We start from the raw sequence: 110218 nt of genomic DNA, 5'->3' as shown, positions 1-110218 counted from the left end.
ATACTACATACATACTACATGCTACATACATACTACATATATACTACATGCATGCTACATACATACTACATGCTACATATATACTACATGCTACATATATACTACATGCTACATACATACTACATGCATGCTACATACATACTACATACATACTACATGCATGCTACATACATACTACATGCTACATACATACTACATATATACTACATGCATGCTACATACATACTACATGCTACATATATACTACATGCTACATACATACTACATGCATGCTACATACATACTACATACATACTACATGCATGCTACATACATACTACATGCTACATACATACCACATACATACTACATATATACTACATGCATGCTACATACATACTGCATGCTACATGCATGCTACATACATACTACATACATACTACATGCTACATACATACCACATATATACTACATACATACTACATACAATACATTCATACAATACATACATAGACATACAGTACATGTAACATAGAGTAACATACTTACCAATACTTGTCACATTGTTCCCCGAAGCCATTGTCTTTTAAAGGAATAAATATTAACATAACAAACCTCAAAAATACTCACCCACGATCCGAAGCAGTCCACGAGTGTGTCCCACGACGATCTTGGGTAGAGAACGGCAGCATCAGCTGATACCGCCGTTCTCTACGGGCTGCAGGAATCCAATGACGGAAGGTAGATATCCTTCCGCACTGTATTCCTCCGCCACTTAAAAAAAAAAAGTCCCTAGTCTCACTTTATGCCATTGCTGTGTGGGAATTTCCCACGCAGCAATGGCATAAAGTGAGACTAGGGACTTTTTTTTTTTTAAGTGGCGGAGGAATACAGTGCGGAAGGATACCTACCTTCCGTCATTGGATTCCTGCAGCCCGTAGAGAACGGCGGCATCAGCTGATGCTGCCGTTCTCTACCCAAGATCGTCGTGGGACACACTCGTGGACTGCTTCGGATCGTGGGTGAGTATTTTTGTGGTTTGTTATGTTAATATTTATTCCTTTAAAAGACAATGGCTTCGGGGAACAATGTGACAAGTATTGGTAAGTATGTTACTCTATGTTATATGTACTGTATGTCTATGTATGTATTGTATGAATGTATTGTATGTAGTATGTATGTAGTATATATGTGGTATGTATGTAGCATGTAGTATGTATGTAGTATGTATGTAGCATGCATGTAGTATATATGTAGTATGTATGTGGTATGTATGTAGCATGTAGTATGTATGTAGCATGCATGTAGTATGTATGTAGTATGTATGTAGCATGCATGTAGTATGTATGTAGCATGTAGTATATATGTAGCATGTAGTATGTATGTAGCATGCATGTAGTATATATGTAGTATGTATGTAGCATGTAGTATGTATGTAGCATGCATGTAGTATGTATGTAGTATGTATGTAGTATGTATGTAGCATGCATGTAGTATGTATGTAGCATGTAGTATGTATGTAGCATGCATGTAGTATATATGTAGTATGTATGTAGCATGTAGTATGTATGTAGCATGCATGTAGTATGTATGTAGTATGTATGTGGTATGTATGTAGCATGTAGTATGTATGTAGCATGCATGTAGTATATATGTGTTATGTATGTAGCATGCATGTAGTATGTATGTAGTATGCATGTAGTATGTATGTAGTATATATGTGGTATGTATGTAGTATGTATGTAGCATGCAGTATGTATGTAGCATGCATGTAGTATATATGTAGTATGTATGTAGTATGTATGTAGCATGCATGTAGTATGTATGTAGCATGCATGTAGTATGTATGTAGCATGCATGTAGTATGTATGTAGCATGAATGTAGTATGTATGTAGTATGTATGTAGTATATATGATGTATGTAGCATGTAGTATGTATGTAGTATGTATGTAGCATGTAGTATATATGTAGTATGTATGTAGTATGTATGTAGCATGTATGTAGTATGTATGTAGCATGTAGTATGTATGTAGCATGCATGTAGTATATATGTTATGTATGTAGCATGCATGTAGTATGTATGTAGTATGTATGTAGCATGCATGTAGTGTGTATGTAGTATATATGTGGTATGTATGTAGTATGTATGTAGCATGCAGTATGTATGTAGCATGCATGTAGTATATATGTATTATGTATGTAGCATGTAGTATGTATGTAGCATGCATGTAGTATGTATGTAGTATGTATGTAGTATTTTTTTTTTTTTTTTAACATTTAACACATTAGCCGGATGATGGGACTACTACTGTCCCATCATTGGCTAATGTGTCAATCACTGTCATGGTAGCAGGCATCGCCAGATGGGACTTATAGTCCCATCGGACGATGCTTGCACAGACCCCCGGACATCAGCACAGCCCCCCGGCAGGCCGGCACAGCCCCCCGGCAGGCCGGTACAGACCCCCACAGGGTGCACAGACCACCGGCAGGCCGGCACAGCCCCCCGGCAGGCCGGTACAGACCCCGGGCAGTCCACACAGCCCCCCGGCAGGCCGGCAGAGACCCCCGGAAGGCCCGAAATGACGGCGCATCATGATGCGCACACACCGCGCATCATGATGACGTCAGGCTGTCAATCAACTTTGAACTTCCGATTCCGATGCCGACTTCCGATATTGAAAAAATATCGGAAGTCTGTATCGGAATTCCGATACAGCAAGTATCGGCCGATACCCGATACTTGCGGTATCGGAATGCTCAACACTAGCAAAGACTGTTGAGGGACATCCGTGACCGTCAGCACTCCGACAATGTGGTGATTCGATGACTCTGGGAAGAAGTGGCAACATTGCTGCAGCCTGGTTGAGACCGTGCCACGCAGCGAGCCAGAAGTGATTTTGGTAAGTATTGCAATATGATCTGAAACAGCAGTGAACCTGTGAATGGATGTGCATTGTTTACTAATATTTTTTTTGCCCCTTCACAGTGAAGCGAATCAAAATCTGTTGGCGCTCGATGAAGGACCGCTTCAACAAGGACATGAGAGAGGAGCTTTGGGTTCAAAGTGGTTCTGCTGCAAGGTTCAGAAAATACAAATACCACCTGGACCTTGTCTTTCTGAGGCCTGCACTTGCTCAGCGAACGTAAGTATAGATTTTTTTTTTGCTTTTAACTAATGTTTAATTTCCCCCCCCCACACACACAAAACCTGGAGCAGCACAACACAAAGTTTATTTTTTCACTAACATTTTTCTCTTTTTTTCACAGAACCTGGTGCAGCACCACACAACCCGGAGCCTCCTCGGTTGAAGCGACCCCTCATCTACCAGTCACTGAACAGACACAGTCCCAGTCATCCACCTGCGATGGAGCAACCTTGCAGGTTTCACAGGCTGGGGAAGAGGCAGCCGGTCCATCAGGTTTTCCCCTCTCACAGCCCTCTGCCTCTGCTTTTGCTGGGTCTTCTAGTTAGTAGCAGAGGGCCTGGGAGAGGTCAGGCATGCCCGAGTTTCTTCAATTAAGCTCTGTCTTCCAGGATGGGGTTAGGTTGATTGCTGACCGAGTGAAGAGTGGGTTCAAGGAAGTCAACAGTCGCCTAGACCTCCTGGAAGCTGACCTTAATAGACTGGCATAACATTTTTTTCCTGCAATTGAGGGGAACGTGTCGGAAAACCTTACACCTCATCTCCAGCTGGCCATCATGCAGGCCTGCCAGGTTGCTTACAGCCACACATATCAACAGCAGCAGCAGTCACAATCCTTCACTCAACAGGCCGGAGGATACTACCAGCATCAAATGTACTATCCAGCTCTCACAGCACCGAACTATCTGCCACCACCACCGCCTCCAGTTCATCGAGCGACCATGCTACCAAGTCCTTCAACCCTGAAGCCGGCACCATCCACTATGCTCCAGAGTACAGCTCCTCTGCAGCCATCAGGATCTACTATGCTGCCCAGTCCAGCACCCCTGCCCACTACAGCAACCCCTGTCCACTACAGCACACCTAATGCGGCCAAGTCCAGCACCATGCCAGAGTACTGCTACAGAGACCAGGACTCCCACTCGGCCAAGAAAAGCCAAGTCCAAAAAAAAAATCTTGGCTTCAGGACTAAAGCCAGGAGCCAAAAAATTCTTCTACCTTGTACCCACCACCTCCACCCTCACCTACCAGTTTGTCACTACCTTCCCTTTTGTCTCTGTTCCCTCTGATTCCACTTCGTCATCTGTAGACCCTTCCCCTGTAACCCCATCCTCATCAACTATCACCCAGTCTTCACAGCTCCACACCCCTCAAGGTCCTACTCATTACACCCTCACGTAAACCCCAAAGAAAAGATAAGTCACCCCAACATTAACCCTTTTATTTTTGTTTAAATGTTGTAAATAAAAGTTTTTGTATTTTATGACCACTATATCATGTTTTTTCTTTATCTTTCTGCACCGCCGCCAACACAAACACTTGTTTTTTGTGGTAAAATACAACACAAACACACTTTTTTTGAGAGGGAAGGTAGTTTATATTTAAAGGGAATCTGTCATCTCATTTTTGCCCTATAATCTTTGGCCACCACCATCAGGGGCTTATCTACAGCATTCTGTAATGCTTTAGATAAGCCTCCGATATAACCTGAAAGTTAAGAAAAACAAGTTAGATTATACTCACCCGGGGTCCGGTCCGATGGGTGTCGCGGTCATCCCACTTACTTCTGCCTCGACTGTTGAGGGCAGAGTAAAGTACTGCAGTGCGCAGGCTCCAGGAAAGGTCAGAGAGATCAGAATTACATGTTTGAAAGTATTCTCTGGCTTCTTATATGGAATAATTGGTTTTGCTTTGTTTATGTATTTGACATATCGCCTACTCAATCGGAATTGAAGATTTCTCCATGATCAAACTTTTGGCCCCACAGAAAAAAAACTACTTTCCAATGGGTATGCAAACAAACATACATGCAGAACCAAATTGAGTGTGCATGTTTGCACATACTGTATGTCAAGAAAAAGTGACCAATATCTCGTAAATGTTTAGCCTGGGCTTCCTAAATACCGTCGCAAGAAGGACACCTTATTTGGTTGTCATGTAAGTGATGCGCCCACTGGGGCCGTGGGGTACTCGTAATCGGACCAGACAGTTCTATGGGGAAGGTCACGGGGCCGTGATCCGTTTCCGTGGCCCTGGCCGTGTCATAAAATAGAGAATAGTTATGTGGTGTTTAATCGTGATGCCACCCGTGGTGTTCGGCAATTGGTGACTAACGCTGCGGTTTTGGTCCACTAGGTCTGATGGTGACGCAGCAAAGATGGTTCAGCTCCTCACGGATAGAGCGGGGCCCCAGGGCAAATATATTTGCTTGTTCAGATGGTGGTGAACATTGGGGTACGGAGAATAAGTGAAGGAAACAGAGAGGTGCAGTTTTCTTTAACTTTTACTTGAAAGTAGATGCAATCTGGGGTACCAATTAGAGTTGAGTGAAACGGGTCGGCCAGATTCATAAGTCGCTGACTTTCGCCAAAGTCGGGTTTCGCCGAGCGAAACTCGACCATAGCGTGAGGTCGGCCATGCGGTCGCCGACCCGAGCGCCAAAGTCACGTTTCCCATAATGCTTCCAGCGCCTTTTCTCAGCCAATGATCACGAACGCACTGTGGGCAATGCGATGACATGGGCAGCAGCCACCACCACCTTAGAGAAGGGCATTCAAGTGATTGGCTTGCTTTGTGTGGCGTCACAGTGGCTATAAAAGCCTTGACCGCTGACTGACATTTTACTTCTGCCGATCTTAGCATAGGGAGAGGTTGCTGCCGCTGGTTCTCAATAGGGAGAGTGTTAGGCAGGAAAGAAAAACACATTCTGAGCTTCTGCTGATAGCAATTTTCACTGTACTGTTAGTGTGCAGTGACAGAGGAGGATTTTTTTGTGTGCAGCAGCGCTGGTTATTAGGCTGCCTTATTAGGCTACCTGATAGCTGCATTGCTGTGTGCACACTGCTGTGCAGACTGCTTTTTACAAAGCTTTCCTACTTTTATTCTTTTTGTCTGCACAGTTACCGAGCGTTAATTTTTTCACACACCATATAGAGGTGTACGCTCCTCATACACTACCGTGTACCAGCTGGAATCACAGACAAATACATGCTATCTGTGTGTGACTCCGGAAATAACTATACAGAGATTTAAATTTTCCCCTACACCATATTCAGCTGTCCGCTTCTGATACAGTACCGTAAATCTGCTGTTTGGATCACGGTCAAATCCATACTGAGACAGCGTGTGTGTGACTCCGGAAATACATATACGGACATTTACATTTTTCCATACACCGTATAGAGCTGTCCGCTTCTGATACAGTATCGTATATCTGCTGTTTAGATTACGGTCAAATCCATACTGAGACAGCATGTGTGTGTGACTCCGGAAATACATATACGGATATTTACATTTTTCCATACACCATATAGAGTTGTCCGCTTCTGATACAGTATCGTATATCTGCTGTTTAGATTACGGTCAAATCCATACTGAGACAGCGTGTGTGTGTGACTCCGGAAATACATATACGGACATTTACATTTTTCCATACACCATATAGAGTTGTCCGCTTCTGATACAGTATCATGAAAAAATTCAAGACAAAAGTGCTAATCCTATCTCAATATACTTGTAATAGTTTTTATATATATGATTTATACCGCACAAATGGACAATTTTGAAGGATAATTCGGAAAGTAAACCAATACAAATTACGAAAAAACCGAACTAATATCCAATATAAAAAAATTTATTTTATTCAAATGATTAAAACATATACAAAGATATGTACGAAAAAAGTGGTGAAATCACACATACCGGATTACTAAAAACCAATAAGGCACTAATGAATTGCACATAGAAATATATAATCATAAATAAATATCCATAATAAGGTGCAAGTGCAAAAAAATGTGCAAAATTAATATTAGATAGATGCCACTATGTGACATTTAGATAGCATATATCATCATAAAGTTTCTGCCAAAATATATACAATATGACACATAATTGGCACATAAAGGGCATCAAAAAGAAGGGGCTGCAATGCGGACACAGTACATTGATGATATATTTTTTATTTGGCAAGGTTCGGCTGAGGCTCTTGATCTATTCATTGCCGAATTGAACTTGAATAAATTAAATATTCGGTTGACCTGTCATTATGATAGGGATTCAATAGAATTTCTGGATGTTCTGGTCAAACGTGATATTAATAATATTCTTCAAACCGATATCTTTAGGAAAAGTGCATCGACAAATTCCCTATTACATGCCTCATCGGCCCATCCAATATCGTTGAAAAAATCTATCCCAGTGGGCCAATTTTTAAGATTGAGACGTCTTTGCTCAACCGAGAAGGATTTTGAAATCCGCGCTGAAGAATTGAAATGGAGGTTCATGGAGAGAGGATATAGTCGGCATAGCATTAAAAGGGCATATAATAGGGCAAAACATTCAGTAAGGAACAATTTATTATATCCATCTCTAAAACAAGATACAACATCAAAGGTTCGGTTTATTTCCACCTATCATACTGAAAATCAGAGAATGAGGGATGCTTTGGCTAAGGCTTGGCCAATCCTCATGGTGGATAATATACTATCGAAATATCTTACTAATGAACCTAGTATTACTTATCATCGACCTAAGAATATTTGTGACCATCTTGTAAGGAGCCATTATGAAAATGGACCAAGAACTTTTTTATCGAATTTTGAACAGAAGAAGGGATCTTTTCAATGTGGGCATTGCGTGGCCTGTTCTAATATTGATAGGATTGATAAATTTACAGATTCAGCAGGCCAGAAAACATTTTCCATCAACCATCATATTAACTGTGAGACGAAAGCAGTTATTTATTAAGCAGTATGCCCATGCCCAAAAATCTACAGTATCGTATATCTGCTGTTTGGAATACGGTCAAATCCATACTGAGACAACGTCTGTGACTAAGGAAATATATACGGAGATTTAAATTTTTCCTTACACCTTATACAGCTGTGCGTTCCTCATACAGTACCTGTCATGATCCCAGTGCAGGTTTTGACCTGCACGTCAGGGGTTAATATCTTGAGCTCAGTGCAGGCTTTGACCTGCACACCTGGGGTTAATTATTGTGGCCTCTCTTTGGTTCAGGTACAGCTTTGTATAGCCCTGAGAAACTCCAATCCCTGTCAGTTATACTTTTGCCTTTGGCTGAGTGTTGTGACCCCTGTGTGCCTGTTCGTTGTCTTATAGCTTGCTTATATGGTTCTGATCCGGTTCTGTCCCCGTTGTGAGTTTGCCTGTTGATTCTGTACTGTATATCTGCTTCTCTGGTTTCTGACTTCTTGGCTATGTCTTGACTATCCGTTCTGTCTTGCCCTTTGGTAATTGTCGTGCTATCTCGTGCTTTGACCCCGGCCTGATCTGGTTTATGTCCCTGTCTATGCCTATTAGTAACTTTGTTCCATAGTTACCATTCTAGGAGTTTTCCTGCAGCTCCTAGCTCTCTGGAGTTTAGGCCATGCCCACAACAGTCACGTGCTTCATGTCCTGTGGGTCTGAAGCATGCATCTTCTCTGCTGCTGCCTGCTCCACAGGTATCTCTGAGCTCAGTTTGTCTTACTCAGGACAAGCACACTGGCTCAGAGAGCAAGTGCAGTGCGGTGTTCATGACAGTACCATATATCTGCTGGTATTTTTGGTACATTTTCCCAAACATGAGGAAGTATGGTGGAAGAGGCCGTGGACGTGGGCAGGGGGGCAGCTGGTACAGATGGTGGTGGTGGTGGTGAATCTCCTGGTTATGCCAAAAGCATAATAGCAGCTAAGGCAGGAGATGTTGAGCCTGCGTCGTCATCTGGCTCAAGAAGGCCTGTAAGGTTCCCGTTTCTGGGAGTAGGTAAACCGCTTTTAAAGCCGGAGCATCAGGAACAGGTTTTGGCTTACATTGTCGAAACAGCCTCCAGCTCTATCTCCTCCTCTTCTGAAGTTTAAAAAACTGTAAGCACTGAGTCATCAGTGTAGGCTTCTGGTGAGGAACAACACTTTTCCTTGTGTCCTTCACCCCAACCAAAAGTGAAGGATGCGGCAGGCCACATTTCAGATTACTCCATGGAGCTCTTATCACCATGCCTGGGTTATCAAATCAAATCCTGAATTCCCCAGTCCAAGATGAATCTGACATGGAGTGCACTGATGCACAGCTACTGCTGGATGATTCTGCTGACCCTGATGAAACTCAGGTGCCCCTTCCCGCATACTATAACACCTTACACAGTGACACAGAGGAAGGTACAGATGAAATTGAAGAGGAGGTGATGGATGACCCAGTTGTTGACCCGGATTGGCATCCATTGGGGGAAGAGGGTGCCGCTGGCAATAGCTCAGAAGAGGAGGAGGATCCGCAGCAGGCATCGTTATCGCAGCAGCAGTTATCTGGCAGTCCTGTAGCTGTCCAAAAACGTGGTAAAAAAACAAAAAGAGTTGCAGGACAGCTTGGCCAGACGGTCAAATTAGCACAGCGTGCAAGCCCTGAAAATTTATACCATAGTAGGAAGAGTGTAGTGTGGCACTTTTTTTAACAAAATCTTATTAATGAAGCAAAGGTTATCTGTTCGAAGTGTGGAAGGACCTTTAGCTGAGGGAAAAATCTCTGAAATTTGAATACCAGTTGCATGCTTAGACATTTAACCACCATGCACTTGCAAGCGTGGATGGACTACAAAACCTCAGGTAGCACATGTGCACCTGCTCCGACTGAAGGTATCCAGCAACGCTCCATCACTTCCCCCACTGTAAGCCCACCGGTAAGCACACCACCAGCAAGAAATATTGAGGTGTCGCCACAAGGCCAAATCAGTCAGGGAATCACAATGTTTTTGCAATGAAAGACTGAATCTAGGCCTTCACCACCACCACCACCATCACCTTCATCAACCCCCTCTCAGTCCGTCAGGTCCATCGCTAGTTCCCCCATATGCAGCTCTCAAGTCCATCTCACCCTACCAGACACTCTGAGTAGGACAAGAAAGTACTCATCCTCTCATCCATGTACACTGGCTTTGAATGCTTACATTGCCAAACTGATCTCATTAGAGATGATGTCCTTCCGTTTGATTAAAAGCGAAGCGTTCCGAGAGCTCATGGCCTTCGTTGCCCACGCTATGACCTACCCAGTCGGCACTTCTTTTCTAGAAAAGCCATCCCTGCCCTCCACCTGCATGTGAAAGACCACATTGTCCATGCACTCAAACAATCAGTGAATGGAAAGGTGCACCTCACAACAGATGCATGGGCCAGTAGGCATGGCCAGGGCCATTACGTGTCTATCACTGCGCACTGGGTTAATGTGGTGGATGCAGGGTCCACAGGGGACAGCAACGGTGGGACAGTGCTGCCTAGCCCATGGTAAAGGAAACAGTTGGCTGTAGATGTTCGACCCTCCTCCTCCTCCAGAAGCGAAAGCTTGTCGACAGAGTGCAGTCGCACGAGCACTCCATCCGCAGCTGCCAGTGTTGCACACGAGGTGTTCCACTATCGAACAGCTAGTGGTAAGCGTCAGCAGGCTGTTTTAAAGATGATGTCTTTGGGCAACAACAGACGCACCTCAGAGGTACTGGCCGAGTACTTGCAGCGAGAAACTGAGTCATGGCTGGGCAGTCTACATCTTGAGCCAGGCAAGGTAGTCAGTGATAATGGCCGTAATTTTGGGGCAGCCATAGCCCTTGCAAAACTCAGACACATACCTTGCCTGGTTCACACCTTCAACCTGGTGGTGCAGTGCTTCCTAAATAATTATCCGAAGTTAACAGCCCTGCTCCATAAGGTGAGAAGACTGTGCTCGCACATCCGTCGCTCACCCGTAGACTCAATTCGTATGCAGAAGCTGCAGCGATCGCTCCACCTCCCCAAGCACCGCCTAATCATAGATGTTGCAACAAGGTGGAACTCCACCAAGCACATGGTTGACAGGCTGTGCGAGCAGAGGCAGGCTGTAATGAAATTTGTGGGAGGATACAGGGGCAGGCAGTTTGAGGGCAGACATGGAGTTGTCGGGTGTGCAGTGGTCAAAGCAGAAAGACCTCTGTAAAGTCCTTCAGTGTTTTGAGGAATGCACACGGCTGGTAAGTGCAGACGATGCCATCATGAGCATCCCACTTATGCGTCTGCTCATGCAAACTTTGATGCACATTAAGGATCAGGCATCTGCAGTGGAGAAGGAAGAGGAGGAGGAGGAGGAAGAGGAGGAGGAAGAGGAGGAGGAGGGAACCGTTGATGACAGCCAGTCATTGTCTGCTCAGGGAACTGTCCTGGATGAGGTGGAGGAAGAAGAAGAAGAGGAGGATGAGGGGGATGATTATTTTGGGGAAGAGGATGCTTCTTGGGGGGCAAGAGAAAATGTTGGCTTGCCAGGGTCAGGTGTTGGGTTTGTGTGTGACTGGAGGGATGTGAATTTGGCAGAAAGTGCTCCTCCACCCACCACTGTCAGTGCATCATTAACTCCTGGAACATTGGCCCACATGTGTGATTATGTATTGCGGATCTTAAAAAGGGACCCCCGCATTGCCAAAATTATGAAGGATGACGACTAGTGTGGAGCGATACCTTCCGATATTGGGAAATATAGGATCGGATTAGATCGGACCGATACCCAAAAAGTATCGGATATTGCCGATTCCGATACCGGAAACCAATGCAAGTCAATGGGACAGAAATATCGGAATTAAAATAAACTCTTTCTTTCCTTGTAGGTTAATTCTACATGAAGAAAAACAACTAAGAATAATGTAGAATGTATTGGGGGAGGTGGAGGAGACATTAAAGGCATAGAGGTTTAGCCCAATCAAATGGAATAGCAGGAATAAATTTTTTTTTAAGACGTTCGGAGTTACAAAGATATTGACTATGTTAACCTTTTTTATATTTTGTCAGATATGTATGTTTCACTACTTCCATGCTCTTCACCTTCTTTTTTACTTCTCCCACACTTTCTCCTTCATGATCCTCAGCAGCAGCATCTTTTTCATCAACTTCTTCTTCACCTTATTCATCTTCTTCTTCTTCACCTTCTTCCTATTATTCTTTTTTTTCACATTCTTCATATTCTTCTTATTCAATTATTCTTCTTCTTCATATTCTACTTCTTCATCTTCTTCCTATTCTTCTTCTTCATCATATTCTTATTTGTGACAGGCATTCCTGTAGTTGTTATCTATAAAAGTTTGAAGATTACACCTTCCGTTCTGCCTGTCACAAAAGATTTACAACAGGATTTGTCCGCGTTCAGTTTGGCCTGCAGCAGCAGGACTTTTCCAGGGGCACCACGAGGAGGAACGGACTCACCCCAATACACTGTTTAGTCTTCTTCTGCTTATAATTTAGATAATATCTTTTGCTCTGATTTTTAGTCTTATGCTTAATGTTTTTCTGCTTTTTGTTCTTCTGCTTCTTTGTTTTCTGTCTCTTGTTGTTCTGTATCTTGGTGGTTGTCTTCATGTTCTTTGTTCTCTTGGTCATCTTCTTCAGGGTCATCTTTTTGGTCTTCTTTGGGGTGGTCTTCAGGGTCGTCATCTTCAGGGTCGTCATCTTTGGGGTTGTCGTCTTCTTCGGGGTGATCTTCAGGGTCGTCGTCTTCAGGGTCGTCGTCGGTGAGATCCAGAGTGATTACCAAAAACCACTTCAAAAAGCTTGAACTTGGAAATGTAGCAGAAGGTACAAGAAGGCTGAGGAACTGCCGAGAACCGGCTGACGGTACTGGAACCCGGATGGGTAGCAGAAGGAACAAGAGCCAATGGCACTACCGAGGACCAGCTGATGGTACTGGAGCCCGGTTACTAAGCAGGAGGTATCTGTGCTAGAAATCACTACCAAGGACCAGCAGACATTGCTGGAACTTGGATACCGAGAAGGAGGCACCTAAGCCAAAGGCACTGCCGAGAACCAGCTGACAGTACTGGAACCCGGATAGGTAGCAGAAGGTATCCATGGAAAACAAAGTTGCAAGGCCATGAGCCGGTCGCAGTTACCGAAACCCACAGTCCTACAGGGGGTGCTTGTCCTATTGGCACTATGGAACCAGCCTTTATTGCCAGATCCCGCAGCCCACATAAGAAGCACCGAAGCTGCAGGCACCATAGAGTCGTATAACCCGACCGCAACACGACAGGACAAAGTTTTGGAGGCAAAGTGACGTTGACACTACCCGGAAACAGCTGGCGTGCTGGAACCAGGCTGGGCAGGAGGGAGTACCCATGCCAAAGACACTGCGGGGACCCAGCTGGCGGTCCTGGAACCCAGGGTAAAAACTACAAACAGAGTGGAAACAGAGGACTAATTGGAGCAAGTTTAAAATCTGTAGTTCTGTGAGTGTGGACAGAGCAGGAGAAATTGCCGGACACACAGCTGGGGATCAGCTGACATTACTGAACCCCAATAACACTGGAGCATATGTTGACTGTGCAGACGGCACTTCTGAGCAGCAACTGGCGGTATTGGAGCCCAGGGTCAATAGTACAAACAGAGTGGAGGCAGAGAACTAATTGGAGCAAGTTTAAAATCTGTAGTTGTGTGAGTGTGGACAGAGCAGAAGAAATTGCCAGACACACAGCTGGGGATCAGCTGACATTACTGAACCCCAATAACACTGGAGCATATGCTGACTGTGCAGACGGCACTTCTGAGCAGCAACAGGCGATGTTGGAGCCCAGGGGTAATACTATAAGCATAGTGGAGCCAGAGGCCTAATTGGATCAAGATTAATATCTGTTGTAGACTTCTACTGATTTTAAACTTGCGCCAATTAGGCCTCTGGCTCCACTCTGTTTCTAGTATTTACCCTGGGCTCCAACACCGCCAGTTGCTGCTCTGAAGTGCCGTCTGCACAGTCAACACTTGCTCCTGTGTTACTGGGGTTCAGTAACGTCAGCTGATCCCCTGCTGTGTGTCCGGCAATTTCTCCTGCTCTGTCCACATTCCCACTATGGACAGAGCAGGAGAAATTGCCGGACACACAGCAGGGGATCAGCTGACATTACTGAACCCCAGTAACACAGGAGCAAGTGTTGATTGTGCAGACGGCACTTCTGAGGAGCAACTGGCGGTGTTGGAGCCCAGGGTAAATACTAGAGACAGAGTGGAGCCAGAGGACTAATTGGAGCAAGTTTAAAATCAGTAGTAGTGTGAATGTGGACAGAGCAGGAGACATTGCCAGACACACAGCAGGGAAGCAGCTGACGTTACTGAACCCCAATAACACAGGAGCTAGTGTTTTGCTGTGCAGACAGCACTTCTGAGCAGCAACTGGTGGTGTTGGAGCCCAGGGATTACAGTTCAGGTGGTAGAAACATGAACACAACAGGAGACCTGGATTCTGTTGCCAACCAACTATTTAATCTGGAAGAGGACTGGCAAATTCCGGCGAGATCCAGGTCTTGTTCATTTTCAGAAAAGTAAGCCGGTCAACGTTATCGGAGGATAGTCGCATGCGACGGTCTGTTAGTACACCACCTGCGGCACTAAAGACGCGTTCCGATAATACACTAGCAGCAGGGCAAGCCAGCACCTCCAATGCATACTGGCTAAGCTCTGGCCATGTATCCAGCTTAGAGACCCAAAACTTGAAGGGGGAAGAGCCGTCTGGGAGTACACTGAGAGGGCAAGACATGTAGTCTGTCACCATCTGACGGAAATGGTGCCTCCTGCTGACTGGAGCCATCTGTGATGGTGTAGACCTTTGTGACGGGGACACAAAACTTTGCCACATTTGGGCCATACTGGTCTTGCCTTGTGCTGAGGCGCTGCTTCTGATCCCTATTTGTGCAGAGCTTCCTCCACTGCCTCGACTCACAGAACTGCTTTGTAAAGCACTAGCAGCACTGCTCTCGGGTGGAATGGAGAACATGATGGAATGCACCAGTGTGTCTTGGTACTCCCGCATTTTACGCTCCCAGTTCAACGGTGTTATGAGGCTTTGTAAGTTGTCCCGGTAGCGAGGATCTAGGAGGGTGTAGACCCAATAATCAGCCGTGTTGAGAATGTAGGCGATGCGGCGGTCTTTTCTCAGGCACTGCAGCATGAAATCAACCATGTGCTGCAGACTCCCAACTGGCCAAGAAACGCTGTCCCCTGCTTGAGGCGTCATCTCTGCCTGCTCTGCATCACCCCACCCTCGCTCTATATACTGACTACAAAAGCATTGACTCCTCCTCATCCTCCTCACAAAGTGTCCCTTGCCTAGGCCTTAGTGAGGAACCATGCTGCGCAGACTGTCCAGAAGCAGATGGCATTTGTGACTCCTCATCCTCCACCTCTTCCAAAACCTCCTCCCTTAGTGCTTGCAGTGTTTTTTGAAGCAGGCAGATAAGGTGGACAGTCATGCTGACTAGTGCATCATCTGCACTCGCCATCCGCGTGGAATCATCGAAGGCACGCAAAACGTGGCAGATGTCCTTCATAGAGGCCCCCTCAGTGGTGGTGAAGTGTGAACGGTGCACAGTGCGACTTGTTTGCGCCTGATGCAGCTGGTACTCCATTACTGCTGCCTGCTGTTCACACAACCGCTCCAACATATGCAACGTTGAATTCCACCGTGGTGCTGTAGGTTGGCCTATGTCTTCAGTGTGTCTTTGTAACTCCACCACGTGCTTGGTCCGCACATGTTTCCACATATTTGTGGTATTGAGGTTGCTGACACTTTTCCCTCTTTTGACTTTCTGATTACACAGCTTGCATTTGACAAAGCAAATGTCATCTGCAACTGTGTCAAAAAAGGACCACGCACTGCAAGTGCTGGGAGCGCCCGTTTTGGGTTTTATCAAAGAGGAGATCCCAAAAAGGAAGAAAAAAAAAACACCTGGTTCCCACGCTGCTATACTTCAACCCTCAAATGGAGGAAATCCAGTCGATTCTAGGAGTAGATTCCAATATCAATGCTTTATTTCATGGTACATACAAAGACAACGCATTTCGAGGTCCATTCCATGACCTCTTCCTCAGGTCGGATGTACAAGAACAACGTTTTGGGATTTGGAAGAGGAATGCTCCTAATGGGTGCCGAAGTGGAGGCTACAACAACCAAGTCTGCCCTCTCCCTCCTGTTTTGGCCGTTCGGGGAATCTCTTCCTCAGAGCTGCTCCCACCACCTTCCTGTTCCTCACGCCATGATGGGTCAAGGACCTCATCATCTACACTACCCTCTTCAAACACCTGCTTCTCCTGGGTAGTCTCACGAGTACAGTACACACCAGAAAGTGGCACCTGAGTCTCATCATGAGATGCGTACTGAGGTGTGCTGACCATAGGCACTGGCCCACCTGCCTTCAGATTCAGAGAGACAAAGCAGTTGCACATAACTGCATACTCCCTCTTCTTCTCACTCTAGAATGCTGCTTGGCTGGCCCCCTCTTTCCAAGCCCACAGATTCAGAGAACAGAAGTAGAGATGGCTCCTGTCCAGGGCTCTCTGACTGCCTGGGCAATTTGGCAGGTGGTGAAGAGACAGATGGTTGCTCTTCAGTCCTCTGGACCTGAGAGGATGTGGAAGTAATTGAAGTCGATGCGTTATCTGCCATCCATCCGGCAACGGCTTCAATTTGTTCCTCCCGCAGCAGTGGGGTACGGTGAGCTCCTACAAAGCTGCGCATAAAGGACTGTTCCCTGGTAAAACTGGGGGATGCTGAGTCACTGGTGCCCGCAGCAGGCACAGAATCCCCATGTCCTCTCCCTGCTGAAACTCCACGCCCACGACCACGTGCCTTGCTCCCTGCCTTCTTCATCTTGGTAGACTGATAAAGATAGGCAGAAAAGTACAAAGGGGGGCTTAGTGTGCTTATTCCTGAACAGCTGCTAACAGGTATAAGAAACACTAATTTTATAAAGTGTGGACTACACTTTAATATGAGCTAATGTGGCCCACACAACTGTAAAGTGGAGTGTTTGGTGAACTTTATTTACATTTTTTTTTCACAAAAAAAAAAAGGATGTGACCAAAGATGTAAAAGCGATAGTATCACAAACTTTTTGTAGCTATTACAATGCAGGAAGGTAACCTACAATGCAATAGATGAGGCTACAAAAAATAAGTTAATACTAATCTGGCTGGAGCTGCAGGGAACAAGCCAGCAGAAAGGCTCCTCTATCTACTCCTATATAGTGTTTGCAACCAATCTATCTGGATACGGATTGAAGCACACTAATAGGAGATATTCAGGAAACATAAGCAGCACTACAGCAAAAAAGGACTACAACCAGAGGTGACTGCAGAACACACTACAGCGTGAGCTGCACTCACACACAGAAACCTCACAGACAGCCGTGAACAGTGCAGAGAACTTTGCACTAGCACTGAAAGGCTGCAGAAAGGCTCCACTATCTACTCCTATATAGTGTAACCAATGTAGATGGATACGGATGGAAGCACACTAATAGGAGAAATCAGGAAAAATGATCAGCAATAAAACAAAAAAAGGACTATGTATGAGGCAGTGACGCACGCTGAGCGGACTACAACCAGAGATGGCTACAGAACACACTACAGCGTGAGCTGCACTCACACACACAGACCTTGCAGACAGCTGTGAACAGCGCTGCAAGGCAAAAGAAAGCTTCACACAGCGGTTGCTAAAGTAGCCTGGGTAAAGCACAATATAGCAAATCGCTATCTCAAACTGTCCCTCAGAGTCAGAACAGCAGCGTCCTGTCCCTAACTGAATTCACAGCAGAGTGAACCCAAAATGGCGGGGGCGGCTTTTATAGTGCATCATGACATCATTTCAGCAGCCAATCACAGCCGTGCCATTAGTTAACATGCCTACATGCCTAACAGGATGTGCCCAAACTTCTTAGGATTCCTCATTGGCTGAATCAAATCAAACTAGCTTATAGCATTATGGGAACTTCCGCGTTTCCTGACAGTGACATTCAGGTCAGAGAGCGCACTTACGTCACGTCTGTACGCCCTCTGCCTGAACAGTCCAAGTGCAGAGAGCTTGAATATGGTGATGTTGAGGAGTCTAGAGTAGAGCAGTGCCCAGCGAGGAGAGGTATTTCATTTTTTATCATGTTTGAAGCAATATATTGTGATTAGGGTGCATTATACACTGGAGAATTATATATGGGGCCCATCATACACAGAGGCATCATATATGGGGCCCATTATACACTGGAGCATTATAACTGGGGCCCATTATATATGGAGCATTATACACTGTTTGCATAATTATTATTAAGCAAGTTATATTTGAGAGTATTCTTCTTATTAGTGAACAACAAATATGTTCTCAATCAACCGAAAAGACTCATAAATATCAATATCAAAGCTTAATATTTTTGGAAGTTGGAGTGGGTTTTTTTTTGATTTGGCTATCTTAGGAGGATATCTGTTTGTGGAGATAACTATCACTCTGCAGAATTATTAGGCAACTTAATAAAAGCCAAATATATACCCATCTCACTTGTTTATTTTCACCTGGTAAACCAATATAACAACACAAAATGAAGAAATAAACATTTCTGACATTCCAAACCAAAAAAAAGGGACCAGCATAGCCACCTTTCTTTACGATGACACTCAAAAGCCTTCCATCCATACATTCTGTCAGTTGCTTGATCTGTTTACGATCAACATTGCATACAGCAGCCACCACAGCCTCCCTGACACTGTTCCGAGAGGTATAATGTTTTCACTCCCTGTAGATCTCACATTTTATGAAGGACCACAGGTTCTCTATGGGGTTCAGATCAGGTGAACAAGGGGGCCATGTCATTATTTTTTCTTCTTTTAGACCTTTACTGGGCAGCCACGCTGTGGAGTTTTTGGATGCATGTGATGGAGCATTGTCCTGCATGAAAATCATGTTTTTCTTGAACGATACTGACTTCTTCCTGTACCACTGGTTGAAGAAGGTGTCTTCCAGAAACTGGCACTAGGTCTGGGAGTTGAGCTTCTCTCCATCCTCAACTCGAAAAGGTCCCACAAGTTCATCTTTGATGATACCAGCCCATACCAGTACCCCACCTCCACCTTGCTGGCGTCTGAGTCAGAGTGGAGCTCTCTGGCTTTTACTGAACCAGCCTCAGGCTCATCCATCTGGCCCATCAAGAGTCACTCTCATTTCATCAGTCCATAAAACCTTAAAAAAAATCTGTCTTAACATATTTCTTGGCCCAGTCTTGACGTTTTATCTTATGTTTCTTGTTCAAAGGTGGTCGTTTTCCTTACCTTGGCCATGTCCCTGAGTATGGCACACCTTGTGCTTTTTGATACTCCAGTAACGTTGTAGCTCTGAAATATGGCAAAACTGGTGGCAAATGGCATCTTGGCAGCTTCACGCTTGATTTTCCTCAATTCATGGGCAGTTACTTTGAGCCTTATTTTTATCAACACGCTTCTTGCGACCCTGTTGGCTATTTGCCATGAAACGCTTGATTGTTCAGTGATCACGCTTCAAAAGTTTGGCAATTTCAAGACTGCTGCATCCCTCTGCAAGACATCTCACAATTTTTGACTTTTCACAGTCCATCAAATCTCTCTTCTGACCCATATTGCCAAAAAAAGGAAGTGACCTAATAATTAAGCACACCTTATATAGGGTGTTGATGTCATTAGACCACACCCCTCCTCATTAAAGAGATGCAAATCATTTGATTTACATAATTGCCAGTTGGCTTTCAGCCTATACAGCTTGGAGTAGGACAACATGTATAAAAAGGATGATGTGATCAAAATACTCATTTGCTTTATAATTCTGCACACAGTGTATAGGCCCATCATACACTGAAGCATCATCCATGGGGCCCATCATATACTGGATCATCATATGGGGCCCATTATATATGGAGCATTATATAGGCCCATCATACAATGGAGCATCATCCATGGGGCCCATCATATACTGGAGCATCAAATGGGGCCCATCATATACTAGAGCATCATATGGGGCCCATCATATACTAGAGCATCATATGGGGCCCATTATATATGGAGCATTATATAGGCCCATCATACAATGGAGCATCATCCATGGGGCCCATCCTATACTGGAGCATCACATGGGGTCCATCATATACTAGAGCATCATATAGGCTCATCATACAATGGAGCATCATCTATTGGGCCCATCATATACTGGAGCATCATATGGGGTTCAGTATTTATGAGCCATCATATAGGGTATGGAGCATTATATGGAGCACATATGGGGCCTATTCTGTATGGAGCATTATATGGAGTCCATTCTGTATGGAGCAATATATGGGGCTCATTATTCTGTATGGCGCACTATGTGGTGGCCTTAATACTGTATGGAGGAATATACTGTCCGGTTTTTGAGCTATTGTAGAGTTTAAAATAGATATCAGTCATGTAATGTAAGAAGTGAAGTATTTTTCATTGCACTATACCAATATTTCTCTGCCGTATCGGAGCATCATGAATTGTGGTATGTGTTAAAGGGGCCCACTGACACTCTTTCGCCCGGGCCACACGAAAACCTGGAGCCAGCCCTACAACCCCCCACAACTTTAGCCATTAACCCCTAGTTTTCAATGCGTAACTATTTATTATAAAGTAAATTAAGGTTGACAAGCTTAAGAAATAAGAATTGATGTCGGTGGCATTGAAATGGGCACTGTAGGTGAGTTTACTGTCCTCCACTCCCGGCCGACTTTGCTTCCCCATTGACTTGCATTGGGTTTCGTGTTTCAGTCGAACCTCCAAATTTTCCCGATAGTCGGCCGATTTCGTTCGACTCAACTTTTGAGAAAGTCGGGTTTCATGAATCCCGACTTGACCCTAAAAAAGACAAAGTCGCTCATCTCTAGGACCAATTACAGATGATGGATTGAGTCCAGCTTGCCTGGATGCATAAAGAGGATCCACCCTGTCAGGTGAGGTTGGGGACCTTCCTTCTGTGCTCTCTTTTTGGGTCCCTGCTGCTTGTAGCTAAGCTGCGGCCCTCTCCTGGTGATGATCTCTATGTATGGTATGGTAACCTGTATGGTAGACAGTGTGAGTCTATATCACGGGCACTGTCCTTTTCACTGTGTGCACCGGGCTCTTGGTCTGCTGTCGTGCCTACAGGTGTTCGGTGTGGCCAGGGAGCTTGCGGTCCCCTGCCCTCCAGATTCGGCTGTCAGGCTGTACAGCACCCGCCCAGCCAAGGACTCTGGCGTCCCTTTTTGTCAGCGCTCCATTCTGGGGTCAGCTATACTCAGTTTTTATCCCCCTGAGCTCTTGTCTCTGCTCCTTTCCCTTCCCTCTCCACAGACCAACTGCCAACTCTCCTCTCTCACTGTTCTGTCACGAGCTCCAACTAGCTTCCGTTTCCATGACATCTCTCCTGTTTACTCTCTCAGCTGACTTCTTTCTGACTCACTAACCCCACTTGCTGGCCAGAATTTATAAGGAAACTCCCCTTTCTGGTCTGGTGTAGGAATTGACATGTACACTGTGTTACCTGGCATGGGGAACCCCCCCTTGCCTCCAGGCATGACATCACCCCTTAGAGGGAGGCAATGTCACGTGGCAACCAGACACCCCCCAGTAAAATCCAGTACTCCCGGACTGAGGTAACATAACAAGAACTGTTAACAACAACAATAAATGAAAATCTACAAAGTCTTAAAAATGTAAACATTTACAAAACCTAAAAAAAGAAACAATAACACAGTTACTACAGCGGAAAAAGGGGAGGGAGAAGAGAGTCCAAATCCATTTCAAGCAATATACATTTTATAAATAGTAAAAAGGCACATAACAGAGAAACAGGATAGTGAATAATAGTGAAATGGGTGATCACATGAATGACCCGGAGCCAAAAGAGAAAAACAAGTCAGCAGCCTGATGGTAAGTATGAATGCCTCAAAAATACTCCAAGAAGAAATTATGCAGTAAATATTGCTAATAAATAGTACTCAAAGCCTTCTACTGAAAGGAAAAAATCCTGTAATAAATTGCACTTAGCCCAAATAATAGTGTGTGGTAATACCCATTAATAATGGGCTAGGTGTAAGCAGCCAATGCTGCAGTGGAATGCTGGATTTGGACTCTATTCTCCCTCCAGTTTTTCCTCAGTTCTAATGAGAGTCGTCTCCATATAGTGAGATTTAATGAAGCATTATCCTTGTATTTACAGTAATGGAATAAGAATGTTTCTTTGGAGCATTTTCTTTATACAGTTACTACAGCGACCAGTCTTTACGCTGCCGTCCAGGAATTGTCTTTGTCCTTGTACCTGGGGTTTGGTTGGTGGGAACCGCCTTAGCCCACTTTGTGTGTCATCCCTGGGCAATCTGTAGATGGGCCTGGTTTTTCGGCCACACCGGCAGCTTATTTTTAAGGCCAAGTTGGGGTAACTATTTAAAAATAAAGTCCTGACCACACATAGTCCTGTGACCTAATTGTCTTTCAACTGGTTATTAAGATTACTTAAAAAGTTCATACAGTAAGTCTCTGTAGGCTCTCATGCTTAACGGTTACAACTATACATTCTTATTAACTTATTTACATTATGTATTCTCTATAACGGACAGGGATATGACCTCCATGAGTGGATCTACGCAGTACAAGTATCTCCGATGACCTGACCTGTTCTCTAGCGTCTACTACTGGTGCAGCGAGTGCACTAGTCAATACGCTATTCATGGACCTGTGTAGTATTGGTATTCTAGACTGCCTTCTCCTAACTCAGACTCACCATGAGACTGACAGATTCACTGCTAGCAGGTGGCAGATTTCCGCATTCCACTGCAGATGTGGCATCTGTTACTGGAACCTTTTCACTGAGTCTCTGCTTCATCCGGTGCAGTTGGCTGGTGAAAACTTAGGACTGGTACTACGATAGCCTGATTCACTTGTGTCCACGACCGAGGAAATTCTCCAAGGATAGTATGGATCTTCCCTTTCACCTCTACTGTGTGCCGAGGGGTGTCTTGGACTTCCTCTTTGTCTTTCAGTTGATCAAGGCACACTTTTAGATGATCTTTTGAGACTGCCTCTGAGGTTTCTCCTCCATCCTTGCTGATGAGGCATACCTTGGTGTTATTAAAGTCTGAAGGTATAACGGTGTATGGCTCAGCCTCCCACTGGTCATCTAGTTTGTGAACTTGTCTCTTTCTTTTGAGTACTTGTTCTCCTGGTGTAAAAGGAACTGCAAGGGTGTTTTGATTGTAATTCCATTCCTGCTTCTGTCTTGCCTGGCACAAACTTTTCTCTACGCATTCTTGCACTTTGCGGTATTGTTGTTGCCGCTTTGTATCCCAGTCTGCATCTGGTGATGTCATCTCAGGTGTTAAGATTCCCATGTCCAAATCAATGAGTAACTTGCAAGGTTAGGCTGGAGTGCAATTGGTGAAGTTTACCGGTATATGATTATATATATCTACTAGATTTGGCAACTTCTCTGTCCACTGGTTTCATTCTTCCGGTTTTAGGAAGTTTCGCCCCCAGCAGTTCGCCCCCAGGTACACTTCGCCCCCGAATATTTCGCCCCCAGCATTTCGCCCCCAGGTTGTTTCGCCCCCGCACATTTCGCCCCCGCACATTTCGCCCCCAGCAGTTCGCCCCCGGATGTTTCGCCCCCGGATGTTTTGCCCCCGGATGTTTCACCCCCGGATGTTTCGCCCCCAGCAGTTCGCCCCCGGATGTTTCGCCCCCAGCAGTTCGCCCCCGGATGTTTCGCCCCCGGATGTTTCGCCCCCGGATATTTCGCCCCCAGCAGTTCGCCCCCGGATGGGTCGCCCCCGGATGTTTCGCCCCCGGATGTTTCGCCCCCGGATGTTTCGCCCCCAGCAGTTCGCCCCCGGATGTTTCGCCCCCGGATGTTTCGCCCCCAGCAGTTCGCCCCCGGATGTTTCGCCCCCAGCAGTTCGTCCCCGGATGTTTCGCCCCCGGATGTTGCGCCCCCAGCAGTTCGCCCCCGGATGTTTCGCCCCCGGATGTTTCGCCCCCGGATGTTTCACCCCCGGATGTTTCGCCCCCAGCAGTTCGCCCCCGGATGTTTCGCCCCCAGCAGTTCGCCCCCGGATGTTTCGCCCCCAGCAGTTCGCCCCCGTATGTTTCGCCCCCGGATGTTTCGCCCCCGGATGTTTCGCCCCCAGCAGTTCGCCCCCGGATGTTTCACCCCCAGCAGTTTGCCCCCGGATGTTTCGCCCCCAGCAGTTCGCCCCCGGATGTTTCGCCCCCAGCAGTTCGCCCCCGGATGTTTCGCCCCCAGCAGTTCGTCCCCGGATGTTTCGCCCCCAGCAGTTTGCCCCTGGATGTTTCGCCCCCAGCAGTTCGCCCCCAGCAGTTCACCCCCGGATGTTTCGCCCCCAGCAGTTCGCCTCCAGCAGTTCACCCCTGGATGTTTCGCCCCCAGCAGTTCGCCCCCAGCAGTTCGCACCCGGATGTTTCGCCCCCAGCAGTTCACCCCCGGATGTTTCGCCCCCGGCAGTTCGTCCCCGGATGTTTCACCCCCGGATGATTCACCCCCAGCAGTTCGCCCCCGGATGTTTCATCCCCAGCAGTTCGCCCCCAGATGTTTTGCCCCCAGCAGTTCGCCCCCGGATGTTTTGTCCCCAGCAGTTCGCCCACAGCAGTTCGCCCCCGGATGTTTCGCCCCCTGCTTTTTGCCCCCCAGATGTTTCGGCCCCAAATTAGGCAGGGAATTTTGGCCTTGTGTTTTAGCCCTAAGACCGCTTTCACAGTAGCCACTTTCCCAAGTGCTAAGCACTGGAAAATCGCTAAGAAGATTGCCAATTTTGAATATACTACATGGTGGCCCGATTCTAATGTATCGGGTATTCTAGAAGGCACAGCCATGTGGTATGTTGCACAGGTTATGTAGTATATTGGACAGTCCACGAAGTACATTGTACAGGCCCTGTAGTATATAGGACAGCCGACGTAGTATTTTGGACAGCGCATGTAGTAAATTGCACAGTCCACGTAGTAAATTGCACAGCGCACATAGTAAATTACACAGCGCACATAGTATATTGGCCAGCCAACGTAGTATATTGCACTGGTCACGTAGTATATTGCACTGTCCACGTAGTCTAGGAATGTGGGCACTATATTCGTGTTTAAAAAAAAATAATAAAGATATACTCACCTCAGCCACGGGCCCTGAAGTCCTCGCGCCTCTCTGCAGTGCTGGCGGTGGCTTCCGGTCTGAGCGTAGGACCTGCGATGATGTCGCGGTCACATGACCGTGACATCATCGCAGGTCCTGGACGGTGTGCATTGGAGAGAGGCGCGGAGGACAGCGCGACGTTGGAGGGGGTGAGAATAACTTTTTTTTTTTATCATTATTATTTTTAACATTACATCTTTTCACTATTGATGCTGCATAGGCACCATCAATAGCGAAAAGTTGGTCACACAGGGTTAATAGCAGCGTTAACGGAGTGCGGTACACCGCGATCCGTTAACACTGGCATTAACCCTGTGTGAGCGGTCAGCGGTGAGTGCAGGGCAGTGAAGCAGCGGCCATTTTTATGGCAGACTGTGACCGTCGCTGATTGGTCGTGGGCGTTTTGCCACGACCAATCAGCGACTTGGATTTACATGACAGACAGACGCCGCGACCAATGAATATACGAATAAAACGTTACAGACAGAAAGACGAAAGTGACCCTTAGACAATTATAAAGTAGATAAGTCAATGGCTAGAAAAGCGAGGTGTTGTTTCGGCCAGCTCTTTTTATTTTATTACAGGAGCTATTTTTGAGCACTTAGCGTTCATCAATAGCCTGTATCTTATGGGTCATTACCGAGAGCGCTCACAAAAGCGCTCTGAAAAATGCCAGTAAAGCACGTGCTTTGGAGTTCTAAAACAGTGGCAGCATAAGGGTGCTTTCACACTTCCGCTACATGTGCACTACAGGCCGCCCGTTCGCTTCTGTAATGCCGCATTCTGCTAACCTGCAGCGCAACGAAAAGAAGAAAATGCTCTTCTTTTTGTTCTGACACTGATAGCGGAATGCGGCATTACGAAAGCGAACGGGCGTCTGCAGATCGCGGAACCCAGCCGTTCACTTCTATGGGCAATGCAAGCGGAATGCCAGCCTTCCGCCAGCATTGCCCCGGGGTCAGCTGGATGTCAGATCCAGAGCGGATCGACCTCTGGCGGCCACAAACACAAGTGTGAAACCACTCTAAAATTACAGTGTGCAAGAGGCCTAAAATCTAAACAATTTTGAACTTTTACCTGACCCAGCACTGACCTGCTTTGTTGCAAGTTTTGTTGCAGATGTAACAAGTAGCATGGTCACATGTCCTGCAAGTTACATTAGACTAGCTTTTATTCCATCTGTATATCAGAATATAGCAGTGTCTGAAATCTCCACAAAGAGAGAAGTGTACTGCCACAAAAAATCAGTCAGCTTCCACAGCAATTCACTTTCTACAACTATGAATTCAGTTCTGTCCAAACGTGGAAGGAGCAAGTTGGTCCATGAGAATCACATTTACTTATTTTCCAAAGGAACCGCTGACGATGTTCATTCCATCTGGGTATGTGAAAAACGGTCGACTTGCAAGGGACGTGTTTGGACCAATGAAGAATCTGGCGAAGTTGTGAAAGTAGTCAATCTTCACAATCACGCAGCACAAGCTGCAAGACCTGAAGCAATCCGACTTGGCAATGAGGCACTCACCAGGGCAAGGACAACACAGGAGACACCACAACAGATTCTCACAGATGTCGTTTCAGGAGCCCATTCTAATGTTGCAGCACTTCTCCCAAGGAAAGCATCACTGAAGAGGACAATACGATTAGCAAGGCAACTTGGCAATATCCCAAGGTTACCTCAAACCCTTGATCAACTTGTTATCCCCCTCGAGTTCCAGGAGATCAGTATTGATGGTGTCCAGCAGCATTTCCTTCTGCATGACTCTGGTAAGCTACTTAACCATTTAACATTGTATTAAAACAATTCCATTATGCATAATTATTGCAAAGTTTATTTTGCACAAATGTGAAAAATGCTACACTATAAGGTGCTGATATAAAATACTATGTGATTTTTGCCTTCAAGGGAAACTTTGAGGGTAATATAATGTAGTGAGGCCTACTGATTCCAACTAGTGTTGGCCGATCACTGGAAAGATAGGATCAGATTCGGCTGATCATACCGAAAGATTGGAATTAATTCAGATCCAATCTCCAGAGCTAGATGTAGATATATATATATATATATGCACACTGTACGCCCGAACAGTGTGTGTGTGTATATATATATGCATATATGTGGGTGGGTGATGGTGGTCTGGCACTTTTGGAACTTTGAAATGCAATAAAGGATTTGTATAGGACTTCAGGAGCGTGGAGGTCTTTCTTCATGGATGCATGTTAAGTACGGGCGGAAGCCAACCCCTGCTCTAGCAGCACACTGAGTCCTCAGCAACAATCTCAGTTGAGCCACTCTTCTTCCAGCTTTCTTGCATATATATAATGGCCCCAAGCTGCGCTGTTAAAAAATAAACAAACCCAGTTATTCAACTCTCTCTCCGGTGTCCAGCGCTGTCTCCGGCGGTGCAGGGAAATCCGAAATCCCAATGCTATGCATTCTGGGTTGTGCATCACCACCTCTGCACATGTGCCGGGCTGTTCTGTGACGTGATGTGGTGCTTTCCCAGGACCGTCTAGTGAGCGGTCCTGGGATCACTCTCCACTGTAGTTATAGTACGGCAGGCACAGAGGCGGCGATGCGCCGCCTGGATTTCGGGATTCCCTGCACTGCTGGGCTAGGAGCCGAAGCGAGTACTGGACACTGGAGAAAGAGGTGAGTAACTGGGTTTGTTTATTTTTTAACAGCGCAGCCTGGAGCCATTTACTAAAGCTAAATATGCACACACGCTGTACACCTGTATAGTGTGTGTGTGTGTGTGTATATATATATATATATATGCGCACACTGTTCGGGAGTGTATGCCCGGACAGTGTTTTCAGATTACGGAGGATTCCGATTTCTAATTCAGATCATCATCATGATCTGGCTACAAATCGGATCGTAATTTAAAATAACGATCAGCCTGAAAATCGTAATAAATTACGATCTTCAGTGATCGGACCGGCCAACACTAATTCCAAATATGCAGCATTGTACTGGCCATACCTGTCCTGGATGCTGCCCCGGAGTTCAGCCTCGCCTGTCTGCGGCATGCACGGACTGAACTGCCATCGCCGGCTGATTCCTCGGCTCTCGTAGTTCAGTCCTGCAGATCCGCGGACAGGTCGGGCTGAACTCCGGAGCTCAGGTGAGATACGCCATGATTTGCAGATGCGTTTTGCCTGCTGCTTCCAAGCACTTTTTAAGCACTTTGCAAGCGCTTTGGCAAAACGCTTCTGCAAATAGGGGACGTGGCCAAGCTCTGCTATGGGCGTGGCCATGCCCTGCTATGGCCTAAACCGAACGTATTTGGCGTGGTTTGCAGGAATTTTTCGGGAGGTTTCCCTCTTGCCCATTCCCATTCCTTCCGGGATCCGCCGGAAAATAGCTTTGATGCTATTTTCAGGTGGGGCGTTTTCCGGCCCCGGCCGGAATCCACCCGTAACCCGCACCATAGACATGAAAGGGCGGGTTTCAGGCAGGAAACACAGCACGGAATACGCCTGTAAATCCAGCTTGTCTGGATAAAGCCTGAGGCCTAGTGCCCACTGATGGAAGGGGATTGTGGAGCGGCATCTCCGCAGCGGCTGTAATTGCGGTAGCAATTGGAGATCCCACAGGAATCTATTTGTGCCTGCAATTGTGGCCACTATTGTGGTACCCTAATTCGGTATCAAAATCTTCACTTAACTCTATGGATTTAGGTGCAGGTTTTAGTGCAGGATTTCAGCCCCTTGTCTGAATGGCTGGAATTTTGTTTGGATAATGGCAGCATACATTGACATGCTGCACTGCATGTTTTTTTTTTGTAAACAAAATTTTTTCATCAGCATGTGGATGGGATTTACACATTAATGCTGCATATGACCCCAGCCTAATGGACCATTCAGTTATGCCTTAGGCCAAAAGCACACTGGTGATTTTACTGGCGTTTTTTGCGTCCTGCACAATCCTCTCAATGAGACAGCATAGGCAGCGCGGACGTCATGAACGACCGCGCTGCCCACCCGACGACTAGCGTGCCCATCCGCCTGAATGGAATGCCCCATTCAGGCGGGCGGACCGCCCAGTCGTTCATTCAGACGTCCAGCCGCACGCCGCGTCTGGATGCGGCTGTCAACTAGACGGCCCGTTCAGCATAGTGGCGATCGGCCGTGCTGTACGGCCGTCTAGTTGAAGGGTCTAAAGGTACCCTAAAAATGTGACCTATTTCAAGTTTGGAAGTAATTTTAATTTTAAACAAAAATATATAATTTTCCACTGGGACAATATATGTTGTAAAAAACTATTGGTTGGCCCCTTCACACTAGATTTTGCTTCAGTTTTTTTATTATGAAATCAGAAAATCTGGAGCAAAATGTGAGTATTTAATGTGAGATATGAACAGAGTCTTCTGATTAGGATATTTTTTTTGTGAATTTATCCCAAAACTCTGTCTGCTGCTTGTTACACTTTTTCTGTTATTTCCTCTACTAATACTTTCATTTTAAATTAGGAAATGGACACAGCCGTATGTTGATATTTGGAACAAGAGACACTCTCCATCTACTGGCACGAAGTAAAGAGTGGTTTGCTGATGGCATGTTTTTCACTACACCAGCCTTATTTAAGCAACTTTACACAATCCATGTAGTCCACAGCGGCCTTGTTGTTCCTGTAGTGTACACCTTGCTGACAGACAAGAGCCGTTCTACATACCAGAGGTTGCTGCAAGAGCTGAAGAACTTGCAGCCTGGACTGCAGCCAGACAACCTGATGTTGGATTTTGAACTAGCTGCAATACAGGCATTTGAAAGTGAATTCCCCAACCTTGTGAAGACTGGTTGCTTTTTCCACCTATCACAGTCGGTTTGGCGTAAAGTTCAAAATGAAGGACTCAAGATGCAATACCAAGGTGACCATGAATTTGCCCATTGGATACGCATGATACCTGCCCTGGCCTTTCTACCACCACAGAATGTTGTGCAATCATTTGAAGAATTGGTGGAAGATCCTGACTTTCCACAAGAAGCCATACCCATTGCCAGCTATTATGAAGATACGTATATTGGTTGAATGACTCGCAGAGGACGTCAAGCACCTTTGTTTCCAGTTCAATTCTGGAATGTGTATGAACGAACTAGGAATGATCAACAGCAAACAAATAATGATGTCGAAGGATGGCACCGTAGCTTTCGAGAAACATGTGGTACTCTTTTCCAAAATATATACCGGTTCATTAACTGTCTGAAACATCAGCAAGAGCTCCATAGTTTTGAAATTATTCAGATAATAGCAGGAAATCCCATCGCTGCAAGAAACAAAAAGTATGCTGCAATTTCAGCAAGGGTTAAACGTATCGTGCAAGATTTCGATAATAGAAGCTTGATGGATTATCTGAGAGGCATTGCCTACAGCTTTGATTTTTAGTTCATGGTCACATATTGTATGTTTTGAGAGCAGTGTTTTTAGCTGTAAAATAATTCAAGCATTATAACCTGTAATTTGTATTTTCTCTTTTTCTCTAATCCTTCCCCTCTATACCTTTTTATGTTTCTTGTTAAAACAGTTTTGATATATACAGTTAAAGCATAACTCTGCAAAAAACATGTTATGTTATAGTACCTGTGCCCATGATATTCATTTCCAAAGGAGACCTTCCAGCAGCTTCACTTCTGTGTGAAAAGTCTCATCCAAGTTAAAGCTCCATGTGCTGCAGGATTTCAGTGGTTGCTAAGGAGGTTGTTTCTCCTTAGTAGCAGTACTTGTGGATGGATTCTAGAGGGTGTGGCTGCACAGGAGCATGCAGCTAACAATATATTCCCTATGATGTATAAAGGGCTGCTGGTTTACAGCCCTCTGCAAAGCCCCCCCTATGTGTTCCGTCCTGTAACGGCTTTACACAGGCAGGGGGGAGCCCTCCTCTTGTCCAGGACAGAGCACATGAGCGGAGGGTGAAGGGGAGCTTTGCAGAGGGCTGTGAACAAGCAGCCCTGAATGTATCATAGGGAGCTAGGATCCGTTTTGCACCCAAGGGGGCACGACCTCCTTAGTAACCAATGAAATCCTACTATTTTCCTGTCTGTTTGTAAAATTACTCATCTAGAAAACAAAGTTTGAGAATAAAAAAAACTAATTTGATCAGAATTGTATATCTTAGACTCATATGGTGTATTATTAGTGATAAGCAAACCTGCCAATGTTCAGTTCAGGCAGGTTTTTCCCGGATGCGAAAGATCCAGGAGCAAATTGCTAGAGGCAAAACATCTAGGGATGAACTGCTGGGGGCGAACTGACAGGGGGCGAAACATCCGGGGGTGAAACATCCAGGGGCGAACTGCTGGGGGCGAAACATCCGGGGGCGAACTGCTGGGGGTGAAACATCCGGGGTGGACATCCGGGGGTGAACTGCTGGGGACGAAACATCCAGGGGCGAAACATCCGGGGGCGAACTGCTGGGGCGAAACATCCGGGGACGAACTGCTGGGGGTGAACTGCTGGGGGCAAAACATCCGGGGGCGAAACCACCGGGGGCGAACTGCTGGGGGCGAAACATCCGGGGGCGAACTGCTGGGGGCAAACTGCTGGGGGCGAAACATCCGGGGGTGAAACTTCTGGGGGCGAAACATGCGGCGGCGAACTGCTGGGGGCGAAACATCCGGGGGCAAACTGCTGGGGGTGAAACATCCGGGGGCGAACTGTTGGGAGCGAAACATCCGGGGGTGACCTGCTGGGGGCGAACTGCTGGGGGCGAAACATGCGGGGGCGAACTTCTGGGGGCGAACTGCTGGGGGAGAAACATCCGGGGGCGAACTGCTGGGGGCGAAACATGCGGGGGCGAACTGCTGGGGGCGAAACATCCGGGGGCGAACTGCTGGGGGCGAACTGCTGGGGGCGAAACATCTGGGGGCGAACTGCTGGGGGCGAAACATCCGGGGGCGAACTGCTGGGGGCGAAACATTCGGGGTGCGAACTGCTGGGGGCGAAACTTCCGGGGGCGAACTGCTGGGGGCGAAACATCTGGGGGCGAACTGCTGGGGGCGAAACATCCGGGGGCGAACTGCTGGGGGCGAAACATCCGGGGGCGAAACATCCGGGGGCGAACTGCTGGGGGCGAAACATCCGGGGGCGAAACATCCGGGGGCGAACTGCTGGGGGCGAAATGTGCGGGGGCGAAATGTGCGGGGGCGAAATGTGCGGGGGCGAAATGTGCGGGGGCGAAACAACCTGGGGGCGAAATGCTGGGGGCGAAATCTTCGGGGGCGAAGTGTACCTGGGGGCGAACTGCTGGGGGCGAAATGCTGGGGGCGAAACTTCCAACTCCCCATTCTTCCAGAGGTAAGGTCTTCAATAGGTCAATTACCACCTGGTTCATCTTCTCACACATGCCATTTGTCTGTGGATGGTTTGGTGGCAGCCTGATTTTCTTGCAACTGTACATGCTACAGAACTCCTGGAACACTTCTGCCTCAAAGGCTGGACCTTGGTAGGTGAGCACTTAATCAGGGTAACCGTGTGGTCGACAAAAGTGTTGTTGAAATGCCTTGGCTGCTGTCTTCGCTGTTTGGTCTTTGACAGGCACGACTACCAAGAACCTTAAGTAATGATCAACGATGGTCAGAGTGTAGGTGTAGCCTGTCCTACTCGGAGTCAACTTCACGTGATCCAAGGCTACCAGTTCAAACGGCTGCTTCGTGATGATTGGCTGTAATGGGGCTCGCTGTCTGTTATGGTCTTTCCTGCGCAGGTTGCATGGGCCACATTCTCTGCACCACTTCTCAATGGCTCTTCTAATGCCAACCCAGTAGAATCTTTCACGAAGTAGGACCTCCAACTTCTTCCACCCAAAGTGTGCTCTTCCATCGTGGTAGGCCTCCAAGATCATTGGCGCATCCCACTTCGGGACTACCACCTGCCAGACCAGTTTGTGTGTATGCTAGTTGATGTTCCTCCGACACAGCTTACCCTCATAGATGAACAGCTTGCCTCACTCCTTCCATAACTGCTGTGCTTCCTGTGGGGCATCTGGACCAGGGTGTGAATCAGGTTTGTCAGCAACTCCTTTACTTGGTGAATGGCTGGGTCACTGTCTTGCACCTCAGTCCACTCATGATGGGGTAATTGGTTCAACATAGCCTCTCGTAAGATATTGCGCTTATTCTTCACCCCTTGGGAGCGCTGGGCGACAACTGGATGGTGGAAGGCTGGTAACTCGATTTCTTCGAGTTCTTCTGGATCTTCTCCCCCGTCTAGTGAATTGGGCTTCCTGGACAGCGCATCAGCATTAGTGTTCTTATGTCTAGCTCAGTACTTGATGGTAAACTCGTAGTTGGACAGCCGGGCCATCCATCGCTGCTCAAGTGCACCTAGCTTTGCTTTGCCGTTTCAAGGTGGGTTAACAGATTATTGTCCGTGTAGATGGTAAACTTTGATGATGCCAGGTAGTGCTTGAAGCGCTCCGTTACCACTCATACTATAGCGAGGAACTCCAGTTTAAAGGAACTGTAGTTGTTGGGGTTCCTTTCAGAGGGACAAAGCTTCCTGCTGGCATAGGCAATTACTCTCTCTCTGCCTTTCTGCACTTGTGACAGCACTGCTCCCAATCCCACGTTGGTGGCGTCAGTGTGAAGTACAAATGGTTGGTCATAGTCAGGGTAGGCCAGGACCTCATCTCCCGTGAGGACCAATTTCAACCCGATGAAGGACTCTTCTATTCTTTTGTTCCACTCGAACGGAAGACTCTTGTTCTTTGCCTTCTTGGATTGGCCCACTAGAAGATCTTGCAGGGGTGCAGCTATTTTGGTGAAGTCTTTGATAAATCTCCGGTAGTAGCCTACTAACCCAAGAAACTGCCTTACTTCATGAATGGTGCTGGGTCTTCACCAGCCCCGTATAACGGTGACTTTGTCAGAGTCTGGTGCCACACCTTCTGCACTTACCATATGGCCTAGGTACTGCACTTTGGTCTTCAAAAGGTGACATTTGTACAGCTTTACTTTCAAGCCAAAGTTGGACAGGGCTTCGAATACCTCGGCTAGGTGCTTCAAATGGTCTTCATAGGTTTTGGAGAAGATGATGATGTCATCCAGGTACAGCAGAATGGTTTCAAAGTTTTTATGTCCAAGGCAGCATTTCATTAACACCTTAATGACAGCCAATATGTCTTTTAACTGATCTGAGATATAAGAGAATTGTCATCCCATACAGGTGACAATCCAACAGCTGTCAGCTGTACATTATAGCTGACAACTTGCTGTATCACGAACGCTCAGTTTTGCCACCGTCCATATCTATTTAACCCCTTAGCTGCTGATGTCTAAAGTGACTGCATCAAATAAATGGTTAATAGATTGTGGGGGCTTCCGCTTTAATCTAATTGATACACCGAGATCATGATTGTGTGGTCCTGATGTTTGCCATAGCAGTTCATGGCCAAATAGCGGTCTTAGAGTCTGCCGGCTGTAGCAGTCACTTCAGAAGTCAGCGACATTTAGGTGGTAAACAAACACTTTTTCATTCCTGCTATAACACTTTACATCAATTCCTGGAAATTACCTGAAGGGTTAATAAAATACCTGACAGAAGTTTTCAATATGTCAGGGGGTTCTGTTTTTTAAAATGGTATCACTTTTTGGGTTTTCCAATATATAGGACCCCCAAAGTCACTTCAAACCTAGATAGGTCCCTCAAAAAATAACTTTTGTAAATTTACTTGAAAAAATGAAAAATTATTGCTACATTTTTAAACCTCCTAAAAGGCTAAGAAAATAAATTAGAGGTTTACAAATGGTGCTGATGTAAAGCAGACATGTGGGAAATGTTATTTATTATTGTTTTTGTGTGTTATTACTATCTGGATTAAAGGGATAATCATTCAAAATTTGAAAATTGCAATTTTTTTTACATTTTTGTCACGTTTGTGATATTTTTTATAATTAAACAAAAAACATATCAACCTAAATGTACCATTATCATAAATTATAATGTGCCACGAAAAAACATTTTCAAAATCACTGGGATTTGTTGAAGCGTTCTAGAGTTATTACCACATAAAGGGACATTGCTCAGAATTTAAAAAATTGGCCCGGTCACTAAGGGGTTAACCGCTGAAATGTTCCCGACGCATTGCTGAGCCCGAACAGCATGTATTTAAACTCGCAGAGGCCCATTGGTGTCGTAAATGCTGTCTTCTCTTTGTCTGCCTCTGCCACGGGAACCTGCCAATACCCACTGGTGAGATCTAAAGTAGAGAAATAGCTAGCGTTCTCAGTGCAGCTACTGATACCTCAATTCTAGGTAATGGGTAAGTGTCCTTATTTGTTATGCTGTTAATCCACCTGTAACCTACACCCACTCTCATAGTACCATTTTTATTTTTAACGAGGACTAATGGAGAGCTGCCCAGGGGCTACAACTATCTCTGATTACCCCACCTCCTTCATCTCCCGTAACATACTCTTGGCACATTGATAGTGTGCTGGGGGTACAGGCTGGTACCTCTCTTTAATGGGCGGATGATCTCCGGTGGGGATATGGTGTAGGACCCCTTTTGCCTGCCCAAAGTCTAGAGGATGTTTGCTGAAGACCCATTCAAATTCTCGAGCCACCTGGTAAGCCCAATGCTTTTGGTGCAAAGGGGTGTAGTCAGTGCCTACGTGTAGCTGCTGACACCAATCCTCCAGCTGCCCCTCAGCCATTGTCCTCCACCTGGTCGGATGGAAGCAAGGGCTCTGCTGCCTCTATTGCATTGTTACTGATAGTGAACAGCTTAGCAAGGGTGGCATACCAGGGTAGATGGACCTCTCTCTCCCCACAATTCAAGATGTGTATTGGTACTCTCCCCTTGCGAACATCAACTACCCCTCTGGCTGTCAGGATAGTGGGCCTACTATCAGATCAGAGCACATGGATTCTACCAGGGCTTGGTAATCTTGACCCCTGAGGCCTATTGCTGCCTGACACGAAATCAACATTTCACTTCTGGGAGGTACTGAAATGGGGAAAGGAACACTTACACTGCCCACTTCTCCACCAGACAGCTCTACCTGATGTCTCTGCATCAGGGCTCTGATCTACTTTTGCATGACCCGCGGCTACCTGTTGTAACAAGACAATAATTTCTCCAAGACAATTTTCAATTACATTAGTGCCTAAAGTGATCATAGGATGACATTCTCGTTTGTCAATATCAACTATAATCAAACCTTGCAACTGCAATTCTACTCAGCCTATCTTGATGGTCACCTCTTTATATCCCATCTGAGGCAAGGGCTCACCATTGCTGGCAAGGATGGCAAGGGCTTTATCTGGGCTGTGAGTAATGTCTGAATCAGCCCAGTACCGCTTAAAGAGGACATATGGCATCGTTGTCACCTGGAAGCCAGTGTCCAGTAAAGCGTTGAAAAATCTGCTGAGTTTTGGGGTGCCAGTTACTAGTAAAAGGAACTACTGGATCGTTAAAAGGGGGTTTATTACAAGCAAGGTATTTACAATGACATACATAAGTGAATTCTAACTAAGAGGAAAGGGTACAATTAAAGGGAAGAGGTAATAGGAGAGAGGTAATAGGAGAGGGTAGTAGAAGCTAGGATGTGGGAAGAGAGAGATATAAATCTGATCCTTACAATCCTTACATATATATTAAACCAATACACATCCACACCCACATACAAGGCATCACTCCACCCTTGCTCCGGTATCCTTTGTAGTAGAGTGTCCAATCACCTTCTGGTAATATGAGAAATTATGATTGTAGTGGTCATCATGTTCCTCTTGATGGCATCCTTGTATTTCGGATAAAGTCCTAGTTTCAAAAGGCCTGAGGGTGTTCAGTTTAGGCCAAGAGTAGATGTCCATCTGAAGAACAATGGCTTGTACTTCATCTCCACATGGAATGTGTGTCCATGATAAGATGTTCAATTGAGGAGTAATAGCTTATACTCCCAACACCACAGGGGTTATGTATCCTCCAAGAGGTAGGAAACACAATGTCCATCTACAAAGTAGACTCTCTTTATTGAAATAACAAAGGACTTATCAACCCTGGACATAATTGCCTTGCTGTGTAATCACATCTTACATCTTATGGTCAATCCCTTTGATGTACGTTTAGCTGTTATGTAGAGCTCAAGGTATGTTCATTGCCCTTATAATATATAAACTGTCCAAGCGTTCATCGGGAAGCCAACAATCACGACGGGAGGACTGGTCGTCCTCCTACGTACTTGTCCCGCCAAGTGGGCCTGGTCGTCTTACTCCTGAGGGTTGGCCCTTTACCCCAGGGGTTGCTTGTTTTAATAACAGAATGTTGCTATGTGTCCCGCCTTGTTGCAGCGGCGACAGATGGGCTGTCCGTCCTCGTCGTAACAATCGCTATCTCCCTCTGATTCTCCTCTGCTGTCGCCACGGGACGTCATCTGGACTGGAGGCCAGCTGGATCTTCTTTGGAGCCACTCGTATGGACTGCACAGTTTGTGAGTGCAGCCACACTTTTGGTCAGTTCCTTGACCTGGAGATGTAGATCTGCAGTAGTGTCATCATCTTGGGTCGGCATGTCGGTCTCAATAGGGGTTTGGGGAAAGGATGCTGCCTCCTGCTGGTATGTGATTGCTGTCACCTAGACGGCTCTGTGCTGCTAGGATTTGGTTCACGCAGCACCCGGAGGGCCCTATCCTTAAAGTGTTCAAAGTCCAGGTCAAGACTTTGTAGGGACCTTATGCGCAGCTGTGTTCTTTGATTGTTTGATTATCCCTCTATAAACTGCTCCTTTAGTAATCTGTCTTCATCTTGCACGCTGTCAGGGTCAACTTGTTTTACGGCCTGTAGCACCTGCTGAAGGTTAAGAGCATAGTCCCCTATACTGTCTTGCACCCTTTGCACCAAAAGATTCCCATTTTTATCTCTGCTTGCAGTACGGGTGTCAAAAGTGTCCTTCAGTCTGTCCAAGATTTGTTTGACAGTTGCTTAATTAGTGCACAGCCAGGACTTTACTTCCATCTGGGCCACACCAGTTAATTGGCCAATGAGGATACTGACTTTTTGACTTTCAGACAGGGAGTACACTTTAAACAAACTACATAGTCTTTCCGTAAAATCGCTCAGGCTGTGTGACTCCCCTGAGAACTGCGGTAACCAGGCCGTCCGGGTATATATGGCATTGATAGCGGCATTATGGAGGTTGCTGCTGGATCTTGCTGCACTATGGGGCCTGCGGCTGCGACCACCGCTGAATCTCTACCCGAGTTGGGCATTTTCTTCTCCCCTCAGTAGACCTCAGACAAGCTCTGTTTACCTTTACCGTTGTCAGCATCTGCTCTCCGACGGGCTGAAATGAGCTACTCCTGGTCTCCTAATCGGGACTTCCTGCTTTTCACTTGCTCATAATAGAGCGCAGCTCCAGCTTTATTTCGCCCGCTAACGTTAGAGCATGGGCAGGGCTTCGCTTCGTGCTCTCTTTCTGACTCCGCCCATGACAGCACACCCTTCTCTGCTCACGTGCACTGTGTGACGCAGTTATGACGGTGATTTTGAAAGCTCATAAAAGTCTCTGGCACACAATTTAATAACGTCTCTGGCACACAGTACCTGGCTATGCCAGGCTCCGGATCCTGTTCGTGACGCCAAAATGACACACCCACCAGGGCCGTGGGATACCCGGAATCGGACCGGACAGTTCTATGGGGGAGGTCACGGGTTCATAATCCGCTTCTGTGGCCCTGGCCGTGTTATAAAAGTAGAGAATAGTTATGTGGTGTTTAATCGTGATGCCACCCGTGGTATTCGGCAATGGGTGGCTGACGCTGCGGTTTTGGTCCACTGGGGCTGATGGTGATACAGCAAAGATGGTTCAGCTCCCCACGAGTAGAGCAGGGCCCCAGGGAAAATATATTTGATTGTTCAGATGGTGGTGAACGTTGGGGTGCAGAGAATAAGTGAAGGACACAGAGAGGTGCAGTTTTCTTTACCTTTTACTTGAAACTAGATGCAATCTGCGGTACCATTTACAGATGATGGATTGAGTCCGGCTTGCCTGGAGGCATACAGAGGATCCACCCTGTCAGGTGGGGTTGGGGGCCGTCCTTCTGCGCTCTCTCTTTGGGTCCCTGCTGCTTGTAGCTAAGCTGCGGCCCTCTCCTGCGTGATGATTTCTAACCTGTATGGCAGACAGCATGAGCCTATATCATGAGCACTGTCCTTTTCACTGTCAGCCCCGAGCTCCTGGTCTGCTGCCATGCCTTCAGGTGTTCGGTGTGGCCAGGGAGTTTGCAGTCCCCTGCCCTACAGATTCGGCTGTCAGGGCATATAGCACCCGCCCAGCCAAGGACTCTGGCATCCCTTTTTGTCAGCGCTCTGCTCAGGGTCAGCTATACACAGTTTTTATCCCCCTGAGCTCTTGTCTCTGCTCCTTTCCCTTCCCTCTCCACAGACCAACTGCCAACTCCCCGCTCTCACTGTTCTGTAACAAGCTCCAACTAGCTATCATTTCCATAACAATCACTCCTGTTTACTCTCTCAGCTGACTTCTTTCTGACTCACTAACCCCAACCGCTGGCCAGAATTTATAAGGAAGCTCCCCCTTCTGGCCTGGAGTAGGAATTGACATGTACACTGTGTTACCTGGCATGGGGACCCCCCCTTGCCTCCAGGCATGACATCACCCCTTAGAGGGAGGCAATGTCACATGGCAACTGGACTCTGGGGTGCCTCATAAGGAAGTGAACAAGAGAGAAGAAAAGTACATTTGAAGTTGATGCCTAGTGGCAGCATATATTCCCAGAGGAGGAGATTAAAAATGACACCAGGTCAGGTGACACCTGTGTTACACTGACTAATTCATAAGAGGTCAGGCCAGTAGGAAGAATTTGGTGCCAGAACTTGGACCAGGGAGGTTGTGTGGCTGTGGAGTGTGGCTTACAGCCATCATCCCTACAGAAGGGTCTGAGAGCATACAGATGCCAGAGAAGGCCTTAGCTGAGTAAAAGATCCACGAGCAGTGCCAGGATCAGCACCAGTAGAAGATCAGTGAGCAGCGCCAGTAAAAGATCCATGAGCAGCACCAGTTGAACACTGTGACAAGACCCCGACCAACCTCAGGAGGTGATCCGACTGTATCAGAGGACCATTCCTGAGGGCTGTTACTTTCAAAACAGACATATGGTACAGGGTGTGGGTTGGAGCCGTGCTTTAGGGAACAATAAGCAAACTGTATACCCAGTGACTCACATATATAAAACTTGCGGACTAGCAGAAAATACCGGTGATCCCCACTAGGGCCAATAAAATGATCAGAGTTGTTTAAAGTGACTACTAAAGGGACTGACCTAGTGCTAAAAGTGATGCTTGTAAATTTGAGACATAAAGGAAGTAACAGTAGAGATGGGCAAATCTGAACAGCAAAGTTCGGTGTTCATACCGAACACCTACTGTTCATGCACATGAAAGCATGGCAAACGCTGGATGTTTGGGTTCACCATTCAAGTGAATGGGGTCTAGGTTTGGGTTTGGATAGTTTTCTGAAACCTGAACCAAACTTTTTTTTAACTGTTTGGCCGGACTCGAACATCCAGGGGTTCGCTCATTAGTAATTAACGGTCATTAATCTGCTAGATAGAAAGAACAATGTATGTAATAGGACGTTGCATAGATATTGTATTTAGTCGCATATATACTGTACTGACCCTATTACTGTAATCCACCATATGTTGCTTACTTATATGAATATATGCTTATACAGTTGTGGCCAAAAGTATTGACACCCCTGCAATTTTGTCAGATAATACTCAGTTTCTTCCTGAAAATGATTGCAAACACAAATTCTTTGGTATTATTATCTTCATTTAATTTGTCTTAAATGAAAAAAACACAAAAAGAATTGTCCTACAGCCAAATTGGATATAATTCCACACCAAACATAAAAAAGAGGGTGGACAAAAGTATTGGCACTGTTCGAAAAATCATGTGATGCTTCTCTAATTTGTGTAATTAACAGCATCTGTAACTTACCTGTGGCACCTAACAGGTGTTGGCAATAAATAAATCACACTTGCAGCCAGTTGACATGGATTAAAGTTGACTCAACCTCTGTCCTGTGTCCTTGTGTGTACCACATTGAGCATGGAGAAAAGAAAGAAGACCAAAGAACTGTCTGAGGACTTGAGAAACCAAATTGTTAGGAAGCATGAGCAATCTCAAGGCTACAAGTCCATCTCCAAAGACCTGAATGTTCCTGTGTCTACCGTACGCAGTGTCATCAAGAAGTTTAAAGCCCATGGCACTGTGGCTAACCTCCTAGATGTGGACGGAAGAGAAAAATTGACATGAGATTTCAACCCAAGATTGTGCGGATGTTGGATAAAGAACCTCGACTAACATCCAAACAAGTTCAAGCTGCCCTGCAGTCCGAGGGTACAACAGTGTCAACCCGTACTATCCGTCGGCGTCTGAATGAAAAGGGACTGTATGGTAGGAGACCCAGGAAGACCCCACTTCTTACCCCGAGACATAAAAAAGCCAGGCTGGAGTTTGCCAAAACTTACCTGAAAAAGCCTAAAATATTTTGGAAGAATGTTCTCTGGTCAGATGAGACAAAAGTAGAGCTTTTTGGGCAAAGGCATCAGCATAGAGTTTACAGGAGAAAAAAAGAGGCATTCAAAGAAAAAACACGGTCCCTACAGTCAAATATGGCGGAGGTTCCCTGATGTTTTGGGGTTGCTTTGCTGCCTCTGGCACTGGACTGCTTGACCGTGTGCATGGCATTATGAAGTCTGAAGACTACCAACAAATTTTGCAGCATAATGTAGGGCCCAGTGTGAGAAAGCTAGGTCTCCCTCAGAGGTCATGGGTCTTCCAGCAGGACAATGACCCAAAACACACTTCAAAAAGCACTAGAAAATGGTTTGAGAGAAAGCACTGGAGACTTCTAAGTGGCCAGCAATGAGTCCAGACCTGAATCCCATAGAACACCTGTGGAGCGATCTAAAAATGGTAGTTTGGAGAAGGCACCCTTCTAATATCAGGGACCTGGAAAAGTTTGCCAAAGAAGAATGGTCCAAAATTCCAGCAGAGCATTGCAAGAAACTCATTGATGGTTACCGGAAGCAGTTGGTCGCAGTTATTTTGGCTAAAGGTTGTGTAACCAAGTATTAGGCTGAGGGTGCCAATACTTTTGTCTGGCCCATTTTTGGAGTTCTGTGTGAAATGATCAATGTTTTGCTTTTTGCTTCATTCTCTTTTGTGTTTTTTCATTTAAGACAAATTGAATGAAGATAATAATACCAAAGAATTTGTGTTTGCAATCATTTTCAGGAAGAAACTGAGTATTATCTGACAAAATTGCAGGGGTGTCAATACTTTTGGCCACAACTGCAGATAGAGTTCCATTATGTGCTAGTGAAATGAATAGTGTTGGTTAAGTACCACTGTCTCTTCATTGTCTGTGCTGTTGCACCGAAACACCTTTCTTACAGTCACACAATGTCAGTCTCTTACTCATAAAATATCTAGAAGTTATGGTTGACCATTCATACTATATCAACTTAAAGGGGTTGTCCATCATATTTTTTTCTGTTTTTACTGTATTTGTTCATGTACTTAAAAATACCAAAGCACGCAGAACTCAATCCTTCATCCCACTGCTAGCTGCGATCTATGCTGATATGGTGACAGCTTTGACGTTATATCAAAAACATGATTCCTACAGCCAAACACTGAGAGACCTTGTGCCATCTACATCGGCATCATCCCTCTGGCCAATGATTGTTTGCAGCTGTCACGTGCTGTCGAGGGGGTGTCAACAAAGACTGGAATCAACAGCTAAGATTGGGTGATGGAGAAACTACTTTTCACCAAAGAGCTCAGTATAAAGACACCCCTAGAAGTGAAGAGAGTGACGTAACAGTAACACAGATGATCAGTGAACAGGTTGTGGCACAGACATGTTTTGTTTAATTTTGACTCATTTTAACTCATTAAAAAAGAAAATATTTTGTGACCGATCCTTACAAAAATTTACTCATCATGGTTTTGCCAATGTTGATTTTTTTATTCTGCAATTTTCTTGTCCTTCACATAAAATCCTTTGATATTATTGAAAGGGCATCTGTTAAAAATACTGAACTTTATGGACCTGTGCCTTTTTCAACCTTTGTCACTATGCAATGTGGAAATATCTCTGTGTGAACACATACTGTACTATAAATGAACCTGGGAACTATGCAGGAGGGTACAAGAGAATCCATTGTGTTTTGCAGAAAAGGGGCAGAAGAGTCCTGTGTGTTCTGAGCAGAAAGTTGCACACTATAAATACATTATTGTATGTAAAAAAAATCAATGAGACTAGCCATTAGACATAAGAAACTAATATTGTGCACTATGATAAATTAATATTCACATTGTAGTAATGGCCCGGATTGGGAGATGGTCCACTGCTTACCACGAACAGACGACACAGACACGAGACGGAGGCAGATTTCGGGTACAACAGGTCCGAGTTTATTGGCCGTCCTCCTGACGACCGTAGCCATACACCATAGCACCTTTACAGCTCTCTATATTCAGGCCCGGGTACCTGCACCTTCCTTCTGCCGTAGTGATGTTCCTCGTGGCTCTTTCACTGGGGCTGCCATAGGCCTATCTACCGCCAGCACTTCACCAGTCCGAGGTCGTCGTCAATTTGGTACTCTCGGGGCCTCGTCTGTTCTGTGGTTCCTCGTGTAGGGGCCACCCCCCTGACTTCTTTTCTCCTCAGTCACATGGTCGAGCTCCCCACTGCTGTTCGTTCTCCTTCACTGTCTCTTCTCCTCCTGAGCTTCTCCCTGGACTGGAACCCTCTGGAACCCTCTCCTGTCCTATTTATCTCCCTCCTCGGGAAATCCTCTCCTGGGTTCCTGTCTCCCCACCTCCATGACTAGCAGTTTCTAAAGCCATAAGCTACTGGCAAGTCCTGTACTCACGCTCCCCCCTGCCATCTTGTGGTCAAACTTAGGTACTGCACTTCTATTCCCTTTTCTCCCAGCTGTTTCCCTTCTATTATTATAAACGTCCATCTACAGTGCACCAACCATCCCTGTCCGTCAGGTCACCTTCCCTACACTCTCCCTTCCTTTGTCTATCATCGTCCTCGACAATCGTATTCCCTACCTACTTCGTCCTGAATCTTATCCACCGTCTGTTGTCGGACTGGTTGTTGGGCCAAACCCACCATACGCAGGGGGCCGAACCAAACCGGGAGCACCATGCTCCGAACAGCCTACAGCTACTCGCCGGTGCGCACGCCACATGACAACTTCTTTCAAGTTGGGATAGGTCCACCCAGACTACTCTACGGCGTGTACCTCCCACTACTCTCCCCTTCTGTCACCCTCAACTGTCCGGAATGCCCTGGCCAAGGCCCTACACCTACCAGGTCATCGTCAGCACCCGCCTGTCCTTCTGGGGTGTCAGTGGTGTCGGGGACCTGACTGAAGGACCACTGTCTGGTTCAATATCTTTCGTCTCTTTTACCTTTAATTTTAAAAAAGTCATGGTCGGCGTCTTTGTCACACCTCATACCCGAGACCTGTTGAACATTTTTCACAGACAACATTTTTTACAGATAACATTTTAAACCAACTCTATATACTAGACATAGCATTAACTATACTTTTTGTAATAGGTACAAAGATTACCCATTCTTCCTACAACATTCTACCTTAATTATCATCCTGACATGCTACTAATAAACTTACTATATATTTTCCATGTAAATTATTCTCTACATCATATCTACATCTTTCAGTATTATACAACACTCCAAACATTATCAAAACATTTTCCTTTTTGTTAACAACAGTGCGCCCCCTTCCTTTGTGGGAAGTACTCCCATACACCCCTGCTATAACAAGAGGTGGGGTCTCTTACCCCAAAGGGACACGGAACAGTCCCCTATGCTGCGCAACAGCGCACAGCAGTCCCGGTAGTCCTTGGTCAGCGGTGCTCCCAGCCGTCTCCTGATGGCCGATGTTCCGCGAATAGCAAGGAACTCCATAGCCGTGGAGCTCCCGGGATGTCTCGACTGTTCCTGGGCCCCGACTGTTCTTTTTGCCCAGGGCTCAGGGGTCATCTCCCTCCTGAGAGATGCGTCAAAAGGGGTAGAAGGGGCCGAAGGTGGTTCCACGGCACATGTTCTGTGCCATTTCTCTGCTTGGGGACCAGGACCTGGCACGGGCCGGCGAACTCCGCCGCCACAGCATCGGTAACTGGCAGAAAAGTTTCAGGGGCAGCCGGCCTCAGTCGCCCCTGCGCAGGGATTGGCACCCTCTCCACAGGGCCCAGTGTCCCCTGGGGGTGCCCAGCACGGATGTTCAGTGACAGGAGCCTTAGGTCCCTTGTCCCCACTGGGGGACAGTGCAGGGGCCCAGCAGTCCACCACCGGTGGTGGTGTAGGTACTCTCATCTCTGGTGATGCAATGGCTTTGCTCCATCCGGCCCCAAGCTCCTGCAGTTCCAACCGCAGGCAGGGGACCGGGGTTGTTGACCAGCGAGAAGCGGAGTGGAGAAGCTGGGGCCTGCTAGTGGAGACGGTAGATGGCTCCGCAGAGGCAGCGGAGCCCGGCGACCCGGCCGAAGCCGCGATCTGTAGTGAGGTCGGCGCAGCCGCAGACCTTGATGGGCAGGCCGCAGCCACGGTATGGCGTGCGGCAGAGGCGGCCACGGGTGGGTTCCGTGCCGGCGATTGGGACGTGGCGCTGCTGAGTGGGGAGGCTTGGGATCGTTGGCCGAAGTGTCGGTCAGCCCGGCAATCGCCGTGGAGTCATCCGGAGCCGGGGACACTGGAGAGCGGGAGGCCGAGCGCTGGTGTCGGGGCCTGGGACCGGTCTCATGCTCGGGATGTAGGGGCGGGACCTGCTGTGCAGGAGGTACTCTCACCTTTCCCAGAGCCACGGCTTTCTGCAGGCTGTTCTTCCACTCTCCCAGAGGTCGGTCCGGGGTGTCGCCGGCCTCCACTGCTCCTCCGCAGCTCCCACTCCTGTCGTCTGATATCTGCTGCTGCTCTTCATCCCGCCCTTCGGCAGGACCAGCCTCCAGGCCGGATAGTTCCGCAGGGACGGCCGACAACAGTTCCTCCAGCGGCCGCCCCAGGTAATCCATTTCAGCACCAACCCCCTCCTGCTCGCAGGTCACCAGCATTGCAGGGGCACAGAGTCTATTTTGGGTTTTCTTTTGCTGGCTCCAAACACAGTCCCAATTCGTATTCCACTCAGGCACCATCTTGCAAAGTTTTCTTTTCTTCTTCTTCCGTTCCTGATCCGCCTGAGGAAAACCAGCAATCCACAGTCCAGTTTTTGTACCGCCCCGGATCCTCTGATGACAGCCAATGACCTGGAACAAAGTCTCAAATTTGTAATCCACAAGTAAAGCAATTCAACTCCTTTTGATTTCTTCTGTCGCAGGCTTGCTGCTGAAGTTGTAGTATTGGCGGTGGTGATCCTGCCGACTACGCCAAATGTAGTAATGGCCCGGATTGGGGGGGTGGTCCACTGCTTACCACGAACAGACAACGCAGACATGAGACAGAGGCAGATTTCGGGTACAACTGGTCCGAGTTTATTGGCCGTCTTCCTGACGACCGTAGCCATACACCGCAGCATCTTTACAGCTCTCTGTATTCAGGCCCGGGTACCTGCACCTTCCTTCTGCCGTAGTGACGTCCCTCGCGGCTCTTTCACTGGGGCTGCCATAGGCCTATCTACCGCCAGCACTTCACCAGTCCGAGGTCGTCGTCAATTTGGTACCCCCTTGGCCTCGTCTGTTCTGTGGTTCCTCGTGTCGGGGCCACCCCCCTGACTTCTTTTCTCCTCAGTCGCCTGGTTGAGCTCCCCACTACTGTTCATTCTCCTTCACTGTCTCTTCTCCTCCTGAGCTCCTCCTCGGACTGGAACCCTCTCCTGTCCTATTTATCTCCCTCCTCGGGAAATCCCCTCCTGGGTTCCTGACTCCCCGCCCCCTATGACTAAGCGGTTTCTAAAGCCATAAGCTGCTGTCAAGTCCTGTACTCACGCTCCCCCCTGCCATCTTGTGGTCAAACTTAGGTACTGCACTCCTATTCCCTTTTCCCCAGCTGTTTCCCTTCTATTATTATAAACGTCCATCTACAGTGCACCAACCATCCCTTCTGCCTGCAGACAAGTCCGTCAGGTCACCTTCCCTACAACATTATGATCCTCAGTGGATTCCACAGAGTGTTACATTATTAAGGCATCAGGAACTAGCTGTTCACGGCAGCACCTGTTGTGTTCAGATTGTATAGTAATTGTATATAAAGCTACACATACATGAGACAGCCTTTGGGCGAGTGTTCATTTAGCAAACATCAATGTCTCCTGACTCCCCCATATACAGTACGTGAGCACTTGGTTCTGCCGACCATTTTTTGTTTTCTTTTGGGAGAGAAGAGAAAGCCAGAGGTGTCAGCTGTGAAAACCTAGAACATCATTTTCAATTTTCTACTTCATCAGCAGTTTTGGTTTCCAGTCCAGTACCATCAGCTTTATATTCTGATGACACCCAATTATACACATCGTGTCCTGACATCACCCCCAACTTAGTTCTAAATACCAGGGATTGTCTGTCTGCGGTCTCTAACATTAAACCTGAAATTGAATCTCTCCAAAACTGAACTTCTTGTGGTTCTTCACTCTACCAACTTACCTTTATCCTACATAGAAGTTTACTGTGGTTCATCCATAATTCCCAAGCAACATGTCTGCTGTCTTGGGGTCATATTTGGCACATAACTTTCCTTTATTCTCTACATCCAATCATTCACTCTATCATGTTACCTGACCCTTAAAAATATCTCCAGAATCTGACCTTTTCTCATATTTGAGACTGCAAAATCTTTTACTGTCGCTCTTATTTATTCTTGACTGAACTACTGAAACTTTCTACTCGTCAGGGACCTATTTATTTCCAGCCGCTACACCGATGCCTCTGCTCAGTGCCAGTCATTGAACAGGTTATCCATCAACGACAGAGTTCAATAGAAACTTATCTCTTTCATCCACAAAGCTCTCCACAGTTCTGCATCACCATATATCTCCTCCCTCATCTCTGTCTTTTACCCTACACTTGCTTTCCATAACATCCTCCATAATTCGAACCTCCCACTTCTGTCTCCAAGATTTCTCTCATGGTGCGCCTGTTTTCTGGAATACACTACCCCAAACAATCCGATTAATAACTAGCCCCCACATTTTTACATTTTTAAGAATTATCTAAAAACATCTCTTTAGACAGGTATAACACCTCACATCAGTAATCAAATTATCCCCTGTTCCGCTTTTTTAAATTTTCCCTAGAATCAGTCCTTCCTATTCCTCTCTCTCCAAATCCTCCATGCACCCAATAGCACTAGGTGACTGTACTTAGATACTGGTTCGTGACTGAATCATTATAATAATGATGGCTAGACCAAATATGACAAGCATTTTTTTACCTATTGTGTTCCCACTTTTCTTTACAGATTGTAAGCTTGTAACTGTCGAACTATCTGTTACACGGTCATGTATTTATTCCCTGTTTGTGTCTCCGCTTAATTGTAAAGTGCTGAAAAATATGTTGGCCCTATGTAAATAAAATCATTATCATGCATTGGTATTTAATGTAGTGTTATATTAAATTCAGAAGGCAAAAACGGTATATTGAAAGATAATTTTTATTTTACTATTGACTTCCAGTACAGATGACACCCAGACATGATCTTGGTCTTTCTGCTAAGGCCTGACATTGTGCTGGTTTGTGTGCTGACAACATTTGATAAAAAAAAATATAGATAGCACTAATCCCTTCTTTTGGATTGAAGTCTTTGAATGGCAGGGTTGATAAGAAGTGCTGACTGAAGATGCCACCTTCTTTCTTTCCCAGCCGTGTGTGAGATGCATGAAGAATATTTATGAAATGGCACACATTGTGAGTTAATTTCTTTCTGTGAAAATTGGGTGAACATGGTGATTGCCTTTTACTTCTCCTAGATTCTGAGTAGATCACCAAATCTTATTTTCTGTAATGTATAAAAATGAAGGTTTTGGATCATGCTACCAAACTAGAGAAGATCTCCTCAACGAGGAACTGTGTACATCTTATATGATCTGGGTCTTGAGCCATTGGTCTTGGGTTCAGGAGTGATTTCCAAGTCTTTTCCATCTACTGTGGGCTTTAATGTAAATTTTTGCAAAGTAGTAGTTAAGAAGAGGAAGAGTTCCATACGAGCCAGGCCTTCTCCCACACACGCGCGTTTTCCTAAGGAGACACGATTGTACAAATTGCACCATCGATATACATGATACTAGATTTAGACTCTATGCAAATTTACGTAATTAGGTTTCATGTATGAAGTGTAATTTAATGTTATTTTACCTGTGGAAAATGGTAAGAATGCATCATGTTTCTTAAAGGCACCATTTTCATCCAAAAAATGTCCTGGGTCAAACTTATCTGGGTTCTCAAATTGTTTGGGGTCTTTTAGGACAGAGGTTAGCATTGTAAGCAGCAAAGTTCCCTGAAAATAAATGTACAAAAGATGTAGAATATTAAAGCCAAAAAGGAAAATAATAAAAGTCAGTTTCAGGTAGTAGTAATCATAGAACAGAAAAGGGGATCTGCATCGGCCAAAAAAGAAAACCTGACACCCTCTTTATGGGCTCTGTCTGTTATCGCAACCGAGCTCTTTTCAAGTGAATGAACCTACAGAGAAGGAAATTATTTGATTTCTTGCTGATTTTGTAAGTTTGCCCACTGACAAAGACATGAACAGTCTATAATTTTAAGGGTAGGTTAATTTTAACATTGAGAGATAAAATATCAAAATTAAAATCCAGAAAATCACATTGTAAAAGTTATACAAAGTTATTTGCATTTTTCAGTGAGAAATAAGTATTTGATCCCGTACCAACCATTAAGAGTACTGGCTCCTATAGACCAGTTAAGCGCTCCTAATCAACTCGTTACCTGCATTAAGGACAGCTGTCTTACATAGTCACCTTTATAAAAAACTCCTTTCCACAGACTCATTCAGTCAGAATCTAACCTCTACAACATGGGCAAGACCAAAGAGCTTTACAAGGATGTCAGGGACAAGATCGTAGACTTGCACAAAGCGGGAATGGGCTACAAAACCATAAGTAAGATGCTGGATCAGAAGGAGACAACTATTGGTGCATTAGTAAGAAAATGGAAGAAATACAGAATGACTGTCCGTCGACATCGATCTGGGTCATCATGCAAAATCTCACCTCATGGGGTATCCTTGATCATGAGGAAGGTGAGAGATCAGCCTAAAGTTACAAGGAGGAACTTGTTAATGATCTCAAGGCAGCTGGGACTACAGTCGTTAAGAAAACAATTGGTAACACATTTCAGCGTAAAGGCTTAAAATTATGCAGTGCCCAATGAAAACCCAGATGATCCTGTGAGTGACTGGGAGAAGGTGCTGTGGTCAGATGAGACAAAAATTGAGCTCTTTGGCATTAACAACTTGCCGTGTTTGGAGGAAGAGAAATGCTGCCTATGACCCAAAGAACACCGTCCCCACTGTCAACCATGGAGGTGGAAACATTATGTTTTGTGGGTGTTTTTTTTGCTAAGGGCACAGGACTACTTCACCGCATTAATGGGAGAATGGATGAAGCCATGTACTGTAAAATCCTGAATGACAACCTTCTTCCTTCTGACAGGGTCTTAAAAATGTGTAAAGATTCCGGATTTTCCTTTGTGCCTGTTTGCCCTGATTCAAGATGGAGTCTTGTATCTCGCCCTGCCATGGAACTTCCTGTCTGTCCTGACTATTTAAAAGGAATCTGTCACCCTTTTTTTCGACTATCAGCTGCCGGCGTTTACATCAGGGGCTTATCTACAGCATTCTGTAATGCTGTAGATAAGCCCCCCCCCGATGTAACCTGAAAGAAAAACATGTGAGATTATACTCACCGAAGGGGGCGGTCCGGTCTGATGGGCGTCGCGGTCCGGTGCCTCCCATCTTCATACGATGCTATCCTCTTCTTTCTTTCCTGTAGTGGCTCTGGCGCAGGTGCACTGCTCTGCCCTGTTGAGGGCCGAGCAGAATACTGGAGTGCACAGGCACCAGCCCTCTCCCAACGCCTGCACACTGCAGGACTCTGCTCTGCCCCCAACAGAGCAGAGCAGTGCGCCTGCGCCAAAGCCACGACAGGAAGTCAATGCCGGCAGCTGATAGTCCAAAAAAAGGGTGACAGATTACCTTTAAGTCCAGGTCGTGTGCTGCTCTTTGCCTGAGTCTTTTGTTGCTGTTGGCTCCTGAGCTCTAGCTGTTCTGCTGGTGGATTCCCTGCTGCTGCTGATCGTTACTCGGTGCTCTGCCTCTCCTTGTTTTGCTGCCTACAGTCCTCTGAGAGTCTCCCTGATGCTGTTTGTGCTTAGCTACTGTCTGGACTTCTAGATGGAGCTATTTGCCTCTGGAACTGCTGTAAGGAATCCTGACATCATCTTCTCTTCTAGGTCTGTGTTTGTGTGGGCTGCTGTGCGGGACTTACAGCCCAAAAGGTACACATAGTGACCTTCTCTTGATAATGCCACTCCGGTATAAAACTGGACTTCCACGTTTAAGTGCCGAGTGCATTCCCACCTTTATAATATCGCTGGACTGCCTCATTAAATGTGGTGTGCTTACTTACATACTTTCTGCTGGACTCCTACATTTAGTGTCTTGTACACACCTGCGTTATATTACTGCTGGAGTGGTCATATTAGAGGTCGCGCCCTGCTATTTAGTTACTCTGGACATTTCTATGTTGAGCTGGGTTTTTGTTACAATTGCAGGAAGTGCTCTGTTAGTTTTGCTTTACTTAGAAAAAACACAAAAATTGGGCTTGGTTTGAGTTGGTACACATGCAGCATATAAATGCATGTTCACATGGCCAAAAAGCATACAAAACCTACAAAAGACAAAATGAAAAAAACCCTGCTGTAATCAAGTAAGTAAAAAGCAAAAGTGCGCTTAAATCATTATTGAACTCTGTATGATTTAAATGCACTTTTGCTTTTTACTTACTTGATTACGGCAGGGTTTTTTCATTTTGTCTTTTGTAGGTTTTGTATAGTTTTGCTTTACTTGCATCATTGCATATTGTGCTGTGTTTTCATTACTATTGCAGGAAGTGCTCTCTTAGTTTGATTACACTTGTTAAATTCCCTTATTTGCATCAACTTTGGTCTCAGTGTCATATTATCCCATGCAATCAGATTCCGTAGTACCCATATAATTGTTACAAAATGGGTTACGGCTGGGTCTTCCAGCAAGACAATAACCCGAAACATACAGTCAAGGCAATAAAGGAATGGCTCAAAAAGAAGCACATTAAGGTCATGGAGTGGCCTAGCCAGTCTCCACACAATAATCACATAGAAAGCTTATGGAGGGAGTTGAAGCTCCGAGTTGCCAAGTGAAAGCCTCAAAATCTTAATGATTTAGAGATGATTTGCAAAGAGGAGTGGACCAAAATTACTCCTGACATGTGTGCAAACCTCATCAACTGCAAAAAAAAGTCTGACTGCTGTGCTCGCCAAAAAGGGTTTTGCACCAAGTATTAAGTCTTGTTTGCCAGAGGGATCAAATACTTATTTTTCACTGCAAAATGCAAATAAATTTATATAACTTATACAATGTGATTTTCTGGATTTTATCTTTGATATTCTATCTCTAAATGTTAAAATAAACCTACCCTTAAAATTATAGACTGTTCATGTCTTCTTTGTCAGTGAGCAAACTTACAAAATTGGCAAGCGATCAAATAATAATTTCCTTCACTGTATATTGTAATACCATATATGAAAAATACTAAAAAAAAAGCACATTTTATGCTTCAGGCCGAAAAAAATATGCAAATTGCCTCTTGATAGAGGAAGAGTACTTAATCCCTTCCCGACCTGTGACACAGCGTATGCGTCATGAAAGTCGGTGCCAATCCGACCCATGACGCATATGCTGCGTCATGACTTCAAAGCCCCTCTGCGGGTCGGGTGACCGGGGTCACTGAAAGGTCACCTGACCTGCAGATACAGGGGGCTGTGTACTTCACCACAGGGGGCATGGCTTCGCCCCCACGTGGCTATGATCGCTTTGATTGGCTGTTAAAAGTGAAACAGCCAATCAGAGCGATAGTAATATTTCATCAATGAAAATTGATGAAATATTACAATCCAGCCATGGCCGATGCTGTAGTAGCATTGTACATGGCTGGAGACCCAGTTCCGACCCCCCCCATGACTCACGGGGCTGATCGGCCCCCGATACCGACTGACAGCGGCAATGTGCCACCGCCGTCATCATCTGCTCCCCTCCCCCTTTTCACCGCTCCCCCCACCTTCCGACCCCCCTCTCACCCCCCGGTACATCCGATGTCCCGCTCCGGCTCCAGGTGTCCCACCGTCCTGATTCATGGGCGCCGCCATCTTAGAAAATGGCGGGCATATGCGCAGTGGGCCCGCTTCAATCTGCAAACACTGCAGATTCATTCATTCATTCTGAACACTATGATATTCTTTCACAGTGATCAAAATGAAAAAAATAGTAAATGAACCCCCCCGTTTATCACCCCCATAGGCAGACACATAATAAAATAAAGAAATTATTTTTATTTTTCCATTAGGGTTATGGTTAGGGTTGGAAATAGGGTTAGGGTTAGAAATAGGGTTAGGGTTGGAATTAGGGTTAGGGTTGGAATTAGGGTTAGGGTTGGTATTAGGGTTAGAATTAGGTTTAGGTTGGAATTAGGGTTAGGGTTGGAGTTAGGGTTGGAATTAGGGTTAGGGTTGGAATTAAGGTTGGGATTAGAGTTAGGGTTGTAACTAGGGTTAAGGTTGTAACTAGGGTTAGGGTTGGAATTAGGATTAGGGTTGGAATTAGGGTTAAGATTAGGGTTAGGGGTGGGTAGGGGTTGGGATTACAGTTAGGCTTGTGGCTTGAGTTAGAGTTGGGATTAGGGTTAGGGGTGTGTCGGGGTTAGGGTTGTGGTTAGGGTTATGATTAGGGTTGGGATTAGGGTTAGGGGTGTGTTGGGGATGGGGTTGGAGTTAGAATTGCGGGGTTTCCACTGTTTAGGCACATCACGGGGTCTCCAAACGCGACATGGCGCCACCATTTATTCCAGCCAATTTTGCGTTCAAAAAGTCAAACAGTGCTCCCTCCATTCCGAGTCCCGAAGCATGCCCAAACAGTGGTTTACCCCCACATATGGGCTATCAGCGTACTCAGTAAAAATTGCACAACAAGTTTGGAGGTCTAATTTCTTCTGTTACCATTGGGAAAATAAAAAATTGGGGGCTAAATTATTTTTGTGGAAAAAAATGATTTTTAATTTTCACGGCTCTGCGTTATAAACTTCTGTGAAGCACTTGGGGGTTAAAAGTGCTCACCACACATCTAGATAAGTTCCTTGGGTGGTCTAGTTTCCAAAATGGGGTCACTTGTGGGGGGTTTCCACTGTTTAGGAACATCAGGAGCTCTGCAAATGTAACATAACGCCCGCAGACCATTCCATCAAGTCGGCATTTCAAAACGTCACTACTTCCCTTCCGAGCCCCGACATGTGCCCAAACAGTGATCCTCCCCCACATATGGGGTACCAGCGTACTCAGGACAAACTGGACAACGACTTTTGGGGTCCAATTTATCCTGTTATCCTTGTGAAAATAAAAAATTGTGGGCTAAATATGATTTTTTCAGAAAAAAATGATTCTTTTATTTTCACGGCTCTGCGTTATAAACTTCTGTGAAGCACTTGGGGGTTCAAAGTGCTCACCACACATCTAGATAAGTTCCTTGGGGGGTCTAGTTTTCAAAATGGGGTCACTTGTTGGGGGTTTCCACTTTTTACTTTTTAGGAGCATCAGGGGCTCTACAAACATAACATGATGCCCACAGACCATTCCATCAAGTCGGCATTTCAAAACGTCACTACTTCCCTTCCGAGCCCCGACATGTGCCCAGTGGTCCCCCCCACATATGGGATACCAACGTACTCAGGACAAACTGGACAACAATTTTTGGGGTCCAGTTTCTCCTGTTACCATTGTAAAAATAAACAATAGCGTGCTAAAATATCATTTTTTGAGGGAAAAAAAAAATATTTTTATTTTCACGGCTCTGCGTTATAAACTTCTGTGAAGTACCTGGGGGTTCAAAGTCTTCACTATGCATCTAGATAAGTTCCTTAGGGGGTCTAGTTTCCAAAATGGGGTCATTTGTGGGGGAGCTCCAAAGTTTAGGCACACAGGCACACGACATGGTGTCCGCTAACGATTGGAGCTAATTTTCCAGTCAAAAAGTCAAATGGCGATCCTTCCCTTCTGAGCCATGCCGTGCGCCTAAACAGTGGTTTATGACCACATATGGGGTACCAGCATACTCAGGACAAACTGGACAACAACTTTTGGGGTCTAATTTATCCTGTTACCCTTGTGAAAATAAAAAATAGTGCAGGGAAAAAAATGATTTTTTATTTTCATGGCTCTGCGTTTATAAACTTCTGTGAAGCACTTGGGGGTTCAAAGTGCTCACTACACATCTAGATAAGTTCCATAAGGGCTACAGTTTCCAAATGGGGTCATTTGTGGGGGGTTTCCACTGTTTAGGAACATCAGGGGCTCTGCAAACGTAATATGATGCCCACAGACCATTCCATCAAGTCGGCATTCCAAAATGGCGCTCCTTCCCTTCTGAGCTCTCCCATTCGCCCAAACAGTGGCTCCCCCACATATGGGGTATCAGTGTACTCAGGACAAATTGCACAACAACTTTTTTGGTCCAATTTCATCTGTTAGCCTTGTGAAAATAAAAATAGCGGGCTAAAAAAATCATTTTTGAGGAAAAAAATGATTATTTATTTTCACTGCTCTGCGCTATAAATTTCTGTGAAGCACTTGTGGGGTCAAAGTGCACACTACACATCTAGATAAGTTCATTGGATGGTCTAGTTTTCAAAATGGGGTCACTTGTGGGGGAGCTCCAATGTTTAGGCACACAGGGGCTCTCCAAACGCGACATGGTGTCTGCTAACGATTGAAGCTAATTTTCCATTCAAAAAGTCAAATGGCGCTCCTTCCCTTCCGGGCTCTGCCGTGCGCCCAAACAGTGGTTTATGACCACATATGAGGTATCGGTGTACTCAGGAGAAATTGCCCAACAAATTTTAGGATCTATTTTATCCTTTTACCAGTGCGAAAATGAAAAAACTGAGGCTAAAAGAAATTGTTTGTGAAAAAAAGTACTTTTTTTTACGGATCAATTTGTGAAGCACCTGGGGGTTTAAAGTGCTCACTATGCACCTAGATAAGTTCCTTGGAGGGTCTAGTTTCCAAAATGGGGTCACTTGTGGGGAGCTCCAATGTTTAGGCACACAGGGACTCTCCAAACGCGACATGGCAACCGCTAAATATTCCAGCATATTTTCCATTCAAAAAGTCAAATGGCGCTCCTTCCCTTCTGAGCCCTGCCGTGCACCTAAACAGTGGTTTATGACCACATGTGAGATATCGTTGTACTCAGGAGAAATTGCCCAACAAATTTTAGGATCCAATTTATCCTGTTACACATGTGAAAATGAAAAATATGATGCTAAAAGAAAATTTTTGTTGGAAAAATTAAAATGTCCATTTTTTCCTTCCACGTTGCTTTAGTACCTGTGAAGCACCTGAACGGTTAATAAACTTCTTGAATGTGGTTTTGAGTACCTTGAGGGGTGCAGTTTTTAGAATGGTGTCACTTTTGGGTATTTTCTGCCATATAGACCCCTCAAAATGACTTCAAATGTGAGGTGGTCCCTAAAAAAAATGGTTTTGCAAATTTTGTTGTAAAAGTAAGAAATCGCTGGTCTACTTTTAACCCTTAGAACTTCCTAGCAAAAAAAAATTTGTTTCCAAAATTGTGCTGATGTAAAGTAAATATGTGGAAAATGTTATTTATTAACTATTTTGTGTCGCATAACTCTCTGGTTTAACAGAATAAAAATTCAAAATTTGAAAATTGCAAAATTTTCAAAATTTTCACCAAATTTCCATTTTTTCACAAATAAATACAAAAATTATCGACCTAAATTTACCACTAACATGAAGCCCAATGTGTCACGAAAAAACATTCTCAGAATCGCTAGGATCTGTTGAAGCGTTCCTGAATTATTACCTCATAAAGGGACACTGGTCAGAATTGCAAAAAATGGCCAGGTCATTAAGGTCAAAATAGGGTGGGTCATGAAGGGGTTAAACTATAAGTCTCCTCACTTTGGCATGTCAGTTATGTCAAGGAGAAATGGTACCCCTTAGACCCCTGTCAGAGGCCTCTCATACAGTCAAATCAGATCTCATGCTTTGCACTGGAGAGGGGCAACACCCTGAAACATCTGTCTGGAAATTGTGATTCTGGTTTTTCGTTTATTCTAAGGGTCCCGTTACACTTAGCGACGCACCAGCGATCCCGACAATGACACGACCTGGTAAGGATCACTGGTGCGTCACTAAATGATTGCTAGTAAGCTGCCAAACAGGCAGATCTCTTCAGAGATGCAGCAACCATCTAGCGATCCTAGGCGGTCGTTGATACCTTATCACACAGCAGCGTTTCCAAACTATTCCAGCCTGCATCCTGAGTTCTGTGTCACTGAAGAGATCGCTCTTCGATGAAAAAATGACCCAGGCCTTTCGCGCACGATCAGCGATATCCAGCTGGGGGGTCGGTCGCCGCTATGTGTCACACAAAGCGAGATCGCTGGTGAGATCGCTGTTGCATCACAAAATCAGTGATGCTTCCGCGATCTCGCTAGCAATCTCGCTATTTGAGAAAGGGGCTTTAGTCATGTGGCAAGGCTTGTTAGTGGGTCAAATACTGACTTTAAAGTGAATCTGTAGGCAGGTTTTTCCTTTGTAATCTAAAGACCGCTTGCTGTAGGGGTTAAAACAGATCTCAGCATGGCCTCTCTTATCAAGTTTGGTTTTGCTTGCTTACAGTAATTGTTTTAGCACTTTTAGCACTTTTAGCTCTTATCATTGCTGATCCTCCTGGTTTGACAGGGCCCCTCCTGTGACAGGCACCTCAATGTCTATGGACTTTGTACATGTAGAGACTGGTTTGGCAGGAGAAGCTTTTTCATATCTACTTCATGCTAGATCTAAACGCTGATTAGACACACTATGCAAAATGACAATAAGGTCTTATTCAAGTATTACAGAGGAAACAAAAAGGTAGGTTTTGGTCACCTTAACTGGTGGTGGTAAACACCTAGAAATACATAAATCACAGCTGCTGCAGCTTCCAAAGGAATTATATACAATGTGCCAAGGACTTCCATTGCTCTTAGCACATTGTATAAAAACTCTGATTGTGTGAGACTAGCTGCACGCAGTAATCTAAGGGTGGTTTCACATTAGCGCTTTTTAAGCGCACGCACGGCCGGGGGTAGCTCCGCCCCCGAGCCAGCTCTCTGCCCGGCGTGCCCGCCCCTTGCTTGTAGCGCCGCCTCCTAGCGCACAGCGGCACCTGCGATCGGCGCACCCTATCTTTAGCATAGGGTGCGCAGATCGTGCGCAGGCCGTGCGCTAGTTGCGCTTTGACCTGCGCTGCGCACTTTCGACGGTGCGCCGTGCGCGCCAAAATCTGAAAAGTTTGATTTTGGCGCGCACGGCGCACAGTCAAAAGTGCGCAGCGCAGGTCAAAGCGCAACTAGCGCACGGCCTGCGCACGATCTGCGCACCCTATGCTAAAGATATGGTGCGCCGATCGCAGGCGCCGCTGTGCGCTAGGAGGCGGCGCTACAAGCAAGGGGCGGGCACGCCGGGCAGAGAGCCGGCTCGGGGGCGGAGCTACCCCCGGCCGTGCGTGCGCTTAAAAAGCGCTAATGTGAAACCACCCTAAGTGGTACATCATTGTATTGAGCTTCCTTTTGCCTACATCACCATCATCATCATCATTTCCATTGCTCTCAGATAAGGTAGCAAATGCCTGCTGACAGATTTCCTTTAACACTGCAACTATATGCATATTTAATTTCCCAAAGAAGCATTGCATGGCCTAAAAGTCTCCTTACCCTGGCATGTCACTCTCCACAAGGAGAAACATTACCCCTTAAAGGGAATCTGTCACCCCATTTTTCGACTATGAGCTGCCGGCACTGACATCAGGGGCTTATCTACAGCATTCTGTGCCGGAGCCATGACAGGCATCAAAGAAGAGGACGTCACCATTAGAAGATGGGAGGCACCGGACCGGACGGCGACACCCATCGGACCGGACCGAACGCCAGGGTGAGTATAATCTAACTCCTTTTTATTCTCCTTCAGGTTACATCGGGGGCTCATCTACAGCATTACAGAATGCTGTAGATAAGCCCCTGATGGCGGTGCTGGCAGCTCATAGTTGAAAAATGGGGTGACAGATTCCCTTTAAGCTTCAGGGAAAAAAAAAAAACAAGAATGTAAAAATTAAATGACCCGAGTCATCTATTGAGCCAGTGAAGAAAATTGTACAGATGAACAATGAAGAATCACCTTAGAAAAAAGCCAATAAAGCAAATGGTGTTAGGAACGGTGGAATGCACTAAATAAAAATAATAATAAAGTGCGTTCGTCGCTTGGAGTCCACCGTGCAGTAGATGTTAAAACCGCTGCTGAGTAATGGCAGACGAGCAATATGGCGATATAATGTGCACGGGTTTAACTTCACCTGAAGTGCGCAAAGCGGGCTCTGTTCACACACAGAGGCGCCGCAACAAAAACATACAAAAGGCTGAGCCTGTTAGAGTCACAGGCCTCAGGTAAATGCACACACGGTATAAGGTCACAGGAGCAGGAACTGAGACAGAGGGGCTGCGTCCATCTAGACCTACCGTGTGTGCGGCGTCGCTACTGTGGACGCCAAGAAGGGCTGCAACTGCAGCGCGGCGCAGGACACTGCCGCTGGACGACATAGCTACAAAGCAGGCACTATGTCGGATGCTAGCGCAGAGGTGCGGTGTGCACAGTGGCCTAAGACTTGCCACAGACTGGCGCAGACTACTGAACTAATTCCCTAACCACATGCGTAATATCAGAGGGAAGGGGTTTCATAATAAGTCAGTCACCAGAATTATACATCCGTCACCATTCACACATAGCAAGTATAGTGTATACAAGCGCATGGCGGAACGGCCATGCGCGCTTTTTATAGCAGCCGGGACCTTCCGGAAGCTTCCAGATCTCCGAGATAGACCAATGAGATCTGGAGCAGGACCTGAGCACATGACTCACGATCTCCAATGGGAAACCGTCTCATGAGCATGCTCAGTAGGAGGACAGAGGGACTTAGCCCCGGAGAGATTTGCTGCAAGGCAATCTCCTCTGCAGTAGATAAAGAGCAAGAGATCGCAGAATGTAAGAGTCTGGATTCCTGCAGAGCAGACACTGGAACCTGACTCCTAACATTACCCCCCCTCCTAGGGCCCCTTTCTCTCTGAGCCTTCGAATCCACCACCCTTTGCCTATCAGAGGCATAGGCCTCAGACTCGTCCGAAGGCAAGTCTGTTGTCCCTGTAGGTGACACGGAAAACCGGGACACGTGGAAGGTATCAGAGGCGGCAAGATCACCAGGTTTAAGAAGGGACACGTGGGAGACAACAGGAGCGGCAAAACCACCCGGAGCATAAGTTGAAGTGGGACGCCGCGGTGTGTCGGCGAACGTCTCCACTCTCTGTTTATGGAAGCTTTCCCGAGCACATGAGGCGCATGCCTGAATATATTTCTTAATGTCCTGAGCCCTGTACGGCCACCAATACGACCCTGCCAGGAGTTTTGTGGTCTGCATGTAGCCACAGTGACCACGCGCCCTGGACGCGTGTGCCCACGCGAGGAGCTTCAGCCGAAGGCGAGGGGGGACAAAGGTCTTGCCCGGCGGCACAGAGTTTGGCCATTGCGGTTTCCATTATCCTGGTGAACAGAGTGCTGACAGTGGCAGCCGCAAGTGGAACTTAGTGTCGGACGCGCCTCGAGACTGGCGCGAGCCACCTCCATGGGCTCTGGAAGTGAACACTCTGGCTCGGGTGATTCCAGAGGTTCAAAGAGGTTGGGAGACAGAGTAACCTTCCATCTGGATTGAGCACGCTCCAGCCCGCGCTCAGAAAAACGGAGATCAATACGGGTGGCAATAGCAAACAGCTCCTCCAGACTTGCAGGGACCTCTCTGGTAGAAAGAGCTTCCTTAACATGCTCAGCTAAACCTCTCCAAAACACAGGGATGAGGGCTTTGTTAGACCACTCCAGCTCGGAAGCCAGTGTCCGAAAACGAACGACATACTGACTAACCGAGAGGGATCCCTGAGTCAAAGCCAGTATCTGTAGAGAGGTATCGTGCATGACCCGTGGTCCCAGGAAGACCTGCTTAATAGCTGTTAAAAACTGAGCAGTGGTCCGAACCTCTGAGTCACCATGCTCCCATAGTGGCGTAGCCCACTCCAACGCCTTGCCTGACAGAAGGGAAACAATAAACCCCAACTTGGCCCGCTCCGTAGGGAATCGCGCAGCCAGTAACTCCACCTGGCTAGAGCACTGGCTGACGAAACCCCTACAGCAGGCATCATCGCTAGAAAATTTATTGGGCAACGAGAGGCGGGTAACTGTCGGCGCGTGGGAGGATGTGGACATACGAGAAACTGCCTCTGCGTTGCCTGTACAGCAGCCTCCGAAGACTTCGCCGCTGAGATAACACTCTCAAGAGCAGCCAACCGGCCCTCTAGCTGGCGAATGCACTGAAGGAGTTGCTGTTGATCTGCCATCACTAGCCAGACCCTGGCGCTAGTATAATAATAAAGTGCGTTCGCTGCTCGGGGTCCACCGTGCAGTAGGTGTTACAACCGCTGCTGAGTAATGGCAGATGAGCAATATGGCGATATAATGCGCATGGGTTCAACTTCACCCGAAGTGCGCAGAGCGGGCTCTGTTCACACACAGAGGCGCCGCAGCAAAAACATAAAAAAAGACTGAGCTTGTTAGAGTCACAGGCCTCAGGTCAATGCACACACGGTATAAGGTCACAGGAGCAGGAAATAAGGCAGAGGTGCTGCATCCGTCTAGACCTACTGTGTGTGCGGCATCGCTACTGCGAACGCCAAAAAGGGCTGCAACTGCAGTGCGGCGCAGGACACTGCTGCTAGATGACACATCTACAAAGCAGGCACTATGTCGGACACTAGCGCAGAGGTGCGGTGTGCACAGTGGCCTAAGACTTGCCACAGACTGGCGCAGACTACTGAACTAATTCCCTATCCACATGCATAATATCAGAGGGAAGGGGTTTCATAATAAGTCAGTCACCAGGATCATACATCCGTCACCATTCACACATAGCAAGTATAGTCTACACTAGCGCATGGCGGAATGGCCATGCGCGCTTTTTATAGCAGCCGGGACCTTCCGGAAGTTTCCAGATCTCCGAGATGGACCAATGAGATCTGGAGCAGGACCTGAGCACATGACTCACGATCTCCAATGGGAAACTGTCTCATGAGCATGCTCAGTAGGAGGACAGAGGGACTTAGCCCCTGGAGAGATTTGCTGCAAGACAATCTCCTCTGCAGTAGATAAAGAGCAAGAGACCGCAGAATGTAAGGGTCTGGATTCCTGCAGAGCAGACACAGGAACCTGACTCCTAACAAAATGGTTTACTGTGATCTCAGTAAGGTGCTGGATTGTAGTTCTTTATGACAATCCTTCATTGTTCACCTGTACAGATTACTATACCAGACAAAGCCCATAAAAATGTAATCTCAGAGAAGAGAGACATAACAACAATCCAATCTATATGTTATAAAATTCAGAATACCTTTGGAATATGGTAGCCCCTGAATAGTGTGTCTTTGCTTGCAGCATGAGCCAGACCTGAAGGGACAATATCCGCAAATCTTTGGATTTCGTGGATCACGGCTTCTGTATAGGGCATTTTACTCCTGTCTTCCATTGACGGACAACGATCTTTGCCTATCACACTATCAATCTCCTTGTGTATCCTGTCTGAAGTACGCAAAAGAAAATTTTATAGAGAATGGGACCAAATATGGACTAGCTTCATTCGGGGATAGATTTAAGTTCAGTGCCTCCCAATAAAGACTATATATGGCTGGTTGCATACTTTGACCATTTAGTCATATTACCTTGTATTTCTGGATATTTCATCAGAATGAGGAAACCATATCGGATTGTCACTGTGGTTGTTTCTGTTCCAGCAATGAACAAGTCTGTAACTGTTCCCTGTAGGTTCTTCTCATGAAATTCTGAGTTTGGATTCTTTTTCTCCTAAAAAGATACTTTACCGGTGAAAATATAGAATACAGTGAAAAACTTTCACCATCAGTAGAAGCAACAAGGGTCAGGCATAGATTGAAGTCAAAAATAGAGGATGCCAATCAACTTTCAAAAAAATGTTTAATTAGGAGTATAAATTGATCTACCTCTTTCATCCTCATAAGGAAGCAATCTATAAGATCCCGAGGACAATTCTCATCCAATGTGTCCTGGTGAGCTTTCTTCTCCTCCATTATAAACTCTTTTAGCTTTTCAAAACTTTGGAAGATTTTCTGGTGAGGGCCTGGAACACGGGTCATCATGTTTGGGAAAAGGTTAAGAACCTAAATTAAAAATAACATTATGAGATTAAAATCTGTAAAAAATATTTGCTGCTTACATTTTAAAATGTGTGAAAAATATTTTTGAAAAGGTTCTATTTTTTGGCAGACCCAACATCAAATTGTATTTGTATTGCAATTGTAATTGTATGTGTTAAACATTATGCCATGTCTGGTTTATTTTGAAAGCAGATACCCTTTGACTTTTTTTTACTTTTATCTTTCTATTTTTCTTGATTACAACCACAAACTCTTTTCCTGAGACATCCTCCTTGCTCAACTTAAGGGTTTGCACACACGACCGTTTAAATCGGACAAGTCCGTGTTTTTTAGGGATGACACTGATACCCATGTTACTCTAGACTGATGAGCACATGTTTGATTTTTATTTGAGTATTAATCAAAGTTAGCAATGCAAGTGAATGGGTCTGATTTCCACAGACTGACTGAATGGAGAAACTTTTTTTTTCTCTCCACCTCTGAGAAACACAAATCCAACTCTGACCAAACTCTGATCAGAGTCTGATGAACATTATTGGACACTTTTTCTCTGATGTAGAGAAATCAGTCTTGTGACCCTATCCATAGTTGGTTCCATCAACTCCACTAATAAATGACAGCATTCTTTGCAGGACTTCCTTCTAAAAAGTAACTATGTTGTAAGCAAACAACTTGGTGGAGATTTAGCTGAATCAACAGGAAAAGAGAGTAGAATTAAAAATAACCACAAGGCGGTGAAACCTAAGTGGCGAAACCTGGAAACAAAATGACAAGCACAGCTTATTATTTCCTCTTTCTTTATTCCACACTATGAGTGTCACTGATCGTGGAAATAGGGTCTCCTAATATCCAGGATCTGGATAGATAGATAATGTATTTTTTTAACTATAACTAATTAATTATCTAACTACATCATATATTATCTAACTATCCAGAGCCTGAATGTTGGGAGACTCTACTTCCACTATCAGTGACTTTCATAATGGGTGGTAAAGAAGAGGGAAAATTCTAACCTAGGCTTCTCATTTTGTTTCCAATTTTCACCACTTATGTTCTGCCATCTTGTGATTGTTTTATATATTTATATTAGGGCTTAGGCCGGGATCACACTACCGTGTGTGATGCGAGAAACTTGCACAAGTCTCTCATATCAACAACCGCAACTGCCGCTGGCAATCTGGACCGGAGCTTCGGCAGCATGTATTTCTATGCAGCCGCAGCTCTCGTCCTGAGAGCCGGCGGCAGCACCAGGTGTTGATAAAAGAGACTCGTGCGAGTTTCTCACATCACACACAGTAGTGCGATTCCGGCCTTATTCAGACGTTCATGGATTTTGGTCCAATCTTAGACTTCAATGCACATACTGGCGTTGACTCTTCCAACCAAACCATAGAAATATATGAAGCTGTCACGCTGAAGTCAGGAAAGCTGCAGCCAGTCCGTGTATTAGCAGTCCGTGTTCGGACAAATTTGCACGGAGATCTGAATAAGCCCTTACACTAACTAAAATTTAAAAAAAAAAAAAAACTTTTGTTTGAGAAATAAAGCAAAACTTTTCATGTATGTAATCACAAAATATTAGTCCTGAATTTTGATTTTTTTTTTTATACCCATCAAATATTCTTCTATCACTCACCTGCCCAAAAAAACTGCTGAACGCCTTGGTAAATTCTCGAATATGTGACAGCAGCGTCATGAACTTTTCATCTTCATAGTCAAATCTCTCACCAAATACGACGGAGCAAATGACATTGGAAATAGCAAGATGCAGTAGATCCGTTGGATCAACTGGAGTGTCTATAAAAAAAATTACATAAAAATAGTCAACGATTGTACATATACTGTATATTATCAGCTTCATTTTCTAATTCAAATGAATGGAAAACAATTGCATGGCTTCTAACTTATTGCACAGTATAGTGTTGTAGTGTGCTGGGCTCTAATATTACAACATAGATGTCCAAATCACCTGCACGCCATGCGCAGACATTGGCATTGATGGTGTGCACTGCCCTTGAATAGATACCAGAAAACTCAAAGTTCTTTAGACTTTTTGTTCATATGGGTATAAGTTGTAATACCAGACAAAAGCCTGTGGATTGGTTTGGTGTTTCTTGAAAAAATGTAAACATTTTTATTTTGATCCAGGACAACCTCCTTTTGATAGGTGCCATTATTGATTGTGATCACGATGGGGAACCTCTGTTTCATATACTTTTCTACTGCTATAACATGGTCCAGAATATCTGATAATCAGAATCTATCACATCCCTTTTATGCAGGGTTAAAAAAAAATCACTTTTACTATTAGTTTCCTTTTTGGGGGAGAGTGGGTTTGGAGTAATTTTTATTTTCAAGAAGCAATTGTTCAAGTGATTTTTGTTCCTAAAGTGTTTTTTTTTCTACAGCCTTTTCATGTGACAGGGCCTAGTTTGTAGAATATTCTTCCAGGATCTACTTCAAAGTAGTGAAATTCACTGTATTTTTCCCATCAGTTATTTCTCAAGGACTGAAGTGTAAAAAACCTAAAACAAAAAGCTAAAAAAAACTCAACTAGGCACCAATAGTATTAATATTAGAAGGAGTAGGGAGATTTTTTTCAATTGGATTTTGGGAAAAATGTTTGTTGCTATTTTTGGAGCAGATCCTCACCAAATAAAGCCTCAAAAACTAAGTCTGCACATATGTTCACACGGAGTATTTTTATAAAATAAATTATCCAAAAACCACCGCGTTCAAAAAGTTTAGAGTATAGAGTTGAAGAGTTTCTGTTCTGAAATCCCAGCTAAAAGCAAACTCAGTGTGAACCCATCCTAAGAAAAGATCTGTCAAAACACAAGCTTCATTGGATCTCTTGTTGCAATGTAAGAATAGTTAAAAAAAAGTATTTTTTTATCCATTAATTAAAATCCAAAGTGAATGAAAAAAAGAGAAATCTAAACCAAATATTTGTTGTGACCACACTTTGCCATGAGAATATGTTGTTTGTTCCAAACATCTTGGATATCTCATCGATAATCTTTTGAAGACAAATTGCGATCGCTAAATATTGATGTGATTGAGATTTCTCCTTTGTTCATTCACTTTGCATTTTGTTAATTGATAAATATAAACTAATAACATTTTTATTTTTTAAAGCATCCAGCTTAAGCATGCAAGAGATCATGAGTCCAAGTATATTCAGTCTCCGCACCCTCGTCCTCACTGACAGCTCCAGATTATACGGCAACATGGAGCATGATTACTGGGGACCTGGTATTCTAGAATATAATCACAGGTTGCTTTGTCACTGTATCCTTGCTTATTCAAATTACTGGTTGTGCTACAAAAACCTGTAATTTGTACAGGAAGATGCTTATTAAGGCTCATTAAAGGATCAATACTGACTTGTAGGTTTGCTGGTGGCCCTATAGAGTTTAAGTCCTCTTTCTCTCTGAAGAGGCAATTTGCATATCAAGGCTCATTAATCAGAAAAGTTTTTCTTGAAAATTACCTTTGTTTCCTCCAGTCACCAATCGAAGCAAACAATCAGCTCAGTTTTCATTTTCACCAGAGCAGTATTAGAAATGAATGAGACAACAGAGTGGTATTCCTTAAGGAAGGCAAAACACAGGATTCATGGCTGATACCAAAAATACAGCCAGTCGTGTATTTGGACACCTGACACCCATTGATGTAGGAGACATCCAGGAGAGGATTATGAGAAGCCCAAGGAAATGAGCCCAGAAATAATGCTAACATGCACATGTTCGCAAAGGTGACCTGAAAAATGGCCAAAAGAAAACTGTCCACAGGAAAAAAGTACACAGGAAAAGCCCCCAGCTATGAATGCCCACAGGAAAGTTGCTCAGGCTAGTTTCACACTAGCGTTTGGAGACACAGCGGATGCTCGTAGTGAAGCTCCGTCCCCTGCTGTGCCTCCTCCGGTCAGCTCCGACTATAGGCACATGACCCTGCATGCGACCTGCATACCCTATCTTTAGCATTGAGTATGCAGGCAGTGCGCAGGTATGCTTTTGCCTGCCTCCTTTTGACAAGTGAAGCGGGAAAGAAGAAAAGATGTGTGTAACAAGGGCGCGTTCAACCCCAAAGAATTCAATATAATATAAAGATATCAAAAGATACTATAATAATGTGCAAAAAACAATTTTTTATTGTTGACATGTAAACAAGGCACATAAACAGCAGCGTCATGCACCCATAGGCGGAGCTGACCAGAGGAGGCGCAGCAGGGGGCGGAGCTTAACGGCGAACGTCCGCTGCGCCTCCAAATGCTAGTGTGAAACTATCTTCACACAGAAAATTGCCCACATGGAAAATTGACCACATGGACAAAATAAGAACATTTACCATCGACCCGTTTTCTATGTACAGTGTGACCCCAGCTGTACCAATATAGCGCTATTTTCACCTACCCAGACCTGTAGTACGTTATTGCTCCAGAGCCTGTGTACAGTGTGACCCCAGCTATAGCTGCATGTGCCCAATTTTCCATGTGTGAATACAACCTTAGCCCTCTTTAACCCCTTCACTTTGTGGCCAATTTCCGTTTATTAGATTCCATTTTTTCCTCCCCTTCTTCCTAGAGCCATAACTCTTTTACTTTTCTGTCCACATAGCCGTATTAGGGCTTGTTTTTGCAGGGTGAGTTGTACTTTTCAAAGACATCATTCATTTTACCATATAGTGCACTGAAAAATGGGGAAAAAATTTCCAAGTGCCTTGAAATTGTGGAAAAATGCAATTCTGATATTATTTTTTGGGGAAATGTTTTTTACGGTGTACAGTTTGTGGTAAAAATGTCCATGCAATAATATTCTCCTCATCAATACGATTACGGAGATAACCAACATGTCCAGTTTTTTTTTAATCATTTTAGTGGTGAAAAAAAATCTGTAGTTTTCCCTAAAAAATGTTTTGGTTTGTGTCACCATTTTCCAAGATCCATAACATTTTTTATTCTTTGTCTGATGTAGCTGTATGACAGCTTATGTTTTGCTGGATGAGACAACGTTATTATTAGTACCATTTTGGGGTAGATGTTTTGATCGTTTGTTAGAGCATTTTTTGTTGAATTGCAGCAACCAAACATTTTGCAATTTTGGCACTCTTGAATTTTTTCCGTTTACTTTGCTAACCGATCGGGATAATTGTTTTTATATTTTGATAGATTGACTTTTCTGAACTCGGCAATACCACATATGTGCATTTTTGTTCTAATCTTTAACTTCAACGGGGTAAAGGGGAGTGATTTGAACTTTTAGGTTTTTATTTTTTTTCATCTTTTTTAAAACATTTTTCTTTTACTTCTAACTGTCATTGTTAGCTCCCTTGGGTACTTGAAGATAAGATACTCACACCCATGATTGTTAGCGGCAGGTCCTGGCTGAAATACACAGCCATCACTTGCTGGATGTGAGGAGAGCTCCCTGAGGGAGCCCACTCCATACATCAGCTTCCGACATGCACAGTACATGTATGGTTGATGTCATGATGGGGTAAATAAACTGTTGTTATTTTGTCTATGTGGGCAATTTTCTGTATGGGCAATTTTCCATGTGAGCAGTTTTCCATGTGGGCAACTCCCCTTGTAGGTTACTTTCCTGTTGGCATTCATGACTTTGGACATTTTTACTTTGGCCAATGGAATTGTCAACAGAACTATTGCAAAACTACTCCCGTCAGCAAGCCCCAACGTTAGTTGTAGCCGAATGTTAAAATTTTCTATACAGCATTGTTCTTCAAATTTGGTTTTCCAGGTTTTGAAAAACTACAATTCCAAGCATAATATTTTTCTGCATAATTTCTAATCATCACTGACCTTTCATTTTCATAAACCTCTCAGTAAGACATCGAGCCTCTTCTTGGATTCTCTCTTCAATGCTTCGTTTTCCCATTCCAAAATTTCTCAAAGTCATAAGAGCAAATCGACGAAGAGTCTTCCATCTTTCTCCATTGCTCATGATGACCCCTAAAAGGTAAATTTTAGTGTCTATTAATATTATATTGATATAATGCCATTTTAGTCAGCCATTAAAATGATAATGCCATTGTTATTAGTGGTGAAGTCCCAGTAAAAATTCAAGATACTAATTGCCTATATGGAATAACAAAGGTATATTTTGAAGCTTTTACACCCATATGTTCTTTAAAACACGAGGGTTTGTGGCAGAGATACTTTCTGGGACTTCAAGCACCATGGCTCAATTGCTGCTACTACTACATTTTCAGCCCTTATACCTTCTGATCAATAGTTATGGACATTGGGAGTCTTCTACGATAGCCACACAAAACAGAACATGATAGTAGAATTTTATCATGTACCATGGTATCCCTTGTAGTAACTAATAGTTTGGTCAATCACATCTAAATACACTCCATACGTCTAAGGGCCCCGTTACATGTAACAATGTCCCAGCGATCAGGGCCAGCCCGAACATATAGGCGAACTAGACGGCCGCCTAGGGCGCCGACCCAAAGGGGGCACCAGAGAAAAAATAGAAAAAATTATAAAAAATCTTTTCAAAAGGCAAAAAGTTTTAGGGATGGAAAGAAAAGTGTACATATTTAAGGGCAAATATGACGCAAGAGAGGTTGGTTGGGTTGGCAACAATTTTGATAGAATCTGAAGTTGCTAAACAAATTAATCTCGGTGACTTAGTGTCATCCTTTTCAAAAAAAAAGGCAAGGAAACAAAAATTTTAATTACCTATGGTCGTTTTTGTTTTGTGCTATTGATTACTTTGTATATATTTGTCCTATACAACTTCTCAGAAGATTAAAGAGTTAGGAGAGAGTTAATTAATCATTGTTGTTGTGGTTTATTTTGCTCCTAAATTTATATCCCAAGTTTTCATCTACTGCCAAGAATAGTAGGGGAGCAACAAAATAGTTTTTGCCTAGGGCGCCGTAATCTCTTGGGCCGACCCTGCCAGCGATCCCACCAACGATCCGACGTGGATGGGATCACTGGGACATAGTTAGCTGATTGCTGGTGACCTGTCACATAGACAGACTGCAAGAAAACAATAAGTGTTCAGCTCACCCTTTGTACTTCCATGTTGCTTTCAAGCACGGGCCACAGCTCTGTCAGGCAGTAGACAAAATATGGAAAAGACGGTCCAGCTCAAAAGGGTAAAATCCAAAACATTTTATTTAGATATCCATAAAATAGGTATACACAATGCATATACCCGACTAGAAAACCGGAGGGAAGGTTGAGGAGACACTGTACGCGTTTCGAACGAAAAGTCCTTAAACGCGTACAGTGTCTCCTCAACCTTCCCTCCGGTTTTCCGGTCGGGTATATGCATTTTGTATACCTATTTTATGGAAATCTAAATAAAATGTTTTGGATTTTACCCTTTTGAGCTGGATAGTGATGGGCGAGTCCTAAATTACTCGGAATCGCTTGACTCTAGCGAGTCCAAGCCCGGGACTCGCTACTCGTTGCGAGTCTAGCGAGTCCAATGTTAATGAATAGGGTCTTAGCGAGTAATGTGTGATTTACAAACAAAGACTGTGTTGGCAAGGACGATTGTGTACTGCCAGAACCAGTGGTCAAGGTCTTATCAGCCATCCAAGATGTTATCTGGTCATGCTCTTCTGGCCTCAAGACACGTTTTTGTTGAGTACTGGGAATTCTAGACAGGAGAAAGGTAGCTCTATCAATCCTCATCTGTCTACCTGTACCAGTGCCTTCTTGGGCACGACTGCTACGGCCACGACCTCGTCCCTTTGCAACCTCTTTTTTGGGAAATTGTGGTTTTTGTGTCATTGTTGACAAATGCACAGTCACCGAGATGGAGTTAGGTGGTGCTGTAGGCGTCACTTGCTGGCGGGGTAAGTGTGTGTGCTGACACCTAGCAGTGAAGCTGCACACTAGTCCCTGCACTGTGCACTGCACTGTAAGGCTTGATCCTCCCTGCCTGCCTGCCTACAGTCTACACAGTACTCCTCTGTCCTCCTGGTAGCTCTCAGAAGAGCTGTTTGGGTTTAATATAAGGAATCTTGAAGTTTCCCTACACTAACTGACAATCCCTATGATCTGCTCAAGCATCTACCTCACCCTGCTCTATCTCAGATCTCTCAGGAATGTAGAGGAAATGGCGGTGGAAAAGGCTTATATACAGCCTCGCCTCTCATACATGACATAGGCATCACGATGGACAGAAGCCAATCATAGTCCTGCCACAACCAACATTACTGAATATGATTGGCTAACATGCTTGTCCATCTAAAAAAGTTTTCTGACCTAACACGCTAGGCTGTCTCTTTGTAGGAACATAACAGATTCTATATTTGCGAGTCCCGAATCCAGTATACAGGACTCGGGATTCGTAGACTTGCTCAGACTCGCTCACAATCGCTGTGTGTTGACATAGGCTGTCTTGGAAACTTGTAGGAACATAACAGATTCTGTATAAGCGAGTCCCGAATCCAGTATACAGGACTCGGAATCGTAGACTCGCTCAGACTCGCTCAGACTCGCTGTTGACAGCGATGTGATATAGCGAGTCTAGCGAGTGAGAAAAAAAAACTCTGACAAAACTAGGATTGCCATTGACTTGCATTGGACTCGTTACTGTGCGAGTAATCACCGGGAGACTCGCCGAGTAACGAGTCCAGCGAGTCCCTTACTATTCGCCGAGTAACGAGTCCTAGCGAGTAGACTCGCCCATCCCTAGAGCTGGACCATCTTTTCCACATAGACAGACGCACCAGCGATCAGGACCAGCGAGTAAGCTGGTATCTAAAGTAAACAGCGTGTTTCTAAGAGCCACGCAGCTCCTAGATACCTGCTGTTTACATTGGAAACCAGCCTGCACTCTGGTATCCAAGGTAAACAGCGGGTATTTAAGAGCCGCGCGGCTCCTAGATACCCGCTGTTTACATTGGAAACCAGCGTGCAGCGTCGCTGATCGTTGCTCTCCCGCTGCCACACGCAGCGATGCGCGCTGGCCAGCGGGAGACCAACGATCAAAAAATGGCCCAGGACGATCCTGCACGATCAGCGATACCTGGCAGGGGGGCCAGTCGCTGATACATGTCACACACAGCGATATTGCTGGTGAGATCGCTGTGGCGTCACAAAATCAGCGATCTTGCTGGCGATATCACTGTGTGTGTGACAGGGCCTTAAGAGTCTGTCGTAATGGCTGATTTGGGCTATTTTGGCTTAACCTTGTTTGTGAATTTTATTCAAACCATTTCAATGAATTTGTGGACTTCTCTTTGCCAAATATGCAACTTGTCATGTTGGAAATATTTTTACTCCATTTGAGTAGAAAAAGAAGCTCCTCTGATTGCAGCTTACCTGCTGGAGAACAAATGAATCGCCAACAGAAATTCAGTAGGCAGGAACCTTCTTTTGCTTGACATCATGTGCCAGGGGAGTCGGGATGCCATAGTACTTATAAAAATGTTATCCTACCCAGCTGATATTAATTAAATTGGCTATCTAATGTGCCTTATGTTTGGCATGTTGATGATGTGATCATGCGTACAATCTATCTGTTAGATGTATGATCAGCCACACTCCAAATGACCAAAAACTTATATTATAACTTATATTTATGGCCAGCTAAAGTCTTAGGTTTAACAATCCCCATATATACTTGAGAACAGATTCCCTAGAAATAATTATCTACTTTATTAAAGAAACTAGCTGAAGAGCCCGGCGTTTCCCAGGCATAGTAACTAACTGTGGTTAGTTGTAACAAATTATAATGATTATATCCATATGTATAAAGCTGAGTGTATAGCTCCGCCAACTCCGCATAGCCACACACACTGGACTACTACCACTAATATCCCACATCATCCGAAAGAGCCACCTGACTACTACCCCTAATATCCCACATCATCCTGTCAGCCAGAGCCACAGGACTACTATCACTAATATCCCACATCATCCCGTCAGAGCCACCGGACTACTACCACTAATATCCCACATCATCCTGTCAGCCAGAGCCACAGGACTGCTATCCCTAGCTTCATCCCAGTATCCCGTCTGCTGTGACATCACTGGTTTCTCCCTCAGCAGATAAATGTCAGTAGAGAAATAACGGCCCCGAGCACATCCTGGGCTCACTGCCCCAGAGCACTGAGCACATCCCGGACTCATCTCCCCCGAGCACCATGCACATCCCGGGCTCACCGCCCCCGAGCACCGAGCACATTCCGGGCTCATCAGCCCCCTGAAGAAGCTACCTTGCGGTAGCGACACGCGTCGGACATCATCCACAGGCTCCGCTTATTTTGTGGTATGGTATGAGAGCTATGCACACAGCTCTTATTGTATACACTTTTGGCTACCTGGCTTCTGAACCACTGAATCAGGGCTCAGAAACACCTTTTCTGTTTATTTGCCTTCATATTATGTCTCCTCTTTAATGAGGGGTGTAGGCTGGGGACTAGTGCATTTCTTTCTCTTGCAGGATATTAGATACCTCTTGGTTCATGATTTATTTTGGTTATATCTTCATGCATGGATATGGTATTATCGCATCTGTCTAGCTATTGTATCAATGTTGTGACCAGGTATTAACCTTTATCCATACTATACAAATGTATTAGGGGAGTCTTAGAGGGCTACATTACTAACCTCATTGGTTCACTCCAATAGTCATGGAGTGACTTTTTAATGTTTTTAATCATGTCATGGTCTGTTTGATATTCAATAAAATTATTTTGTGTATTTTTTGTGGTGATCCCAGTCCTTTTTGGTCAGTAGCTTTTTCTCTGTTTTGTGCATTGTCTACTTTGTACTGACCACTGGTGTATCCCCTTGTTTATTGTTGGTGGTGCCCTCCACACCTTCTCTATTATAGCCCCCAAGAACCTAGCACATCCCAGGCTCACCGACCCCTTGAAACCTAGCATATCCCGGGCTCACCGGCCCCTGAGAACCGAGTACATCCCGGGCTTACCAGCCCCTGAGCACATCACAGACTCACTACGCCCGACCGCTCTGGCGTCTGATCCTCACACTGTGGCCTCTGAAATTGAGCCCGGTAAGTGCTCAGTGAGTCTTTAATGTGCTCAAGGCGTGGCAAGCCAGGGATGTATGTGTGTGTATGTCAGGGTCCCTGTGTCCGGGCATGCAAAATCCTCTGTGTCTCTTCTCTCTGCACTCATCTCCCCGGCTATCTCATCCATCATTCCCGGTCATGCCGAGATCTCGGGTTTGGGGTCCCATGCTCCATGCAGCCCCTCTACCCCCCACACGAACCCGTCTTATGGCGATGCCCGCTCCTCTCCTCTGTGCTTTCCTCCTCTTGCACTTTCCTCTTTGTGCCCATTAGCACCTCCACAGAGAAGGCGTCCACCCGGGAACTGAGAGACATGGTGACTAGAGTTGAGCGAAACGGGTCGAAAAATTTCAAAAGTCGCCGACTTTTGTCAAAGTCGGGTTTCATGAAACGAAACCCGACCCTAGGATGAGGTCGGCCACGAGATCGGCGACTTACGCGCCAAAGTCGCGTTTCAAAAGTTTGTTTTGCGCTCTTTTTCAGTCAATCAGGATCCACGGACACTGTGGGCAACGTGATGACATAGGAAGGGGTCACCACCATCTTTCAGAAGGGCATGCAAGTGATTGGCTTGCTTTGGTGGGCGTCACAGGGGGTATAAAAGGGCGTGCACGCCGACCGCCATCTTACTTCTGCCGATCTCAGTATAGGGAGAGGTTGCTGCTGATTCTGTAGGGAGAGCGTTAGGCAGGGAAGAAGACAAAAAAACTGCTTCTGCTGCTAGCGATTTGGCCTGCACAACACACCAGTCACTGTGTGTGCAGTGCAAGGGGAGGCTATATAGTGGTGTATCAGTGGTGTTGGTTGTTGGGCTGCCTTCTAAGGCTTCCTGACATTCCTGCATTGCTGTTTACCCACTGCTCCGCAAACTGCTTTTTTAAAAGCAATCCCAATTTTTTTTTTTTGTCCTGAGAAGAAAAAAAAACTGCTTCTGCTGCTAGCAATTTGGCCTGCACAACACACCAGTCACTGTGTGTGCAGTGCAAGGGGAGGCTATATTGTGGTGTATCAGTGGTGTTGGTTGTTGGGCTGCCTTTTAAGGCTTCCTGACAGGCTGGCATTGCTGTTTACCCACTGCTCCGCAAACTGCTTTTTTAAAAGCAATCCAATCTCCCTTATCCTCTAGTCCCTTTTGTCACAGCTGTGCCATCGAGCCTGTGACATAGCGCTCAGATATCAGTGGGCCTCACACAATCCAAAACTGTCCACAAGTGTCTGCAGAAATTCAAAATCTCCCTTATCCTCTCGTCACTTTTGTCACAGCTGTGCCATCGAGCCTGTCACATAGCGCTCAGATATCAGTGGGCCTCACACAATACAAAACTGTCCACAAGTGTCTGCAGAAATTCAAAATCTCCCTTATCCTCTCGTCACTTTTGTCACAGCTGTGCCATCGAGCCTGTGACATAGCGCTCAGATATCAGTGGGCCTCACACATTCCAAAACTGTCCACAAGCGTCTGCAGAAATTCAAAATCTCCCTTATCCTCTCGTCACTTTTGTCACAGCTGTGCCATCGAGCCTGTCACATAGCGCTCAGATATCAGTGGGCCTCACACAATCCAAAACTGTCCACAAGTGTCTGCAGAAATTCAAAATCTCCCTTATCCTCTCGTCACTTTTGTCACAGCTGTGCCATCGAGCCTGTGACATAGCGCTAAGATATCAGTGGGCCTCACACAATCCAAAACTGTCCACAAGTGTCTGCAGAAATTCAAAATCTCCCTTATCCTCTCGTCACTTTTGTCACAGCTGTGCCATCGAGCCTGTGACATAGCGCTAAGATATCAGTGGGCCTCACACAATCCAAAACTGTCCACAAGTGTCTGCAGAAATTCAAAATCTCCCTTATCCTCTCGTCACTTTTGTCACAGCTGTGCCATCGAGCCTGTGACATAGCGCTCAGATATCAGTGGGCCTCACACAATCCAAAACTGTCCACAAGTGTCTGCAGAAATTCAAAATCTCCCTTATCCTCTCGTCACTTTTGTCACAGCTGTGCCATCGAGCCTGTGACATAGCGCTCAGATATCAGTGGGCCTCACACAATCCAAAACTGTCCACAAGTGTCTGCAGAAATTCAAAATCTCCCTTATCCTCTTGTCACTTTTGTCACAGCTGTGCCATCGAGCCTGTCACATAGCGCTCAGATATCAGTGGGCCTCACACAATCCAAAAATGTCCACAAGTGTCTGCAGAAATTCAAAATCTCCCTTATCCTCTTGTCACTTTTGTCACAGCTGTGCCATCGAGCCTGTGACATAGCGCTCAGATATCAGTGGGCCTCACACAATACAAAACTGTCCACAAGTGTCTGCAGAAATTCAAAATCTCCCTTATCCTCTCGTCACTTTTGTCACATCTGTGCCATCGAGCCTGTGACATAGCGCTCAGATATCAGTGGGCCTCACACAATACAAAACTGTCCACAAGTGTCTGCAGAAATTCAAAATCTCCCTTATCCTCTCGTCACTTTTGTCACAGCTGTGCCATCGAGCCTGTCACATAGCGCTCAGATATCAGTGGGCCTCACACAATCCAAAACTGTCCACAAGTGTCTGCAGAAATTCAAAATCTCCCTTATCCTCTCGTCACTTTTGTCACAGCTGTGCCATCGAGCCTGTGACATAGCGCTCAGATATCAGTGGGCCTCACACAATCCAAAACTGTCCACAAGTGTCTGCAGAAATTCAAAATCTCCCTTATCCTCTCGTCACTTTTGTCACAGCTGTGCCATCGAGCCTGTCACATAGCGCTCAGATATCAGTGGGCCTCACACAATCCAAAACTGTCCACAAGTGTCTGCAGAAATTCAAAATCTCCCTTATCCTCTCGTCACTTTTGTCACAGCTGTGCCATCGAGCCTGTGACATAGCGCTCAGATATCAGTGGGCCTCACACAATCCAAAACTGTCCACAAGTGTCTGCAGAAATTCAAAATCTCCCTTATCCTCTCATCACTTTTGTCACAGCTGTGCCATCGAGCCTGTCACATAGCGCTCAGATATCAGTGGGCCTCACACAATCCAAAACTGTCCACAAGTGTCTGCAGAAATTCAAAATCTCCCTTATCCTCTCGTCACTTTTGTCACAGCTGTACCATCGAGCCTGTGACATAGCGCTCAGATATCAGTGGGCCTCACACAATCCAAAACTGTCCACAAGTGTCTGCAGAAATTCAAAATCTCCCTTATCCTCTCGTCACTTTTGTCACAGCTGTGCCATCGAGCCTGTGACATAGCGCTCAGATATCAGTGGGCCTCACACAATCCAAAATTGTCCACAAGTGTCTGCAGAAATTCAAAATCTCCCTTATCCTCTCGTCACTTTTGTCACAGCTGTGCCATCGAGCCTGTGACATAGCGCTCAGATATCAGTGGGCCTCACACAATCCAAAACTGTCCACAAGTGTCTGCAGAAATTCAAAATCTCCCTTATCCTCTCGTCACTTTTGTCACAGCTGTGCCATCGAGCCTGTGACATAGCGCTCAGATATCAGTGGGCCTCACACAATCCAAAACTGTCCACAAGTGTCTGCAGAAATTCAAAATCTCCCCTGTCCTATAGACACCTTGTACCTTGTTTTACATTACTATATAGTTTGTTGGATTTTGTCTACATTTCTACCAAAAATGAGGAAGGCTGGTGGAAGAGGCCGTGGAATTGGGCGGGGGTTGGCAGCTGGTAATGATGGTGTTGGTGGTGGATCTGATGGTAGTGGCAAGAGCAAAATAGGACCGAATGCAGGAGGTGTTGAGCCTGCGTCATCGTCTGGCTACATAAGGCCTCGAACGCTTAGTTTTCTAGGAGTTGGCAAACCGCTTTTAAAGCAAGAGCATCAGGAAAAAGTTTTGTCTTACATTGCTGACTCAGCCTCCAGCTCTATCGCCTCCTCTTCTTCAGTTGTAAAAAGTAAAAGCACTGAGTCGTCATTGGAGGCTCATGTTCATGAACCACACCTTTCTTTGTGTCCTTCACCCCAAGCAAGATTGAAGGATGACGCAGGCCATACTACTGATTACTCCATGGAGCTGTTTTCACATACCATGCCTGGATTATCAAGTGAAATGGTGAATTACCCAGGCCAAGATGAATCTGACATGGAGTGCACTGATGCACAGCCGCTCATGGATGATTCTGCTGGTACATTCACTCAGAGCACTACATTGTCCTCGCAGTGTACAGAGCCAGATTCTGACCCTGATGAGACTCAGGTGCCCCTTCCCGCACACTATACCACCATACACGGTGACACAGAGGAAGGTGCACATGACATAGAAGAGGAGGTGATGGATGACCCAGTTGTTGACCCAGATTGGCATCCATTGGGGGAAGAGGGTGCTGCTTCCAATAGCTCAGATGAGGAGCATCCACAACAGACATCGACATCGCAACAGCTGTTATCTGGCAGGCCCGGAGCACTCCAAAGACAGGTTCCAAACATCAAAAGAGTTGCTGGACAGCTTGCCCAGAGGGTCAAAAGATCACAGCGTGCTAGGCCGCAAAATGTCTGCCAAAGTAGGAAGAGTGCAGTGTGGCACTTTTTTGAACAAAATCCTCATGATCAGGCCAAGGTTATCTGTAAGAAGTGCGCAAAGACCTTTAGCCGAGGGAAAAATCTGAAAAATTTGAATACCAGTTGCATGCTTAGACATTTAACCAGCATGCACTTGCAAGCGTGGACACAACACCAAACCTCAAGTGCCACATGTGCAACTGATCACAACGAAGGTAGTCAGCAACGCTACATTGTTTCCCCCACTGTAAGCCCACCGGTTAGCACAGCAGCAAATGTTGAGGTGTCGTTGCAAGGCCACAGCAGTCAGGGAATCCCACTGTTATATCAACGAAAGACTGATTCTAGGCCATCAGAAAGAACACCAACTCCATCACCATCATCAACCCTCTCTCAGTCCGCCCTGTCCACCGCTACTTCCACCATATGCAGCTCTCAAGTCCAGCTCACCCTCCCAGACACTATGAGTAGGTCAAGAAAGTACTCAGTCTCTCATCCGCGTACACTGGGTTTGAACGCCCACATTGCCAAACTAATCTCGTTTGAGATGATGCCCTTTCGGTTGGTGGAAAGCACAGCTTTCCGCGAACTCATGGCCTATGCAGTACCACGCTATGACCTACCCAGTCGCCACTTCTTCTCTCGCAAAGCCATCCCAGCCCTCCACCATCATGTGAAAGACCGCATTGTCCATGCACTCAAGCAGTCAGTGAGCGGAAAGGTGCACCTCACAACTGATGCATGGTCCAGTCGGCATGGCCAGGGCCGTTACGTGTCCATCACTGCACACTGGGTTAATGTGGTGGATGCAGGGTCCACAGGGGACAGCGGTGGTGGGACAGTGCTGCCTAGCCCACGGTATAGGAAACAGTTGGCTGTAGGCGTTCGACCCTCCTCCTCCTCCTCCTCCTCCTCCAGAAGCGAAAGCTCGTCCACAGAGCGCAGTCGTATGAGCACTCCATCTGCAGCTGCCACTGTTGCACACGATGTGTCCCCCTATCGAGCAGCTAGTGGAAAGCGTCAGCAGGCTGTGTTGCAGATGATGTGTTTGGGCGACAGACACACCGCCGAGGTGCTGGCCGAGTACTTGAAGCGACAAACTGAGTCATGGCTGGGCAGTGTACATCTTGAGGCAGGCAAGGTAGTTAGTGATAACGGCCGTAATTTTGTGGCAGCCATAGCCCTTTCAAAACTCAGCCACATACCTTGCTTGGCTCACACCTTGAACCTGGTGGTGCAGTGCTTCCTCAAAAATTATCCGGAGTTAACAGCCCTGCTCCAGAAGGTGCGAAGACTGTGCGCGCACATCCGCCGGTCGCCTGTACACTCCGTTCGTATGCAGAAGCTGCAGCGATTGCTCCACCTTCCCAACCACCGCCTCATTATCGACATTGCAACAAGGTGGAACTCCACCCTGCACATGGTGGAGCGGCTGTGCGAGCAGAGGCAGGCCATAATGCATTTGTGGGAGGATACACGGCCAGGCACTTTGAGAGCAGACATGGAGTTGACAGGTGTGCAGTGGTCGAAGCTGAAAGACCTCTGTAAAGTCCTTCAGTGTTTTGAGGAATGCACACGGCTGGTAAGCGCAGACGACGACATCCTAAGCATGAGCATCCCACTTATGCGTCTGCTCATGCAAACTTTGACGCACCTTAAGGAGCAGGCGTCTGCAGCCAATGTTGATGAGGAGGAAGAGGAGGAGGGAATCCTTGATGACATTCAGCCATTGTCTGCTCAGGGACCTCTCCTGGACGAGGTGGAGGAAGAAGAGGAGGAGGAGGATGATGATGGGGATGATTACTTAGGGGAGGAGGATGCATCTCGTGGGGCAAGTAAAAATGTTGGCGTGGCAAGGTCTGGTACAGGGTTTGTGCGTGACTGGAGGGATGTGGATTTGCCAGAAAGTGCTCCTCCACCCAGCACTCGCAGTGCATCATTGACACTGGGAACATTGGCCCACATGTCAGATTATGCCTTGCGGATCCTAAAAAGGGACCCCCGCATTGCCAAAATGATGAACGATGACGACTACTGGTTGGCCAGCATCCTGGATCCACGCTATAAAGGCAAATTACAAAACATCATGCCACAGGAGAACCTTGACCTAATATTGGCTAATAAACAAGCAACTCTGGTAAATCGGTTGCTTGAGGCATTCCCAGCACACAGCAGCAGTGATGGTTCTCACACGAGCCGTACGGGCCGGGGGCAGCTTGGCAGAGGTGTTCGTGGTGCACACAGCAGAAGTGGCGTTGGAGACAGGGGTTTCATGACAATGTTGTGGACTGATTTTTCAAATACCGCTCACACAACTGGTAATACTGCATCGATGGAAAGTGACAGGAGACAGCAGTTGTCAACTATGGTTACAAACTACTTTTCCTCCCATATCGATGTTCTCCCACACAGGTCATTCCCCTTTGACTATTGGGCCGCTAAACTGGACACCTGGCCTGAATTGGCCCAATATGCCTTACAGGAGCTCGCTTGCCCAGCTGCAAGTGTGCTATCGGAAAGAGTCTTCAGTGCAGCTGGATCAATCCTGACAGAAAAAAGGACCCGTCTGTCAACCCAAAATGTGGATGATCTAACCTTCATTAAAATGAACCACGCATGGGTTTCCAAGGATTTTGTCCCACCTTCCCCTGATGACACATAGGGTGACAGAAAAATGGCTTGCTTTGGTCCACCTCTTCCTGGGACTTCACCTATTTCGCCTTTTGCATCAGCTGAATGTTCAACATCAACATATGCCACTTTCTAAAACTCCCTAACAGTGCTGCCTCCCCCCCCATGGCCGGGGTCACCACCTAGCGCACGACACCGTGCGAGTGCCATTGCCCTGGACAGGTGGGTAGGCCGACTCTTGGGCGTGGGCACTGGCACAGGGTCCCTCATAGTGCAATCAAGTGTCTCTGACGGTGGTGGTGCACACCCGCCGTCAGACACACCGCTGTACTATGAGGGGCCCAGTGCCAGTACCGACGCTCACGAGTGGGCCCCCCTTGCTTGGGCAGGGCCCCAGCATTTGCAATCTTTACCTCTCCCTGCTCCTCCGCTGTGTAATCTGGGCCGTCAAATCCATACTGTGCCTGACACCGTCTGAGCCTGCCTCCTGAGACATATATTTTGAATGTGTACGCTATCCATACATGTTATCTGGGTATACGGTACCCTTTCTAACCTTTGTGCAATCACGTGCAATCCATACTGGGCCTAACACCGTCTGAGCCTGCCTCCTGAGACATATATTTTGAATGTGTACGCTATCCATACATGTTATCTGGGGAAACGGTACCCTTTCTAACCTTTGTGCAATCACGTGCAATCCATACTGGGCCTGACACCGTCTGAGCCTGCCTCCTGAGACATATATTTTGAATGTGTACGCTATCCATACATGTTATCTGGGGAAACGGTACCCTTTCTAACCTTTGTGCAATCACGTGCAATCCATACTGGTCCTGACACCGTCTGAGCCTGCCTCCTGAGACATATATTTTGAATGTGTACGCTATCCATACATGTTATCTGGGGATACGGTACCCTTTCTAACCTTTGTGCAATCACGTGCAATCCATACTGGGCCTAACACCGTCTGAGCCTGCCTCCTGAGACATATATTTTGAATGTGTACGCTATCCATACATGTTATCTGGGGAAACGGTACCCTTTCTAACCTTTGTGCAATCCATACTGGGCCTAACACCGTCTGAGCCTGCCTCCTGAGACATATATTTTGAATGTGTACGCTATCCATACATGTTATCTGGGGAAACGGTACCCTTTCTAACCTTTGTGCAATCACGTGCAATCCATACTGGGCCTAACACCGTCTGAGCCTGCCTCCTGAGACATATATTTTGAATGTGTACGCTATCCATACATGTTATCTGGGGATACGGTACCCTTTCTAACCTTTGTGCAATCACGTGCAATCCATACTGGGCCTAACACTGTCTGAGCCTGCCTCCTGAGACATATATTTTGAATGTGTACACTATCCATACATGTTATCTGGGGAAACGGTACCCTTTCTAACCTTTGTGCAATCACGTGCAATCCATACTGGGCCTAACACTGTCTGAGCCTGCCTCCTGAGACATATATTTTGAATGTGTACGCTATCCATACATGTTATCTGGGGAAACGGTACCCTTTCTAACCTTTGTGCAATCACGTGCAATCCATACTGGGCCTAACACCGTCTGAGCCTGCCTCCTGAGACATATATTTTGAATGTGTACGCTATCCATACATGTTATCTGGGGATACGGTACCCTTTCTAACCTTTGTGCAATCACGTGCAATCCATACTGGGCCTGACACCGTCTGAGCCTGCCTCCTGAGACATATATTTTGAATGTGTACGCTATCCATACATGTTATCCGGGGATACGGTACCCTTTCTAACCTTTGTGCAATCACGTGCAATCCATACTGGGCCTAACACCGTCTGAGCCTGCCTCCTGAGACATATATTTTGAATGTGTACGCTATCCATACATGTTATCTGGGGATACGGTACCCTTTCTAACCTTTGTGCAATCACGTTCAATCCATACTGGGCCTAACACCGTCTGAGAATGATAGATGGGGCCCACCATACACTGGAACATTCCAAAGGTGGACATCAGACACTGGAGCAGCATTTACAGGGCCCATTATACACTAGAGCATTAGAAATGGGGCCCATTATGTTTGGAGCTTTATTTGGGCCCATAAGACAGTAGAGCTTCATCCATGGGGACCAACATATACTGTAGCATTATGTGGAGCTCATCATATACTGTTTCAAACATTATATGGGACCAATGATTCTGTATGGAGAAATAGATGGGCCTCGTCATGAGATGTAAAAAGTGAGGTATTTTTCATTGTACTATACCGCTATTTCTCTGCCGTATCGGAGCATGATGAGTTGTGGTATGTGTTAAAGGGGCGCTCTTTGGCCAAGGCACATGAAAACCTGGAGCCAGCCCTCCCTCCCCACAGTCTGTAGCCAAATAACCCCCATTTTTCAGTGCGTAACTTGTATTATGAAGTTAATTAAGGTTGACAAGCTTAAGTAAGAAGAATTGATGCTTTTGGCATTCAAATGGGCACTGTTGGTGTGTTTCCTGTCCTCCTCTCACTGCCGACTTTTATTCCCCATTGACTTACATTGGGTTTCGTGTTTCGGGACGACCCCGACTTTTCCCTATAATCGGACGATCTTGCTCGACCCGACTTTTGGAAAAGTCGGGTTTCACGAAACGAAACGCGACCCTAAAAAACCAAAAGTCGCTCAACTCTAATGGTGACTGCACCAGCGACTCCACGGTGCCGACACCAGGGGAGGCCACACCTCACACCTGACACTGCAGCCTCCAATCAGCGGTCGGCTCCGTGGGAAGTGTGTGTGTGTTTGTGTGTGAGTGTGGGGGGGACTGATCAAATATCGGATGCAGCATCACTTGTCTCAGTTATATGTGCTGACATCAGAGAGAAGTAGCTCACGCAATCCTGCTGTGATATTTGTACAGATTATTATTAGCTCGTTACATAGAGATGGATACTATAGTATAGAGGGACTTTGCCAGGTGTTGTCAGTGTACAGGGCTTTGCGTGTGTAGCGAGTGTGGCTATGCGGAGTGAATGGGGCTAAGTGTAGTGGGTGAGGCTTGATACATACACACACATACATACACTCAGCTTTATATATAGATTATCATCAGATAGGAATTCTACTCTATGTGCCATATGGACTCCATAGAAGTGGGGTCCCTCATCTGGAATCCTTCTCTATGCCAAAATGAAGAATTTCTTCTTAAGAAGCATGTGACCATTGCTCCTGGATATCAGATCAATACTTACATACTTTTTCTTTTACCAAAATATTGACATGCTCGCCACTTGCGAAAGGAAGAAGGAACATATGCCAGATGAAGTGAGTTTCCAATTGACACTAAGAGCTTCATAAGTATTGACATTTCAGGAATATTTGGCCAGTCATCTTAGTCAAGATTAGGGTTGGGAAATCTAGCTACAACTATATAATGGGTCAAAAAATAATAAAGGCTTAATATAAACTTACCATCTATGATATAGATGTCTTACCATAATCCTTAAAAAACAGTCGTGTTATTTCAACTTCCCCTCTGTCACTGAAGACATCACTGTGATCAACCAACGCCTCCTTTACTGCATCATAGCCAATTAGTACTACGAACCTTTGGCTGGCAAAGTAGATGGTATACACGGGTCCATACGTCTCACTCAGCTGCATTAAGATATAAAAATACCATGTAGTAAGGAATCATTTAAGAAATACAGTGAGAAGAAAAGTATTTAGTCGGCCACCAATTGTGCAAGTTCTCCCTCTTAAAAAGATGAGAGGCCTGTAATTGACATCATACTGTAGATGTACCACAGCTATGAGAGACAAAACGAGAAAACAAATCCAGAAAACCACCTTGTTTGATCTGGCAAGATTTATTTGGCAAATTATGGTGGAAAAAAGTTTTTGGTTATTAATAAAAGTTCATCTCAATATTTTGCTATATATCCTTTGCTGGCAATGACAGAGGTCAATCGTTTTCTGTATGTCTTCACAAGATTGGCACACGCTGTTAGTGGTATGTTGGCCCATTCCTCCATGCAGATCGCCTCTAGAGCAGTGATGTTTTCAAATCCCTCCAAAGGTTTTATATGGGGTTGAGAACTGGAGACTGGCTAGGCCATTCCATGACCTTCAAATGCTTCTTACGAAGCCACTCCTTCGTTGCCCTGGTGGTGTGCTTGAGATCATTATCATGCTGAAAGACCCATCCACGTTTCATCTTCAATGCCCTTGCTGATGGAAGGAGCTTTGCACTCAAAATCTCATGATACATGGTCCCATTCATTCTTTAATTGGCACAGATCAGTCGTCCTGGTCCTATTGCAGAGAAACAGCCCCAAAGTATGATGTTGCCACCCCCATGCTTCACAGTAGGTGTGGTGTTCTTTGGATGCAACTCCGCATTCTGTCTCCTCCAAACACAACAAGTTTTGTTTCTATCAAACAGTGCTACTTTGGTTTCATCAGACCATATGACATTCTCCCAATACTCTTCTGGAGAATCCAAATGCTCTCTGGCAAACTTCAGATGGGCCCAGACATGTTCTGGCTTAAGCAGGGGGACATGTCTGACACTGAAGGATCTGAGTTCCTGGTGGCGTAGTGTGTTACTGATGGTAGCCTTTGTTACAGTGGTCCTATCTCTATGCAAGTCATTCACTAGGTCCCCCCGTGTGGTTTTGGGATTTTTGCTGGTTGCCAAGCTGCTTGCCTATTGCAGATTCAGTCTTCCCAGCCTGGTGCAGGGCTGCAATTTTTCTTCTGGTGTACATCTACAGCTCTTTGGTCTTCACGACAGTGGAGATTGGAGTGTGACTGAGGTTGTGGATAGGTGTCTTTTATACTGATAACAAGTTAAAACACGTGCCATTACTACAGTGAAGGACAGAGGAGCCTCTTAAAGAAGTTACAGGTCTGTGCACGCCAGAAATATTGCGTGTTTTAAGTGACTAAATTCTAATTTTCCACTATAATTTGAAAAATAAATCTTGCCAAATCAGACAAGGTGATTTTCTGGATTTGTTTTCTCATTTTGACTATCATAGTTGTGGCACATCTATGATGTCAATTACAGGCCTCTCGCATCTTTTTAAGTGGGAGCATTTGCACAATTGGTGGCTGACTAAATCCTTTTTTCCCCACTGTATATAAGATGTATATGGATGCTTATCAAGGAGACTTTTTTCAATCATCATGTAGATCGGCCAAAGATCGGGTTGCAAAAACCCTTTTTTTCAGCGAGTACATTGAAGACATAGTCTGAGAAGCCTAAACTTTCCATTGAATCCATTCCTCAGTCTGTGAGCATGCTCAGACAGGAGACATGCACTCCTGTGCACTGTTTGGGGGTCTATTGAGCGATCAGGGTGGTCTTAGTATTTGGACCCCTATTGGTCTGGTTAATCAAAGTGTTTGCCAAGAACGATAAAAATGCTGTGTGTTTGGTTGCTCCTTAAATGTTTAGTCACATCTTAATTGACTTGTTCCATGCTGGTATAAAAGTCATTGTTATTGGCAGTCCGTCAAGCCATGTAAATAAGGGATGTGCTGCTGGCAACACTGAATGGGGACAGAATGATCATTCTCTTCACATCAGTACTCACCGTTTGATTAAACAGGCCAATAAACAAGTGCTGAACGGCTTGTATATATTCGACCAAAGCTTATAACGGGAGGAGCCCATATGAATGCACTTCTACTAAAACAGTTATGTATCCTTAAGCTCCTTCTGGGGAATTGTTTTCTGTTCATATTTGTTAAGGATCATGTGTGTAAGTATAATCATGCTAGTAATCTACTCATGGGTCACCATCACCAGCTTGAAGTGTCACGTCACCGCACCTGTAACCTTTTAACTCATTGTGACAAGTGGAGATCACTTTCTCAATGTAAGTTAATTCGACTCAGAATCAGGGTGTATAGTTTCATTCTGAGTCTTATAGACTTGCTTGGAGAAAATTCAAAAAGTGACTCCACATAGCAACCACTGTGGGATTCTTCAGGTCACAAAACCATTTATGTGATGCCAGAGCGCAGCTGAAAGCAGCTGAAGATGGTGACCGGTGAATATACTACTACCATAATTATATTTACACACATGATCCCTAACAAACAACCAAAAATATTAGTTGGAATGGAGCTTTAAGAAGAATTGGACTGTTACCATCCTTTATCTTGGAGCAGATATAGATGCCTCCCTAGAAACTGCATTGCTTACATTGAGAGCCTTGTTCTACTGTCCTTCATAAAGAAATAGGCGATATCAGAGATACAACAAACGATTAGAAACTAACTCTAATTTTTTTGAGCTTTCATCAAAAATGTCTTCATTTTCCATGTATCATAGTTTTCCATTTCAACGGTTTTTGACAAAACTAATAGAATACAATTTGAAGAGCAAATAAAAGAATTGATCTATCAGGTGGAGAAGAGAATAACCTTTAAAAGTGCCTGTTGGAGATATGAGTAGGGTCTTAAAGCCCCCATACACATTAGTCTAGCCTCAGCCGAAATCAACATCATTGACAAATTCAGAAGAAAGTCTAGGGGGACCACCAACTGAAGAGTTAGAACAAAAGGATCGGCTATGTGAAAGAGTACAAAGAGATAAGCCTTTAGCCAGAGATGTCTGGTCATGGTTTCCTCATAGAGAACATAGGAGCGCTCAGCAGAGTGAGTGTTCTTGTGTATGGAGGAGTCAGGACTCAGGAGACATAATTGCTTGCTGAACCGTCGTTTGGTCAACAGCTATCTAACGTGTATGGGGGACATTACAGCCAATATGTGTGGAGGCCATATACTATAGCATTTATAACAAAGGGCTATAAACTAGCTTGCTTGGGAGTAACTTTGAAACATAAGTGCTGCTTTTTTTTAAATTGGGTTTTTTTTGTGCACTTCTAGCAAAACGAATTTGGTTTCACGAAAACCCATGTCCACTGTGCATTTAAAGATGCTGTAGAATTGTGTGGTTTTTGGTGTGCTCTTCCCATATAGGCTTCAATATAGTACAACTTAGTAGCATTCAGAGCTGTCACCTGCTGGGAAACCACATGGAAGAAGTGCTATAACTTTATTGGTTGGGGAACAATGACTTACTGCAAACAAAGCAGAAAGTATAATTTACTCTCAGAACGACAAACATTTCATAAACTTATTTTCTTTTAAAAATAATAAAAATCCTGCAATGAGGTGCAATTTTATTGTAAAATATCTAGTTCTAGGAGGACTGAATTTGCTTTAGACCAGTGTTCCCCAACTCAGGTCCTCAGGAGCCACCAACAGGTCACATTTTCAGGATTTCCTTAGTATTGCACAGGTGATAATTGCATCACCTGGACAGACAAGAATTCAAACCCCTGTGCAATACTGAGGAAATCCTGAAAACATGACCTGTTGGTGGCTCTTGAGGACCGGAGTTGGGGAACACTGCAATAGACTTTTGTCTGGTTGAAATATTTAGCATGCGATATACACATTCACTTATATGTTAATACAGTCATTTTCAAAGATTTTCATCTTTTTCTACTCTATCCGAATATTTATGAAAACAGAGCAGTATTAAGGTTTACGTACCTTAAGTAAAGAGCTTGGTAGTTCGGTAGTGCCAATCTGGATCAGGTTCCCCACGAATGGTAGAGGTGTAGGTCCTGGAGGCAAATTCTTCTCTTTTATCTTATTCCACCATTTAATAAGGTAAATGAAGACAGTAACTGCAGTAGTTAGGAGAAGGGTGATTACAATATTCAGTGCCATGCTGCAGAAAAGCGGCTGTTAAAGAAAAAGGCAGAGTCCTGTACTAAATCCCTCGTGGTTTTGTTCTGTTTAGAAAAAACTGACTCTTTGCGCTGCATTCCACATCACACGTCATCAGCGAGGAGGAACTGGAAGGGCGAGACTGAAGTGCAGAGGTACAATTAGATTATGTACTGAACTGTACGGCTGTGTGAAAAGTAAAATAGCACTCATAACTAATAAAAAGGATTCTACAAAAAGGAAAAAACTGACCAACACCTCTAAACAGAATAAGGCAAGTGTCACCAGGTAGAACCTGCTATGACTGCATAATATACAAACAAAGAATACAGCAGCAGCAACTGCACAAAGATGTGTGCAGACACTGAATATATGAAATTCAGACTGCATTTCTGCCGTATAGAATATATTTAGCTCACAAATTGGCCAATTCATGAAAACCCATCAACCATGACAAGGTGACCTTTCTTAAATGGGACCCTAATCTAATATTTATCACACCTGTCTCTCCCAGACTAAAACCCTATAAATGTATGGGGTAGGTAAGTTTAAGCACGAGTTAAAAACATCCGTTGTTAGCCAAATATGGAGGCAGTCACCACCACCAAATGTATACTACAAAGAGACAAAAACCTTATCGGCACTTCTGAACAGGGTGTAGCCAGTTTGTACAGGTTCTAGCTGCTATGACTGCATAATATACAAACAAAAATGGCGTGGAAGTGCAATGAGGACTGCGCTTGCTTCTGGTGGAGTACAAAAGTTCTTTATTCAGCCAACGCGTTTCCTGAGCCTACTGGCTCACTTCATCAGGGCAGCCAGTAGGCTCAGGAAATGCGTTGGCTGAATAAAGAACTTTTGTACTCCACCAGAAGCAAGCGCAGTCCTCATTGCACTTCCACGCCGTTTTTGCAAATTTGTCCTAGGACCCTGTGCAGACTTGCTGCTGCTTCTTATGCGTTTATGGGTGTTGTGACTTTCTCACAACCCCAATAGGTGAGCACCTTCCTTTTTCTCTGTTAATGTGTTTTTTGATACGGATTTTACACAGTGGATGCGCCCTGTATTTTTCCTTTCTAATATACAAACAAAACATACAGCAGCCTCTGCAAGCTCTAAAGGGCCCGTCACACTAAGCGATATCGCTAGCAATATCGCTATAACGTCACTGGTTTTTGTGACGTTATAGCGATATTGCTAGCGATATCGCTTTGTCTGATACTTACCTCCGATCGGCTCCCCGCTGGTTATCGCTGATCGCGCGAGAACGTCCTGGGCCGTTTCTCGTCGTCAGCTTCCTGCTGGGCTTCCTGTGGCGCCGACGAGCGACGCGTGGATGCGGGCGGGAGGATGTCAGGATCGCCGCGTCTGACAAGTAAGTAACGACCCCCGACCCCTGCTATGTCTGGTGAGATCTGCCTGTGTGGCAGCTCACTAGCGACCACTTAGCGATGCACCAGCGATCCTGACCGCGTCATATCGCTGGTCAGGATCGCTGGTGCATCGCTAAGTGTGACACTACCTTAAGATGTATGCAATGAGTGAATATATTAAATATAAGCTCAATTACTGCCATATAGAACATGGTTATAAAATGAAGATGCTCCTCTTATCAGCCAAAACATTTTTTTTAATTAATGCTATATCCTACCTGCCCCTTATGTTTTTAGGCTTTTAGCCTGGGAGAGACATGTTTGATAAATATTAGGTTTAGGGTCCTATCAGAGAGAGATTGCCTTGTTGTGGCTGGTGGGCTCTCATGAATTGTCTTATTTGTGCACTAATACCTTCATTTTATAAGTATATTCTATATAACAGTAATGCATTCCAAATTTCATATATTCAATATTTAGACACCATAATGCTTACAGATGTTGCAGTATTATTTTGTTTGTTAGAAAAAGGAATGATACAGCATAATACAATGATGAGAATAAGGATTGTTAGTGTTAGGGATAGCGGAATGCACCAAATAATAAAGATGGTATAAGGTGCATTCGCAGCCCGGGATCCACCGTGCAGAGATGTTACCTGGTGCTCTGTAATGGCGGACAGTAATTAGCGGTAACAAACACACGAAGGTTAACCTCACTCGGTGTAAAGAAGGTGCACCCTGTTACTTCACAGGGCCGCGATACCGCAGGTTTAACACTAGTGTATTGGTCACAGAACTTTGCCTCAAGGACATGAGGTCAGAGACCCTCTTGACCCACTAGTGCTCGACGCCACAACTGCGGTGCCAGGCAAAGACTTCACTTAGTAGAATAAGTGCTCAGAGAGCGTACAGCGCCGCACTGGCGGACGCCACTAACTGCCCTAAGCTTAGGGTCAGAAAGCGCTCAGTTTGCGCACGGTGCCACTCTGACGGGCGCTGCAGTAGGCGCTGCAATATTGGCGCTAGTTACTCAATCACCCAACCCATGCAACAACGCTAGAGAGGGGACCTTAATGAGTCATTCACCAGAATCAAGCATACATACACGATTACATTTTTATATTAGCACATGGCCGGGCGGCCATGCAAACTTTTTATAGTTGCAGGCTTTTGGGACCTTCCCTGTGGTCCAATCAGAGCAGCAACAGGACCTGAGCATGTGACCTCCGACCTCCAATGAGAGGTCGTCCCACGGGCATGCTCAGTGGGCCAAAAGAGGGACTTAGTCCCAGGAGCTGCTCGCTGCTGGCTAGTGCAGTTTGCTATAGCTGAACCAGGTATGATAACAGCAACCAACCCGACAGCACTAGCTTGAGCAAGACATCAGGATCGACGACTCTGCTGAGCAGGGCTCTTTGCGGTTGGGATTGAATGGGAGACCGCAGAAGGCAAGGCTTGGGATTCCTCCTGTGCAAGGGAAGAAACCCGATGCCTAACAGTTAGGATGATTATCAATGTGTTACAACTTACAACAGTATGGATTAGAAGAGGTTTGTTGTATTCCATGGATGGGTTGAGTGAAAGGCAGATATTCTGTAAAGGGTTATTCTGTTTCAAATAGTGTATAGTTGTACAGTGTTTGCATATACAAGCAACATTTCAATTTAATGTTTATTAAAATCACCTCTTTCCTTAATATTTTAATTTGTATTGATTTTTGCTTTTTCACTAGGATATCAGCTAAATTAAAGGTGGCTAAACATATGCAGTGCTTTCAAGCTATTTTCTATTGAGCTTGTAAGCACTGCACAGAAACTGTTCAGAACCGATTGAATGCGCTATTAGTTTCCCATCAGCTTCAGTGCAACTGCGCTCCACCAATGCTACAGTGGCAAAGCAGCCTCATGTAGCAGATTGAAGAACACACAGTTCAGGTTTCTTGTCTATACTGTCAGTCAAGTAAAAGCTCATCATCCAAGGAAAGCAGGAAGGCTGAGGACTAGTACACTCCTGAAAAACAGTTACAGACCAATTCTTTAAATACCTGTATCCAAACATTAAAATTTTAATTGAAAGCAGTTTTACCTAGTAATCTTACTTATTATATATTGTGAGGTAGCGCTGTCATTTAAGTAGGGGATCACTCGCTTGTCAGCCACAAAATCAGATCCGGCACAGGTTTTCCATAAACCAGTATAGTCCATGCGGTTTACTAAACATCATAAACCATGACCAGCAATATATAAACGGCATAGCGTCCATGACAGAGCCTCACTCTGTTAGCAATGACCAATACGCAGGCTTTTCAGCCTCACAGTTATATCTCACCCCATCAGGGTTCTCTCATGGCTGCTTGTCCATACTGCAGACATTCATTCCCTCCAGGGAACTATCAGGCACTTGCAGCCAGTACTCACAGCATCCACACGTGCTGTCAGGCAGGAAGCCCCATCTCAGCGGGACCTTCCACACTGGACCATCCGGGTCAAAGCATTCACCACTTGTGACCTACCCTGGCCACATTATATGGTTCATAGCCACGCCCACCGGGTCACATGACTCTGTCCTCATCACAGGTCCTTCAAGCATTTACACACTCTTTCCAACAGTGCTTTAAACACTCCCCCTGGGTGGGTTTGTAGGTAACCAGGCCCACCCATCTCTCTAGTTACCTGGAGACTTCTCCCTTATACATTGAAGCAACACCTCACCAATATCATTGCTGAACAACACATAAGTCTCCATCCCAAAGCCACCCACTTTGGGATACAAAATGGCCATTCCGTATTCTGCCATTCATCGTTTCTCCTGGGACATCCACACAGCGCCCTCTAGCGGACTCAGTGGTTACTACACCACATACCTCCCCCCTCTGTTCAAACTTGTGGGGTTGAACACATAACATCATATCAGGGTCTCGCAACCGGGCACTCACTACACCTTGCCCCACAGGTCAAGAGAACCATCTCCATCTGTCATACGGCCTCGTTCCTACGTTAGACGTCCCCCGCCTCCAGGGGTCAGAATATCGGTCATTGACTTTGACCCTCCAGTCACGGTCTGTCTGCATCATCAGACACTGGTTAGTCACCATCCTTTCTCTATCTATGCGTCTTGTAACAAATGGTACCCCACCACATCTAAGTTTACTTTTCAGTGCATTAACCTCACAGCTCTTTGCATCTGCTGTCTCTGTTGCAACCTCCAGTTCACACTGTAATCTACGGTGTAACGTATTGGCACGTTGAGCCTCTTTCTCTGCTTCTTCCACCTGGCGTTTCAACTGTTTCAGACGCACATCATTTCCCTCCGCCAGGTCTTGGTACTGCTCAGAATTACATCTTTCATCATCCATTTGCCTTAGTACAACCTTCAGTTTTTTCTCCGTACGACGTATTTGTTTGCTAGCAGATTGTCGCACTTTAATTTCTGCATCAAGCTGTTCCTCCAGTAGTGCAACCTTTGCTTCTAAGTCCTTATTCTGGCAAACTAATTGCTGACGGGCATTCTCATACTTCTGAGCATTACTACGTTCTGTCTCCAGATCAGCATCCATCTGGTCAACCTGAAGTGTGGCCTTTCTCAGCTTGTCATTAGCTAAATCAACGTTGCCGTGTTCTTCCTCCACTTCTTCTTTAAGCTGAACAATGCGAGACTCTAACCGCCTCTTTTCTTCCAAAGCCAGAGCACTTTCACCTCTGTTGTTGGCAATCACATCAGCCAGTTCATCTTTTTCCTGCTGTTCTTGTCTTTTAGCACATTCTGCAGCAGCAAGCTCCCTCTGCAAACGAATCACCTCTGCTTCCATACTTTTCAGTTTCTTTTTGTCTTCACACTGTTCCTTACTCAGGCCTGGCCGCTGTAAGTCTTCGTCCCACTTCTTCTCCAGCAGAAGACCTCTTACAGTTTCTGTTAGTACTCCTACCTCTTCTCTGAGGGACTTATTCAGACCTTGCCACGATGCCAGGTGACCTTTGAGCTTGAAGACTTCTTTCTCTAGGTCATCTAGTTTGTGCTCCCTTTCTCTCTCAGAGCCACAGTCACCCCTAGAGTCTGAGTCACGCTCATCATCCGAGTCAACCCTCCAGTTACCCTCTGACCGTGTGTCCACTCCAGTCACCTTATCTCCCAGCCCACCATCTGTATTATCACAAGACGTCAGGTCCGTCAGTTGGGCAGATGTACTTCTTCTTCCAGTGATTTCTACATCAGATCTGTCCACTTTAGGAGGCGTCACCGTCTCAACATCTGTTAATCCAACAGTAGAAACGTCTCCATCGTCCGACCATACATCATCAAACACGACAAAGTCTCGACCCCTCTCAAAGGTATGCACTGAGTTTGGTGGCATACTACCACCTTGACACTTCCCCTTTGTCATCTCAATCATTACTCTGTCCACTGTATAATTCACAATGACCCCATGGTCGCAGCGAACCCTGATGTTTTTCTCGGTCAAAAATAAATGAGAGGAGTTCCTGTCAGAGTCATCTGACTCTTTGAGTCCAGCCTACCGGGGACTCCTTCCTGGTGCAGCATCACGGTACACACCTGTGGCCCGTCGTTATCAGGAAAATACATGCTGCACTCCTCAAAACTCATACACACACACTGCGGTTCCCCAGACATACCCACTGAGGCAACCAGTGCTGCCATTTCCTGAACCACCCCAATTTTGGTTGCCGCCCCCTCCCGGGACTCCACCCCTTTTTGGGTTACCACCACAATTTGGGTCACCCCCCCTTTTGGGACTCCACCCCCTTTTGGGCTACCACCCCGATTTGGGCCACCGCCCCCTTTCGGGATTTCCCCATATCCATTCTGCAGAACTTCTTATACCACAGTTCACACAGTACAGTTTATGTCTTTTTGGGCTGGTATTTGCCCTTTAAGCATGACACCACACCAGTTCCTTCTGGCACTGCCACAACTCCTGCTGTCACAAATCACCGACACCAGTTCCTTCTGGCGCTGCCACAGCTCCTGCTGTTACAAATCACCGACACCACCGGCTGCTGTTCACACACAGCGGCTGGTGTCCTCTTCATAACCCTGCCGAGTTACAGGAAGCCGCTTGTCCTCTTCGTAACCCCACCGAGTTACAGCAAGCCGCTTATCACCTTCTTGACTCCCACTGAGCCACCGCAGGCTGAGTCAAGAACAGAAGAGAAAAAAAAACACACCACAAAAAACTCACGTGTCCTTTCTGTGTGCTATTCAGGACGTTCCGTCTCCGCCTGAGACCGTCCAACACACTGGGTGCACCGGGTGCTATTCAGGGAGCGGCCCTCCTCCCAGAGTTTCCCAACACACTGGCCTCACCAGGTCCAGGGGCTTAGCGTGTGCTCTTCAGGACATCTATCTCCTCCTGAGACTGCCCAACACTCACGCCTCACCAGGTCCAAGGTCATACCACATGCTCCAGGGATCCAATTCTTCTCCTAGAATCTCCCAACACTGACCCTCCAGGACCTTGCTCACTGAACCCTCCAGGTACACAGTCTTTATCACTGACCCCGGTCAATGCAACACGAACACCCGTCCGTTACCTGTGTCGGCCACACAGGTCCTTGGATACCTCTTCTCCACAGAGGCACCCTATAGCAATCACCAGTCTCTTTCTCACTAACCCTGATCAGTACAACACGGTTTTCACGACCGTCACCTGCTGGCCACGCAGGTTCTCGGACCCCACTACCACAGAGGTATCCTATAAGTCTCTTTCTCCTGGGGATACGGCCGCACTGGGCTCACCGATCTGGACAGTGCCTTACTCACTAGGCCGCCCAATGGTTCCAGAACCACAGCCGGGCAGTGGCTTCCCCAACCGTCAGCCCTCCTGGCTCAGCCTTGCCAGCACTGTAACATATGCATTCGGAAACCGTTGCCCTTATCAACCGAAACTTTGCAGTCCTTTTCCTTTGCCCCTAGCAACAAGGCTACAATATTGCCCGCATTCTCCACTACATGTGAGGTAGCGCTGTCATTTAAGTAGGGGATCACTCGCTTGGCCGACACAAAATCAGATCCGGCACAGGTTTTCCATAAACCAGTATAGCCCATGCGGTTTATTAAACATCATAAGCCATAACTAGCAATATATAAACGGCATAGCGCCCATGACAGAGCTTTACTCTGTTAGCAATGTCAAATACACAGGCTTTTCAGCCTCACAGTTATATCTAACCCCATCAGGGTTCTCTCATGGCTGCTTCTCCATACTGCAGACATTCATTCCCTCCAGGGAACTCTCAGGCACTTGCAGCCATTACTCACAGCGTCCACAAGTGCTGTCATGCAGGAAGCCCCATCTCAGCGGGACCTTCCACACTGGACCATCCGGGTCCAAGCATTCACCACCTGTGTCCTACACTGGCCACATTATATGGTTCATAGCCATGCCCACCGGGTCACATGACTCTGTCCTCATCACAGGTCCTTCAAGCATTTACACACTCTTTCCAACAGTACTTTAAACACTCCCCCTGGGTGGGTTTGTAGGTAACCAGGCCCACCCATCTCTCTAGTTACCTGGAGACTTATCCCTTATACATTAAATCAACACCTCAGCAATATCATTGCTGCACAACACATAAGTCTCCATTCCAAAGCCACCTACTTTGGGATACATAAAGGCCATTTCGTATTCTGCCATTCATCCTTTCTCCTGGGACATCCACACAGCACCCCCTAGCGGACTCAGTGGTTACTACACCACAATATATACAGCTCTGGCAAATATTAAGAGACCACTGCACGGTTTTATAAAAATCAGCTTCTCTACATGTCTGATAGCCATTCCATTCCAGTGTCAGATAAATTCCAACCAGAGTACACCTCATTCTAATTAATGTGCTTCTGATTATGTGATCACCTGAACCAAATCTTATTTAAGGAAGGAAAGTATAAAAAACCTGCTGTGGTGTTCACAATCCTCTTGCAATACGACAAGCTGGATGGCAAAACAAGTGCTAGTAATATCCCAAAAGTAATAGGAATGAAAAAATAACCTTTAACCATGCCAAAGGAGTTGAAAAGAAAAGTCTTGAGTGAGGAAAAGAAGGGCTCAATTCTGTCTTTACTAGCAGAGGGATACAGTGAGTGACATGTTGCCTCCATCCTTAACATTTCTTAGACAGCAGTCCATTACAACAAGGTCAAGCAGCAGACACTGGGGACAACAAAGCTACAGACCAGCAGAGGGTGAAAACGACTCTCCACTGACCGGAATGACCGTCATCTTTTTCGAATGTCACTCAGCAACCGCAGTATGACATCAAGTCACCTACCAAAGGAATGGCAAATGGCAGCTGGGGTGAAGTGCATGGCAAGAACAGTTCGTAACAGGCTCCTAGAGGCAGGGCTCAAGTCATGTCAAGCTAGAAAAAAGCCTTTCATCAATGAGAAGCAAAGGAGAGCCAGGCTGAAGTCTGTCAAAGATCATAAGGATTGGACCGTAGAGGACTGGAGTAATGTAATCTTCTCTGATGAGTCTAATGTTCAACTTTGCCCAAAACCTGGTCATCTAATGGTTAGACGGAGACCTGGAGAGGCATACAAGTCACTGTGCCTTGCACCCACTGTGAAATTTGGTGGAAGATCGGTGATGATCTAGGGATGCTTCAGCAAGGCTGGAAATGGGCAGGTTAATTTTTGCAAAGGACGTATGAATCAAGCCTCATACCAAGTTATCCTGGAAAAAAGTTGATTCCTTCTGCTCAGGCAATGTTCCCCAACTCTGAGGCTGGTTTCACACTTGCGTTTTCTTGCGCTGTTTTTTGCACAAAAAAACGCATGTGTTTTTTCCCCATATCTTTTACATGGGTGCGCATAGGTGCGTTTGTACACGCATGCGTTTTTTTGTAGTGTGCGCTCGGGCGCACAAAATGCATCCTGTTGCATTTTTTGTGCGTATGACTTGCCCTAAATTGTAATGTGCACGTATGCGCACCCATAGACTTTAATGGGTGTTTTCCTGTAAAAAAATGCACCAAAACCCGCAAAAAATGCACACAAATGCATGATGCATTTTTTTCGTGCGTTTGAGTGCGCAAAAAACGCACAGCAAAAAAACGCAAGTGTGAAAGTAGCCTGAGGACTGTTTTTTCCAGCAAAACAATGCACCATGCCACACACCTAGGTGAATCAATGTGTGGATGAAGGACCACCACATCAAATCCTTGTCATGGTCAGCCCAATCTCCAGACCTGAACCCCATTGAAAACCTCTGGAATGTACCGTATTTTTCCGACCATAAGACGCACTTTTTCCCCCCAAAATTTTGGGGGAAAGTGGGGGGTGCGTCTTATGGTCGCAATACACGGTACTAACCTGGTGGCTGGTGGCAGCGGGCGGGGCTCTGCGGTGCGGTGGTGGCAGCGGGCGGCGCTCCAGTGCAGGGGCTTCGGCTCCGCCGGCATTTCTTCGCAGCCCGGAGGCCTCCGCACTTCCCTTGCTGGCTGCCGCCATGTTGCGGTGGCATCCGGGAGCATGGATGCCGAGAATATGGCCGCCGGTCCGGGGACGGCGCATACGCAGCTTCAGATCTTGTCCCGAGATCTCGGGAGACGAGATCTCGTTGCCGAGATTTGAATCTCATCCCCCGAGATCTCGGGACGAGATCTGATCCCACGCATGCGCCGTCCCCGGACCGGCGGCCATCTTTCCGGCGCCCATGCTCCCGGAGGCCACCGCAACATGGCGGCGGCCAGCAAGGGAAGTGTGGAGGCCTCTGGGCTGCGAAGAAATGCCGGCAGAGCCGCCGCCCCTGCACCGGAGCACAGCCCGCTGCCACCACCGCACCGCATTGCGCCGCCTGCTGCCACCACCGCAGAGCCTACCTGCCCCAGCCCCAGCACAGCTGCCCCAGCGCTGCTGCCCCTGCCCCAGCACAGCTGCTCCTGCCCCAGCACAGCTGCCCCTGCCTCAGCACAGCTGCCCCAGCCCCAGCACTGCTGCCCATGCCCCAGCACAGCTGCCCCTGCCTCAGCACAACTGCCCCTGCCCCAGCACAGCTGCCCCTGCCTCAGCACAGCTGCCCCAGCCCCAGCACTGCTGCCCCTGCCCCAGCACAGCTGCCCCTGCCTCAGCACAGCTGCCCCTGCCCCAGCATAGCTGCCCCTGCCTCAGCACAGCTGCCCCAGCCCCAGCACAGCTGCCCCTACCCCAGCGCAGCTGCCCCAGCACAACCAACCTGCTCCAGCACAGAGCCACCACCGCACGAGCCTGAACCAATGAATGACCCCTGTGACTACTTCTCCACCTGTGCCGGATCCCTTCCCAGGTAAGCTGAATTCGGACTGTAAGACGGACCCCCATTTGACACATTATTTTTTTTCCCCTATTTTCCTACTGAAAATTGGGGTGCGTCTTATGGTCCGGTGCGTCTTATAGTCCGAAAAATCAAGAGGAAGATGGATAGTCACAAGCCTTCAAACAAAGAAGAACTGCTTAAATTTTTGTTCCAGGAGTTGCATAAGGTCACCCAAAAGCAGTGTGAAAGACTGGTGGAAAGCATGCCAAGACGCATGAAAGCTGTGATTAAAAATCATGGTTATTCCACAAAATATTGATGTCTGACCTCTTCCTGAGTTAAACATTAGTATTGTTGCTTCGAAATGATTATCAACTTGTTTTCTTAGCATTATTTGAGGTCTGCAAGCACTGCACTTTTTTTGTTATTTTGATAATTTCTCATTTTGACAATAAATACTAAATTTAGTGCTTTGAAATTCGAAGACATGTTGTCAGCCATTTATGGAATAAAAGAGCAATTTACATATTACTCAAAAATATACCTATAAAGAGTAAAATCAGACAAACTGAAAATATTGCAGTGGTCTCTTAATTTTTGCCAGAGCCTGTATATGTAACCAAAAAAACTTCCTTCTCACCCCTCAATGGGTGTGGTCTTTGTTGTCCTTTCTCATTCTCAGGTCCTCTACCAGAGGCCTGGGAGTTTGAGGGTTCTGCGCAGGATCTTAGATGGTCTCAGTTGTCAGAGACACCGCACTACACTTGCTCATAGAGCCAGTGCGCATGTCCTGAGTACAGAAGCAGTGCTAAGAGTTACCTGGGGAGCAGGGCAGTAGCGGTGACAATGCGTGCTTCAAGCTAATAGTGTCAGGGACCAGTCAGCGCTGGAAAGTAAAGAGGCACGGGACCTGCGGACACTGAAAATGAGCAAGCTTGCACAGGACCTATGGTCATGTGAACGTCATGTGGCTGCAAGGGGGCGGGGCTTAGCGTCAGAGAAGCCAGAGAAATCAGATTCAGGCAAAACAGAAGTCATGTACAATACAGTCAAACGAGGTACAGGAGGGATAAACAGACGGGAGGTCAGACAAAGCCAAAGGTCATACACAGGATCACAGTACAGTACCAGGGAGGAGACAGAGCGGATAATCAGGGCCAAGCAGAGATCAAAACCAAACAGACATAGGAAGTACCAGGCAGAATCCAAAGCGATATCCAGGGAACAGACCGAGTCATACACGGAGAATCAAGCAACCAGAACACAGCACAGACACACTCAGGGGTCACCACACAATGCCAAGGGCAAGAGTATAACTGACAGGGATGGGAGCGTCCTGAGGCTATAAGAAGCCTCCCCCAGAACCAGGGAGAGGCCACAATCATAGCCTCAGGTGTGCAGGTAAGCCTGCACCGGGATCACAACCTTTAACCCCAGAAATGCCAGTCATCAGCACTGGATCCAGACATTAACCCCACGTGTACGAGTCAAACCCGCACTGAGATCATGACAGTACCCCCCTCTCAACGTGGGGCCTCTGGACCCCCAGGCTTGCCCGGGGACTTAGCATGGAAAGCCCGCACCAGGCGATCAGCATGCATCAACCGGGCCGGTACCCAGGACCTGTCCTCCGGTCCATACCCCTTCCAATGAACCAGGTACTGTACCGACAGCCGTACCAACCTGGAATCTATGATATGACCAACCTCGTACTCCACCTGCCCCTCGACCAAAACAGGAGGAGCAGCAGACTCGGAGTCTCCCCGGACTGCTTCAAAAGGTTTCAGTAGAGATTTGTGGAAGACGTTAGGGATCTTGAAAGAGGGTGGAAGGCACAGCCCATACGCCACTGGATTGATTTTTTCCACAATCTTGTACGGGCCAATGAATTTGGGTCCCAACTTGGCTGATGGAATCCTTAACTTAATGTTTCGCGTGGAGAGCCAAACTTTCTCTCCCACCCGAAACATGGGACCAGGTGTTCGTTTCCTGTCCGCGAAAAACTTATACCTGCCTTGAGACCTAGATATACGCCGCTGGACTTCTGCCCATGTATCTACCCATACCACTGTATTACCCTTAGATGGAGGGAGATTGGTAACAAAATCCATGGATAAGTGAGTCAATGGCCTTTCGGGCACTGCCAAGGGTATCAGCTCCCCTGTCGGCCGGCTATGAGAGCTTTTAGAACGAGCGCAGACCCCACAACCAGCAATGAATTTTTTTATGTCCGAACCAAGGGTAGGCCACCAAAAGATCCTAGCCACCGCTAGACGTGTGGCTGAAATACCAGGGTGAGCACTCAGCTTGGATTCATGGAACTCCTGCAAGAGTTTCAGGCGAAGTTGCTCTGGGACAAACAACTTCCCCTACGGCTTGGCCGCCGAGGCCTGCGACTGGGCCCCCTGAATCTCCCGTTCGAATTCAGATGAGACCTCTGCTATCACAACCCCAGGGTGAAGAATGGAGGACGGTGGCTCAGGGGGCGACACCGGCTGAAAACTGCGTGATAAGGCGTCAGCCTTGACATTCTTAGACCCTGGACGAAATGTAATCGTAAACTGAAAACGGGAAAAAAAAGTGACCAACGGGCCTGTCTAGGCGTTAGTCTTTTAGCAGACTCAATGTACAACAAATTTTTGTGATCCGTGAATTAGAGTTGAGCGAAACAGGTCGAAAAATTTCAAAAGTCGCCGACTTTTGTCAAAGTCGGGTTTCATGAAACGAAACCCGACCCTAGGATGAGGTCGGCCACGAGGTCGGCGACTTACGCGCCAAAGTCGCATTTCAAAAGTTTGTTTTGCGCTCTTTTACAGCCAATCAGGATCCACGGACACTGTGGGCAACGTGATGACATAGGCAGGGGTCACCACCATCTTTCAGAAGGGCATGCAAGTGATTGGCTTGCTTTGGTGGGCGTCACAGGGGGTATAAAAGGGCGTGCACGCCGACCGCCATCTTACTTCTGCCGATCTCAGTATAGGGAGAGGTTGCTGCTGATTCTGTAGGGAGAGCGTTAGGCAGGGAAGAAGACAAAAAAACTGCTTCTGCTGCTAGCGATTTGGCCTGCACAACACACAAGTCACTGTGTGCGCAGTGCAAGGGGAGGCTATATTGTGGTGTATCAGTGGTGTTGGTTGTTGGGCTGCCTTTTAAGGCTTCCTGACAGGCTGGCATTGCTGTTTACCCACTGCTCCGCAAACTGCTTTTTTAAAAGCAATCCCAATTTTTTTTTTTTGTCCTGCTGAGAAGAAAAAAAAACTGCTTCTGCTGCTAGCAATTTGGCCTGCACAACACACCAGTCACTGTGTGTGCAGTGCAAGGGGAGGCTATATAGTGGTGTATCAGTGGTGTTGGTTGTTGGGCTGCCTTTTAAGGCTTCCTGACAGGCTGGCATTGTTGTTTACCCACTGCTCCGCAAACTGCTTTTTTAAAAGCAATCCAATCTCCCTTATCCTGTAGTCACTTTGGTCACAGCTGTGCCATCGAGCCTGTCACATAGCGCTCAGATATTCATTGGGCCTCACACAATCCACAAGTGTCCAGTGTCCAAAAGTGTGCGCAGAGATTCAAAATCTCCCTTATCCTCTCGTCACTTTGGTCACAGCTGTGCCATCGAGCCTGTCACATAGCGCTCAGATATTCATTGGGCCTCACACAATCCACAAGTGTCCAGTGTCCAAAAGTGTGTGCAGAGATTCAAAATCTCCCTTATCCTCTCGTCACTTTGGTCACAGCTGTGCCATCGAGCCTGTCACATAGCGCTCAGATATTCATTGGGCCTCACACAATCCACAAGTGTCTAGTGTCCAAAAGTGTGCGCAGAGATTCAAAATCTCCCTTATCCTCTCGTCACTTTGGTCACAGCTGTGCCATCGAGCCTGTCACATAGCGCTCAGATATTCATTGGGCCTCACACAATCCACGAGTGTCCAGTGTCCAAAAGTGTGTGCAGAGATTCAAAATCTCCCTTATCCTCTCGTCACTTTAGTCACAGCTGTGCCATCGAGCCTGTCACATAGCGCTCAGATATTCATTGGGCCTCACACAATCTACAAGTGTCTAGTGTCCAAAAGTGTGCGCAGAGATTCAAAATCTCCCTTATCCTCTCGTCACTTTGGTCACAGCTGTGCCATCGAGCCTGTCACATAGCGCTCAGATATTCATTGGGCCTCACACAATCCACGAGTGTCCAGTGTCCAAAAGTGTGTGCAGAGATTCAAAATCTCCCTTATCCTCTCATCACTTTGGTCACAGCTGTGCCATCGAGCCTGTCACATAGCGCTCAGATATTCTTTGGGCCTCACACAATCCACAAGTGTCCAGTGTCCAAAAGTGTGCGCAGAGATTCAAAATCTCCCTTATCTTCTTGTCACTTTGGTCACAGCTGTGCCATCGAGCCTGTCACATAGCGCTCAGATATTCATTGGGCCTCACACAATCCACAAGTGTCCAGTGTCCAAAAGTGTGTGCAGAGATTCAAAATCTCCCTTATCCTCTCGTCACTTTGTTCACAGCTGTGCCATCGAGCCTGTCACATAGCGCTCAGATATTCATTGGGCCTCACACAATCCACAAGTGTCCAGTGTCCAAAAGTGTGCGCAGAGATTCAAAATCTCCCTTATCCTCTCGTCACTTTGGTCACAGCTGTGCCTTCGAGCCTGTCACATAGCGCTCAGATTTTAATTGGGCCTCACACAATCCACAAGTGTCCAGTGTCCAAAAGTGTGTGCAGAGATTCAAAATCTCCCTTATCCTCTCGTCACTTTGGTCACAGCTGTGCCATCGAGCCTGTCACATAGCGCTCAGATATTCATTGGGCCTCACACAATCCACAAGTGTCCAGTGTCCAAAAGTGTGTGCAGAGATTCAAAATCTCCCTTATCCTCTCGTCACTTTGGTCACAGCTGTGCCATCGAGCCTGTCACATAGCGCTCAGATATTCATTGGGCCTCACACAATCCAAAAGTGTCCAGTGTCCACAAGTGTCTGCAGAAATTCAAAATCTCCCCTGTCCTATAGACACCTTGTACCGTGTTTTACATTACTATATAGTTTGTTGGATTTTGTCTACATTTCTACCAAAAATGAGGAAGGCTGGTGGAAGAGGCCATGGAATTGGGCGGGGGTTGGCAGCTGGTAATGATGGTGTTGGTGGTGGATCTGATGGTAGTGGCAAGAGCAAAATAGGACCGAATGCAGGAGGTGTTGAGCCTGCGTCATCGTCTGGCTACATAAGGCCTCGAACGCTTAGTTTTCTAGGAGTTGGCAAACCACTTTTAAAGCCAGAGCATCAGGAAAAAGTTTTGTCTTACATTGCTGACTCAGCCTCCAGCTCTATCGCCTCCTCTTCTTCAGTTGTAAAAAGTAAAAGCACTGAGTCGTCATTGGAGGCTCATGTTCATGAACCACACCTTTCCTTGTGTCCTTCACCCCAACCAAGATTGAAGGATGACGCAGGCCATACTACTGATTACTCCATGGAGCTGTTTTCACATACCATGCCTGGATTATCAAGTCAAATGGTGAATTACCCAGGCCAAGATGAATCTGACATGGAGTGCACTGATGCACAGCCGCTGATGGATGATTCTGCTGGTACATTCACTCAGAGCACTACATTGTCCTCGCAGTGTACAGAGCCAGATTCTGACCCTGATGAGACTCAGGTGCCCCTTCCCGCACACTATACCACCATACACGGTGACACAGAGGAAGGTGCACATGACATAGAAGAGGAGGTGATGGATGACCCAGTTGTTGACCCAGATTGGCATCCATTGGGGGAAGAGGGTGCTGCTTCCAATAGCTCAGATGAGGAGCATCCACAGCAGACATCGACATCGCAACAGCTGTTATCTGGCAGGCCCGTAGCACTCCAAAGACAGGTTCCAAACATCAAAAGAGTTGCTGGACAGCTTGTCCAGAGGGTCAAAAGATCACAGCGTGCTAGGCCGCAAAATGTCTGCCAAAGTAGGAAGAGTGCAGTGTGGCACTTTTTTGAACAAAATCCTCATGATCAGGCCAAGGTTATCTGTAAGAAGTGCGCAAAGACCTTTAGCCGAGGGAAAAATCTGAAAAATTTGAATACCAGTTGCATGCTTAGACATTTAACCAGCATGCACTTGCAAGCGTGGACACAACACCAAACCTCAAGTGCCACATGTGCAACTGATCACAACGAAGGTAGTCAGCAACGCTACATTGTTTCCCCCACTGTAAGCCCACCGGTTAGCACAGCAGCAAATGTTGAGGTGTCGTTGCAAGGCCACAGCAGTCAGGGAATCCCACTGTTATATCAACGAAAGACTGTTTCTAGGCCATCAGAAAGAACACCAACTCCATCACCATCATCAACCCTCTCTCAGTCCGCCCTGTCCACCGTTACTTCCACCATATGCAGCTCTCAAGTCCAGCTCACCCTCCCAGACACTATGAGTAGGTCAAGAAAGTACTCAGTCTCTCATCCGCGTACACTGGGTTTGAACGCCCACATTGCCAAACTAATCTCGTTTGAGATGATGCCCTTTCGGTTGGTGGAAAGCGCAGCTTTCCGCGAACTCATGGCCTATGCAGTACCACGCTATGACCTACCCAGTCGCCACTTCTTCTCTCGCAAAGCCATCCCAGCCCTCCACCATCATGTGAAAGACCGCATTGTCCATGCACTCAAGCAGTCAGTGAGCGGAAAGGTGCACCTCACAACTGATGCATGGTCCAGTCGGCATGGCCAGGGCCGTTACGTGTCCATCACTGCGCACTGGGTTAATGTGGTGGATGCAGTGTCCACAGGGGACAGCGGTGGTGGGACAGTGCTGCCTAGCCCACGGTATAGGAAACAGTTGGCTGTAGGCATTCGACCCTCCTCCTCCTCCTCCTCCTCCTCCAGAAGCGAAAGCTCGTCCACAGAGCGCAGTCGTATGAGCACTCCATCTGCAGCTGCCACTGTTGCACACGATGTGTCCCCCTATCGAGCAGCTAGTGGAAAGCGTCAGCAGGCTGTGTTGCAGATGATGTGTTTGGGCGACAGACACACCGCCGAGGTGCTGGCCGAGTACTTGAAGCGACAAACTGAGTCATGGCTGGGCAGTGTACATCTTGAGGCAGGCAAGGTAGTTAGTGATAACGGCCGTAATTTTGTGGCAGCCATAGCCCTTTCAAAACTCAGCCACATACCTTGCTTGGCTCACACCTTGAACCTGGTGGTGCAGTGCTTCCTCAAAAATTATCCGGAGTTAACAGCCCTGCTCCAGAAGGTGCGAAGACTGTGCGCGCACATCCGCCGGTCGCCTGTACACTCCGTTCGTATGCAGAAGCTGCAGCGATTGCTCCACCTTCCCAACCACCGCCTCATTATCGACATTGCAACAAGGTGGAACTCCACCCTGCACATGGTGGAGCGGCTGTGCGAGCAGAGGCAGGCCATAATGCATTTGCGGGAGGATACACGGCCAGGCACTTTGAGTGCAGACATGGAGTTGACAGGTGTGCAGTGGTCGAAGCTGAAAGACCTCTGTAAAGTCCTTCAGTGTTTTGAGGAATGCACACGGCTGGTAAGCGCAGACGACGCCATCCTAAGCATGAGCATCCCACTTATGCGTCTGCTCATGCAAACTTTGACGCACCTTAAGGAGCAGGCGTCTGCAGCCAATGTTGATGAGGAGGAAGAGGAGGAGGGAATCCTTGATGACATTCAGCCATTGTCTGCTCAGGAACCTCTCCGGGACGAGGTGGAGGAAGAAGAGGAGGAGGAGGATGATGGTGGGGATGATTACTTAGGGGAGGAGGATGCATCTCGTGGGGCAAGTGAAAATGTTGGCGTGGCAAGGTCTGGTACAGGGTTTGTGCATGACTGGAGGGATGTGGATTTGCCAGAAAGTGCTCCTCCACCCAGCACTCGCAGTGCATCATTGACACCGGGAACATTGGCCCACATGTCAGATTATGCCTTGCAGATCCTAAAAAGGGACCCCCGCATTGCCAAAATGATGAACGATGACGACTACTGGTTGGCCAGCATCCTGGATCCACGCTATAAAGGCAAATTACAAAACATCATGCCACAGGAGAACCTTGACCTAATATTGGCTAATAAACAAGCAACTCTGGTAAATCGGTTGCTTGAGGCATTCCCAGCACACAGCAGCGGTGATGGTTCTCACACGAGCCATACGGGCCGGGGGCAGCTTGGCAGAGGTGTTCGTGGTGCACACAGCAGAAGTGGCGTTGGAGACAGGGGTTTCATGACAATGTTGTGGACTGATTTTTCAAATACCGCTCACACAACTGGTAATACTGCATCGATGGAAAGTGACAGGAGACAGCAGTTGTCAACTATGGTAACAAACTACTTTTCCTCCCATATCGATGTTCTCCCACACAGGTCATTCCCCTTTGACTATTGGGCCGCTAAACTGGACACCTGGCCTGAATTGGCCCAATATGCCTTACAGGAGCTCGCTTGCCCAGCTGCAAGTGTGCTATCGGAAAGAGTCTTCAGTGCAGCTGGATCAATCCTGACAGAAAAAAGGACCCGTCTGTCAACCCAAAATGTGGATGATCTAACCTTCATTAAAATGAACCATGCATGGGTTTCCAAGGATTTTGCCCCACCTTCCCCTGATGACACATAGGGTGACAGAAAAATGGCTTGCTTTGGTCCACCTCTTCCTGGGACTTCACCTATTTCGCCTTTTGCATCAGCTGAATGTCCAACATCAACATATGCCACTTTCTAAAACTCCCTAACTGTGCTGCCTCCCCCCCATGGCCGGGGTCACCACCTAGCGCACGACACCGTGCGAGTGCCGTTGCCCTGGACAGGTGGGTAGGCCGACTCTTGGGCGCGGGCACTGGCACAGGGTCCCTCATAGTGCAATCAAGTGTCTCTGACGGTGGTGGTGCACACCCGCCGTCAGACACACCGCTGTACTATGAGGGGCCCAGTGCCAGTACCGACGCCCACGAGTGGGCCCCCCTTGCTTGGGCAGGGCCCCAGCATTTGCAATCTTTACCTCTCCCTGCTCCTCCGCTGTGTAATCTGGGCCGTCAAATCCATACTGTGCCTGACACCGTCTGAGCCTGCCTCCTGAGACATATATTTTGAATGTGTACGCTATCCATACATGTTATCCGGGGAAACGGTACCCTTTCAAACCTTTGTGCAATCACGTGCAATCCATACTGGCCTGACACCGTCTGAGCCTGCCTCCTGAGACATATATTTTGAATGTGTACGCTATCCATACATGTTATCTGGGGATACGGTACCCTTTCTAACCTTTGTGCAATCACGTGCAATCCATACTGGGCCTAACACCATCTGAGCCTGCCTCCTGATGTATAGACATAGATTTTGAATGTGTACGCTTTCCATACATGTTATCTGGGGATACGGTACCCTTTCTAACCTTTGTGCAATCACGTGCAATCCATACTGGGCCTAACACCGTCTGAGCCTGCCTCCTGAGACATATATTTTGAATGTGTACGCTATCCATACATGTTATCTGGGGATACGGTACCCTTTCTAACCTTTGTGCAATCACGTGCAATCCATACTGTGCCTAACACCGTCTGAGCCTGCCTCCTGAGACATATATTTTGAATGTGTACGCTATCCATACATGTTATCTGGGGATACGGTACCCTTTCTAACCTTTGTGCAATCACGTGCAATCCATACTGGGCCTAACACCGTCTGAGCCTGCCTCCTGATGTATAGACATATATTTTGAATGTGTACGCTATCCATACATGTTATCTGGGGATACGGTACCCTTTCTCACCTTTGTGCAATCACGTGTATTCCATACTGGGCGTGAGAACGGCTGGCGAGCTGTTAAGCAAGCTACAGCACCTGTGGTTTGCACACGTAAGTTTTTAATTTTTTCAGGAATGACGGTTAGGCCTAATTCCGGAACTGCGGTTGACCTGCACTTACTGGGAAATCATTGTTCGCGGTTAATAA

General features: G+C 46.2%; 1 protein-coding gene across 1 annotated transcript; it reads right to left on the bottom strand.

Annotated features, from left to right (window-relative positions):
• Nucleotides 1-48738: 48738 nt before the first annotated feature.
• On the bottom strand, nucleotides 48739-89736 carry LOC141052022 (cytochrome P450 2C23-like). Its single transcript, XM_073549193.1, has 9 exons — nucleotides 89441-89736; nucleotides 85363-85525; nucleotides 69534-69683; nucleotides 65349-65509; nucleotides 63539-63715; nucleotides 63242-63383; nucleotides 62914-63101; nucleotides 49458-49599; nucleotides 48739-49340 (listed from the first exon to the last, which is right to left on the bottom strand). Exons 1-9 carry the CDS (start codon nucleotides 89618-89620, stop codon nucleotides 49159-49161), a joined length of 1485 nt encoding a protein of 494 aa, XP_073405294.1. The 5' UTR covers nucleotides 89621-89736; the 3' UTR covers nucleotides 48739-49158.
• Between the last annotated feature and the right edge of the window lie 20482 nt (nucleotides 89737-110218).

Source organism: Dendrobates tinctorius, unplaced genomic scaffold (genome assembly GCF_039654945.1).
Source record: "Dendrobates tinctorius isolate UK_male_01 unplaced genomic scaffold, ASM3965494v1 ptg000158l, whole genome shotgun sequence".
Lineage (NCBI taxonomy): Eukaryota > Metazoa > Chordata > Amphibia > Anura > Dendrobatidae > Dendrobates > Dendrobates tinctorius.
This window is presented reverse-complemented; position numbering and strand designations above follow the sequence as displayed.

Excerpts from the sequence above, each read along its gene's own strand:
- LOC141052022 (XM_073549193.1), bottom strand. The coding sequence starts at position 89,620 with ATGGCACTGAATATTGTAATCACCCTTCTCCTAACTACTGCAGTTACT. Across the intron at positions 85,526-89,440 it reads TACCAAGCTCTTTACTTAAG|CTGAGTGAGACGTATGGACC; the intron begins GTACGTAAACCT and ends ATCTTAATGCAG. Across the intron at positions 63,384-63,538 it reads TCCTTATGAGGATGAAAGAG|GAGAAAAAGAATCCAAACTC; the intron begins GTAGATCAATTT and ends GTATCTTTTTAG.